At 39.4% G+C, this 144,179-nt stretch overlaps 1 pseudogene; it reads left to right on the top strand.

Annotated features, from left to right (window-relative positions):
• Nucleotides 1-61,736: 61,736 nt before the first annotated feature.
• Nucleotides 61,737-62,409, top strand: LOC103303070 (GTP-binding nuclear protein Ran-like; annotated as a pseudogene).
• The last annotated feature ends 81,770 nt before the right edge of the window (nt 62,410-144,179 follow it).

The raw sequence follows: 144,179 nt of genomic DNA, 5'->3' as shown, positions 1-144,179 counted from the left end.
CTTGGTGCATCATGGTGAAACCAGAAGATAACTGGTCTGGGAATTTGGGGGCATAAGCTTGGCTTAGAGCCTGATACCAGTTTGTTGTGTGACCTAAATAAGTGACTCTCTAGTCCTCACTTTCCTCATCTAAAAGATGAGGGATTAAATGAGACAATCTCAAAAAACTTTGCTGGCTTTCAAAGTTAGTGCTGTTTAAGTTTGTGATGTGTAAAGTTGGACAAAATTCCCTGTATTAGAACTTCTGTTGGTTGAGGTGATCATTATAAATGCCACTGATAAAACAGTGATGATGGTTGTTGTATTTTGTTTTATTTTCTTTTTCTTCCTTACTAGTCTGCCCAGATCAATCCCCTGGATTAATTAGCTATTTCCTTAAAAGGCAAAGACCTGGGTGCTGAAAGGATGTAGCATAGTGCAGGCAAGTGTTGATAGCGCTGGACTGAAGGCGAGAGGCCACTGAAGTTTGGGAGCCCAAACAGCTGCAGGGAGAGGCTGCACAGGGTGGCAGGGGCTGTGGGTGAGAAATCCGTGCCCAAGGTCGGAGGTGTGAAAAGCTGGGAAGAACACCCTTTTTTGGTGGAGCTTTTCTATTTCCAATGACCAGTTTCTGGGAGTTGACATTATTTAAGTTGGCCAATCAAAATACTTTCTTGGAATTATTATTTTTTAATTATGACTAGAAGGGAGAAGGGGCAACTCCTTTCTGGGGGTGGGATGTGAGGCACAGAACCTGTCAGCAAGTTTGAGAGACTATAATTGATCTGCAAGGAGGAGCATATACCAATAATATTGAATTCTAGGGTTCCATTTATTCCAGAAGCCAAGCTCACATGTCTATTTTTTAATGTAACCATTTCTTGGACTCTCTGGGCTACACACACACACACACACACACACACACACACACACACACAATCTCCTTTTGTCTAAGCTAGTTTTATTTGGATTTCTATAACTGGAAAAAAAGAAAATAACAAGAACAATTCAATTCACTAATAATGGAATTCAAATCAATTAGTCTCTAAACCCACAATCCATGAACCACTTAAAGAAGAGTGTAACATTCTATTGGTTGTTGTATTTTTCTGTGGTACAGATGCTTGGCTTTCATCAGCTTCTCCAAGGGGGGTATGAGCCAAAAAAGGGTAAGAACAATTGCACCCTGGTGCTTGTGGGCAGGGGTGAGATCATTTCTGCAGGAGTTCAATAAACAGCCATTGATTGAATTCAGCACACATCACGTAAGTACCTGCTGGGCTTTAGCTATGGCACTAGGTTCATGAAGGACACAGATGAATGGTGTGGCCTCAAGCAGAGCTAATCTTGTGGGCGAGAGACACTGCTAAAGTGAAACAGAGCAGAGTAATTTTTGTCGCAGAGGCACAGGGTATGGGTCCCTGGTGAGAGCTGATGGCTGAGTCCTGCTAGGGGGCAGGGAGGCTGAGCAAAGTGGTTTGCGCGTGTGTGAGCCTGGGCATGGCATCGTTCACCTGTGTAATAGGGTGGCTGGGAACTCAGACTCTGGCATTAAATTGGGTTCAAATCTGCCCAGTCCACTTGCTAGCTGTGGGACCTTGGACCAGACATTGAGTCTAAATTGACCCATTTACAAAACTGAAATAATAATAGTATCTACCCCATAGGGTGGAAGGCTAGCCATAACTGTTAGTACAGAGTAAGGTCTCAATAAATGATGGCCATTATGGTGGTGGTGATGGTAGTGCAATAAGGGGAGATGATGAAGCAGAGTCCAAGCTGAGACAGCAGTGAGGACAAAGGCAGAGAGGCAGGGGATTGCATGTTATGATTGAGAGGAACAAATGTGGTTGGCTTGGAATCAAGAGCCCATTAGGTGAATTTTGGAGAGTGAAATTGGAATGCTTTGGAGGCCAGGCTCAGGAGACTAGGAGGCAATCAGTGGCCATCAAATGTCCTATGCAGAGAAGTACCATGAAAACTCACTGCAGTGTGCAGGAAGGGCAGCCCAGGGGAGATTTGTGGGTGACACAGTGCTGTAAGCGCAGGGGTGCCCTTTGGTGATGAGTGTAGGCTTTGGAGCCAGACAGATCAGGTTTCAATTCAGCATTCTCTCCTTTACTATTTATATTACTCTGGAAAATTTACTCAAATTCTCCAAGCCGTATTTTTAAAAATGATGGTGGGAATACTTCTTACCTCATAGGATTATTGTGAAGCATAAATGAGATAATGCATGTTAAAGAGTTAATACTTTTATCTGACACACAGGGAAACATTCCGTTTTTAGTTATTATTATAATCTTGAGAGCAATGAAGAGGCATTTCTTCCAAGGCAGACCTTTCCTGGTCTCCAGCCCACCTTCATCTCCAATGTGGTGGTTGGGGCTTGTCCAGTAAAGATTCTCCCAGACTGAGGCATTCAGCACTTTAGGGTCTAGAAATAAGGCCCTGGTAACTCTACCTCTCTTTCTCCCCGAACCTTGCCCACTTAGCATCTGTTGTTCTATGTGAGTCAACAGGCCCACAGCAATGGATGCCCAAGCTTGGCTGTAAATATGCCTCAGAAGTGGCCATCATCACACTTAGGCCTGTTTCCTATGGAGCACATGATCTGAGTAGCAATCAGCCTGCTCCATGAACAAAAGCTAAATATTTGGGCTTGTTGTTTAAAATGAGCAAAATCTCTGTGACATTTGTAACGTGTAATTCTAAGATGGGGGGAACGGGGAGCATTTCAAATGAAAAATGAGTTGATGAGTTGCAGCCCTTAACCAGTTTTGCTCAGTGGATAGAACGTCGGCCTGTGGACTGAAGGGTCCCAGCTTCGGTTCCGGTCAAGGGCATGTATCTTGGTTGCGGGCACATCCCCAGTAGGGGGTGTGCAGGAGGCAGCTGGTCAATATGTCTCTCTCATTGATGTTTCTACCTCTCTATCCCTCTCCCTTCCTCTCTGTAAAAAAAATCAATAAAATATATTTTTAAAAAATGAGTTGTAAGCAAAAAAAAATGAGAACTCATTTCTTTTTGAAATCCAGGCTCATGATGGCCCATTCTCATTTGAGAATATTGAAGAAGAATTAGAAAGAAAAAAAAACAACAACTCAGAAAACCCTTTTTAAAGGAGGTATTTCAGAGCATGGTGCAGGTATATATGGCCAGGTCATTCGATCATTTGTATTTTATTCTACTGATCTGCGGAAAGCTTTCCTTCCATTGTACTCTTTCAATTTCATCATTGAAATTATAAAAAGCTGCCTCTCCCCATGCAATTGGCTACCTTCAAATCCTTTGGACATTAAAAAGACACAGGGTCAGCCATGGCTGGTTTTGCTCAGTGGATAGAGCATCAACCTACAGACTGAAGGGTCCCAGGTTTGATTCCAGTCAAGGGCACATGCCTGGGTTTCGGGCTCGATCCCCAGTGGGAGACGTGCAGGAGGCAGCCAATCAATGATTTCTCTCATCATTAATGTTTCTATCTCTCTCTCCCTCTCCCTTCCTCTCTGAAATCAATAAAAATATATTTTTAAGAAGACAGTTATAGGGTCACATTTCCCCAAAATTGACACATGAAACTTGTCTGGTGATTACTAATTTCTTTGGAGTTCATGTTGGTGACAATGAATCTAACAGATGTTAATATTGTACTCACTATTTTCCAGAAATTATTCTCAGAACTTCATAATTTAGCTCATTTGATTTTAACAACACTTTGATTAAGGTAATATTGTTACTCTATTTTGCATATGAGGAAACTGAGGCCCAGGGAGATTAACCAGTTTGGTCAAGGTCACAGAGCGAGGAAGAAAGGGATAAGGATTCAATCCCAATCTGTCAATTGTATATCTTTAATCAGAGTTTTATGATAACCAAACTCATTTGTATTTTTGTGATTTTATGTTACTAGCCTTTTTAACTTATCACCTGAATTAAGATTAATGATCACCTCTGTAATAGTTTTATTAAAATTTCACAAGACAGGAAGACAAATTGGCATGCCATAGAAGCACTGAAGAATATTACCAGTCTCTAAACTACTGTAGTCCATGTCATGGAGAGGCCAAGAAACTTCATTACAGTGCTGACTGCAATCTTTGTGCTGCTAATCGTTTATGTTCCGTTAGCTCCTAGATGATTTCTTTCTTTCCTTCTGGATCCTCAAATGTCCTTCTTCTTTGTATTCTTTCACCTGTTTCTTCTTTTGTTCTTCATTCAATTTGTCTTCCTATTGCTATTGTGTTGTAGCACAAATTAACTTCCTTCCTAGAAAAAAGCAACACATTTTCCTTTTTATGAATCATTCTTCTATACTTAAGAGTGTGTGTCAAATATATCAACTGTTTTTAAATCGATTCTGACATCAATTCCTATGTGTAGGTTCTTTCTGTATACCAAGCAATTCTCCTACACCAGCCAGATGTCCTACCATTCAACCCAATTCTGCCACTATGTACCTGGAGATAGTATCAGATCCCAAAGGTTAGGACCACAAGACTGCCGGTCTCTTCAGATGCTAATCCCAAACCCAGGTTGTTACCCGTGCAACTGACTGGTTATAAATCAGAGGTTCCCACCACCCAACCCTTGGGTTTGATTAATTGGCTAGAGACACAGGACTTAGGAAACTAGTTTATTCACTAGATCACTAGTATATTACAAAGGACATAACAGGGTATGAATCAACAGCTAGATGAAGAGACACATGGGATGAGGTCCTGAACACAGGTGCCTCTCTCCCCCAGAGAGTTTGGAACTGGCACATCTGTTCCAGGGCTCTCTCCTTCACTTACCTCAGAATGCGACTGTTTGAAGATAGGGTCAATGCAGACATAATTAGTTAAGATGAAGCAGACATAATTAGTTAAGATGAAGTAATACTCAGGTAAATGGCCATATTCTCCCTGTGTCGTCACATCATTTCCCTCTGTGCGTGTAGCTGTGTCCAAACTTCCTCTTCCTATAAAATGGCCAGTCAACTGAATTAGGGCCTACCCTCATGACCTCATCTTAACTTGATTCCCTATTTAAAGATCCTGTCTCCAGATACTGGGAGTTAGGACTTCAACATATAAAGTTTTGTGTGTTTTTTTTAATGTTTTTTTATTGATTTCAGAGAGGAAGGAAGAGGGGGAGAGAGACAGATATATCAATGATGAGAGAGAATCATTGATTGGCTGCCTCTGGCACACCCCCTACTAAGGATCGAGCCCACAACTCAGGCATGTACCCTTTCCTGGAATTGAACCCAGGACCCCTCAGTCCACAGTCTGACGCTCTCACTACTGTGCCAAACTGGCTAGGACAAACCAACATATAAAGTTTTTTGGGTTTTTTTTTTTTGGAGGAGTGGGGGGCGGGGGGAGGGGACAAATTCAGTTCTTAACACCATGCAGAATAAAGATTGTCCATCAGTTGATTTACTTCTATCCAAAAAGTAAGAATTCTTCTGGGGAGGTTTTCATTTTAATGGCACTGGCTGAAGAAGTGATTGCAATTACAGACCATGCTGTGTTTCTGAAAATCATTACAATGTCACCTAGTGTCTTAAAGTGTATTTAAAAAAAATAAATAAAAAAGACTGGTGTAACTGGGGATTGCATTTCTGACAGAGTATTTTTGGAACTAAGTTTTTCCCTCCTTTTCTCCATCTGGTGTAAGGTCCAGCTTGGATATCACCTTTTTTATGTCTTCTTGTACTTTCCAACCCTTTCTTTTGTGTTTTTTTATCACGATGGCATGCCACTGTGTTTTACTGAAGCTCTCTTCCTTCATTTGTAAAATAGTGATGATAACATTCTCACAAGGTTGTCTGAGGGTTACATGAAATAACTATGAGAAAGAGTATTTTTCTTTGTTGTTTATAAATTTGCTCCCTACTTAATTTGTGAGCTCCTGGGGAATAGGGAATGCTCTCAATTCCCAGTAGAGAAAAATAGGCACGAAAATAAGTGTTTGTTGGATAAACAAGTCAATTCTATGGTAGAATATGTTATAAATTATGAAATAATCTGGTTTAATCCAGAGTATAAATTATAAAATAATCTAGTTTCGGCAAAATGCAAGGTCCAAGGAAGAATATAAATCTGGCAGCAGGCTGAAGGAATGACTTTGGAAATGGAGGGTCGTAGTGACATATACAGGGTTGGGCCATTTAAGAATATATGTTCCCTGTAGATCTAGGGAAGAGTGTGTATTATGGGTTGAGTTGTATCCACGTCTCAAATTCATATAATGAAGTCCTAGTACCCAGAACCTCAGAATGTGACAAGTTGAACATAGGGTCACTGCAGATGCAATTAGTTAACATGAAGTCATACTGGAGGAGGGTAAGCCCCTAAACTAATATGACTGGTGTCCTTATAAAAAAGGGAATTTTGGACACATAGAGAAGCATACTGAGAGAACTATGTGAACATGAAGGAAGAAATGAGGGTGATGCTTCTGCAAGCCAAGGAATGCCAACGATTGCCAGCTAATCATTAAGCTAGGAGAACAGATTTTCCCTCATAGTCTCCAGAAGGAGCCAACTCTGCTGACACCTTGATCTTGGACCTGGGCTTCTAGAACTGAGACAATAAACTTTTGTCTTTAAGCCACTCAGTCTGTGGTGCTTTGTGAGGCAGCCCTAGCAAACTCTTAGAATAGGTCTGGCAGCAATGAGGGCCAGCTGGATAAGGTAGAAGTTGAGGGTCTCCCATCCAAAGAATCCATGTTTTGGGGTAAGAGATAGAGAGGCCAAGACATCTAAAAAGAATGTGAGACTGGAGTCCAGTAGATCCATGTACAAGGCAGCTCCTCAGAACTTGAGCTCTACAGAATGGAGGAGTCAAGAACTCTTTAGCAGGAATAAAAAGCAACTCTAAACTTTTGGCAAGATCTTATTGGATTTCAGAGGGTTGGGATGAGAATGGATAACAGGGCTGAATCCGATGGCTGTTTGCCCATTATGACAATGGGGATTGGGATGGGGACTGAAGAGATATATCCATGAGAATAGGTTACATTTATGTTATGTTGTGACAACAAAGAGCCCCCAAATCTTGGTGGTTGTGAAAAGCAGAAACACAAGTATAACAGCTTTCCTGAGTTTTGTGACCCCTCTTAAAAATTCATTGAACTTGAAGATGTCTTGGAGACCCCCAACAAAGTTTCAAAGTAGTAAGAAAATACATTCAAAATTATTTCATAGGTGAATCTTTTGAAACTAGCTATAGGAAAACAGGAGGGATGTTGGAGAAAAGCTGTGAGTGGGAGTAAGCTAGTGAATATCAACCTGATACAACTTGTAGAGGGCCAGACCAGGATGTGTGGGATTTGACAGAGGACATTTAGATGTACACTAATGCAGATATAGGTAAACAATCAGCATACAAGAATTTACTAATGATGTAGTAGAAGATTATTTGGAGTTCAGTGTTCACTATAGGAAAGAATAACAGTACATCACCAAATTGGGACTAAGAGTACTTTTAACTAAGGTAATTATTTGGTTATTTGCTAAACCACAGCCTTTTCTAATTATTCTGTTTTTAAAAAATGTTAATGGAGACTTGCTCCAGGTTACAAAACAGAAGACTCATGAAATGCAAACCTTCCATGTTTATGAAAGTACAAATATACTTACAATTAACAATTGGCAGTAATTCAGGTTGCTATTTTCTCAAACAATTGGTTACTTTTGGGAAAGAGAAGTGGAAATATCATGAGGTTTAATGAATTTGCCAACTGCATATTAGAATTTCTTTAAGTCTCTATATAATTAATCAGTCAATAAAAAGAAACTGAATTAAAAAAAAGAAAAAGCCCACTACTGTAAAGATTTTAAAGTTATTTTATTTTTATTTAAAATTTTAAAAAATACAGTTTATAGATTTAAAAAAAAAAAGTCTTTATTTTTGGTGTGAATACTTTCCTTCTTGAATGGAAAATGCCCCAAGTTTCTATTTGTACCTGAAAAGGTTCTCTTGCAGTCATTTTGCAACTTGAACTTTGAATATTAAATGAGGGACTATGTTAAATTGCTTTGTCATCTGTAAAGTGTTGCACAAAAGTAAGCATTATAGTTATTCCAATGGGCATTCTTCTGTGAATAGCTTCTTATGCATCATGCTTTTCCCAGCCCAAGCATATCTTTTTTGATAAATGGGACTTTCATAAGTTTTGTTTTGACCAAATGTGGTCTGGTTGGTAAGCCGGCTGGGACAGACAGGAAAAGCTGAAGCCTGGACAAAAGTTCTGTCCACAGAGGCAGGGAAGCCACAAAAAGTGAAAGGAATAACAAGTCAGGAAATACTTTGGCAGATAGAACACACAGCTATGGGTGTAGCAAATTCAATGATTGGATGTCCGGAATATGTAGTATAGGATCATGCAGCCTAGGAAAGAGGTTATATACAGGGCCTGTAGGGTCACAAAGACTTAGATTTACATTTCAGTTTTATCAATTAAAGGCTGAATGGTTTGAGGCAAATTGAAGTCCCTAGGGCTGAATTTTCTCAAATATAAAATGAGACAATAGTCTAGAGAAGGGAAAAAATTTCCTTTTTCCTCCTCTGCTTTTTCTGGATGGTCAAATAATCAAATCAACAAGAGACAGATTGACAAGAGAAAATCACATTTAATTTCCTGTGCAAATGAGAGAGTCAGAGACCACACATACATGAGAGGGAAATTGACATATATATGACAGAAAGGAAAATTGACATATATATGATATTCTGAGCCAAGGATGAGGTAAGGCACTTTGGGGCTTCAGAAGGTCATTGCAGGGAGAGTACTCTTCAGTAATTAGTAGTTTACCTTGCCCTATAGATAAGAAAAAGGTTATGGCCTCTAATTGAAATTCCTCTAGGTAGTTAAAGGGAGTGGGGTGGGGACAAAAATACATCTTGAGTCTGTAGAGCATCAGTTGCTTTTAACTCAAAATAATCTGGATACCACTCAGGCACATCTTGAGGTGGCTCTCTCTGAATGCCCATAATAGCAACTTCCTGAAGAAGTTATTGTTAAGATAAACTTAGAGAATATATGGAAGGCATTAACATAGTGCCTGGCAAATTGTAAGTGCTCATTGGGTATTAGCTCATATATGTTTAAGATGAGTATTTTCTTTTTAAACTAAGAATTGCTTCTATTTATTTATTTTTTTTTGACATTTTTTTTTATTGAGGTATTATATGTGTACATATCTTACCATTGCCCCCCCCACCCCACACCCATACATGCCCTCACCCCCCAGAGTTTTGCGTCCATTGTTTATGCTTATATGCATGCATACAAGTCCTTCGTTTGATTTCTTTTCTCCCCCACCTCTCCCTAACTTTCCCCCTGTAATTTGACAGTCTGTCTGATGCTTTACTGTCTCTGTATCTATCTTTTTGTTCATCAGTTTATAATGTTCTTTACTATCCATAAATGAGTGAGATCATGTGATATTTTTACTTCATTGACTGGCTTATTTCACTTAACATAATGTTCTCCAATTCCATCCAGGTTGCTGCAAATGATGAGAATTCCTTCTTTTCTATGGCAGCATAGTATTCCATTGTGTAGATGTACCACAGTTTTCTGATCCAGTCATCTGCTGATGGGCACCTAGGCTGTTTCCAAATCTTAGCTATTGTAAATTGTGCTGCTATGAACATAGTGGTGCATATATCCTTTCTGATTGGTGTTTCTAGTTTCTTTGGATATATTCCCAGGAGTGGGATTACTGGGTCAAATGGGAGTTCCATTTTCAGTTTTTTTTTTTTTTTAAATATATTTTATTGATTTTTTTACAGAGAGGAAGAGAGAGGGATAGAGAGTTAGAAACATCGATCAGCTGCCTCCTGCACACCCCCTACTGGGGATGTGCCCACAACCAAGGTACATGCCCTTGACCGGAATCGAACCTGGGACCCTTGAGTCCGCAGGCCGACGCTCTATCCACTGAGCCAAACCGGTTTCGGCCATTTTCAGTTTTTTGAGGAAACTCCATACTGTTCTCCACAGTGGCTGCACCAGTCTGCATTCCCACCAGCAGTGCACGAGGGTTCCTTTTCTCCGCATCCTTGCCAACACTTGTCGTTTGTTGATTTGTTGATGATAGCCATTCTGACAGGTGTGAGATGGTACCTCATTGTTGTTTTGATTTGCATCTCTTGGATAATAAGTGAGTTTGAACATGTTTTCATGTGTCTCTTGGCCTTCCTTCTGTCTTCTTTTGAAAATATTCTGTTTAGGTCTGTTGCCCATTTTTTTATTGGATCATTTATCTTCCTTTTATTAAGTTGCATAAGCTGCCTGTAGATGTTGGAGATTAAACCTTCATCAGTGATAGAATTTGCAAATATGTTCTCCCATGCAGTGGGCTTTCTTGTTGTTTTGTTGACAGTTTCTTTTGCTGTAAAAAAGCTTTTTATTTTGATGTAGTCCCATTTGTTAATTTTCTCTTTAGCTTCCATTGCCCTAGGGGCAGTGTCAGTGAAGAAGTTCTTTTGGTATATGTCTGAGATTTTGTTGCCTGTGGATTCCTCTAGTATTTTTATGGTTTCCCGTCTTATGTTTAAGTCCTGTATCCATTTTGAGTTTATTTTTGTGTATGGTGTAAGGTGGTGATCTAGTTTCATTTTTTTACATGTATCTGTCCAATTTTCCCAACACCATTTATTGAAGAGACTGTCTTGACTCCATTGTATGTTCATGCCTCCTTTGTCAAATATTAATTGAGCATAGTGGTTTGGGTCGATATCTGGATTCTCTATTCTGTTCCATTGATCAATATGTCTGTTCTTGTGCCAGTACCAGGTTTCGTTTCAGCTGTGTGGAGAGGATAGCTTCAGCTGCTTAGGACCAGGTATTTCTCAGAGGGAGGAGGAAGAGGTGCAGGAAGGTAGCTCAGCCAGATCTGCAGACCACCTGTGACCCTGTGAAGGAAGATTCACAGAGTCTAGATGGCGTAGACACACTTGCTATTTGTCTTACACTGTGGGATGTGAGTCTTCTCTCAACAGCTGACACACTTCATCCTGCCCATGGATGGGTCACTAGATGGTGCTTCAAGGTTTTGCTGAGCACCATCCAAGCACCAGTCCCTTTATCATCAGCCTGGTATACTTTCATAACTGGATCACAGGGGTGTATGTGGTGGTTGTGGTGGGGGGTGTGTGTGGCAGTTTCTTGACACACAGAGAGGTGGTGTGGAAGGAAAAGCCCCAGCATTGGCATTTCAGTGGAAGTGAACAGAGCGGCAGACACCCTATTACATAGTGTCAGAGGTAACAAGACATTCACAGTGCTTGAAGTCTACTGACAATGTGTTCCAACACTTCATTTGACTTAGAATGATCTTAATTATTTAAGATCACTTGAGTAAAACAGATCCAGCCATTTGCAGAAGACACATGGGCCATAAAATGCGTTAAATGAGCCCGGGGAAAGTGCCTTCTGGAAATGCAAAGCATTAGCATTAGCTCTTCATTCTCAGATCTGGGTAAGAACAGCCCCTTTAGCTAATGAAGGGGTTGATGCTGAGTGTCATTCAGACAGCTAAGTGGGCAGCTCCAAAGCCATACAGTTCATCGTTACCCTGGTGCACCTCACCATGGTAACAATAAACAGCAGAGACAGTGCCTCCAGGTGAGGAAGAACTTGGAGAGGTAGAACAGAGGCCCTGTTATCTGTTTCTCCTTTGGACATGACAGATGAGAAATGGATCCAATTATATCAGTGGAAGAGAAAGGCCATTTAAGATGGCTGCAATCTACAGGGCTGGCTGTGGAGCCACAGAGCAGCACTAGGGGCATTCATGCAGTATGTGCTTAGGAGTAGCCATGGTAACCATAGACATGCTCCAAGAAGTCATACCTTGGACCACAAAGCACTTGGGAAAGGAAGCATTCGGATGGGAAGAGCTACTACCAAACCCAGCAGAAGGTTCGTGTTGTCTGTGCAAACAATGTGGATATGGACACTTTACCTTCATCACAAAAAGATTAAACTTTTAAAGTCTTTCATTTTAAAATCAATTTGTCAAAGGAGGACTAAATGCTTACTTGTTCAGTGATGTTTTAAGTGTTTCCCATGAATGCTGATAGATGATTATTCCACATTAAAGTAAATGATGAGCATATGTCCTAAAGGAGCTTTCTCTAAATTTGGTTTTGTAGTACATTGTAAGTGGAGCTCAAAAAAAAAAAAAAAAAAAAAGGTTCCTTGTCAAAAAGATTTGGGCAATCCAAAATTAAACAGGTATCTTCGTGAAACAACCTCACAATCTTTATGACACATATTATGGATATCCAATTGCAGCATATAAAATATGGCATCCCCAGAGCTTATTTAACCAAGTAGTACTTTTTATCTGGTGTATTTGGTTGAAGAGGGAACAAGAGTATATTTTAAACTAGCATTTTGCAGAAACCCCTTTGAAAAAGGCTACTTTGGAGTTCATTAGGAATAGTTAAGATGGGAACTGGAGAAAACAAATCACACAAATTAGCACTATAAAAATGGTTTGGACTTAGCTGCTCAATTTAAGGCCACGAAGACCATTGCTTGCATTTTCTCCATGTGTAAAATGATGATAATGCCTCAGCTTTGAATTTTTCATAAACTCTTCCATGGGCGTGGACTACATTGCTCTGGCTTTCTTAATGTTTTTTATGTCATTCTTTAAGTCATGAGAATAAACTAGAAGCAGAATCATATAAGTTTTCCAAATAGGAGCTACTAAATGAGAGTAAAACTTATCTAATGGTTGACATATACGCTTCTTTGTATTTCAGAGGGCTTAATTTTCAAATGACATTCTCAAAAACTTTGTTGAAAATCACCATCTCCTAAGAAATAGGTCTATGCTCTGTTCAATTAAATAGGTAATGCATTCATCCCCCAGTAATCTTTGCAGGGATAATATAGCACATTCCCAATCAGAACTGTGATAAAGAAGTTCTGCCTCAGAAAGCATATCCCGAGTAATGTAGGATTCGTGGCTCTATAATTCCCCCATGAATGCCAGGGAAATATACTCAATTACATGTTTTCAGACCACTAATAATCAAATCAGCCTAGAAATTCTCTGCTTTGATTGTATTCTGTGGCACCAAATTGATAGCAGACCTCTAGTTCAATATTTAATGAATCTTCTCAGGAAATCTCCACTGATAATGAAAAGGACAATGGAGCCTGCAGGGCAGCAGGCTCACAACCAAAAATGCTGCAAGGGGGCTTGGTGGGCAGGAACTAAGAGGAAGGCGCTCACTCTGAGGCTCCTGTTCTGTGGGTGAGCAGGGAGCTTTTGAGTCTGCCAAACCCACAGCAGTCTCAGGCCTTAGAGAGTTGCCTCTTTTGCATTGGGCAGAGCTGCAATGTCGCAGGAGATGAATGCATGCATGTGACCGGGTAGAGGGGTCAGGTGGAGGGAGGGAATGCTGCACCTGTGTGATCTGGTCTGAGAGGTAAGGAACTGAGATCCAGGCTCTGCCCCAAGCTCTGCTGCCATTTATCATCCTTCAGAGGGTGTCTGGGCGCAGAGCTGCAGTCCCTGCCTTCCACATTGCACCTTGTAAATCACAAGCCGGCACAACCTCGGGGCCACTGGGTCTGCTAATGTGCTCTCATATATTGCACTGAGACCTGCCCACTCAGGTGACCTCCACAAATCTTGTTACTCGGAGGTAAGTGTGCTGGAGAAATAAGTGCTGTTATTTGTATAGAAACATTAATCACCCAAATTAAGTGGGAAGATCTTGATCTAATGTAGCAAAAACATTGAAGGGGAAGAAAGAGGTGATAGAGGGTGGGGGAAGAATATTCTCATATTCGTGTGACTCTATGGTTGTGAGCAGGAATTCAAGCTCAATATTTCTAGTTCAGTGTTGCAACAGTCTTGATGCAGTAGTAGTATAATAACAGCACCCTTTTATTTAATCTTTACTATAAATTGGCACTATTATTCATTTTACTTATTAGGAAACTGAGGTTCTGAGACATTGAGCAACTCTCTCAAGGTCATACACCTAGCTGGCAGTAGAGCATGGTCTTCTAACTCCAGTGATGGGAGCTCTTAACCACAAAGCTGTACTGACAATGAATCATAGTATTCAGGTTGAAGAGGTACATGGATTTTAAGGAACAGAATACATATTTCTTGCTGTCATGGAGCTTATGCTTAGAAACAGAAAGTAGAGAAAAGTATTTCAATAGTTAATTGGATGTTTCTAGAAGATGTGGAGAGCGGGAAAGGGGAAATGCAGGGGAGTGTTGAGGCATTTCACAGAGGCTCCTGAACAAACCTGTGCTTTTCCCCTATATCACCCTGCCTCTGTCCACAGCTATAAGGACCAGACTATTGAGACCTGCATAAATCTACCTGTGGTTAGTCAGGAAACTCAGGTTTACCCTCCCCTCCCAAATCTGATTTTAAAGTGTTCATTGGGAGATGAAAACAAGGTATCACTGTGCATATTATCACCTGCTGCATTCAGAACTAAGAGAAGGATGCTCACTCTGAGACTACAGGATAAAAACACACCTTTAAAACTGATTAATATACTTGATCTCTATGTCATTTCAAGCTTCTTAGATGTTACAAGAGAGCAGAGGCACATCTAAAGCTAGAGGCCCAGTGCACAACATTCATGCACTGGGGTGGGGGGTCCCTCAGCCTGGCCTGCACCATCTTGCAGTCTGGGACCCCTCAGGGGATGTCCGCCTGCTGGCTTAGGCCAGCTCTCCGTGCTGCTGCAGAGGTGGGAGAGGCTCCCTCCACCACCACTGCGCTTGCCAGCCATGAGCCTGGCTTCTGGCTTAGCGGCACTCCCCTGTGGGAGAGCACTGACCACCAGGGGGCAGCTCCTGCATTAAGCATCTGCTCCCTGGTGGTCAGTGCACATCATAACAACTGGTTGTTCCCCAGTTGTTCTACCATTCGGTTGATTTGCATATTAGGCTTTTATTATATAGGATTACCAGTCTTTTTCTTGAGACTACTTATGCTTACTCCCTTGGGAAGTCAAGCAGAGTGTGGCAGTGCAGATCCGGGTGCCATTACTCATCTGGGTTCCAGTGAGGTCAAGTCTCCGCAGCTGCATTTGACCTTGGAAATTGTGCAGTCAACTTGGTGGGCTCCTCCCATTCTGGGTTGTTGTGGGGATTCTCCTAAAGGGACACATTCATCCTCTCAGCTGAACCCTGGCATTCCGCTCTCATCTGTCCTGGTGTTGGGCAAGAATGGTTTGGTCTTAGCTCAGGTTCCCTAGAAACAGGCCTGGGACAAGGTGCTCTTTGGCAAACACCTGAGGGAGGGAGGCTTTAGGATCAGGAAGAATGGGAGCCCAGCAAGGATCAGGTCTCCAGCATGATCCTCAGGGGTCTGCAGTCTAAATCACATGCAGGGATGTCCCATTCGGAGGCGAAGGGCCAGGCTCTTACATCCCCACACTGTTCCCCTTATCTTGAGGGGAGCTAACCTTTGAGGCCTCCCCAGAAGCCAGAGTGAGGTGCAGGTACAATAGCAGCAAGGAGATCTGAAGATGGCTCCTGCTCCAGATTCACAGCAAGGAGCACTCCCTCCACCCCTGAGTCTCAACCCTTCCAATGTATTGTGGAGGGTTTTAGCATAAAATACAACCTAACATACCTGTTAGGTGGAGAATGGGAAACCCAGGTACCAACATCAGAGGGCTCTCCAGGCCCTGTGTTTCCTGCTTCCAAAGAGAGAAGGTGGTCAGCTAGTGGGAGTGCCTCCGCAAGAAGGCCATGTCTGTGGTGCAAGGCTGTTTTAAAGGGTCCCCTCTGGACAGACATCCTGCTGCATGGAGTCTCTAAGGTGTAAACTGACATTCTATTCCTTAAGGACCCTTCTCCACATGAGCCACAGAAAGAGGCAGCAGCTTTTACACATTTTAAATTCACTCTCACAATCAAGAGAATAAAGATTCTTCATGCCTATGCACATGTCAAATAGCAAATGTTATAATACAGGCAACTCATACTTCTTTACTTTTCTGTACTTGAATATTTAATTCCTGTTGATATACAATTTAACTTACATCAGCCTTCCTAAACTGATCACCTTGTAAAACTCTGAAAACCTCTTTCCCAGAGGAAATGATCCCTTTGAAAGAGATTTCTCCACCGAGAGTTCAAAGGCATGTTGGCACAAATATAGTAAAAGCTGGGGTAAAAAACAGGAAAGGAAAGAGCTGGGGTGCTTACTGCTAAGTCTTTGTAGCCTGTTCTTGATCTTTGCCAGGACATGAGCTGCTATCTTCCCCTGGTCTTATATATTTTCCAGAATCCTGGATGTTATGGCCACATGATTAATGTGTGGAATAATCATTAAAAATGTCATGCTTCACTGAATAATACCCTCTCCTCCCATTTTTTCATGGAGTAATGTCCAAGTAATTCCACATTGTATTTTGATGCCTATAACCAATTGGTTGCTTTTACTCAGATCTTGTTATCTAGATAGAAGTAATTATGGTGAGTAGATGAGACTATATAACCAAAACAGAGATTTGATTTAGCCTTCCTGTGCATGTCGACACTACTAAATTTTATGTCCCTTACTTGAATCAATCATAGATTTTTTTTCACAAAAGATATGCATCCAGAGCCCCATTTTATAAATTTGCTGGTTGTTTTACCAGGTTGGAAAAGTTACCCAATGTCTTTAGCCATGACATTTGCAATTTATATTATATATGTCATTGGCTGCTGTTTTCCAATTGCAATGATTAACTGAATTATACATTTTTGAGCATATAAAAACAATTTATAGAAAGACAGAAATGCCCACAAAGAGGAAGAATTTCTGCATCTCGATATGGGCCTCCATGAGCCTTCCAGGTGCTCCAGGGCTTCGCTCCAGGCAGGAGCGTCCACCCTGATGAAATGCCTTCCCTTGCTTATACTGCCCAGAAGCCATGGGAAGACAGATCCATAGTTCTTAATTTCAACTCCCAATATAAGCAGATATCGGAGACTGATGAGAAAAGTCTCAAAATACACTGTCAAAGAAAAGGAATTTGATTTAAGGTAAGTGGAAATCAATATTGACTCCAAAGAAACCATAAATCTTGATATTTCACACAACAAGTATATATGTTTATTATTACTCACTCGAACAGGTGAGCCATAATTACATTTAATGCCTCCTGGAAGGTAGCCAGCTTTTCACTTGCTTATAGAAAATGATGATTTATGCCCGGTAATAGAAAAGTGGTAGAAAAAAATGCTGATTTAATTAATTTTGTCACTAAGATTTCTCCACTGAGGAAGGGTGAATTGGGAAACAGGTGGGAAGGGTATTTCCTATATTTATTCATAAAAGTGATTTAAAATAGTCTACTGTGCTTTATTTATGTTTGAAGTTGATTATCGATCTTAAAGTTGTACAACCACTCTGGACATCATCAAATCAGGTCAGTTAACTCACCATCTGACTTCTCCAACTTAGTACTCCTGGGCCAGCTCTATGGGCTTGAGGGTTGTTCATTCATTTATTAAGCAAATAGTTGCTTGATGCTTATTATATAACAGGCTATTCTAAGTGCCAGGGACATGATGACGAACCAAATGGACAAAGTTACTGCTATCATGGACTTACTTTCTAGTCCTTATGATAAACAAGAAACAAGAAAACATATACATATGTCACGTATTTCCAGCTCAGGATAAATACTAGGAAGAGCCTTAGCTTGTTTGGTTCAGTGGATAGAGCATTGATTGGCCTTCTGACTGAAGGGTCTCGGGTTTGATTCTGGTCAAGGGCATGTGCATTTGTTGCAAGCTTGGTCCCTGGAACCTCGTGGGGGTGCATGAAGGAGTCAACCAATCAATGTGTCTCTCTCACATTGATGTTTCTCTCTCTCTGTCTCTCCCCATCCTTTCCACTCTCTGTGACTGCCCCTCCCCCCAAAAATGGGAAAATATCCTTAGGTGAGGATTAACAACAACAAATGAATACTATGAAGAAAATGAAACAGAGTAAGAGGATAGAATATAAGGGAAAGGTATGCTATTTTATTTTATTTTATTTAAATATATATTTTATTTATTTATTTATTTTTTACAGAGAGGAAGAGAGAGGGATAGAGAGTTAGAAACATCGATGAGAGAGAAACATCGAACAGCTGCCTCCTGCACACTCCCTACTGGGGATGTGCCCACAACCAAGGTACATGCCCTTGACCGGAATAGAACCTGGGACCCTTGAGTCCACAGGCCAACACTCTACCCACTGAGCCAAACCGATTAGGGAAAGGTATGCTATTTTAAAAAGACTGCCATGGGAGGCCACTCTGAGGAGGTGACCTTTGAGTAGAATCTCAAAATGACATAATCTATATGATTACGTGAAGTATGTAAATCTGTATGATTTTGAAAAGATGTAATCTACATGAATATTTGGGGCGGAGAGAATACCAGTGTAAAGTCCTGTCATGGACATGTGTTTATCTTGGGTGCTGTGGTTAGTTTACATTTTTCATTGGCATGAGTTCAGAGGAGTTCACTAAGTTATTATTCAGGTTGGGGATAAGGGAATAAGAGTGGGAAAGAAGGCAAGATTTTAGTGCTGAAACAAACAAGGAGATTCCAGAAGCTGGGTCCTGATGGGGTTAAAGTCTGAGCTGGTAAGGCAGTCCCAAAGCTGGCTGTCAAATTTCACAGATGGCAAAGGGGGAGGCATGTAAGTAGCCAGAGCTGGAGTGAAGCCCATGAGTGCCATATTGATACAAACTAACAGAATCGGAATGAGGGGAGAGGAGAATATGGAACAGTTACTTTTCCTTAAGACAGGTATGCTTGTTTCACATGTGTGCCAGGTGCATTGAAAAGGTTGAAAGGGAGGGGTCATGCAGGATGAGATCAAACAACCATCTGAACCCCAGAAGAGTCAACTCTAGTCAGGAGCTCTCCCCACATCCTATAAAATGCTGAGTTGTGGGTATAATGGGAGAAGGTCAGAAATGAAGTAAAGTTTCCAGACTTGTCAAGGGCTGGGGATAAAGTTGATTCCTCAGAGGGGAAATGGCCACCTTGTTCCCTGAAGCCCAGAGCATAGATGGGTCAATTATCCAACCAAATTTATTGTGGGAAGATACTGTAATATGCTTTTTTGGCAAACATGTTATTTGCTTCCTCTTCTGGTGGGTTTGAAATTTAATAGAACAGTTCCTGGGAAAATAATTGTTTGAGCCACAATTAAATCATCTCATTTAGATTTTCTTATTACAATTCCTTATGCTTGATACAGCCTCTTTAAACACTAGCATATAAAATAGGGCAGAGATAGAAAGTTGGAACAAGTATAAGATATTGAACTCAAGAAAATAGATCCTTGCTGGTGTGGCTCAGTGGTTGAGCATCGACCTTTGCACCAGGAGTTTGATTCCTGGTCAGGGCACATGCCTGGGTTTCAGGCTCGATCCACAGCAACAACCATTGATGTTTCTATGTCTCTCCCTCTCTGAAATCAATAAAAATATATTTACAAAAAAAATAACATAGAGATGTTCTTTTTATCTTTTTCTATGACACTTAGAAGAGAAAAATGAAGAGAAATAACATTTATTAAGCTCCTCCTCTGTGCAGGATGTTTTATGTAGTTTTTCATGTTAACCAAATATTATATGGCTAATGAGTGCTGAGTTTGGATTTGAATCAAGCCCTCTGTGATGTTGCCTGATTTTTAAATTCTTCATTATACAGAAGCTTTGACCTAGATTTGAAATTAGCTAGCCACATGACCTTGACCTTGCTGGCTTCAACTGCAAGAGCTGGGAAAAGATGAGACTGGATGAGCCTCCTGAGAACAATGCCAGTGAAAACTCAATGGCTTGGCTGCTGTCACTCCCACATCATATATGGCTAATATTTGGATGTTGTTCCTTAGGAGTTTTCTGAATTCAGGTACATTTAATTGAGAAATAGTTATCTACATTTTGACCAGATTCCCACTGTTTTTGTTCTCAACTTTTTGACAATATAGATCTTTGTAGCCTGATTGTTTGAGCAATTTTTTTTTTCCCAGGGTAACATTTGTATGCTTTTGAAGGTGCCTTTCTCATCATTCCACCCTTCAGGCTATTCTGGAACTTTAAAAGCACCTCTAAAAATAGACCTTATCCAGTCATATTTGGAAAGAGAAACAGATTTTACCATTTAAATAGCAATATGAAATATAATGGACAGATATTTAATTGCAAAATGCCTGTGCTCTACCTAGTGGGTTTCTGAAATAAATCAATAGACCAGCTGACCGACAGATAAGTGCATGAAAATCAGTGGAAAATTAGAAGGATAATGTCTGCCTCAAAAAAGATGACTTGACACAATGTTCTAATAACTTAGAGCAACCAAAGCACTTTAAAAATTAATTTGAAATCCACCATTGATCATTTTAGATTTTTATGGCCAAGGAGTCTCATTTGTAAAACTCAATTGCTCAATTGCATGGCAACATTAGGTTTCAGACCCAGAGAAGGAGAATTAGATGAAATGAACACTGACCTTTGCTTCTGATGAAAATCAGAGTCAGCATCTCTGGGCACTTCTTGCTTCCCATTGTTCTTAATTGGACAATATTACTGAAACAAAGAGAAATAAGACTTGATATAGATAGAAATTGCTCTAACAGATGGGAGTATTTTGACACAGTAATTTCAAGGTTTTCTAATTTGAAGGTGGCTGAGTTGTATTTTTTAAACTAAATATATACTATATAATAAAAGTCTAATATGCAAATCGTCTGAACAGCAGAACTACCGGTCGCTATGATGTGCACTGACCACAGGGGGCAGATGCTCAATGCAGGAGCTGCCCCCTGGTGGTCAGCATGCTCCCACAGGGGGAGCGCTGCTCAGCCAGAAGCCGGGCTTATGGCTGGCGAGTGCAGCAGCGCTAAGAATGTCTGATTGCCAGCTTAGGCCCACTCCCCTAAGCCAGCAGTCAGACATCACCTGAGGGCTCCCAGACTGTGAGAGGGTGCAGGCCAGGCTGAAGGACTGCCCCCTGAGTGCACGAATTTTGTGCACCAGGCCTCTAGTATTTTTTATAAACTAATCTCTAGAGGACAGATGTCTAAAATGGATCTATAACATTTTATTCTCCCAGGCATCCAATTACATGAAAATTCAGGTAATCTAACTATGTTCATAAAAAAGATAATTAATTGGTTGGGGTCTAATAGCTTCAGACAGAAATACCAGACAAATCTCAGATTGTCAGCATCATACAGAAGCCACAAATTGGGCTGTCAAAAGCCAGTCTCCTTTGTAATTATCATGTGTATACCAAACACACCAGGAGCTGCAGGAAGCAGAGAAAATCCTAACAGGGTCAGGCAAGAACTCTAAGTCAGCTGCACTGGCATGAACAAAACTGCCTAGGGATTTTAGAATTAAGGTCAGTCAAAAACTGGACCAGGCAACCCCACAAGGAACTGGCCTAAGAACAGAATGTCTGATGTTCTATGGCCAATCTAGTTAGTGTTCAAGATCCTGCTAATACCCCTCTATGAGGCTCAAAAACTCTTGCTTTTGCACTGTAGTCTATGAAATGCCATTCTGCCCCCACACACTCATAGAACATCATCCTCCCTCCCTCCCCACACACACAAAGAGAGAGAGAGAGAGAGAGAGAGAGAGAGAGAGAGGAGAGGAGAGGAAATAACCAGACGCAGTTAGCAAGATAATTATTTACTTGGTCTCCCTTTCCACTTCCACTCTTGGATCCCAAGACCTCATTGCTTTCTGAGCCTTCTCCCAAGAGAAACAAGCATTGTCTATTTTACTTTAATTCTTTGACAAAAATTCATTCTTTGATGTAGGAAGAGATGTGAACCATGCCCTTCTCCATACCCAACACACCTTACTTTGGGAAGGATGCTTTATCCCATGGGATAATTATCTATAGACCATCACAATATTCTGGTAGGGCCAAGACCTGAAGAAATGGATTTTCCTCCTGGGGAAGGCAGGCATAGGTGAAAGGGGTGCAGTGCAAATAAAGTGAGTCTTCCAGGTGGGGTATGGAATCCAACAGACAACAATGAGTGAGGAGCTTGAGTAGGGGGATAGGAAATAATGATAGGGACTCAGGATTAGGCAGTATAGACTAACGTGGGCTTAAATACTACCTCTAATACTTGCTAGAATATATGAAATATGGGAAATACTGTGTTTGTTCCTACATTTATCTTTTTCCTAGAAATGCTCTAATAATAAATGTTTTGGTTATTGTAGGTTATTCAAAGGGATAGTCTATCTGTTGTCACTTTGCACTGACACCAAACATTAACCATGACTTCTCTCTCATTGTATTTTCTCTCCTTATCTATGTTTTCACTGCTCTATATTATTCCCTCTGATTTATCACTGCCATCACTGCCAACACCACCACCACCACCTCCATCTCCACATCATGGTGACTAATGGGTGGTCAACCCATATCTTCATGCCCCAGAATTTCTTGAGCAAACCACCAGGTGGCCAGGACATCCAGGAGAGTTAGAGAGCAGGCTGTAGTTGCCTTAGAACTCATCCTGTATGAGGATTCTGGAGAGGACTGGTGAGATGACAGCAAGTGAAAGATCAAAATGCTCTCAGAGCTGTGGCTCAAAGGAATAGTTACAGAAGAGGCCAACAATAGAATGTACTATTTTTCAAAATATCTCCTGCTTTCCTTCAGAAATCATTATCCTTCCTGCCCTTCTGCCTAATTGTGCAACTTTTATTGGGTGCTGAAATGAGTAGAAGTGGTCGGTGTCATTTCTGAGAAGAAACACTAGGAGCTAGCATGTGGCAATCCATTTTCTCTGTGTCCCATCTGTCACAATGACCAGTACTGATCCAGACTAAACATTACTTCATTGGCCTGGGTCCCAGGGAGTTGAGCAACCCAGGAGATCTATCTACCTATGAACAGACTTCTATTGTACACCAGTATGATTTCAGGTTGTCATCTTACCTCAACACAGCCTATCCTATTATACTGTAATAAGAGAGTGCCAGGAACAAGGTAATTCTAGTCATTGATGAATAATATGTGCACATATATATGTGAGCTAGAATAATATATAGGAAAAAAGGTCAACAGTAACAAAGATGACAAATACTGGGAAAATAATCAAGCGAAAATAGAAAAACTAAAAATTTTATTTGGTTTGTCTGTAACAGTAATACTGATTACAATCATTTTTGCGAACTACTTACCATTTGAGACTCATTTGTAAGCAGCATAATAAAAATTCTGCACAGCATTAAAATTTGCTCCTGATTAACTCTGTTGCAGGCTTTGTTTGATTACAACAATAACCTCTATATATGTATAGTCAATCTTTGTAATTTGTTGTTCATGTAGCAATTTAACATAATCTGTGAAAACATTTCCATTAAATGGGTCAAATTAGGAAGCATGCTGTGGGTGAGTTGATAGAGCAAAAGGAAGATGTGCAACTAAGAAGAGGAAAATGGGAATCTGAGTAAATGAGAGGATCAGTCTGACCGTGGCCCAAACCATGTAAACATTTATTTATTGCACTGCATTTCCTTTAGGCTCAGTCATAGGCCTCTGATCACTCTAACCACTCTTATCTATACTCATGGCTTTCAATAGCAGCTATTTATTAATATCTTCAAAAATTACATCTTTATACTGTATAGTTTCTATGAACACTATGCATATGTATCCTACTTCCTATTCATCATTCCCAAGGGTAACATACTCAAGGTCACAGTCATGGTCTTCCTTATAATCTTGTTCTCTTTTCCCTCCCACTTTCACTCCTAATTATTCTTCAATGAGCATGTATTTTACCCTCTAAATATTTTTGTCCTATTGCCTTATTTATAGCTATGTTTTTACAACTACTTCTTTCCATTCGTAATTATATATTTATTTATACATTTATGTCTATGATTCTTCTCTGTCTTCCCCATGTCACTCTAAACTCCATCAGGGCACACTGCTTAGTGCCCTGCCCTGTGTCTAACAGTAAACATTGGTTGAATGAATGCAAGAATGAATGAACAGAGAATAAATTGGTGTCAAATGCTGCACTAAGTGCTTTTGTATATATTACCACATTTAAACTTAAAATCTGGTGGCAAATGCTGTCATCTTTTTGCAAATGTGGAAACATTAAGAAACACTATTTAATGAATATAACAATAGAGAGATCCAGAACATAGAATCAGGTTTTGTTCCAAACGCAGAGGTCCTTTTCTCATGCTGCCTTCTAGGGGCCTCCTAAATGTCTATTTGCGCTCTCTCCTTTCTCTACAAAATGCTTACACTGACTCAAATTCCTGTAGTACTTTACTCTTTTTCTTTTTAAACTTAAATTGGTGGTTCGTTAGGTTTAACATGCTCCAGGAATATTTTCAGCCTCACCTAGAACATTTGAAACACACCCCTTTCATCACAGCAAAGCTTTCAGGATCCCAAAGAAAAAACATCTTTTAGAAAAATGCCTCAAGTTTGGGGGTGTTGGGGAAGGACCTGTCTTAAGATTCCCCATATTTTTCTATATTGATCATTGACTTTCTTGTCTATTCTTAAACCATCCATGGGTATAAGAGAAAAGAAGGGAGAGAATGAGAGAAATTGGGAGAGGGAAGGAGAGGACAGACCCACCTAAGCCATCGAACTGGAATTCCTAAGGTTCTTAGAGCCTTTCTCCACTCACAGTGCCTTCAGACACTCGATGTTTTGGTAATCTGCACATTGTCACTATCTGACAGCATTAACTGGCAGAATTCAAACCTCATAAAGTGATGCTAGACAGACAGTTCCATGGACATTGATAATCTACCTGGTACATAGTACACAGAACTATAACAATAAATGTTTAGATTAAATGCCGTGGCTCAAAGATGCTACAGAAAAGAAAAACATTTTTCCAAAGGTGTTTGGATGTGCTGAAAAGGCCTAAGGTAGTCCCTCCTCAAAGAAACCAGCCTCCTATTTCTTTGTTACAGATGGCTGACAATGTGAGGAGCTTTCACCAGAGGATAAATCAATGAACTGCTTCTTTCTTTGAAGTTGTCTTGCTACAAAGAAAATGTCAGCTGAACCAAAGTGTGTCATGACACGCTCCATGCTGGCATCATCTTCTTATCTTGTCTCACATGGGAAACAAGTTCACTGACCAACACCGGTCTCTAAGTGCACTTTGAGCAACCATGTCCTTGACGTATATTAGAAGCACTAGAGAGGCTTACACTACACTAATGCGCAAGTGCTGTTTCCAGAGATTCGTTTTCATTGACTTTGGGGTGATAGCCAGTATGTTTTAGCATTTCCCCAGGTGATTCCAGTGTGCAGTCCAGATCAAGAACTACTGGCCTCAATTGTAACAGGACTGGAAGACATGTGAGTTCCTGATGCTGACCTTGGCAAAGCACTGAGAGCTAAGTATAGCTGACATAAGTGGAGGAGCTTGTCTTTAGAAAACTTCTTGCTTCTTGGATCTTTTATTAGCTACTTAGAGGAAGGAAATAGAACTGAACTGAGTTACTAAGGATAGATGGGAGGGAACACCTACAGGCTGTTTGGAACCTTAGGCTTTAAGAAATCTAAATTTAACAGGAGAATTGGTGGATGGGATTATCCCTCATTGCACAGGCAGAGAATGCAGTTGAAGGAAAAAAAAATAAAAGCCATAATGGCCTCATTTGCCCCCTCCCCCTCCTTGGTAGTTATGTGGGGAGGATGGAGCTATCATTGACATCAAAGGAGGGAAAAGTGAAGATTTGGGAGGCGGGACTATAACTATGGCAGTGTGGAGAACAAGGGGAATCTGTCATCTATTTAAAATACCTAAGTTCAGCAGTGAGCCTGAAAAATATGTAGTTCGGAGTTAATGAATGGATGGAGCAGACCTCCAGTTGCCCAGGCCATCCATCACTCAGTCATGCAAGCTTGCAAAGCACCAACCATTATTCAAGTTGCCCACAAAATGAGGACAATTCAAAGATAGATTTCATAAACACTTAGATAAACACTTGTAGTACAATTGCAACCTTACTGAATACGGATAGCCCCTCAGATCCTGCATTCCAGGAAACCTCATTTTGGAGGCCAAACTGATCTTGTTTGCAGCAAGCACTCTATTGCCCACAGCTACTGCCAGGCTTCCTTCCCAGACCCAGAGGAAGTATCATGGCTTTCTTGTTTATTACAGGCGCATCTACTGGCTTATTAAGAGTATTTTTATACACGGGCATCTTAATATAGTTGGCATAACATCATGGGAAATGTATAGGTTTTAGACACGGCCCTTTAACTTGTTAGGTAAATTACTTTGCTTCTTTGAATGCTTGTTGTCCTCATATGCAAAAGGTATCTCTTTAGAATTGTTGTAAATATTAAATGTGAACTAAAGTCAGCTATTGAGTAGGATGCAAGTAGGAAGCAACTTTATTTTTTGCCAACTTTGCCTTTCAGATCTGGTCTGCTGACACTCCCTTCCCCTCTCCTCAATAATGATCCAGGCACATTTTACAGCTATTCTTGTCACTTCTGGCATTTAAACAGTCTTATCTCAAGAAGTCCAGTCCAGCCTTACAGCAAAACCTCACTTCTCATACAATTTGAAGCCTTGCTCTTCTTCTGGATCAGGCCTGACCAATCTTTAGAAACCTGTCCTGCCCCATCCTCAATGCTCTATGACTTCTGAATTCTTCAGGACTGTGACAGGGAGAAGAAGGAAAAGCGGAAAGGTTTTACTTAGTTATGTAGCTTTGGGGCTTTCTGGGTCACAAACACTCAATTACTGGTGCTGTCTTTATGGGGTGTCATCTGGACTCTTTGGGGGACCAAAGAAAAACACAAAACAGGAAAATTCATGGTATATGCAAACCCTAAATAGCCAGTACCTGGGTTTAAACACAGCATGCAACAACAGGTTTCTGTAGACCTGGAAGAACATTGCCCGCTCTTCACAGAAAAGGCTCTTAGGAAATACTTCAGATATACAAATGGACGTTTGTTTTCTCTGTGTTGGACACCTCCCTTTGACATAATATACATGTTGTTTTTCTTCTCTCTCTCTCTTTTTTTTTTTACTGTGGCAAAATACACATAAAAGTTACCATTTTAAACAGTTGTAGGTGTACATGGTATAGTTCAATGGCATTATATACATTCATATTGAAACCATCAGCACCATCCATTTCCAGAACTTTTTAACTTTCCAAATGGAAATTCTATACCCATTAAACACTAACTCCTCATGCTTCCCTCTCTTTAGCCCCTGCTCAGTGCCATTCTACTCTCTCTTTGTGAATTTGACTGTTCTAAGTACCTCATAGAAGTGAAATCAGATAGTATTTGTCCTTTTATGTCTGGCTTCTTTCATCCTACCTAATAATAGACAAATATGCAAATTGACCGCACCTTTGCTATGCCCAAGCCACACCCACCAGTCAAGCCACACCCACCAACCAATCAGGATGAGTATGCAAATTACCCCAACAAAGATGGCATCTAATTTGCATATCAAGACAGCGTAGAAAGAAGCCAAGAGCTGCAGAAGGTAGCAAAGCTGCGGAGAAGCAAGCAAGCCGGGGGGAGGAGAAGGGAGGAGCTGAGGTGGGGCCAGGGGCGAAGGAAGGAGAGCGGCAGACTGGAGGAAAAGGCAGAAAAGCAAGCAGGCTGGCAGAGAAAGCGGGGCTGGGGAGAAGGGAGGAGCGGAGGTGGGGCTGGGGGAGAAGGAAGGAGAGCAGGCGGGGAGGGGGAGAAGGCGGGGTGGAGGTGGGGCTGGGGGAGAAGGGAGGAGCTGAGGCGGGGTCAGGGGAGAAGGAAGGAGAGGGGGTGGGCTGGCAGAGAAGGGAGAAAATCAGGGGGGCTGGCGGAGAAGGCAGGGCGGGGGACAAGGGAGGAGAGCAGGCGGGGGGGGTAGAGTGCAGCAGGAAACCCTATTGCAGGATTTTTCCTGCAACGGGAACGCTAGTTTAGTATAATGTTTGCAAGGTTCATTCATGTTGTAATAGGTGTCAGAATTCCCTTCCTTTTTAAGGCTGAACAATATTCCATTATATGTATATATCACATCTTGTTGGTGCATTCATGTGTTGATGACATTTGGGTTTCTTAAATGCCATTTACATATAAAGTTTATGACATAGGTATCATCAGTTTTGAAGACACTTTGTCAGTGGAGGATTCTTCTTACTCTGACCCATCCCTTTCTCCATTTTTATATGTGGTGGACGATCATTGGGGAGTGGTTTGACCCCCGTTCTTTGGGAACTGCTTAACCTCAAGGAAGGTCCCTCCTGCTCACCCAGGCTTTTCAATGTACCTGCTCCATACCCCATTTCCAAGCCAAATCAACACTTGTCCTGACTTTGGTTGGTCAAAACTGAAATACATGGACACTGGGCACTAAGAGTTGAATCCCATCCAACTGAAAGGTGCACAAACACCTGAGGTATCTGTCTCTGGAGTGGCTATTCCTTGGGCTGTGTTCAGCGTCCCCCAGTAATTCTCATCCTTTTCTTAGTTTAACCCAGACCAAACAGGCTCTTTTTCACTTGCACCCAAATCACTTGACTAATGTCATCTGTAGTCTCCTTAGCACTTTCCCTTCCTTTTACCCTGGTTTTCTTCTAAGATTCATCCTCCATTGGCAAAGGCATCCACCAGTTTTGCTCAGGACTATTTTAGCCAACATCCCTTCAGGCTAAAGGGATTATAAATTCCAAACTAGACTTTTTTAATTCAGCTGACTGCTGTTCTCCACCTTGGCTCTAGCAAGCCCTGGGTAATTTAAACCGACTCTCTCTGGCCCTCGAAGCCAGGAGGCAGCACATCCACTCAGGCATTTATAGTGAAAAATACCCATGGTTCTCAGAGGGTGGTATATACCATCTTGGAGCAGATGTCAACAGACTGGATGCAAGATCAGCTTTCCAAAACCATAATTTTTTCTCGCTTATTCAGCAAGTTATGCCCCTGAAGCTCATACTTTACCTAGAAAGGCAGAACATGTACAATATCATTCATGTCTTAGTGACTGGACGTGTTCAACTCTAAAAGGCATCTGGAGATTTCGCTCTCCTTTCTGTTGGCTGAATTTCATATTCCAGCTGCTTCTTTGATTTCAACTTTCTTTAGTTTATGTGGGATTCATCTTTCACTCCAGTTTCCTCTAATGGTTTAGTAGTTTAAGGCTTTTATTCTTTCTTCTTCCTGCCCACCCCTTCCAATCCCTAGAGAGGATGTATCCAAAGATGGGCACTTAGATTGGGCACTTAGGGAACTGAAAATGGTGGGTCCCTGAGCTATGACCTTTCTTTGGTATTTTCTGTAACTGATGCAGTGAGCTCAACCCAGCTTCTTTGTCCACTCCCTTCACTGCTCTTTTGCAGGAAATACATCAAATAGAGGAGCATGAAATCCTCCATTTCTAACAATTTCTACCAGCCTGCAGTGCTTTCCTTTACTGAAATGTTGTATTTACAAAGGCGGGAGGGATGAAGATTTGCGTGTTGATAATAATACTACTTGTATTTACTGAGCATCTGCTCTTGTCAGATATTTCACAAGGAGGAACCATAAGTCCTACCTACAAGATAGGATTTATCTATCCCTGTTTATAGCAGAGGAAACTGGGGCTTGCAGAAAAGATGAATAGATTTGCCTAAAATCACATAGCTAGAAAGTAATGGGGCTAGGTTTTAAAGTCAGAACTTCTAACTCTAACTTTAAAAAAGTACAGGTATGGCAAGGGCTGTGATTTTAAAAGGACTGTCTCTTTAAAAAAATCATAGAATCCCACACCAAAAAACCTAGGGAGGGGTGTGTTCCCTCTCCATCATGTGGGTGTATCCTGGGACTTGGCTGTGCTCTCTGTCCCCCATTATTTACCCACAGGCTGTCCTTGAACCATGTCCCCAGGTCCATCAGCTGAGACTAACATCCCAGCTGTGCCACTCGCACTCCACATGGGTTGGTCCACCACCCTGACTCTGATTGCCCCCCACTGATTTGTGCCTGTTTTGTAAATTTATTCCTGTAGTCGATCCAAGTGGAAATTTAGACATCTCCTTGTCATAAAATAATTGATCAAAGAAAAAAATTAAATTCAGTAAGTGACTTTGAGCTCCCTCAATAGCAAGGTTGAAAAAAATTCTCATTCTGTTTGGAAACAATCTCCAGTTTCTGCTGAAATTAAAAATGACTTATATTCATACCATTTGGGAGTCCTGTAAGCTGAATGTCAGGAAAAAAATGTGATTCATCTAATGAGTCTGGCATTTGCTATGAAGATGCCCTGGGTGCTAACCTGCCAGGATTGTCAAGAAGAGGAGGAGAGGACTGCTTAGGTGACTGTTTCAGCCAATCCTCACTTGGGATCTCTAGATCTCTGACAACTTCCTAATGGGTACCCACTGGTTCTTTCTCTGTCTGATCTTCCAGACCTTTTTGGTGACCGATAGCTCCTCCATAAGGCTCTCTCCTCGTTGGTTTCTGTGACTGCATATCCTGAGGTCTTCTTCATTGTCTCTTCATTATGACTCCTTTGTTCCTACACCTCCCATAGCACAGCATTCTCCAAGGTTCTGTCCAAGGCTTCCTGGTCCTTTTTGGACACACTCTACCCTCTGGCTAGCTCATGCAGGCCTATAGCCCAGAGCATCCCTGCCTGTGGTTTAAGTAGGCTTCTGTGCTGAGGGTCAGGCCCCAAATTCCCAGCCTCTGCTCCTAACTTTCCAGTGTATGACCTTCACCTGCTCTGGGATTCCTTTGTGCTTCTTTCCCTCTGTCTTGCTGGACACTTGTTATTCCATGGCCTTTCCTGAGCTCAGGGCTGACCTGGTCAGCATCTGCTGTCCAGTGCCTTCCTTTGGGTACCATTTTCTTGTTGCTTCACTGGGCTTCATTCCAGAGCCTACAGGTGGACTCTCCCACTGTGTGCATTCATCTGGTTTTAAGTCCTGGTTCTTCTTGGTCCTTCTCTCGGGCATGCTTGAGAGGTGATATTCTCTATTAGATGCTAAGCTCTTGTTCAACATTGCCGTCTCTTAATACTGAAAACACTTTCTTGCATATATTAGATTCTCCATAAGTACAAGTAGATCAATTTAACTAAACTAATACTCAGCAAGTTGAATTGAAGCTGGTATTTACTGCATTGAGATAACCCTAGGTAGAGTATATAGAAGATTCCAGAAAGAGAAAAAAGTGGAAAACTTAAATTTACTATATTGATAAAAAAAATGTTTTAAATGTCTGTGGAAGTTAATTTATTCATATAGTGTGGAGAAGTTTTGGGGCCCGTGTTTACCGTGGGAGAATCTGAGGATAAAGAGAGATAAAGTCTCTCTTCATAAAAATTGTCTTTAAGCCTAAATTAAATATGACTACTATATTAAATTAACTGTGCAAAAGCATCTCTCAATAACCATGGCTACTTTTCCTTTGCAGGGGTCTTCTGGGCAAACTTGAGGTTGGCATTCTATATGACACAGTCTAGCATGTTTTCTTATTCTCCTGGGTGATTTTGGTTTCCCATAACTATCTGCATAATTACAGAGGATGTATTTTCTGCTTTTGCACAGCCCCCGCCATATCTGGACCAAGATCTGTACCCAGACAGGCTAATAATTTGACACCCTTTCAAATTGATATTCTCTGATCATTTAATGAAGGTGAGGAGAAACTGATTTTTAATTTTATTTTTATTGATTTCAGAGAGGAAGGGAAAGGGAGAGAGAGAGAGATAGAAACATCAATGATGAGAATCATTGATTGGCTGCCTCCTGCACTCTCTACTGGGGATGAGAGCTGCAACCTGGGCATGTGCCCTGACCAGGGATTCAGGGATCGCACCATGACCTCCTGGTTCATAGGTAGACACTCAACCACTGAGCAACACCAGCCAGGTGAGAAACTGATATTTTAGTAAGATATATTTTATCCTAAAACAAATTCACTTACTACTATGTAAATCGTTTCCACTGGTAGAAACTGTCAAATTTGTGAAAATTCTATAAAAACACTTTTTTAGATTCCTATTTTCTTTTCATCTCTCATTTGTGAGTTCCTGAAGCAGATGTGCCATCTTGGGGAGACACACTCAAGGATTTGAAATGTGTATAATAATAAACCATCTGTTTTTGCTAAACAGTTTTATGTCATGCATGATGCAGTTTTCCAATGTTGCTGAGTCTGAGGGTTGATCTCAGGCAACTGTCAGTGGGCTGGTTTGGGAGTGCAACTGTTCTATGCAACTTACAAAAATGCTCAACAGAGACATGTATGCCCTGGAGAAGAATCTGAATTTTTTAACTTTATTCTGGGACACTGCCTAGATCAGCAGCAGTGGAACCAATTTACATTTCCCTGGTTATGTGGGGTGCCATGTGTGGAAGCCTGAATTAACTGGTCCCATATTTCCAATATATTTCAATGATGCTTTAGTGTCTGTGATAGATCAGCACCACCGACCAAGGGCTTGCCTTTTGAATCCAGCTTTTAACGTCATCCTGGGGCTCACTTCTGCATTCATTTCTCCTCTGGCCTTTTTCTTTCCATTTGTACTTTGTCTTTTCTATAATCCACAATGTCTCCCTTAATCTCTTAAATATTTTAGCAATACTATCTTAAGGCCCCATAGAAATTCTCTTCTGTGGTCAATGCCTTTTAAGGTCTCTGTCCAGTCCCTATTTTGAAGTTTGCCCACCCACAGCCACCTCTGAGGTCACAAGACCCCTGCTTCTGGCCAGGACTAATTGAACTGGGTGTGCATCTAGCCACTTAAATTCAGGGGGAACCGCAGGCAGGTTGGATAAACCAATGTGATTCTCTCAAAGAGGAATCTGGGAGTTCAACACAAAGACTGAGCCAGTGCATCATGGCAGACACTGAAGAAAGACCAGCTCTAGTCAGGATGGTAGGGCGTTCATGTGAAGCAGATGGAGCCACACTGAGAGAAAGAAAACCAGAGGAAAGAAGAGAGGGGGGGGCCACATGATTCTTAAGAACATGGTGGCTTCTCTGATTTTCGAATTTCAGTTTGTCCCCGTCCAGCTCAGATACACTTCATTTTGTCTTTAGATGGTCCTGAGAAACATTGCCTTTAAAATAACTTCCCATTTTTACTTAAATTGCCTTGAGATAAGTTCTCTTTCTTTCAACAACATAACCTTTAACCAAAGCCCCTTTCTCCTTTCCTCCTCTCTGGCTGGCTGCCTGGGTTTTCTGGGGCCTGGCCTTTGTTCTCCTCATCACCTGCTCTGTGGAGGCAGCAACTTGGCTCCCTAGAAACAATGTTGGTGACTGACAGTCATTTGCTCACTGTATTAGTCAAGGTAATCAGTGATAACTGCCTCCCAAACTTAGTAGCTTACATCATAAAATGTATTTCTTATTCACATGAAATCTGATGTGGGTTGGGTGGCTCCCCCTATATCCCATAGCTACATCATCTAAAACAAGGGACTTCTGTGGGTGCTGAGGTAGGAAAAGGGAGTGATGGAGAAGGCAGGATGACTCCTACTTACCATGGGCTGGGATTGACATATCTTACTGCCACTTCTACTCCCAGGCCATTGTCTAGAACTCAGCATGTGGCTTCCCCTTAACTGTAGGGAACTCTGGGAAGCATAAAGGAACACATGGGACACTGAATTAGTACCAGATGTTTAGGCTGTACTTAGCTTGCCTACTATATCCAATGGCTGGTTGAATGCTTTGACAATTGGCTGTGGTGGAGCTTGGAAGGTGAGCCCCTGTTCTGGGTTATGCAGTGTACTGCAGTCAGTGCAGTTGTTACGGAGATACAAGGGGATGCTGTGAGGCCTAGTAGGTAAGAGGACGGACTCTCAAGCTGCTGGGCCACAGGCTGGCCCAATTAGCACTTCCTTACCAGACCAATGGAGCCGGACTGCCACACTTCCAGGTTTACTCTCCCAGGTCACCCCATACTTGCCCCTCTCCCAGTCACACTTTCAGCACAAACCTTGTGCAGGTCATTCAGTAAAGGAATGACTGCTAAGGAGCATGACTTATTTATTTATTTATTAATTAATTTATTTTTAAAATCCTTATCCAAGGATATTTTTCCATTGATTTTTAGAGAGAATGGAAGAGAGAGGGAAAGACAGAGAGAAATAGCGATGTGAGGGAAACACATCGATTGGTTGTCTCCTGCATGAGCCCCTACCTAGGTCCAGGAGGAGCCTGCAACCGAGGGATGAAGTTTGTGCCCTTGACTGGAATTTAATCCGGGACCCTTTGGTCCTGCACGCTGACACCTTATCCACTGAGCTAAACTGGCGGGGGAGGGAACATGACTTTTAAAATGAAATTTAACAGAATTTACACTTGGAAATGGTTGTTGATCAGAGAGGCTCTATAGCAAATGATTGATAATATGGGTTCTTGCTTTCAGAACCCCCAGGGCGAAATCCCAGTTCTGCCATTTGTTTTGCGTGCCCTTGGGCGAGTCTCAGTTTCTCATTTGCAAAATGAGAATAATAACAGTATTTACCTCCTAGATTTGTTGAGAGGATTAGGTGGGCTAATATATGCAAGATGCTTAGAATAATGCCTGACACACGGCATGTGTTATGTATTGTTGTTATTATTTAAAGTGGGCATGTTGGGAGTCTGTGCAGTTGGGCGTGGGCATGTTAGGAGTCTATTGCATGTCTGCTGCTTTGGAATGGAGCACACTGGGAAATTCCTCTAAGCAGTTCTTTCAAATCCAAGTTATGATCCTATAGGATCAGTGTGACATAACTCCTTTAGAATTGATGAATTGAAAGCATTATTTATTCATTTGACAACTGTTCTTTAGGCTCCAGCCTAACTAAACTACTTCCCATTCTCTCACAGCACTGCTCCACCCACCTCCAGCGCCTGTGCCTGTATGTCCTGCCTTTTCTCCAGTTACAAGGAAGAATGAACCTTTCTCTTTAGTGTCATGTCTTCTTGTGCCACAGATCCCATCGCCTCTCGTCTTCTCAAATGCTTTGCTTCTTCAGTTCTCCCCTTTTCTTGAACCATCAATTTCCCTTGACTACTTATTCTTTCTTGTCAACAATAAAATATTTTGTGATATTTTCTCTCTTAAAAAGCATATTTTCTCAACCAAAAATTCCCCTCTAGCTATCACTTCATTTCTCTTCTCTTCTTTGTTGCAAAAATTCTCATCAAGCTGTCTATATTCTCTGTGTCCACTTACTTCCATCTCATTTTTCTGCTCTAGTCAAGCTTTTACCCCTCCCCCGCAACCTCATAACAATTTCAAAGACCTTCATGTTGCTAAATCCGATGGTGATTCTCAATCGCCATCTTAGAGACATGTGACACATGGGCCAATTCCCTCCTTTCAGAAACACTTTTTTTCACTTGATTTCTAGGACATACTCTTTTGGTTTTCATCTTATGTCACTCCATATTCCTTCAGTGCCTTTGTCAAAACCCTCTCCTCTTCCCCTCGCCCATCCCAGTTTCACCTTTGCCTGCCCCTTCTCTTCCTCCTTTCTTCTGGCTAACTCCTTCTCATTCTTAATATCTAAATGTATTTTTCACTTTCTTCGGGAAACCTTCTGTAGGACAGGGCTAGGAACTGTTTCTATGTAGGACAGGGCTAGGAACTGTTTCTATGGGCTCATGAAACACCCTTTACAATCCTTACATGGTGCTCACTACATTGTACAGCAATGTCCTGTTTCTCCAGCTGGGCAGCCCCAAGAGGGCCTCTGATTCTTGGCTGTACTAGCCTCTGAGCTGTTTCCCAGGGCAGAGGAGAGAATAGCTCCATCCCTGGCTGTAGAGAGGAGACACTGGCTTTCTTCCCTCAGGACAGGAGGAGCTGCCTCCATGGCCTCCTTTGTCTGTGGTCCAAGAGCACCTTTACAGGGACTGTCGGACAGGGCTCAGCCTTCCAACCCCCAGAGTAGCATGGCTTTGTCTACTGTCCTGCAGGGACTGTGATGGGAGAGGCTGCCTGCGAAGTTGTGGGGAACAGTAAATGCCACTGAGCTGTGAAGGGAGGGAAGAGCAGCCTGGATAAGAACTCTGCAGCTACCATAATGAGTTAAATAAGAGCAGAAGGGCACTGCAGTCGTTTCTTAGTCGGTCGGTTTTTCTATTATCCTCAAGACTGAGCATGAAACATTCATTGTAGCACATCCTTATTGATTCAACTGATGAAAATATATTGATATTAATAACACGAAACTCTAAGGCACTGGGGATAATAAAACAATTGATTGCAAGCATAACGTGTCTCAGAATATTTTTATGTGGTAGTTCCCTGCATTTCATTTCCATTAATTACTAAGCTATCAAGTAGATGATTTGGGCATTGCATCTTCAAACCATATAGCCATTTTTATTTGGTACTTACAGGATTATCCAGAGGAACTAGTGTGATTGGTTGTTACTAACAGTTTAATTATAAGCAAAATGAAAAATATCTGTTTGAAATTATCTGACTAACTCATTGATGAAAGACATGGAGTTGGGGCTTTAAATGGCTTCAATATGGTCATTAAAAGGAATGTGTTTGGGGTATTTTTAATATTGTGTCCTATTGCGAAGTTTCAAAACAGAGTCTCCATTGTTTTTGTCTGGGTTATAATTTAGGTCCTTGCCTTTCTATATTTACTTTATTCTATTTTTAAAACACCTTTTTATTGATTTCAGAGAGAAAAAGAGAGTGAGAGAGAGATAAAAACATGAATGATGAGAGAGAATCATTGATTGGCTGCCTCCTGCTCACCCTGCACTGGGGATCAAACCCACAACCTGGGCTTGTGTCCTGACCAGGAATCGAACTGTGACCTCTGGTCAGCACTCAACCACTGAGCCACGCCAGCTGGGCACTTTTCTATACCAAGATTATTATGGCAAGGCACAGGAAAAGAAAACTTTTGTCATAGCTTCATTTTTACCTTGAGAAACATTTTTTGCTTGATCATTTCCTCAGTTTCTGTAACTCAATAAAAGGATACTATAAGCTTCTGGAATGATTGATCTCACTAAGATGTATGATGTCAAAATATACAATTTTGTAATGCATTATACAAAATAATTATAAAAAGTAGGGAAATTTTAAAAGAAAAAAATAATCTAAATTATTTTGACTGCCTTCCAATCAACTGCTCTCATTTTGCCATATTGTCTTCTGGATTTAGAATGTCATATATGTTTGGAATATATATATAGAATGGCATTTACAAAAAAATATATCTTGCTTTATTCTTTTATCAAACATTTATTTGTTTTTATATTAAGTTTATAATGGCTGCATAATATTTCACACAGTTCTATAGTTATCACTTACATGCTGAACTTGTAAATAACACTGCAATGGAAGTATTCATGCCTATGTGTTTTTCATATACTTTATTCTTATGATTACTCATTACTCCTATGAGTGATTTTACTGGGTCTGTTGTAAGAATTTTTTAAAAATCTCATAAATTACATTTCCAAATAACTTTTTAAGATGGTTGAACAAATTTAAATTGCATTTATTGGCATACCAGATACTAATTTTAAAATATTTTTATCAGGATTATGGATTTTCACTTAAAATACTAGTTAATGTAGCATGTGAAAAACAATACTCTGTGTTTTTGGTGGTGTCAGAGACTATTTGTCTAAATGTTTGTTTAACAATTGTGTTTCCTCTTGTGTGAATTGTTTTATCTTTTGGTTACTTACTTTTTGGGCCTAGATCAGTGGTCGGCAAACTCATTAGTCAACAGAGCCAAATATCAACAGTACAACCATTGAAATTTCTTTTGAGAGCCAAATTTTTTAAACTTAAACTTCTTCTAATGCCACTTCTTCAAAATAGACTTGCCCAGGCCATGTTATTTTGTGGAAGAGCCACACTCAAGGGGCCAAAGAGCCGCATGTGGCTCGCGAGCCGCAGTTTGCCTACCACGGGCCTAGATACTTTTCTTGTCAATTTCTATGAGCCTGCTTGTTTGCTGCAAATATTTTTTTAGTCTATTGTTTTCTTCTGCTTTTTAGTCATGTTACTTTTTATCGTACCAAGGCTTAAATATTTATGTAATTGAATCTGTTGATTATTTCTGGTTTGCAGTTATCATTTCTCTAAAGTTAGATATAATTTTCTTAATCCTATGGTCTGCCTGTTTTCTTTTATTAGAATTTTATATTTGTCTTTTTTAATCATGTAGAATTTATTTCAATAAAAGGGTGAGATTATTTTACATTATGCACTTTTATTCTTATATCAATTATTAAATAGCATAAGATTAATTTCAAATGCTTTGTTGGCAGTATTATAATTTTGAAGCTTATTCAATAATATGCATTGTTGAGTCAGGCAGGTTTCTAGGCACAAGGAAATGAAAAATAAAAATGACACTATTTTTTTCTTTATAGCTTTATTTATTTTTTAAAGCCTTTATTTTTTATTGTCTAAAGTTTTACATATGTCTCCTTTTGCCCCAATTGACCCCCCACCAAAAGCCATTCCCACCCCAGGCAAGCCCCCACCACCCCAGTGTCTGTGTCCATTGGTTATGCTCATATGCATGCATACAAGTCCTTTTGTTGCTCTCTAACCCCGCTTCGTCCCCTACCATTTGTCTCTGGATCTATTCTTGTTCATCAAATTATGTTGATCATTATATTCCACAAATGAGTGAGATCATGTGATATTTATCTTACTCCGACTGGTTTATTTCTCTTAGCATAAGCTCTCCATTTCCATCCATGCTGTTGCAAATGGTAAAAGTTTCTTTTCTTTTTTTATAGTGGCATAGTATTCCAAAATAGCACTATTTTAATCATTAAGGAGCTCTGAGTATCGTCAAGGACAGAGGGCAGGGAACAGTTTATAAATAGCAGCACTCTGGTATTTTACACTGACCCCTGAGTCCATATGCTGGGAAATTGAACTCTGTTCTCTCTCTCCTCCTTTCTGTTTCCTTCTTTCTTGTTGCCACTGTTATTTGCCTTGTTCTGTTTGTTCTCTTTTTCTCACATGCTCCTTGGCTTGCTTTCTCTTTCTCTCTTTCCCCCTCCTTACCACTGTCTCTCTTTCCCTCTCTTTCACTCTTCTCCCTTTCCTCCCTTTCAGTGTTTCTTCTTTCTTCTAACTTCCCTCTCTTCATCTCTCCTTCACCTATGCCTCCTCCAGAAAAAGAAAGTTTGTCTCTCACTCTGGGGAGACACAAATTTCTAAATCAGTGGCAAAGTGTTCGTCAAGGCTTGCATGGTCTGAGGAGCTACCCAGACTTTAATTCAATTCTTAGCCTTGGCATCTCCACTTGTATGAAGATAAATAATTGCAGGAAGCCCTTAACTGGCACAATTCTGATCGCAAGAATTTAAGTTACCATAGTATAGTAGTTCAATAATACTAGTGTTCATACAACACTGCTCAAATGTAAGTTACCTCAGTGTATTGACTGTGAGTGATTAGTCACTAGGATGCATCTTATTCAATTTATACACAGATAGCAAAGTGTGTCGTTGTGTTGCTTTCTTGAGTTCCAGTGATAAATTAACACGACTTTTTAAAAAAATGAATAATAAAAAGAAGACATTGACCAATAAAGATGAAAGTGCAGCAAAGAATCAAAAATGCTCTCACTGGAAATGAAATGCAAATGAGCACTAATGGAGTTTTGGAAGTAATACCAGACCTGGGGACATGGACACTGCTGCTATTGCAGACCCCAGACATGCAAGCCAGGAGCTTAGTGAGGGAGAACTTACAGGCAGAAATGAAGAAAGTGGTTGTAATGAGAAGGATGTGATGTCAAAGAGCAAGTGATCTCAACAATAAACTTTATATTAAAAAATCTTTCAGAGGTATTTCATAACAAAGGAGCGAAGGATGAAATGTTGGGTGTTCATTCAAACACAGAAAAAAAAAAGTGTGACATCGGCAAGGTATAGAAAAGATGCTCTAAACGTAAGTTAAATGACAGGAAGTAGGCAACCACTGTTTACACTACTCTTGAGACTTTTTTGTTTGAAAACATAAAACACTTTAATTCTCCAAAATTACAGTGTACTAAATAATATTAATTTTACTCTTTTTATTTCCCTATATGTTTATATCAGAGTTCTTAATCCTACCTAATAAAAGGGAAGTATGCAAATAACCATCACTCCACTACGCCCAATTGGGCTGGTGGCAGGCTGGGGGCGGGACTTGGGGTGGCCAATTGGGCTGACTGGATGAGGGGGGGGGGGGGGGACTCGTTCCTCCCATAGGCCCGTTCCTCCCGTAGGCCCCAACGGCCGGCACTGTGGGAGGACCAATGGAGCCGGCAGAAGGCGCAGGTGGCGGAACTCGGGGTGGCCGATTGTGTGGCTGCCAGCACCAGTTTTCCGCCAGCAGCAGTTTTCTTCTGGCCACCCGCCATTCGGAGCGCCTCCAGATCGGAGTTCCTCTCGGGGTGGCCAATAGTGCTGGTGGGAGGTGCTCCGATCGGCAGGTGGCCAGAGGAAAACTGCTGCTGGTGGAAAACTGGTGCCGGCAGCCAGGTGAAGGAAGGTCTATTGCACGAAACTTCGTGCAACGGGCTTCTAGTTATTATATATTTATAATAGAGTTCTTAATGTTTTGAGAGAAAAAATTTAAATGTCACAAAACAATAGTAAGATTTCCCACTGATAATTACTATTATTTTGTGAGGTTGCTAATATAGTCATATTTATAACTCTGATCTGGTGTGCAAAGCAGCAACTTGCCTATTCTCTAAACTTTAGTTTCTGTTTGTGAAATGAAAGAGGATAACTCAGGATGGTTGTGAGGGTCAAGTGAGATAATGCATATTCAGTGCTCTCAGCAGATACAATGTGGTAAGCTTCCAATAAAAGTAATGATAATACTGGTATTATTATTATTATTAATACTATTATTGGTAATACTAGCAATTGGTATTAATAATAATTAGTATTAATACTAATAGCATTATTAATAATAACTAGTATTATAATTATTATTGCTATAATTATTAGTGATAATATCATTACTACCAACCAACAAACAAACATGGAATAATTATACAAGATGTATGTAATAAAACTTTTATTGATTAAGCCAAATAGCTTATGCAAAAGATCAGAATTAAATGATAAAACATAGTGAATTAGTAAAAAAAGTGAATATTTTTTCTAGCTATCAGGAAATAGCCCTCTTCCAACCCCACTCCATACCTCACTCCAAAAAAGTTACATTGTCAGTCTTGATAATAAAGTGCCCACATTCACTTTCCTGGACTTGCCTGGAGTACTAAGTTCAACAATAAAAAAAAAGTTCAAATCTTTTTTGTTCAAACTCTGATATTTCACCTCTGTTTCTTTTTGTATTGAGAAACACCATTATGGAGGATCCGAGAAATCATTGTTAGAAGAATGGTGCTTTGTGGCTGGTAGGACTTTAATCAAATGACACTACAGTATTTCTACAGAAGTTTATAATTTTTCTCTGGTTGAATTGTGCCCACCTATTTATAAAGATGGGAATGAATGAACACAAGAGACAGAGAATTTCATAAAAATCCATGTCTCTTTAGCCATTGTTGTCAGACATTTTCCTCCTCACATTTTTCATAGCAAAGTAAATATGGTTGATTTAATTTTTAATGCTTTCTCTACTTTAGCATAGAAATGAAAAAGCAATGTAGTTTTCACAAGGCAGGAAAAATTATCGAGCATTTATAAAGCCTCCATTTGGATTAAAACTGAGTAGTTCCCCATTGCCTATGACCAAGTTCAAATGCCCAAGAACATCATTTTTGGTACCATCTTGCTCCTCTAACCTCATCCGACACTCCACCCAATATTCCAGACACATGAATCTCCTTCTTGTTCTCCAAACAATGTTCATTCCCAGCTCAGTGTCTTACTGTTGCCTTTTCCTTGCCTCAAATGACCTTCCCTCTCTTCCCTGTCCAAATGATGCTCACTCTTTAAAGTCCAGATCAAGACACATCTCTCCATTAGGTCTTCCTGTCTGCTCCATTCCCTATCAATCTGGACTTTCTCTAACCTGCTAGAGTTCTCATGGTTCACACCAGTGTCCTCTGACTCTGAGTCTTTCAAGGACTTGTCATATTGCTTAACCATAGTTTGAGTTCCTTGGGGGCTGGCAACCCGTTGTATATCTCCATTTAGTTCACAGCTATTGTAGGCACAATTTGCTAGTGACTCCTTGAAGACCGAGGCACTGTCTTGTCCATTTCTTATACCATATACTAGGCATCCCATAGTTCCTAGTATATGGTATAAGCTCAATAAATAATTAAATAAATGAAGGAATGAATAGATATAATCAGGCATTTAAAAAATATCCTTCAACCTGATTTCCCCCCTCCATATATCTGCCCTAATCATTCTAAAAAACATTCATTCTTTGTATCTTCACAGTCCTTCTGGGAGACACATTTCTCAGAGAGATAGGTTAACAGGCTGGGGAACTATTACATGGCATATCACCAGTCCCTTTGTGTGGGCCCACAGGGGACCGGTACTCTCATTAGACAGGTTTATTGAGCCCTGAACCACAACACATTTATTTTAAGTTACTTTAAGATATTGCACTTTCAGCTGGATTGTGAAAAATGTAATCAAACAACTTTTGTTGGATATTCAGGAAAGGATGGCAGGTAAACTAAGATTTAAAAGTTCAAAAATGGATCCCTCAAAGATGCATTCATGTGGGCATTTGCATGTCTGGAAGAGAATGGGTAAGCCCGGTATCTAGGGTAGAAGACTCAGTCAGGTTTAATTTTTTCATTCTTCCTTACCTTAATAGGTTAAAATTGACATCAATAAGGAGGGAGAGAGGCTCTCCAAGGTTTTCCTGAATTAAACGTCTGCATTAGTGGCATTGCTTCTGATGGAGCAATAAAGTAAAACTGCAATCAGATACTAATCTTGTCATGAACTGCACTTTGTCCTAAAGGATTTTTCAACTTGCCAATCAATCAAGCCCCATTTAAATGATGGCCTGCCATTTCACACATATCAACCACGACAGAATCATCCAGCTGTGGCCCAGCCTCATGCCTGGGTGGTGACACCTCGTACCTTTTGGGTTGTTGTCATGGGTGTTGCCTCACTGGCTTGAATATCCACTGTACATGGGCTACACTGCTAAGATTGCAGGGGTAACTCGAGAAGAAGAAACCTTCATCTTTTTCAGTGTTTAATCACAACAGAATGGAGGAGAGAGATGACAATGGCATAGAGTCCATCTTGCTCAGGAAGAAAAGAAAAGAGAACGTCCCAGTCTTCTTTCTATATGTGAGTGGCCTGTGCCTATGAATGGGTAAGCTTCAGAAACACACTGCTGCTTTCCTAAGACACTTGTAGGACAGCCTCACACAAATATACTCAGCATGTCTTTTTTTTTTTCTTTTTCCTTTGCTGGGAGCTATTGGAAACAATCACATCTGATTTATGAGGCCATTCCAGCTCCACAGAACACAAAGTCACAAGTCTTAGCATTGTTAGCCGGTCTCTCGAACATGTTTTAGGAGACAGTGCTAAGCTCCTTCTCAGATCAAACTATCAACCACCCCTGCTATGACCATGTACAGGTAGGACCAAAGTGGAATTCTGTCACATTCCTGGCAATTCTTGAGCCGCCACCTGGCATGAATCCCTACTTATCCAAAGGAAATCCATCCGAGCTGCACTCATTCACTTGGTGCATTGCAGTTCCCAAGCAAGGAAGCAGCAGCAGCAGTAGGAAACTGCTTATAACACTCTCTTCAAAGATTGATTATAATTCAGGGATGGTAGTGAATATTCTTACAGAGCATAACAGCAATAACCTTTCTATTGACAAGGAAGACTAATGCACTGAAGAAGGAGATCACTGGAAAGAATGGCTATATTGTTCCTTGTGGCTGTATCTACTCAGAAAGAGAATAAGCCCGGCCAGTGTTGCTCAGTGGTTGACCTAGGAACCAGGAGGTCATGGTCAGGGCACATGTCCAGGTTGTGGGCCCCATCCCTATTAGGGAGCATGCAGGAGGCAGCCAATCAATGATTCTCACCATTGATGTTTCTCTCTCTCTCTCTCTCTCTCTCTCTCTCTCTCTCTCTCTCTCCCTCTCTCTCTCTCTCTCTCTCTCCCTCTCTCTCTCTCTCTCTCTCTCTCTCTTCCTTTCCCTTCCTCTCTGAAATCAATAAAAATATATCTTAAAAAAAGAGTAATTATGGAACACAAGTTTCTTGGCTGGCGCAACAGAATGTTAGGGATCTTGAGGGAAGCAGTGACCAACCCAAAGGAAATTCTAAGCCCAGGGAAGCATCTTGGAATGGAAGTATGCACCTAGAGTTTGAAGTCTGGCAGCATGCCAGGGCTAAGTGGAGCCAGGCGCCCATTTTAAGGTGAAGAACCTGGCAGAGAAGAGCTGTAGTTCTCAACTGGTTCTCTGAGGCAAAGGTGTATCTTGTCACCTTGAAAGCTGTGTGGCTAAATTACAATCAATGGGTGAATTTTAATTTTGCTACAACTGAAGATATGTACAGTTGGGACATGTACAGAAAGCCCTGTACATCAGAACATTGAGTTACAGGCGTCCTCAAACTACGGCCCGCGGGCTACATGCGGGTGTTTTTGCCATTTTGTTTTTTTTTTTACTTCAAAATAAGATATGTGCAGTGTGCATAGGAATTTGTTCATAGTTTTTTTTAAACTATAGTCCGGCCCTCCAACGGTCTGAGGGACAGTGAACTGGCCCCTGTTTAGAAAGTTTGAAGACCCCTGACTTAGAATGTTTGTGTGGCAAGAATAGAGAGGGCATGATTTTATCTGCCAAATTCTAGTACACAGGTAATCTTTCTCAGTTGCCGGCTTAGTATCTTCTTTTGTTCACTCCTTGAAATTCGTTATTCACTTTCCCTTCTCCTACCCTACACACTATCCTCAGGCAACCTTCTCTGGGCCTACAGATTCATTTAGCACATAGGCACTAATTACTTCTGAATAGGACTTGAATCTCGATTCTGCCACTCACTACCTAAGTGATTAAGGAAAAGCTGACACATCTATAAAACGGGAGTTATGATATCTGCCTCACAGAGTTGATATGAGAATAAGGTAGATTGGGGAAGCATGTGCATATTGTCAAGTCTAAATAAATATTAGCAAATATTGCTAACATTAATCATTCTTCTGGCCCAGTTCCCCCTCGTGAGCCTCAGATTCACCTATCCAACTGTCTGCTGGACATCTCCACTGGCTGTCATATACCCACATCATCATTCAGCATCTCCAGTATTTAACTTATTATTTCCCTAAACCTTCTCTTCATGAATTCTCTGCCATTGAATCTGCAAGACATCTGAGGGAATCCATGTTTTCCTTCTCCTCCCTTCACCACACCCAATTAACTTTGACTCTGAACGCTCAGGATCCCTGAAACTTCCAGATTACTACAGGATTCTTCAAATTGGTAGCTTATTTCATGTCTTGTTCCCCTCAAATGTGTAATTGACTGCTGCCAGATTAATACAACTAAAAGACAAGCCTGACCAGGCATCTCCCTGCTTGAAACCCTCAGAGGATCCACATCTCCTACAAGATGAAGTCCAAATGGAGCACAGAGTACAAATTCCTCTTCTTGTCTCTCCAGGTTTGTTGCCTTTCATTCTCTGGCACACACGAAATCAACCTTCTTCCTCTTCCACACTCTTACAATAAAGGTGTTTCTTTCCCCACCTCCCGGGCTGGCCCTTCACTCTCTGCCCCGGAACTGTCTTCTTCTGGATCCTTGCCTAACAACGCTTCCCTTTCTGTCTTGTATCTGTTTTCTTCCTTTTCTCACTTATTCTCCTCTGAACATTTAAATATTCCCATGTTGTTAACCTTCACTTATAGTCCTATGTTTTCTCCTCAAAATATATTTTCTGGGAGAAATATCTACATGTATACAGTTTTTTTCTAACTCATTTCCTAACCATCCCTCCTCCCAATTCAACCTGGCTTCCTTCCTTACCCACTGAGGGCCCAGCCTTTCCCAATGCTACATTCAGTGGAGACTTCCTGGTCCTTGACTTCTTGGCAGCATTGATACTGCTAGTTATTTCTTTCTTTAAAAAAAAACATTCTTCACTGGACCTCCATGGTACTCTGTTATCCTGACTTTGCCTTTACTTCTCTGGATACATCTTTCCTCATTTCTTTTTTTTTTTTAAATTTAAATTTGATATTGTTTCAAGTATTACATATGTCTCCTTTTTCTCCCATTGACCTCTCCCTGGCCACCCCACTGCCCAGCACATGCCCTCACCACCCCCTCCCCCCAATCTGTGTCCATTGGTTATGCTCATATGCATGCATACAAGTCCTTTGGTTGATCTGTTACCCCCTCTCCCACCCCCCCCCACACACACACCCTGCATTCCCTCATAGGTTGGACAGTCTGTTTGATGCTTCCATGACTCTGGCTCTATTTTTGTTCATTAGTTTATGTTGTTCATTATATTCCATAAATGACTGAGATCATGTGATATTTATCTTTCTCTGACTGGCTTATTTCGCTTAGCATAATGCTCTCCAGTTCCATCCATGCTGTTGCAAGTGGTAAGAATTCCTTTTTTTTTTTTTTAACCACAGAGTAGTATTCCATTGTGTATATGTAGCACAGTTTTCTAATCCACTCGTCTGCTGATGGGCATGTAGCCTGTTTCCAAATCTTAGCAATTGTAAGTTGTGCTGCTATGAACATATGGGGTGCATACTAGTATATCCTTTCTGATTGGTGTTTCTGATTTCTTGGGATAGAGTCCTAAAAGTGGGATTACTGGGTCAAATGGGAGTTCCATCTTTAATTTTTTGAGGAAATGCCATACTGTTTTTCACACTGGCTGCACCAGTTTGCATTCCCCCCAGCAGTGCAAGAGGATTCCTTTTTTTCCCCGCATCTTCTCCAGCTCTTGTCGTTTGTTGATTTGTTGATGATAACCATTGTGTCAGGTGTGAGATGGTACCTCATTATTGTTTGATTTGCATCTCTTGGGTGACTAGTTACTTTGATCATGTTTTCATATGTCTCTTGGCCTTCTTTATGTCTTCTTTAGAAAAGTGCCTATTTAGGTCTGTTGCCCATTTTTTGATTGGATTATCTTCCTTTTGTTAAGTTGTATGAGTTCCCTATAAATTTTGGAGATTAAATCTTTACCAGATATAACAGTGGCAAATGTGTTCTCCCATGCAGTGGGTTTTCTTGTTGTTTTGTTGGTGGTTTCTTTTGCTGTGCAGAAGCTTTTTATTTTGATGTAGTCCCATTTGTTTATTTTCTCCTTAGTTTCCATTGCCCTAGGAGCTGTATTGGTAAATATATTGCCACCACAAATGTCTGCTATTTTGCTGCCTATGGCTTCTTCTAGGATTTTCATGGTTTCCCATCTTATGTTTAAGTCCTTTATCCATTTTGAGTTTATTTTTTGTGTATAGTGTAAGTTGGTGGTCTAGTTTCTTTTCTTTCTTTTTTTTTTTTTTTTGCATGTATCTGTCCAATTTTCCCAGCACCATTTATTGAAGAGACTGTCTTGACTCCATTGTATGCTCTTGCCTCCTTTGTCAAATATTAATTGAGCATAATGGTTTGGGTGGATTTCTGGGTTCTCTGTTCTGTTCCATTGGTCTATATGTCTGTTCTTGTGCCAGTACTAGGCAGTTTTGAGAACAGTGGCTTTGTAGTATAGCTTGATATCTGGTATTATGATCCCTCCAACTTTATTCTTCTTTCTCAAGATTGCTGCAATTATTCAGGGTCTTTTTTTTTATTCCAGTTGAATTTTTGGAGAGTTTGTTCTAGGTCTTTGAAGTATGCCGTCGGTATTTTAATGGGGATTGCATTGAATCTATAGATTGCTTTGGGTAGTATTTTCCTCATTTCTTTACGAGATATCTTTTCCTCTTCAGGGTCTTATCCTTATGTTCTCTCCTTGTGGAATCTTATCCTTACATTTTCTCCTACCACCTAAACAACCATTTATGTGCACATGATTTCTGATCTCTTTCTACAACCCAGATCTCTTTCCAACTTTATCCCCTATAATCAGTTGTCATCTGGACATTTCTACTTTGAGATACCTTTAACCCACTATGTCCCAAATTGAACTAAATGATTATCTGTTTTCCCAGCTGGAATACAAGCTTAAGGACAGAGAGGCCTTTGAAATACTTACTGCTGTTTATCTTCATTAGGACATCACCAGCAATTTTTAGTAAGTACTGGTCAACCATTTGTTGAGTGAACAAAGTATATTTTACTTCTGTGAATGACACCACACAGCTGCCTAAGCAGAAAGTTCAGTTTCAATTTTGATTCCTGTATCCCCCTTGCTTTCAAAATACATCAGATCAGTTATCAGTTCTCTGATGATACTTTCTAAACAATTTGCAAAAATATTTTCAGCTTGTTCCACTTGCTTGTTGCATGATTTGTCAAATCCAATCAATGGAGTAGGAACCCAGTTATAATTCAGGCCTTTCATGCCATTCATGGCCTGTTTCTATTTTCAGGCAGACAAACCCAGTTTGCTTCCAGTGAAAATTCCGAAAGATCACATGGTACTTGATTTCAGGAGACTCTGATCTGAGAAATGTCATTCCATTTTAGTTAGATCTGTTGTAGGAAATAGTGACTGTGCTATTTCTCAGAAAATAATTTAAACATGCAAAAATCATTGGTGCCAGGAAGTTCTTTTTTTAAATTTAATTTGAAGACACTGCTGAACTTGACACTCACGTTTTTTTCCTATAAGGGAAAAAGGATGGCACAAATGACCTTCCACATTGTAACACCAAACTCAGGGTTTCTCTTAGGATCCTTAGAGGTCATATCAGAAAGGGTACCAAAGAAAGCTTAGATTTATAAAAACAATGCTTTAGATATGACAACTTTATTCCAAAACATGCTGTTCCTTTTTTCTTACCCATAACTTGTTCTTTTAAAAACAGAACTAGAAAATATTTCCAAGGGAAGGCAAGTAAGGGACTGATTTTGAAAGGGAGAATGATGGTTAATTTTAAGTATTCTTTTAATAATCTACAAAATAAAGTATATTTACTGTTCATATGTTTTGAGTACTTAGATGCCAGGTGTTTTGTAAGGATGATGAAACCAGTGGTAGATCAGTTCCCTATATTAAAAAATCTGTACCCTTGATTAGTTTATATCTTACAAAAACATTGAATGAGGTTTTTGCCACATGTTGTCATTCAGCATTCTTTTTTGAATTCCAGAGCTCTCATTGGGGAAGAATAAGCACCCATAACCCAAGGGCCCACAACCGCCTTGCCATAGACATAAAGTCAATATGATTCCATATACTATATGTATAAAAACCAACCAAAACTAGTATAATTACCTAAAACAAGATTGTAACATATCGCTTTCTTATAAAAAAAACTAGAAGCCCAGTGTCAGTGCACATCATAGCGACTGGTTGACCGGTCACCTGCCTGACCCCTGGTAGTCAGTGCACACCATAGCAAGTGGTTGAGCGGCATTAGCATACATTAGCATATTACGCTTTGATTGGTTGAACCGACGACCAGACGGCCACTTAGCATATTAGGCTTTTATTATATAGGATGTTTCTATGGCATCAATAACCTGAAGGATAAAGTCCAACACATATTTGGTATGTTACTGATATTTAAGGCCATTTGTAATCCAGCCCCAACCAACATTTTCAGCCCTATCACTTCCCACTTTCCACCATTTCTGTTAAAATCCAGTACCTCATCCCCTCAAACACCTGCTACTCTGTGATAATAAGCATGCTTTCAGATTCCTGTGCTTTTGAACATACCATTTCTTTTATCTAATGTTACCCAATAAGGGATCCATTAGTTGAAATGTAATTACAAACTAATTAAGATAAATAAATTAAACATGCAGTCCCTTGGTCATACTAGGTACATTTTCAAGTACTCAATAGCCACATGTATTGGATAATGCAGGGGACATTTTCATCATCATGGAAAGTTCTATTGGACAGCTTTTTAAAAACTGTCTCAATGTCCTCCCAATCATAGCTTCTGGGCCCTTCAGCGTCTTACTCATTTTTAAGTGTCCACTCAAAAGTCACCCCCTTTGTGAAGCCTTCTTTGATGCCTCCCTGGAAACTACCTCCAATGGCATTTTTCTTGTACCTCTGTTACTCTGCTTATTAATCATTTTAGTTGCATATATGGTTATTTCCCCCATTTGGATGTTAGAAACCTGATAAATGGAATTTTATGTTCTCATCTTTATATCCTCATCACAGTTCCTGCATGACAACGATGATTTTTGGATAAATGAATGGTTTGGAATTGAAGAAAAGGTTCCTAACTTTAATTTTGTGTTTTTTTTTTTTTTTTCTAGAGATGGGAAGAAAATTTTTTATAACATTTTTGTGTTCCATAGAAGATTGAGAAAAAGCTGAAGCCCATCTTTCTGACGCTTCTATGAATCTGAGTTCATAAGGTATGATGGGCTCAGGAAACCTGAATTTATTGCTGCTGTGATTCTTCCCTATCTCTGACAGGTGAGTGGAGGTGGAACTGATGATGCTCTCTAATTATATCTTCAACCCACACCTTATATCAATGTGTCTTAATTTCTGCCTCATCCAAAACTCTGCAGCCCAACTTATAAAAATTAGCAGGGGAAAGGCACCTATGAACATGATACCAATTAACCTTTGCATATGCCTCATTTCCTAGAAATTTTGCAGAAGAAAAGGTTTAATTGTGTGGTTAATATGGAGCAATTTTAGAGCAGTTATAATCTTTGAGACTCTACAATTATGCCTTGAGAGAGCATAATCTTTGGCTGTTTCTACTCCAATAAAGCCATTAACGGAAACAGAAAAATGAATTTATAAGGCAACATAAATACTTTAAGAGTTATGAAAAGAATAATTTTCTGACCCCCTGGTTGTCTACCACAAAGAGACCAAAGAAACCTAAGAATAGGTTATGAATTTTTTTTCTGAGCAGGACAAATTCATCCAACAGGCTTTCAGGGAGGCCTCTTGTCAGGCCAAGGAAAAGTGAGACAGACTGATATAGCAAGAAGAAAAACAAGCTAATGGGACAGGAGGACCAGTGTTCAAATCTCAACCCAGCCAATATATAGGCCTTCCTAAACCAATTTTGTTGGGAAAAATAAGATGGGGAACATTACATTTCTCTGTTTAATTAATGAAGCAAGGAGAATTATACATTTCCAGAGATGAAAAATTTGAGTAAGATCAAACTCTAGTCTATGAACATTCACATCAGAATTACTGAGGGAGGGAGGTGATTGTATTAATTTCTTGGGGCTTCCATAGCAAAGGACCACAAAGAGTGTGGCTTAAGACAATAAAAATTAATTTCCTCACAGTCTAGAGGCTATAAGCCTGAAATTCCCATGTCAGGGGATCATGCTCTCTCCTCCAGCTTCTGGTGGTTGCGGGCAGTCACTGGCATTCCTTGGCTTACAGCTGCATTACTCCAATCTCTGCCTCCATCATCTCGTGGCCTTCAGTCTCTCTGTGGTGTTCTCTTCCCTGCGTATGTTTATCTCTGTGTCTCTTCTCCTCCTCTTATAAGAATGCCAGTTCATATCAGAATAAAGGCCCGCTCTACTCCAGTACTACCTTGCCTTAATTACATCTACAAAGACCCTATTTCCAAGTAAGTTCACCTTCACAGGTAGCAGGGGTTAGGGCTTTAACATAAATTTTTAGAGAACACAATTCAACCCACATAATGATTATTAAAAATTCAGATCCCCAAGGCACATCTCAGACTTATTGAATGACTCCCTGCGATTTCTCATCCAGTTGTCCATGTATCATAAATTTGAGAATGCTGGTCTAGGAAAACAAGGAAGGGCTGGAATAGAAGTGAGTCTTGAATAGGTATTTATTAAATGGATATTATCTCTGTCTACATTGCTGGATATTTTCCATAAACTTTCTCTATTTCCTTTAACTTAGAAATTAATTCTACATTTATTTTAATTGTATAAATATTTAGTGAACGTCTATAATGCTAAATGATGGGGATACAGAAATAAATAAACTCCTTCTCTTGGGGAGCTAATCATATTGAATATATAATATCCCACATATTATAACTGAAAACACATCATTCCCAAGAATAGAGGACTGTTCCATTGCAAACCACAAGAGTATTGGAAACATTTTCCTGAGAGTAAGTTAGACAAGTATTTCAGAGTGTGAACTAGATAGATTTTTGCTGTCAGAAAACCATGAGGAGATCATAAAGTGAATGAATTGTGCTGCTTCCAAGGGCAAAATCCAATTGCAAATGGGCTGTCCTTTGGGATCTACCAACTGGAATCACACAATAAATGCAAACTGATAATTCATCATTGATGTCTTCAACACTATACTCTACTTACATAGCCACTTGTGACTAGATTCTTATAGCATTTCTCATTATCAATCAAATGATCCCACTATCTCACTAGTTTGGCAGAATATGTTTTTGTCTGTGATCCAGGGGGAATGACTGACACAGAGAACATCAGCCTGGAAGCCAACAAGAAGAGTTCAAATCAGGTTAGCTTGGTGTTGCTAAAACTTGCTCTCACACAATCTAGAATTACAGAGCAAGAAGCAGTCAGAATATTAGCTAAAAACACTGTCACATGCAGAGATGTGGCTGCTTAAGAGCTGGTGAAAGCTAATTTTGATCATTTAATTTTTCTTATATAATATGTAATATAGTGCCACGTACAACTAGATGCTTGATAAAAGTCCATCAGCTTTATTGGGTGAATGAAGTCTGGGTTATGGAATTCCATAAATAAAGATATGACTTACATCACATAAATTGACCAATATATAATCTGATTATCCAGTTGGTGAGTAATCTATATTTATCTGGTTTATAATAGCTTCTTAACATTTTGTATGTAATTATTTTATTTTTCCTCACACCTCCACAGAGGGTGGTGAGAGCAAGCTTCTTTATGAACATGTTCTCTTTTTTAAAATATATTTAAAAATATATATTTAATTGATTTTTTTGCAGAGAGGAAGGGAGAGGGATAGAGAGTTAGAAACATCGATGAGAGAGAAACATCAATCAGCTGCCTCCTGCACACCCTCTACTGGGGATGTGCCCACAACCAAGGTACATGCCCTTGACCAGAATCGAACCTGGGACCCTTTAGTCCGCAGGCTGACGCTCTATCCACTGAGCCAAACCGGACAGGGCAACACCGTTCTCTTTTTATATGTGTTTTTAAAATTTATTTGAGAGACAGAGACAGAGAGAGAGGAAGGGAGAGGTAGAAAGAAAGAAAGAAAGAAAGAAAGAAAGAAAGAAAGAAAGAAAGAAAGAAAGAAGAAAGAAAGAAAGAAAGAAAGAAAGAAAGAAAGAAAGAAAGAAAGAAAGAAAGAAAGAAAGAGGGAGAGAGAAACATGGATGTGAGAGAGAAGCATAAAACCACAACCTAGGTCTGTGCCCCCATTGGAAATTGAACCAGCAACTCTTTGGTGCATGGGACAATGCTCAGCCAATTGAGCCAAAGTAGCCAGGGCTTGAGCACCACTCTTGAAAGGGCTTTGCTTCTGCCACGACCAGGTTTTTGTGCAGTTTTTACCTCTGGTCATCATTACCTCTGTGGATGTTGCTACTGTGGTCCAAAGGTAGAAGCTCCTTCATTGTACTTTGGCTTTCAGGACCATACAGATCCCTAGTTCAAAACGCTGTCAGATTTATTGCCTGACACAGATCAAAACACATATTTTGTAGTACTTATTTTCCTGAAATGGAATTTCACTGATACATTTTTAAAAAATCAATAATATGCCCTAGTTAAAAGAGAACTAGAAGGTCAACTAAAAGTAAATATAATTAGATGGATTTACTATAAAACTAGAGGCCCAATGCATGAAAATTCGTGCAAGAGTAGGCCTTACTTACCCCTGCTGCCAACACCAGTTTCCCTCTGGCACCCGGGACCCAGGCTGCTTTCCTCTGGCCGCCACCGCCAGGCACCCAGGACCTGGGCTTCGCTCTGGCCCTGGCTTCATCCAGAAGGACGTCCAGAATGACATCCGGAAGGACGTTCGGTGCAATTAGCATATTATCCTTTTATTATTATAGATAACATATTTGATATGCAAATGTGAGGGGGTAACTACACTATGAAGTAGTGAGATGCATTTGTAAGAAGAATTGTTGTAAATGCAACAGCTACAGATGTACTTTGATACAAGTTTCTTGCATTGGTTAATCAAATACTGTGAATAGCATTGTCATCAGTGACAATTTTCTCAAATGATGAAAAACTTTTGGTATAATTTCAAACAAAACAAAGTGTAGTTATCTTAGTTGTATGATAATTGCACTCATGGGAATTCAGCAAATATTGAAATGAAACTGTGCAAAAAATACTTTGAATTTATACATACCGCAGAGTTGAATTATAAGCTTAGAAACTTATCAACATTTTTTTTACTTATAAGAATATCCAATAAGACATTCATGGAAATAGGACAAAAATGGAAAATGGGGCAATTCCTTTTTGAATGGGACTGTTTTAGGTCTTGCAGATGTCTAGTACCCCTGGCCTAAAGTCACTGAATGCCTTTAGGATTCCTTAATAACTGTGATAACCAAAATAACACCACAAATTTCCCAAACTGACCCCTTTGGGAACTACTGTTTAGAGAAACCAAAAAAATTAAATTAAATAAAAACATTTTTTTAAGAAACAGTGGAGAATCCTGGGAAAATGGCACCAGAAGCAGCATCAATTTTTATAAATAAATACGTTTTTATTGATTTCAAAGAGGAAGGGAGAGTGAGAGATGGATAGAAACATCAATCATGAGAGAGAATCATTGATTGGCTGCCTCCTGCATGCCCCTCACTGGGGATGGAGCCTGCAACTCAGGCATGTGCCCTTGACCAGAATCAAACCTTGGGACCCTTCAGTCCGCAGGCAGACACTCTATCCACTGAGCCAAACTGGCTAGGGCTCATTTTTAATTTTTCTAAATTTACCCATAAAAGTAGACAGAGCAGGTAAACAAGACAATGAAGGTAAAGAACACTATAAAAAAATAAAATTGGGGGGCGGGGAGAAGAAAGCAGGAAGGAGAAGGAGAATAGTATGTGGAAGGCAGAATAAGATTGCCGATTGCTTTATAGTTAATTAAAAGTAAAAAGATATTTCTTCAAATCAGATTTTGGGAAAAAATGAGGGGAAAGAAAAGAGAGGTTGCAACTCAGTTTTAATGGACTTATAGTGGTGAATCACTAGAAAATAACAACAAAAAAGGGTTGTTGTGAGTAAAAATATTAGAATAAAAGTAACCATTGACTTACCTTGATTTAGCTCCACTGTGGATTTATTACTACTACTATTATTATTACTACTATTATTATTATTATTATTATTATTTTACTAAAGGCCTGGTGCATGGATTCATGCACATTGAAAGGAAATTAATTTAAAAAATATTTTAGAGGCAGGGAAGGGACCACGGGGAGGTTGGCTCCAGGGCATATCTGGCCCAAATCGCCCAGTCCTGATCAGCCAGACCCCAGCAGCAAGCTAATATACCTGTCAGAGCATCTGCCCCCTGGTAGTCAGTGCATGTCATAGCGACTGGTCGAACAAACAGTTGGACACTTAGCATATTAGGCTTTTATTATATAGGGTTTATTGTTGGCAGTATTAGTTTGCACATCTAACCACTTGCAAGGAAAATATACTTGTTTTCAAATTTCTAATATGCCTCCAAATTAATAAAACCTGTTCCACTAAAAAGGAAAACCCAACAACATTGGAACAAATTATCCTAAATAACAAATACATACTTAAGAAAAAGAAAAAAATAGAGCATTGAATGAAAGTGTTGAAGTAATGGGATATATGTAATATATGGAAAAGATAAATTTGGATCCATCTCTTATATCATTAAAAAGGAAAAATTCCATAAGGACCTGAAGTTTAAGTCAAAATCCAGTAGAAATAAAAGAAGAAAGAGATAAATTTAATTACATTAAAAAATCAGCATGGCCAAAACCGGTTTGGCTCAGTGGATAGAGCGTCGGCCTGCGGACTCAAGGGTCCCAGGTTCGATTCCGGTCAAGGGCATGTACCTTGGTTGCGGGCACATCCCCAGTGGGGAGTGTGCAGGAGACAGCTGATCGATGTTTCTCTCTCATCGATGTTTCTAACTCTCTATCTTTCTCCCTTCCTCTCTGTAAAAAATCAATAAAATATATTTTTTTAAAAAATCAGCATGGCCAGGCCCAGCTGGCGTGGCTCAGTGGTTCAGCGTCCACCTGCGTACCAGGAGGTCATGGGTTCAATTCCCAGCCAGGGCACATGCCCCGGTTGCAGGCTCGATCCCCAGTGTGGGGTGTGCTGGAGACAGCCAATCAATGATTCTCTCTCTCTCTCTCTCTCTCTCTCTCTCTCTCTCTCCCCTCTCCTCTCCCTTCTCTCTGAAATCAATAAAAAATATATTTTAAAAAATCAGCATGGCAAACAACAACAACAAACAAATAAATAAAAATCACTATAAACAAAGGAAACAGACAAATAACAATTGTGAAAATAGTTGTAACTATATAACACAAAGGATTAAACTCTTTAATACAAAAATGAGTTCTAAATATAGAAAAAAACATTTTAATATTATAAAAGAGTTTTTAAAAATAGAGAAAAGAGATTTGGAACTCTATAGAAAAAAAATAGTCTAGAGAAATGAACAAAGTTCAAAGAAATATATCAAATTTCTTTTAACGAGTTGAAGGATGATCAACCTCACCCATCATAAGATAACATTTATCACTTATGAGATTAGCTAGCATTTAAAAGTTAGAAAACATAATTCTTTGGCATGGATGTGACACAAAAGACACTCATATATTATAGTTGGAAAGATTCTTATGCAAACCCTTTGAAAGGGAATTTGTCAATACCAAGCAAAATAATGAATACACTTTTTCTTTATCCTAGCAGCCAAACTTCTGAAATTTTATTCTGAAGATATACTGGCAGAATATGAAAAAAATGTATGATCAAGGATAGTCATTGCAGAATGATCTATAATGGCAAAGACTAAAAAGGCAGAAATGTCTATAAGGGAGGACTAGACAAATAAACCATGGCAATCCACCTTAAGGAGTTCCATGCAGCTGGAAAAACATAAGAAAAAACCATCTATCACTGTGAAACATATTCCAGAACATATGGTTGTATGGGAAAAAAGAGAGGAAATACTTGCACAGAATGCTTAATCTGGTGGAAGAGGGACTATAAATGTGTTTTATTGAAAAAAAAGAAGGGATAAATTATAAAAAGATTACTTAGAGAGGAAAAGGAAATAGAGTGGAAGGGACAAGGGTCAAAGCTAGACTTATTTTAATATTTTGTATTATACATTTGACTTTGGAACAATTAGTATGTTATGCATAATCATGAAACAAAATTAATTTTTAAAAATCAATCTCTAAAATCTTTAAGTAATACAGATAATTATTCTAAGTGATCTTGAAGCACAATTATTTGCATGTATTTTCTAGTGGGATATGACCCAAAGGACAAAAATTACAGAAAAAAATAACTGAAATGTTTACAGTAATGGTATTTTTGATAGCAGTGTTGGTATTATTATTCTGAGATTGGTACTTGTGTATTGTAGAATAAAACAAAGGAGTACTTGCATACTATTCTACTTTTATTTTTTATTTATTATTATTATTATTTTCTACTTTTTTTATTCCCATTGTCATAATAATTGGAATTTTTTATGCAGAAGTAGGAGATACAACTATAAGGTATAAGAAATTAAGTAAAATCTCTGTGATCCTCAATTTAGTCAGAAGTATGAAGATGAACTGATGACATTGTTATTTGCATATATATATATGTATATATGTATATATATATATATATATATATATATATATATATATAGTTTTGTTTTGTTTTATAGCTCTGTTTACTAAAAAGTCTAGAAACAATGATTAACTTCCAGATTTTGCACTAAAATACAATTTTTCACTACAAGAAACCAAGGCTTCTTGGAGAACTGACTAATTCCAGATTTGGGGAGGAAAAGTATAAGGTAAGCTTGGAACATCTTGTCATTATCAGAAAACAATGACACTATCAAAGACTATAAAGTAATGTCAAAAGGATTCAGGAGGAAACTTAAATAGGCTCCTACTGGCTAAAGATAGGATGATTGGAATATGAATAGGGAAGGAACTACAAATTATTAAAACATAAACTATGGTTAAATCTACATGTTCATAAAGATATTTTTTTAATTCCCATTGGTCACTATTAGGAGATATTAATGAATAAAATCATTTTGAAACCTGGCAAATAAACTATAAAACCAAATAAACAACAACAAAAACTCTAAAAAATGTATCCTATCATTTCGATGAGAACTAATCCACCACATAAATGAAAAGTTGATGAAATGATTTACCTTTATAAAAGTTTTCAGCTCATAAAAAAGAAGGGATTACAAAATTATAATAGTACCATTTGCAACCTACATTGAATTAATGGATCTAGCCATCAGTCATTCATGGTTACCTCAAAATAGAGACTGTCAAACACTATTTGTTCCCCAGAGGGAGAACAAAACATAACCCATGAAATAGACTTCCAAGAAAAGTCATATCTGTATTTGGTCACTTCTCTACATCCAACCAACAATTTAAGCAATACAAAAGAGAGGAAAGCATGTTTAACAACATGATGGGAATGCAATCAGCAAATTTAAATTGTAGGAAATTCTATAAGACAAAATGAATTATTTCTTCACAATAAATCGCAAGGAAATACAGAGCTAGAAGGAGAATCCATAGGTAAAAAGAGACTTAAAAGACTTATCACCAATCTCTATGGATCTTATTTAGCTATACATTCAAGAAACAACAACCCCAATAAAAATAAGCAAAAACATTAAACATTGACATTTATAAGATGACTAGGAATTTGAGCACTGATGCTTCGGTACTATTAGAAAGTAGTGTTATATATTAAACTAGAGGCCCGAAGCACGAAATTTGTGCAAGAGTAGGCCTTCCTTCACCCAGCTGCCAGCACTGGCTTCCCTCTGGCACCTGGGACCCGGGCTTCTCTCTGGCCTCTGGCAGGCACCTGGGACCCTTGCAGCCCCAGCTTCATCCGGAAGGTCATCCAGAAGGACGTCTAGTCTAATTAGCATATTACACTTTTATTATTATAGATGTGATAATGGTATTAGTAATATATTTTAAAATACATTATGCTTTAGAAATTTATACTGATAAATTGAAGTGGTATGATATTTAGAGTCTGATGTAGGAATGGGGTAGTGAATAAGTATAGAGATAAACCCAGATTGGGCCTTAGGTTGGTAATTGTTCCTTCTTATTTAGTGTACATTTAAAGTGTTCTACAGCACCATAACATAAAAAAAGTTTTTTCCAGATTTTTTTTTTTGAAAACACAAATATTTAGAAAGGTAGGTGAAATTGCCTAGCTAGATAAGCATAACAACAAAAGTTTTTGTGTTTCACTCCCCTTACCTGAATGCTATTCTGTATCCATTTCCTTCCAAGGATTCCTTTTTCCTTTTTCCCTTGTCAACAATATTATTCCCCCCTCCCTCCCCTGTAATGTCTACCTAGTTATACCCCTCCTTCTCTACCTCTCTTCCTTTCTCTTTCATCGACATTGTTCTCTCCTTTCTTTCTCTACATACCCTCTTTTTTCTTGATCTCTCGAACAACTGGCCATGACATTGAATTGAAAAATGTTTTTCTTTTTAAAGTGGTGAAAACAATGGAGTAAAGTTTTATATTTTTGACCTTGTTTGAAAAGTAGGTGAACTGAATGATTCCTCCTGAGAATCATTCTGCTTCTTGGCTCAAACCCTCTAGTGCAGTGGTTCTCAACCTGTGGGTCGCGACCCCTTTGGGGGTCAAATGACCCTTTCACAGGGTTCGCCTAAGACATCCTGCATATCAGGTATTTACGTTATGATTCATAACAGTAGCAAAATTACAGTTATGAAGTAGCAACGAAAATAATTTTATGGTTGGGGGTCACCACAACATGAAGAACTGTATTAAAAGGTCGTGGCATTAGGAAGGTTGAGAACCACTGCTCTAGTGGAAATGTTGCCATTGAAACCCAGTGTTCCAGCTCTCTCTGCCTAAAGCCGCTGAGATGATGGGCATCTTCACTTACAGGGTCTCTTGATAAACAGGAAAGGCGAAAGGGTACTGAATCTTCCCACTTTGCGAGGCACCTGAGCGAGATTTCACAGCAGCTGTCTCGGATGTGCAGAGCATCCACCAGGAAACAGTTTCTCTGCGAGCTGGTGTGGGTTGTGTTTCTGATGCCTCCCTGTCAGCAACCTGTTTGATCACTGCAGATAAACAACCAAACATGGAGAGGGCTCCTCCTTTTTCTTCTTTATGTCTACTCACTCGAAGTCAGTTGAAAGCCACCCTTGATCAGAGGACTGCTGTCAGAGGACTACAGGACTTCTGTTATTTATTATTCATAGAGCATCAGAGTGTTACACAGCAGTTTGCAAAACATGAAACACCAGAGAGAAATCCATCCTGTGAGGAGGTGACAATGTAAATGAAGTGTAAACAACACCATGGATAACAGTAAAACTCTTGAGAGGTAGAAATATGGGTCCTTCGATTTGGGGGAGTCTGGGCAGAAGTAGATTGCAAGGGGAATGTGCCTAGGGAAACTCATTGGCAGAAAGCAATAAGCGTGTATTCCAGACACAATGTATAGTTACATGTTCAACTGGCCTATAAATCAATGTAAATGAGAACCAAGTATTTCTCATTAAATTATCAAAGGTTTAAAAACTGATACTATATAATTCTTCCGAAGGTGCTGAAATAATGTCATCATCATTCATTTCTGGGTGTATTATAAATTGATAGAACACTTTGGGAAAGCAATTTAGTATTATGTATCTGCTAGAATTCTTATGTAAGACTTTAATCCTTTTGCAGTATTTATAACTTACCATATTGCAGAAGACAGTTCATTTTAGTATAATTCAGCCTGTATGTGCAACACAGCAGCAAACTTCCTGTACTCCTATTATCAAGTGCATTTCTTCTCTCTTTTATGTCATACTTTCAGACATTTATCCTAGTCCCCATGAGTTTTTATCCACCCCAAGTTTTTGTAGCAGCCCATATCTCCCATTAATATCAAGAGGCATAGAAATAAAACCAAAATATGGAAAATAATCTATATAGATGAATATATTCATAACTATTCATAATATAAAAATAGAAATGATTGAATTGGTATCAAGTAGGAGATTTTGTAATCATGACACATTTACTTGATATGGTATTTTATAGCCATTAAATAATGCTTTGAAGGTTATATACTAATGTGAAAAAAGTACTTAGAGTATAATATTAACATGTACAAGCAAAATACAAAATTAAATATCTAGTGTTACTATAACCAGATAAAAAATGTGTCAGAGGAAAAAGACAGAAGGCACATTAACCTGCTAACAGTGGTCTCAGAAGAAAGGTGGGGTTACAGATTATTGATTTTTGTTGTTGCATTGTCTAGTATTTTTAATATGCTAATAAATGTGTTATTGTTACTGTACTTTTGAAATAAATGAAATAGGTGACAGAAGTTCTGGGCTATCTTTTATGTAAATCTCTAGACTTCCTAATCTAAAAGCAAGTTAAGAGCTCTCAGCCCAATGGGCCTGGAGATGCTTCTGGAAGTAACCTCACCATGGATGGCCAAGGAGAACCCCAAGTTCAGTTCAAACTTGTATTGCATGGTGATGGTGGGACTGGGAAGGTACATTTGTGAAACATCAGCTGACTGGTGAATTTGCGAAGTATGTAGCTGCCCTGGGTGTTGAGGTCCCTCCCTTTGTGTTCCACACCAACAGAGAGACAACATGTGGGATAGAGCGGGCCAGGAGAAGTTCAGCAGACTGAGAGACAGCTAACACAAGCCCAATGTGCCATTATAACGTTTAATGCAACTTCCAGAGTTACCTACAAGAATGAGCTAACTGGCACAGAGATCTGGTACGAGTTTGGGGAAACATCCCCATCATGTTGTGTGGCCACAAAGTGGATATTAAGGACAGGAAAGTTAAGGCTAAATCAATGATCTTCCACCGAAAGGAGAATCTTCGCTACTATGGCATTTCTGCCAAAAGTAACTACCACTTTGAAAAGCCCTTCTCTGGCTTGCTAGAAAACTAATGGGAGACCCTACCTGGGAGTCTGCGGCCATGCCTGCTCTTGCCCCGCCAGAGGTTGTCCTGGACCCGGCTCTGGCATCACAGTATGAGTGCGACCCAGAGGTTGCCCAGATCACCGCTCTCCTGGGTGAGGGTGAGGGCCTGAGAGAAAGGGAAGCTACAGCCCAGCATCAGAAGTCTAGTTCATAGGCAACCGTCCCGTGCTGTCAGAGTCAGAGGTGTGGTGTTTGCCACTAAATCGTGTAGCTGAGAAGAGCTCTTGATCTTTGGGATGCTGAAGAAGATGAAGGCTTCCAAGTGAATGTGGGGGTTAATAACTTCATTTGTTTGGACCTGCATATTTAGCTGTTCTGGAACTCAGTTGTTTCCTTATTGAGTTTCAACGATGAGACTGCTGCAGTCACATCATGACGTTCAGTGGCAAGACCTTGATTGTTATGGTGGTTCCCATTCCTTTCCATTTAGAATCAGGATAAAGTTGTATTCCAAATATCAAAAATAAAATAAAGAAACCAAAACAATATTATTAAATCTTTAAAACGGGCCAGAAGAACCATTCTGAGGCTTTCTGGACACCTGTACCTAGAAAGACTATTTCTAGGACCCAAGGGAGCCAACTTGTCTGGGAAAGAAATTGGATTTTTCCTGTACTATATTTACCTTAAAATTCCTAGCAGGAATGAAAAAGATGCCATCTCCATAATAGCTATATTAGGATGTTATATGTGGTAACTGCATAATTAAAAATCCACAGTACCCAAAGTCCCTATATAAAGAGATTTTGTGTTTAGCTATAATACTAACGAAAGAAATAAGGAGAAGGAAGCAGTTTAATGAAACTTGAAGAAAATAGTCAAAAAACAATCAAAATGAAATATGTATGTGGTGAGGCTTAGCTCTAACAGATTCCTATTAAGCTCCCTGGGGGTTGAAGAGGTATTGCTCAGACTCTGAATAGCGAATCAATACTGGTCAATAATGATTTTATTTTGGTGAGAACAGCACTGAATATTTTTATTGACTCCCCTGATATTTACTAGGAGGCACGCCTTGTGTGAACTGCTGTGTCCTCAGCAGAATGTGGATTTTGAAGACAGATCTCAGTTCAAATCCCAGCATCACTACCACCTACTGGCTGTGTGACCTTGGGCAGGTCACGACCTTACATGGCCCAGCCGGCTGCAGGAACCAGGGGGCAACAGCTTTATATCAGGTGCTTCCAGTTGATAGTGAGTCCCCTGCAACCAGGTAGAAAGCTTCCTTGGCCTTTACATTTTCACTTCAGAAGTGGCTAGAACTGGGTCTTGGTGAGAGCAAATGTGGGAATTACTATGCAATTGCAAGTCTGCTCAGGACTCCCATACTACCCCTGCTGCCTCAACAAACATACTTTGCTCCATTGTCAGCATCATCTGACATTGAATCCTCCTTTTATCTCCAATCAAGCTCATTTACCAAGATTCTACTCAATTTTTATATCTAAACTCTCAGTGATTCTTTGGAACAAAGTTGTTTTATTATTGGTTTTCATTGGGGTTAAATCCTCCAACTGACCTCTTTCCACCTATCTGTTCCCAGTTTTTCCTTACCAGATTCCCATTTATTGCCCCCACCCCATGTTGTCATGCTCCCCTTGCAAGTTCCAGCCCTCCCATAAACCCAGGTAGCCCTTTAGCTGACACTTGACCCCACAGCTCACAAACATATCCAGGAGCACATATATCCCTCTCTCTGGGGAGGGAAAAAATGATCAGGCAGAAGAATGCTGATGCTGGTAATTGTGTGCTAATTATCAGCTGATAAATCAGTTCCCCTTCAGCTTCTACATCATGCGCAGTCAACTCCTTATCAGCATGAGGCAGTATTACAAAGTGGGTAACAGGTAACGGTTCTGGAATCTGACTGCCTGGGTTAATCATGATAACAAAGTGCATAGTGCTTGACAGTTAGTAAGCACTCAACGAGTGTGAGCCATTGTAATGTGTCTATATCCCCTGTAAGGAAGCAGTGGTCAGCTGTTGTTTGACCACTTCATGGAGGTCAGCTGGTGCAGCTTCTAGGAACCTCTGTTACACAATTCTTACCTTTCTCCTCTCCCCTTTTGGATTTCCTAGGTGACCTGGCGAGGCTCTTTCCATTGTGGAATTCTAAATCTCTCTGAGGTCACAAAGAAAGCTATGGACCCATACTTTTGCATATAATTAGTGGAGTTCACAAAATTCTTAAATACCATCTCCGGCCCTTAAATTAAGAGCTCCAACTTTGAGGATTATTTGTCAATTGGATATATATATATTTTTTAGTACTGCAAATCACCATCGTCTAAGTTATTAACTTATCATTTTTGGTGTATGTATATTTACATCCTATATAATAAAAGCGTAGTATGCAAATTGTCCCCTCAACTGGAGTTCTTCCGGGAGTTTGACTCGGGGGTCAGGCCGGCTGAGGGAAGGGAATTTTGTGCACTGGGCCTCTAGTATAAAATAAGACGTTTCCTTAGAAGGGATTAACAAGTGATGTGAGCAGATATTCCGATATATGTCAGATGAATTAGATCACCTTGTAGATGCAGTGGGCGTAGTGATTACGGACATGGCTCTCCAAGGCCCACCTGGATTCCAGCCCGAGCGCTGTCACTTACTGTGTCATTTAACAAGTACCTAACAGTCTGTCCTCACTGTCTGGGGTTATTTAAGTGGTTAATAATTAAATACCATTATACATATGAGAGCCTTAACATACCACCTTACATATAGTATGTTTTCAATAAGGGTTAGTTACCATTAAATGGCAGTCTATCCCTTTTTTCCCATTTAAAATCATTTGGATGATTTGACAGTGCTGCAGATCTCCTGGAGTTGGGATAAGAAATAATGATTTGCTTTTTAGATGGACAGGCACATATCTAAGACCAGTATCCTGGTCAGAGAATTAAATCTCCTTCCATCCTCTCTGACCCTAAAGAAGAAATCTATGGGCAAGGATAAATGCAACATTTGCTATATTTAGGGAAACTGACTTTGGGGACATTTTCTTTTAAGCCTTAAATACTTTAATACCCAGGTACTTACAAATGAGCTGTTACCATTCTGCATTCATTTAACAGCAAGCATAGGCTTCAGCTTTCTATTAATGAGTCCTCATATTTCTATGGACCCTTCTGACATTTAATAGGCCATGGAGAAGCTGCCTTTGAATAGTAAGAAGGACCACGTGCCCTACCTGACATTCATTTACAGTTATCCAGCCCTGGCTTACCGAGACACCCAATTTTATAAGAATCGGCCACTTTGCCAGCTAGAAATAAAATGTCATGTTTAGTAGTTTATTTCTTCTTTAATTTTCACTCTTCACTGTTTTTAAACAAAGCACGTGACCTACAGTGTACCAGAGGCCCAGAGTCCTGTCTGGGGATGATGTCAAGTCAGCTCCTAGCTGTAGGCCATGTCCATCTTCTGAGTGAATCATATTTCACATAGTCTGTCTTCGATCTATAAATCAATTAATCTATACATATTGAGGATGCTTTTACTATGAATTGCATCTGTTTCCTAGCTCTAAATTCCTTAAAATGTGAACAGATAAAGCCTCACTGAGGACTTCGGCTTTATTAGCAAGATACAGAAAGAGCCAAGATAAATCTTCCCATGATTAGGAAGTAAACTTTTATTTCAGGAGAAATTACTTTACATCTAAATTACTTGTATCTCCAGAAACCTTGTCTCAGGTGTGATAAGCCATAAATAATTACCAGCTTCATGTTGGTGAAATTAAAAATCATGAAAAGCTATTCGAAACAATTTACAACTTGACAGAGAAAGAAGATATTGTTTAAAATGTAGTAAACGTTTCCTCCACTGAATTCAAAATAAGGCTCAGAGAGGATGAGAACAGGAAGAGAAAAGAATACAATTCGGTCCTTTCTCCCCTGGAGCTTTAGTATTCAGGATGAGTACATAAGTTCTTTTTCCCATGTGGTGAGAGCAGTTTGCCGCATCCTTGCAAGCGTTTCCTTTTCCTTTGAAGTGTTTGATGTTTGCCAGAAGACTGGGAGGTCATTCTCTTCAGGTTTCTCTTCCCTAATTTCCCTCATTTTGCTTCATGCTTTGACATGGGTGCTGAACAACAGCATCTTTGGAGAAAAGCAGCCTGGTCTCACTGCAGGTTCTAGTCACATAGAAAAGAAATCCTTCCCTGAGCCTGCAAACTGTTATCTTGATTCAACGCTCAGCTTCTGTCTCAGGCCATCCATCCCCACGGGTGCCAGGCCTGCTACACTGTGCCTCACCGTGAGCACTGCAGATCGTATATCTGTCCAGAAGGAGACATTTATTTATCTGCAGTCTCTGCTGCCCACACTCTATCACAGGCCAGGCTCCCGAACCCTGGAGGCTCTCACATGAAAGGCAAGCAACCTGCTTGGCCCAGCAATCAGTCTTTTACTCCAATCTGCTCTGCGGTTGGCATTTCTTCCACTCTTAATTACCACACCTGTCACCCAGCCCCTGGCAGGATGAATGGCACAGCCCATATCATTTCGCAGAGCCACTTTCTCAGCAAATACCCTTTGTAGGCATCAGAAGAACAGAGGACACTTAGGGGGACATCAGCCAAGGGCAGGAGAGAGAGAGCGTCTTGAGGTGAGTGAGGTAGGCCCTGCCAGCTTTGTCCTTGGGTCATTGAATCTTCCCAGGGGACTTAGATCCATGAGCCTTTAAATTCACTCTGGGAACAATGTCTCTGCATCTCCCCACTGAAAGCATGAACATGTTTCACGCAGCTCACCGGGGGGTATTGGTCTAGTCCTGCAGTGAATTGATCTTATTTATTCTCCTCCTAATGTGGTGGGTCAAAATGGCACCACCGCTAAAGCTGGTCAGAGAAAAACACAACATCCAAGTTTTCGTTGTTCACAGGCTGTTACCTCTATCTATTATCTTATATTTTTAGTTTTCTGAGCTTTTCTTTCCTTTTGTCTCTTTTGATTCCATATTTCTTCCTGTTCTGTCCCCCTCAAGTAACTATGAGTTATCAAAGGACAAATCCCTGAACACACATAGCAGCTGAGTAGCTGGGCTCACTGATCTGAAGCCTCATGTTAAAAAAGATACTTTTTAGCACAGTTTTAGGTTCACAGGAAAGTTAAAAGGAAGGTACGGAGATTTCCATAGAGGCCCTGCCTCCACACATGCATAGCCTTCCCCATTATCAACATCTCCCACCACAGTGATACATTTTTTTATAATTGATGAATCTACATTGACATGTCATTGTCACCCAAGGTACATAGTCTACATTACAGTTCATCTTGGTGTTGTATATTCTGTTGGTTTTGACAAATATATAATGGCATTTATTCACCATTATAGCATAATACAAAATATTTTCAGTCCTCTAATAATCCTCCGTGTTCTGCTCATTCATCCCCCTCCACTCCTGCAACTCCTGGCAGCCACTGTGACACCTTGTTTTGTATAGATTTCCTATCCCAGGTCATTGTGTATAACAAGGAGAATGTGTCACTTTATTATCCTTCCCAACCTCTCCTTTAAAAAAGTCATATGGCTTTTTGTGTTTATTTACTTCTGCATTCCTATTTTCTATGACTGCAGGTATTGCATCCTATTTTGTTTTACTGGGTAGAATTTATAAGATCCATCTTTTTTTTTAAATTTATTGTCTAAAGTTTTACATATGTCTCCCTTTTCCCTGATTGACCTCCCCCCAACCCCTAGCCATTCCCACCCCGGGCCAGCCCCCACCGCCCCAGTGTCTGTGTCCATTGGTTACGCTCATATGCATGCACACAAGTCCTTTGGTTGCTCTCTAACCCCACCCCCCCATCTCCTCTGCCATTTGTCTCTGGATCTATTCTTGTTCATCAAATTATGTTGATCATTATATCCCACATATGAGTGAGATAATGTGATATTTATCTTTCTCCGACTGGCTTATTTCGCTTAGCATAATGCTCTCCAGTTCTATCCATGCTGTTGCAAATGGTAAAAGTTCCTTCTTTTTTTATAGTGGCATAGTATTCCATTGTGTAGATATACCACCATTTTTTAATCCACTCATCTGCTGATGGGCACTTAGGATGTTTCCAAATCTTAGCAATTGTAAATTGTGCTACTATGAACATAGGGGTGCATATATCCTTTCTGATTGATGTTTCATGATCCATCATTTGATTTCCTTTATTGTTTTTCTTGTAATCAAGAAATGAGCTGCTATATATATATATAGCTAGAAGCACAGCATTTTGAGAATAGTTAAAACAATTTAACGGTGATTAACTCAGATCATTCAGTTCAAACTTATATCTGATGGTATTTTTGTCTCTATGAAAATAGTTTTGCAATTAAAGCATGAAATTGAATTAGCCATTAGTGATATTCAACCACTATGAATCTAGAAAGTGTCAAGTTCACTATATAGTTTTACATATGCCTAGTTGCTTTTAATAACAATGAAATTATTTTTAAAATATAGTAATATATTATTACATTACCATGATAATTCAGTAGTTCTTGACATACATATTTTTATTCTTAATATCATTAAGACATTTTTAATTTTTAAAAACAGGTAATACATTTTATTAACATATTTTTAAAGAGATTAGGGAACAAACTTATATTGAGTTCTGATTATTTCTAGGCATACATTATATTATATAACTTACATATACTATATATATAATTTAATTCCATAGCAGCCTTGACATTTTATCTCTATTTTTCTGTTATTCTCATTTTTCAGATGATGGGATTTGAAACTTAGAAAAGTTAAGTAATTTTCATAGCTAGAAGGTGATAGGGCTAGAATAAAAATTCAGATCCATCTATTTCTTAAATCAGTGCTTGAAAACTCATTTCATGTTCATTGCCTATGTTATTCATCAGGGTGGGATACTGAGGTGAACGGTATAGTTGAGGTGAACATTATAAATTGCTAAAAAATATTTAGGAAATATCACAATTTTAATTATTTGAAATAAAATACAGTAGTTGATTTACATAAAAAGCAGAAAAGTAAGTAATTCCACTAATAGCAAAGAACAACACTTTTTACATACTGGGAATACTAATAATTATATTAATTATAATAACAGTTACCATTTATTGAGTAATTTAATAAATAATAGTAAGGTAATATATGTATATATAATATGCAAATTAGGCCAGGACACCATAATGGTCACAGCCAGCTCAGGAGGAGGGGCCTGTTGCCGGCCCAAAGCCTGAGAGAATAACAGAGACAGGGTGGCCTGCACCTGGCCCCAGAGCTGGAAAGATCAACATGCAGGGGGGCCAGCCCCCAGCCCCAGTCCCATGGCTGCGGCACTGGGCTGCTGGGGTCGGAGCAGAGACACAAACCTGCAGGGGGGGCTGGGTTCAATTCTGATCAAGGGCATGTACCTAGGTTGCAGGCTCCTCCCTGGCTGGGGCCCAGGTCAGGGCTCATGCAGAAGGCAACCAATTGAAGTGTCCCTCTCACATTGATGTTTCTCTCTGTTTTTCCCTCTCTCTTCCACACTCTCAAAAAATCAATGGGAAAATATCCTCATGTAAGGATAAAAAAAAGAAAGAAAGAAGCCCTGACTGGTTTGGCTCAGTGGATAGAGCATCGGTCTGCGGACTGAAAGGTCCCAGGTTCGATTCCAGTCAAGGGCATGTACCTTGGTTGTAGGCACATCCCCAGTGGGAGGTGTGCAGGAGGCAGCTGATTGGTGTTTTTCTCTCATCGATGTTTCTAACTCTCTATTCCTCTCCCTTCCTCTCTGTAAAAAATCAATAAAATATATATATTTTTAAAAAAGAGCCAAAACTGGTTTGGCTCAGTGGATAGAGCATTGGTCTGCGGACTGAAGGGTCCCAGGTTCGATTCCGGTCAAGGGCATGTACATTGGTTGCGGGCACTTCCTTGGTAGGGGGTGTGCAGGAGGCAGCTGGTCGATGTTTCTCTCTCATCGATGTTTCTAGCTCTCTATCCCTCTCCCTTTCTCTCTGTAAAAAATCAATAAAATATATTTTTTTTAAAAAAGCAAGAAAGAAATGTCATATCCTATGAAAGAGACATCTTGAAAATGCCTAAAGAAAGTTGTCATTTTTTCGTGGTGAAGGGACTGAAGTCCATGTTTATGAAAACACCTTGGTAGCTGTAGTGGCCGGCAGTGGCAGCAGCAGTGGGGTAATGGGGGTGGTGCCTTTCCCTGATCAGCCCAGTTGCCTCTCGCAGAGTAAGGCCAGACTGCAGCTTAGACCCTCTCCCCACGGGACATTCCCTGAGAGCTCCTGGACTGTGAGAGGGGGAAGGCTGGGCTGAGGGACCAGCCCCCTCTCCCATGTACAAATTTCGTGCACTGGGCCTCTAGTCCTATTATAAATAGTAGTAATAGAATTAATCAAACACCTATTATGTGCGAGGCACTGTATAGGACACTTACAGCATGTTATCTTACTTAGTTTTCATAACAACCTTCTGAGAGGTTAACTTACCTAAGGTGATGTAGTTAAGTGGTAGAATTAAGATTTAGTCTGAATCTCAGATCTGCATAACCCCAAGCTCATGATCTTAACTACCATACTAATGCTAAGTAATTAGAAGGGTATAGCTACTTGTTAAAGAATATAATCAGCCATGGTCCAAGACTGAGCTAGTAAATGAACTATTAGCAGCTGGATGACTATATTCTAGTCTCTTTTCCAGGATCGAATTAATTTGATGATTTTATGAGTGTATAAACAAATGCAAAAACAAAAGTAAATTTACTGCTTTGTGTTACATCTGTATATCTGATTTATTCAACGGTTTATGGCTCTGATAAATTTCTGAACAGAGCAGTACAAAGAACAAGAATGACAACACTCTTTTCTTGAGGGCTTCAGGTTTTCTAGTTTTGAATTTTACTTTTAAATGAGTAACTCCTCCTCAGTTGTAAATTCTAGAATATTTGAGCTCCTGGGTTTAGATACAAGTATGTTTGAGCCCCCATGGCACAAGTTGGCTCTTGCTTTTGACACACTGAACATTTCTTCATGGTGCAGGCATGATGGACATAGGTTTAAAAAACGCAATCATTGTGCCTTTAAGTAAATGTATGAAGGCAACTGACTAGACATTTCCAGACCTGACCAGGTTTGTTGCTGCAAATCAATACATTAAAAAGTATTGGTATCTTCCTGTTCATCCTTGCATACAACCTCTTTCTGCCAGAGGCCAGTGAAAGTTGACTTTGCTTTGGATTTCTGTCTTGTGTGTGTGTGTGTGTGTGTGTGTGTGTGTGTGTGTGTGTGTGTGTGTGAAGTATTCGGTATGCACATCCATAGCTTTCTTATTTATATAAAATGCATCAGTCTGGAAACCGTATAAGGATGATGTTTTCCCCTCTTGATTTTTAAGCTCTAGATTTTTTCTCTCTAATCTTGGCTTGAGGCATTTTAAAAATGGCTTCTTGCCCAATGCAGAACTACTCCTGGGGCCAACCATAGGGTAGAGTAGAAAGTGCATGAGGTATAAATTGCTAAAATAAAATGATTGAAATGCTTTCAGACCCCAAGGAAAAGCTGGCTTTTTAAACTAGATACGAGTCCGAAGGCATTTCTCAATTACTAAGACAATTCTTTCAGCCCTAGTGAGCAAATATAGAGGCAAGGAGAGGTTCGGCATTGACCCATTGATTTCAACCAGATGGTTCCAGCAATTCCAGGGAGATGATATAAGGTTAGTCTTAGTGTTTTAGACAGAATGCTAGAGCTTTTAGCATGTTTCCACCTATGTTTGGTATGTTACAACAGTGCCTTTAAACTAAATTCGAGTTGACATATGAATGGTGGTGATTTACCGTGTCAGGAAAAGGCTTTCACAGGCTGTCTTTACTTCAGCTAATACCAGACAAGGTTAGTCTTGTCTTTTCTTCTGCTGCTCTTTTCTTTTAGCTTTAAACAGCATACGATCTTTTCAAATATTCTTGAGTCATTATACTTCTCTGGTTTTAAGCTACTCAGAGCTTTTAGGAGGGGCATTTTCAGATTATCTTGTGTTTCTTTACCACAATTTGGAGTCACAGCACTGCTTACTATAGGCATAAACCACAGATTGTCTCAAAAGATGTACCATTCCTCCAAAATGCTTCCGTGCCTATAAGCTTTACAAATGGTATCATCTCAATCTATTGCTTCCTAGCCATCAGGCCTGGTGGGGTGAGGATAAATATTACATATTAGTTACGTAGGATTGGCCAGAGCTGATGCCAGAGAGGCAAAGCCCCTCTCTGTTATTTTCTCCCCAAACCTCTTGAAACTTGAAAAGATAAAGATATTAAATATAAACTGCATATTTGAAAAAAATTAAGAATGTATATATTTCAACAGAGGGAAGAGCCACTCTTGAATATCAAGTCGAAAGGATTCAGGTTCTAGCTTTCTATTATATGATAGAAACCCAGAATTAACCTTATTTTCATTGTTATTGTATTTTCTCTTTCCTAATCACTGTTAGGCCTCCTTGTGTTTTTGAAATAATAGTTTTATTGACATATAATTCACATACCATAAAATGCACTCTTTTAAAGTGAACAATAAATTGTTAATATAGTCACAGAGCTGTACCGCCATCACCACTAATTTTAAAACATTTTCATCACCTCTCCCCTCATCTCCCACAAAAAAACCCTGTATCCATTAGCAGTCAGTCCTCATGACCCTCTGCCCAGCCTCTGGCAACCATAAATCCACTCTCTGTCTGTATGGAAATTTCAGACAAATGGAATCACACAATATGTGACCTTAGTCTCTGTATTCTTTCACTTAGTGTTTACAAGATTCATACCTGTTAGAGCATATATTGGTATTTCACTTCATTATTCCATTATATAGATATGCCTCATGTTTTCATCCATTTAAAATTGATTGATATTTCAGTTGTTTCCACTCTTTTGCTGTTATGAATAACACTGCTATGAATATTTCTGTGTAAATTTTTACATGAATATTTTCAGTTATTTTAGAACATCATATACCTAGTGGTAGAATTGCTAGGTCACAGGGTTACTCTATTTAAAATTTTGATGAATTGCCAAATATTTTTTTTTAAAGTGGCTGCACGATTGTATAGTCCCACCTCCAATACATGAGCATTCCAGTTCCTCCACATTCTCACTAAACATTTCTCATTTTCAGACTTCTTTTATTGTAGCTATTTTATTGTAGTTCTGACTTCCACTTCTCTAAAGACCAATGACGTTGAGCATTTTCTCTTGTGCTTATTGACCATTTGTTTATCTCCTTTGGAGAAATGTCTGCTCAAAACTTGCTAATTTTTAATTAGGTTAAATATCTTTTATATTATTGAGTTGAAAAAGTTCTTTCTATATTTTAGTTATAAGTTCATTATCAGATATCTAATTAAACATTTTTCCCATTCTATGGGTTCTCTCTTCACCTTTTTTTATGGTGTTCTTGCAAGCATAAATATTTTAATTTTTATGTCTAGTTTACCCATTTTTTTTTCTTCTGTTTCTGTGCTTTTGAGGTCATATTTAGAAACCATTTCCTAATGGAAAATCATAAAAATTTTTGTCTATATTTTCTTCTAGGAGTTTTACAGTTTTAGCTCCTACATTAAGTTCTTTGATCCATTTGAAGCTAATTTCTTTATATGTTGTGAAGTAGGGTTCCATCTTTATCCTCTTATGTGTCAATACCCAGTTGTCCCAGCACCATTTGTTGAAAAGACTATTCTTTCCTCATTAAATTGTTTTGGCACCCTTGTCAAAATTAATTGACTGTAGAAGTATGGGTTTCTTTTTGGATTCTCAATTCTATTCTGTTGATTTATATGTCTATCCTTTTGTCAGCCCCACATAGTCTTGATTATTGTCATTTTGTAGTAATTTCTGAAATGGAAAGTGGGAATCTTCCAATTTTCTTCTTTTTCAAAATTGTTTTGTAAATTTTTTTTTTTTTTTAAATATATTTTATTGACTTTTTACAGAGAGGAAAGGAGAGGGACAGAAAGCTAGAAACATCGATGAGAGAGAAACATCGACCAGCTGCCTCTTGCACACCCCCTACCGGGGATGTGCCCGCAACCAATGTACATGCCCTTGACCGGAATCGAACCTGGGACCTTTCAGTCCGCAGACCGACGCTCTATCCACTGAGCCAAACCGGTTTCGGCTGTTTTGTAAATTTTATATCCCTTGCATGTTCATATATATTTTGGGTTCAGCTTGTCAATTTCTGCAAAATGGTAGTTTGGATTTTGATAAGGTTTTCATTGAATCTGCAAATCTATTTGGAGACTATTGACATTTAAACAATATTAGAGCTTCCAGTATATGAACATGGGATGTCTTTTCTTTTTTAAATATATTTTTTATTGATTTCAGAGAGGAAAGGAGAGGGAGAGAGAGATAGAAACATCAATGATGAGAGAAAATCATTTATCTGCTGCCTCCTTCACGCCCCAACTGGGGATCGAGCCCACAACCCAGGCATGTGCCCTTAATCAGAATTGATTCTGTGACCCTTCAGTCTGTAGGCTGATGCTCTATTCACTGAGCAAAACTGTCTAGGGCTGGGATGTCTTTTCATTTACTTGGGTCTTCTTTAATTTCTTTCAATGATGTCTTATAATTTTCGGTGTACACGTCTTATGTTTCCTTGCTGTTACGTTAAATGGAACTGCTTTTTTTTTTTTTTTTTTTTTTTTTTAGAAAGAGTGGAAAGGAAGGAGGGAAAAAGACGGGGCTGGGGTGGAGGGTGGGATAGAGAGAGAGAGAGAGAGAAAGAGTGAGAAACATTATTTGGTTGCCTCCCGCACAAGCTTCTACCAGGGTGGCAATCGAACTTGCAATGTAGTTACCTGCCTTTGACCAAGAGTTGAATCTGTGACTCTTCAGTACATGGGTCGATGCTCTTACCATTGAGCCACCAGTCAGGGTGGATCTGCTTTTTAATTTCATGTTTGGATTGTTTATTGCTAGTGTGTAGAAACATAACTGGTTGGTGCATATTGACCCTGTACCCTGCAACCTTGCTGAATTTGTTTATTAACTCTACTATTTTTTTTTTTGTGGTCTCTCTAGAATTTTCTATATACAAGATCATTAATTGCCAATAGAGATAATTTTTCTTCTTCTTTTCTTTTTTTTAAAAATATATTTTTATTTATTTCAGAGAGGAAGGAAGAAGGAGCGAGAGATAGAAACATCAATAATGAGAGAGAATCACTGCCTGGCTGCCTCCTGCATTTCCCCCACTAAGAATCAAGCCTGCAACCCAGGCATGTGCCCTGACTGGGAATTGAACTGTGACCTCATAGGTCATAGGTCGATGATCAACCTCTGAGCCATGCTGGCCGGGCTTCTGGGATCCTTTTCTAATCTGGATGCCTCTTATTCTTCTTATTGATTAATTTTTTCTATCTAGGACCTCCAGCACAATGTTGAATAGAACTGGCAAGAGTGAGCATCCTTTTCTCAGTCCTATTCTTAGGAAGGCTTTCAGTTTTTCGCCATCCTGATTTTAGATGTATATTTTTCATAGGCGAAATTCACCAGATTGAGGATGCTCCCTTCTACTCCAGTTTATGAGTGTTTTTGCCCTCTCTAATACCTGGTAATACCAAATCCGGTTAATGTTTAGGGTTTTATGGGGCAAATGGAGCCCCTTTCAATTGTATACCCTTCCTCATTCACATTAGGCTTTGGAATTCTCTGCCTGGCCTACTGCACTCACCACTGATATATATAGTTTTATTTGGAAATGTGCGACTTCAATGAATATTATAATTATTTATCAGTAAACACACATACACACTAACAATAGGCCTTCTTTTATTATTTATATTTTCTACATTGTTTTAACTTGATATATCATAGGTTATTTAACTTACAACCTTCCGAAACTAAGTTATGATTCTCTTCTTTTTTATTTTTAAATTATAGTTGATCTACAATAGTATATTAATTTCAGGTGTATGACCTTGTGATATAAATTTTGAAGTGATCACCCCAATAAATCTAGTACCTATTCTACAGTCATTACAGTATTATTGACTATATTCCCTGTGTTGTACTTCACATCCCTGTAACTATTCTGTAACTACCAATTTGTACTTTGTACTTCCTTCATTTTTTCACTCATCCCCCAACCCCTCTCCCATCTGGCAACCATCAAAATGTTTTCTGTATCTATGAATCTGGTCTGTTTCTGTTCTACTGTTTTTTTTTTGTTTTGTTTTGTTTGTTTGTTTATTTGTTTTAGATTCCACATATAAGCCAAACCATCTGGCATTTGTCTTCCTCTAACTTATTTCACTTAGGATAATACCCTAGGTCTTTCCATGTTGTAGCAGATGGCAAATTTCATTATTTTTTTCTGGCAAGTCATAATCCATTGTATATAGGCACCACTTTTTTCTCATCCATTAATCTCTGGATGGACACTTAGGTTGTTTTTATATCCTGGCTATTGTAAATAATGCTGCAATAAACATATGGCTTTATACATCTTTTTGATTTAGTGTTTTGGGTTTCTCTGAATAAATATCCAGAAGTGGAATTGATGGCTCTTTCTTTGTCTCTTGTTATAGCCTTTGTTTTAAAGTCTATTTTGTCTGGTATAAGTATTGCTAGCCCTACTTTTTGTTTGTTTCTTTCTTTTCATTTTCATGAAATATGTTTTTCCATACCTTTACTTTTAGTCTCTGTGTGTCTTTCTGTCTGAAGTGAGTCTTTCATTGACAGCATATGGAAGGGTCTTGTTTTGTTATCCATTCAGCCACCACATGTCTTTTGATTGGATCATTTAACCTATTTGCACTTAAAGTAATTATTGATACATATGTGTTTATTGCCCTCCTCCTCTTTCTCTTCCTCCTCCTCCTCCTACTCCTTCTTCTCCTTCTTCAACATTTCTTTAATACTGGATTGATGGTAATGAACTCCTTTAGCTATTTTTTGTCTTGGAAACTCTTTGTTTATTTTTTTATTCTAAACAATAGCTTTTCTGGGTAGAGTAATATTGGTTATAGATCCTTGCTTTTCATCACTTTAAATATTTCTTGCCATTCCCTTCTGGCCTGCAAAGTTTCTGTGGATAAATCAACTGATACTCTTATGGGAGCTCCCTTATAGGTAACTAATGTTTTTTCTCTTGATGCTTTTAATATTCTCTTTTTATCTTTAACCTTTGACATTTTAATTGTGATGTGTCATGCTGTGGACCTTTTTGGGTTTATCTTGTTTGGGACACTGCACTATCAGGATCTATATGTCCAGTTCTTTCACCAGGTTAGGGAAATTTGTCATCATTATTTTTTCAAATAGTTTTTCAATTTCTTCTCCCTCTTCTCCTTCTGGCATGCTCATGATGTGACTGTTGGTCCACTCGAAGTTGTCCCAGAGGCTCCTTATACTATCCTCATTTTTAAAAATTACTACTATTATTATTTTGCTGTTATGAGAGGGTTTTTCTGCTTCTTTATCTTCCAAATGGCTTACTTGATTCTCTGCTTCATTTACTCTATTGTTGATTCCCTGTAATTTATTCTTCATTTCAGTCAGTATATTTGTCATTTCTGATTCTTTTTTATGATTTTCATGTCCTTTTCATGCTATTGAAGTTCTTATTAAGTTTCTTAAGCTTTTTATAACCATTGTTTTGAACTCTGTATTCTGTTGTTTGCTTGCCTCCACTTCATTCAGTTCTCATTATGGATATTTCTCCTAATTTTAAAATTTCAGACATGTTTCTTTGTCTCCCCACTTTGGCTGCTTCCCTGTGTTTGTTTAATGTATTAGGTAGAGCCACTACATCTCCCAGACTTGGTAGAGTGGCCTTACATACTAAGTGTCCTGCAGTGGACAGTGGTACAGCCTCCCCATCACTTGAACTGGGTACTTCAGGTGTGCCCCCAGTGTGAGCTGTGCGCTCTGCCCTGTTGTAGTTGAGCCTTGATTGCTGTTGGCACATCACTAAGAGGGATTGACCTCTGGCTGATTGGTTGGGAGTACTAGCTGGGACCACAGTGGAAGAGCTACTGTACAGGAGCCTACCCCACAAAACAGGACTTGCCTTCAGTGGGGCTTTGGTGCCCACCAAGGTCAATCCTTGAATATATTGCTCATGGAGGTGATTGCATTATAATCTGGCTTGGCTCTGAAGCTCTCAAATGATGCACTAGCTCTAGGGCCTCCTGGAAGGTGTAAAGTCAGCTACTGCCTTTGCCTTGACCAGGGCCACCTGACATGAGCTACAGAGAGATCAGCAGATGGCTGCTACTTGTGCTGGACTTGTAGGTGCCCTGGAGAAGCTAATCTGCAAACTGAGGTTGACTGCTACTAGTGCTGGGTCTGGGGGCACTTAGTAAGAGGTATGGGGTGCACAGAGTCCAAATGCCACTTGTTTGAATGATTTTAGGAATGTAAAAAGCATGAGCCAAGAGGGGCCATTTGTATGGAAAAGCCACGGGAAATTGCTTGAGGGCCCTGAAAGTTGGGAGGGACAGGGAATCAGGGAATAACCAGGGTGGGGTGAATAGTGATGATATAAGTATGGCACACACCTGCTGTCTCTGTGGGGGAAGAGCTCAGAAAAGGATCAATGGCCTCTGCCAGCATGTCTGTCTGGGAGAAGGATGCCCCTCTAGCTGTCACCCTTGTGGCAGACAATTCAATTATTGCCCGTATGTCTCTGGTGCCTTTCAAGTTGCTGCCTCAGTGCCGGAACTCGAGTTAGTGAGTTTGAGAAAGTCCATGCTTGGGCCCTTTAAGAGGAACTGCCTGAAACTCCAGAAGCCCTCCCTCTCATTTTCACAGCCAGAAGTTATAGGGACTTCTCTTCCCAGCACTGGAATCCTAGGCTGAGGGGCTTGGTGTGGGTCTGGGACTCCTCTCTTCTCAGGGACCACCTCCACAGCCAAGGTGTCCCTCCTAACTTTTAACCACCACACGTGGGTGTGGGATCAGCCTGTTCTGGACCTCCACCCATCCAACCAGTCTCAAGGTGGTTTCTCTTTTTATCTTTAGTTGTACAACTTCTGTTCAGCTGAATTTTGGGTGGTTCTGAATGATAGTTGTTCTGTCATTTTACTAGTAATTTTGATGTGGTTGTGAGAGGTTCTGACTACCACATTTACCTATGCCAAAATCTTGACCAGAACCTCTCATGAGTCTCTTATTAATTTACTTTTTAATTATTTTAACTGTTTATTCATTATCGTACTCTTTCTCTTTCTTACACTCCCATTTTATTTGATTTTTTTATTCTCAATGTTTTTTCAGTTCAGTGGTTTCCATTAAGCCTAACATTAACAAAGCGAGCCCTATGGAAATCCTCATTCTTGGCCCCTCATGCACATTATTGCAGTCTGAGTTTGAAAGTCAATACTTTTCTGACTAGAAATCAGAAAGTGCAGTGTTAAGGCAGGCTCTGGCACTTACAGTTATTACCATGGGTGAGTCAAGATTCTCTGAGCTTTCTTTCACTATATACTTCATAGTGCACTTGTCATAGTTAAATGGGCTTTCATATACAAAGTTTCTATTACATTGCCTTGCATGAGCAACTGCTGTGTTTAATTTTAACTCTTTCCCTTTTCACCTCAGCTACTAATATACAAAATGTGTTGTGTTGTTCTTCTGTGCTCTCTCTCTCTGAGTCATATGACATAATTCTTATACATTATTTTACTGATTTACTATTAATTAATTTTTTTTGCCCTAGGAAATTTTTGAAGGTACTCTATAGCTGTAATTCATGTAAAAAAGTAACAATAATCTTCAGGTGGGAATGAATCACCATTTGGTACATTTTCCCTGAGTCTTTAATACCAATGGTTAACTCCAAGCCTATTGTATCCAGAATTTGTGGCATTATTAGAAACTCACTGTGAATATTTTCTTATGTGTTCCTTTTGTCAAGGCCTGTTCACCTCAGGTTTAATCTTCGTGTTAAACATTATCAGCATTACCAATGTCACCATCTCCCATGCTTATTCTCTTGGAAGCTCTGGTTAAGACATGCCTTTCGTAAGAAGGGTAGCTTAGTAGCTATGAGCAAGACCAGCGATGATGTGCTTTCTCAGACTTAAAATATTTCAGCCTTTTCTGTTCCATTGAAATTGATTCTAGCCCTGGCCAGTGTGTCTCAGTTTGTTGGGCATCATCCTGGGCACCAAAAGTTTGTTGGTTCAATTCCCTGAGTTGTAGGTTCAATCCTCAGTAGGGGGCATGCAAGGGGCAGCCCATTGATGTTTTTATCTCTTCTTCTCCCTTCCTCTCTTTCTAAAAATCAATTTAAAAATCTTTAAAAAACAAGTTTCAAAAAAGAAAGTTATTCTAGCTCTTTTATTAAAATTAAATATAACCATTATTATTTTTATTACAAATGCTCTTGTTAATGAGGAAAACTAGAAAACATGGGCAAATAAAATTCAGTATAAAATTTGATGAAAACAACAACTCATAATCCTACTACCTTTCCAGATATTCTTCTGAGTTTTATATGTGATTCATTATGTCTGTATGGGCCCCACCTAAATATGACTAAGAATTGTCAAGTTCTCTGTCAAATATTTTGAAGATTTGGTAAAGGGCACTGCAACCTCTATTTTTCACATGCTTTAGAATATACAGGCAAATTAATAACTTGCTACTGTATGATGTGAATGAGGTTAGCTATTTAAATTTCTGTCTTTTCTATTAATAATGTATTGTTTATAACACATTTAATGGTTTCTCTTCAATGTTCCCATAAAATTCCGGTAAACAATAAATATTGTACTTGAGAATGTTTGTAACTAAAGTCTCAGATTAAGCTTAAATTTTTCAAATGTGGAAAATATGAGAACTGTGAGCAAAAATATTTTCTGTCACTTTGGGGATTTGGCTTTGCAATGTCAGAATAAAACAGACTATTTCTTTCCTCTAAAACACTATTGCAGCAGCATATGAATGCTAGGACCTGGCCTTGTAGCAGAGTGAAAAATCCTTTAGCAGATGTGATCAAATGAGTCAATTTTATTTCATTGATTTATTATGATTCTACTAAAATACTTTATTAGTCTTCAAAACAAAGAAAACATTGGATATTATAATATATAAATTTGATATAGAATGGCTATGCATACTATTTTGACCATAAAAGAAACACAAACACCTGGGAACATTTAGGATTTTTCTTCACTAAATTACAATATATTCTAAAAGTATCTCAGATATGAATAAGATGCTCTATACACAATATTGTTTAGTACTTCCTAATTCTCTTGACTATTTCCAAGAGTTATGTGGAACACTTTTTTAAAAATATATTTTATTGATTTTTTTACAGAGAGGAAGGGAGAGGGATAGAGAGTTAGAAACATCAATGAGAGAGAAACATTGATCAGCTGCCTCCTGCACACCCCCTACTGGGGATGTGCCTGCAACCAAGGTATATGCCCTTGACCAGAATCAAACCTGGGACCCTTCAGTCCGTAAGCCGACGCTCTATCCACTGAGCCAAACAGGTTAGGGCTAGAACACTTTTTATCTGCGCCAAACATTTTGAATAGTGAGCCTCAATCTCTGCTGCATATGAGAATCACAAGAATTTTTAAAATCCCCAATGTGGGGGATTTTAATATGGCAGCCAAATAGGCAGAAGTGTCACACAACTTGTCCTGGGGCCAGGCCAGAAAAGCAACGAAATTGGAGAATATCCACCAGAATTAACAAATTAGACTCAGCTGAGGAGACAATTTTCAATAAGGAAGGGCAGAGGAAGACTAGAGAACACTGCTTGCCAGACATAACCTGTGTGGAACCACAACTGTGCCCAGGCAGTGAGTGGCACAGTATCTCCCAGCAGGCTCTCAGATGTCTGCAGTGAGCACTCGTCAGAGTGACCTCCCACACCAGGCCTCTTCACCAACCTGCTGGGATCCAGCATCCCAGGATCTGGCTCCAGGAGCCCTCAGTGAGTGCAAGCCAGGGGGACCTTATACCCTGCCTGTACCCTGGGCCCCAAAACCATGCTGCCAGTCTGATCCAGAGCCACCTGGTGACCACTCCATCCTGAACCCTTGGACTTACTGCCAAGGCAACCGGGAACAACCCAGTGTGCACCCCACTCCGGGCCACAGGCAGTATGGACTCTGCGACCCAGTTCAACCCACACCAGCTTCACCCCAGGAGGGACTACCCAGAGCAACCAAATACATGCACCACTCTGGGCCACAGGAGAGCACTGCTAGGGTGACCTGGAGCAATCTGGTGTGCCCCCCTAGGGGCCACAGGACTGTTCTATAAGTACACTTCCAGAGGGACTTAGGGTTCCACACTGTCATGGGTGCTAGGGTCACACAGCAAATTTCATGCTAGAGGGCTCTGTGTCCTCACAGGAAGTCGCACACCAGAGGAACTGTACACAAACACCCACCACCCCAAGAATCTGAAGTGGATAACTGAGGGACTAGATCTGTGGAAGAATGAGATACAATTCAGAGCAGAGACAATAAAGGCATGAGACTCAAGGCAGACCCAGCCTCTGGGCTAACAATTTCCGGACCATGTGGTCTGATAGGGACTTCAACTTTTCAAACTCCAAGCATGGTTCCCAAGGGCAAAAAGAGACAGAAAAATGGGGAGACAAAGATACACCCCCCAAAAAAAGAGAATCTCCAGAAAAGCAACTAAATGAAATGAAGGCAAGCAATATGTCAGAGAAAGAATTCAGAGTAAGAGACATAAAGTTCCTAAACTGGCTGGGTGAGAAAATCAACAACATATGTAAGAATCAAGACGAAATGAAGAATGATATAGCTGCAATTAAAAAACACAATGGAAGGTTTCAATAGTGGACGAAAAGAAGCAGAGGACTGAATCAGTGAGTTAGAAGACAGGGTGGTAAAAAAACAAACCAAAACACACAAATCTGATAAGCAATTGGAAAAAAATTAAAAAGCAGGAGGAGAGTTTAAGGGAGATTTGGGACATGAAAGGAAGCAATATCCACATAATAGGGGTGCCAGAAATTCAAGAAGAGGAGCAATAAATAGAAAACCTGTTTGAAGAAATAATGACAGAAAACGTCCCTGATTTGGGGTAGAAAAAAGTCACACAAGCACAGAGTCCCAAACAAGAAGAACCCAAAAAGACACCAAAATATCTGGGGTAGCAATACTTATATCTGACAAAATAGACCTCAAAGTGAAAGCCATAATAAGAGATATGAAAGGCCACTCCATAATACTAAAGTGATAGATACAACAAGAGGATATAACTCTGGTAAACATATATGCACCCATTACAGGAGCACCCAAATACATTAAAAAAAAAAAAAAAAAAAAAACTTCTGGGAGATATCAAGGGAGAGATTGACCATAATACAATCATGCTAGGGGACTTTATTACCCCATTGACATCACTGGATAAATCTTCTAGGCAAAAAAATCAACAATGAAAGAGCAATCCTAAACTACTAATAAAATCAGATGGAACTAATTGACATCTACAGAACATTTCACTTGGAAGCAATGCAATTTACATTCTTCTCAAGTGCACATGGGGCATTTTCAAAGATAGACCATGTATTAGGACACAGGCTAAGTCTCTTAAAATCAAGAAGATAGAAATCATCTCAAGCATCTTCTCAGATCACAATGGCATAAAATTAGGAATCAATTGCAATCAAAACAATGAAAACAATCAAACACTTGGAGGCTACATAGCATGCTATTAAACAATATTTGGGTTACCAAAGAAAATAAAAGCATCCTGGAATCAAATTAAAATGAAAACATAACAATCCAAAATCTATCAGACACAGTGAGAGCAGTCCTGAGAGGGAAGTTCATAGCATTACAGGCCTACCTCAAAAAACAAGAAAAACTGGTAAGAAATTATCTAACCCCACAACTTAAAGAAGTAGAAAGAGAGCAACAAGAAGTAGCAGAACGAAGGAAATAATAAAGATCATTGTGGAAATAAATGATACAAATACAAAAAAAACCCCAACAAAACAAAAATACAAAATATCAATAAAACCAAGAGCTGGTCCTTTGAAAGTATAAACAAGATTGATGAACCTCTAGCCAGGCTCACCAAGAAACAAAGAGAGAAGGCCCAACTAAACAAAATCAGAAATCAAAGAGGTTAAGTAACAACCGACCCCACCAATACAAAGGATTATAAACAAATACTATGAACAACTCTACTCCAACAAACAGGACAACCTAGATAAAATGGACATATTCCTAGAAAATTACAAGCTTCCAAAACTCAATCAGGAAGAATCAATAAACTGAAATAGGCCAGTAACTACCGATGAAATTGCAGCAGTAATAAAAAAATTTTCCAGCAAACAAAAGCCCTGGTACAGATGGCTTCACAGGAGAGTTTTACCATACATTCAAAGAAGAACTAAACCTATCCTCCTCAGACTATTCCAAAAAATTCAAGAAGAAGGCTCACTTCCAAGCTCTTTTTTATGAAGCCAACATTACCCTAACTCCAAAACCAGATAAAGACACTACAAAGAAAGAGAATTACAGGCTAATATCCCTGATGAACATAAATGCTAAAATTCTCAACAAAATTCTAGCAAATTGGATCCAGAATTACATTAGGAAGATCATATGCCATGACCAAATGGAATTTAATCAGGGGATGCAAGGTTGGTACAATACCTGCAAATCAATAAACATGATACATAACATAAACAAACTGAGAGACAAATATCACATAATCCTATCAATTGATGTAGAAAAAGCATTTGACAAACACCAACACCCTTTCTTGATAAAAACTCTCAGCAAAGTGGGAATAGAGAGATCATACCTCAACATAAGAAAAGCCTTATATGACAAACCTACAGCCAACATCATACTCAATGGGAAAAAAACTAAACTCATTTCCCTTAAGAACAGGAACAAGACAGGGATGCCCACTTTCACTACTACTGTTCGAAATAGTACTGGAAGTGCTAGCCATAGTGATCAGACAAAAAGAAGAAATAAAAGGCATTCAAATTGGAAAAGAAGAAGTAAAACTGTCCTTATTTGCAGATGACATGATATTGTACCTAGAAAACCTTAAAGACTTCATCAAAAAACTATTAGACTTAATAAATGAATTTGGCAATGTAGCAGGATTCAAAATTAACACCCAGAAATATATGGCTTTTTTATACACCAATAATGAACTCACAGAAAGAGAAACTAAGCAAACAAACCAACAAAAACCCATTTACCATTGCAACAAAAAAATTAGGATACCTAAGAATAAACTTAACTAAGAAGGTAAAAGACCTGTACTCAGAAACCTACAGGACCTTGAAAAAAGAGAGAAGACATGAACAAATGGAAGAATATATCATGTTCATTAGAATCAACATCATTAAAATGTCCATACTACCCAAAGCAATTTATAGATTCAATGCAATCCCCATTAAAATACCAATGGAATATTTCCTAGTCTTAGAAAAAACTCTCCAAAAATTCATATGAAATAAAAAAGAGCCCAAATAGCTGTAGCAATCCTGAGAAAGAAGAATAAAGTTTGAGGGATCATGATACCAGATATAAAGCTATATTACAAAGCCACTGTTCTCAAAACTGCCTGGTGCTGGCACAAGAATGGACATATAGACCAATGGACCAGAACAGAGAACCCAGAAATCGATCCAAACCAATATGCTCAATTAATTTAACAAAGGAGGCAAGAGCATACAATGGAGTCAAGACAGTCTCTTCAATAAATGGTGTTGGGAAAATTGGACAGATACATGCAACAAAAAAAAAATGAAACTAGGCCACCAACTTACACTATACACAAAAATATACTCAAAATGATAAAGGACTTAAATGTAAGGTGGAAACATAAAAATCTTAGAGGAATCCACAGACAACAAAATGTTACACATTTGTCATAGCAATATCCTTACTGATACAGCTCCTAGGACAATGGAAACTAAGGAGAAAGTAAACAGATGGGACTACATCAAAATAAAAAGCTTCTGCACAGCAAAAGAAACCATCAACAATACAATAAGAGAGCCAACTGCATGGAAGAACATATTTTCCTGTGTTATATCTGATCAGGGTTTAATCTCCAAAATTTATAAGGAACTCATACATCTCAACAAAAGGAAGATAATCCAATTACAATATGGTCAAAGGACTTAGACACTTTTTGAAAATAGACATACAGAAGGCCAAGAGACATATGAAAACATGCTCAAAGTCACTAACCATCTGAGAGATGCAAATCAAAATGACAATGAGGTACCGTCTCACACCTGTCAGAATAGCTATCATCAACACATCAACAAATGACAAGTGCTGGTGAGGATGTGGAGGGAAAAAAAACCCCTCGTGTAATGCTGGTGAGAATGTAGACTGGTGCAGCCACTGTGGAAAACAGTTTCCTCAAAAAGTTAAAATTAGAATTCCCGTTTGACCCAGTGATCCCACTTCTAGGAATATATCCCAAGAAACCAGAAACACCAATCAGACAGAATATATGCACCCTTAGAAACAGCCTAAGTGCCCATCAGTAACAGCATTGAAGGACCTGGAAAGCATTATGCTAAACAAAATAAGCCAGTCAGAGAAAGATAAATATCACATGATTTCACTCATTTGTGGAATATAATAAACAACATAAACTGATGAACAAATATAGATCTAGAGACATAGAAGCATCTAACTGACCATCAAACCTCAGAGAGAAGTCAGGGGCAGGTGGGAGGAGGGGTAAGAGATCAACCAAAGGACTTGTATGCATGTACATAAGCATAACCAATGGACACAGCAGTAGGAGGGTGAGGGCATGTGCTGGGGGGTGTGAATGGCCAAGGAGGTATCAATGAGGAAAAAGGAGATGTATGTAATACTTTAAGCAGTGATAAATTAAGATCTACAGAATGTAGCCCAGAATAATTAAATCAGAATTTCTGGAGGTGAGAAACAGGTGTATTAATTTCCTAGGGCTGCCATAACAAATTACCCAAACTTGTTGACTTAAATAACCAAAATGTATTCTCTCACAGTAGCTGAAATCAAAGTGTCAGCTGGGCCATGGTCTTTTTGGGGCCCTATGGGAGGATTCTTCCTTGCTCCCTGCTAGCTCCTGGTGGCTGCCACCAATCCTTGGCAACCCTTGACTTGCAGATGCATCACTCCAATCTCTCTCTCTCTAGTCACATGGCCTTCCCTATGTCTCCTCTGTCTCTGTATCCAAATCACCCTCTTCTTTCTAAGACACCAATTGGATTTAGGGACCACCCTAATTAAATAGGACCTCGTTTTAACTGGATTGCATCTACAAAGACCTTAGTTCAAATTAGGTCACATTCACAGCTGCTGGAAGTTAGGACTTCAGTGTATCATTTTTGGAGAACACAATTTAGCCGACCACAGCCAACATCAGTAATTTTTATTCCGTGATTCTATGCCTTAGTAGCTAATACAGAGAGCCACTTCTTCCAGTACAGTCTCTCAAACTTTATAGGCATATAAATCACTTGGGCGGGTCTTGTTAAAAATGCAGGTTCTGACACTCTAGTTTTGAAGTGAGGCCTGAGACTCTTCATTTCTCACAAGCTCCTAAGTGGTGCTGGTGCTGTGGTTCACACTGCATGGAGCAAGTTCTTTAGTAAAGGTGTGTAAGTTTCTTGTAATTCTGCCTCTAGATCTCCTTCTGGACTCAGGAGCACCTTGGTATCAAAAGCCTTTCAAGAAACTCCCATTAGGTCAAACATTTAGTTCTGGCTGAGCAAGAGATTAACTTTTTCATATAAATTACCTGCTCCAGTCCCTGCTTCCACTCCCCTCTTTGTGGCAAAATTGAAATGTAAACAAAAGGAAAGGTGTGGACACACAGTGCGCATTCTTTCCAAATGAGACAGAGTTTTCTAGAAACCACTTATTAATCTCTCCAATGTCACCCTTTCTTTCCTTAACTATTCTCATAATAAAAATCAAGAAGTTCCAAAACAGGACATATATTAAAAAACAACAACAAAACCATACAGCTTTATCAGTCTTTCAACTTACATAAAAAATTTAAAGGGACTTTTATCCTTAGGTTAAAATTTTTAAAACACATTTAAACAGAACACATTGCAGCTTGAATAGAGATATAAATTTATACAGACAGATTCTGCTGGGGTCTCTTTTACTTGCCTTTCTAAAATAAATTTAAACTTCTCTAACTGGAATTAAAAATAACTAAGTGACATAACTTGCTGGGCACAAGAAAAACATGAATTAAACTAACATTTTAATGAATGATTTTTCCTTCTTTGGATCCCAGATGCCATTTTTCTTTTATGTGACTTCTCTGTATTTTAACCAGAAACAATCTTGTGGATTTATTAAAACAACTTTGACCAATTAAAGAGAAATCGCAAAATCAACTTAAGAGATTTATGAAGGGTACTGGCACACGGTGTTTTTTGGTTGAGCTGAAATATAAGACTTACCAACATCAAGAGCTGAGGTTTTCTTTTCTAACTTTTTTTTTACTGAAAAAATGTCAAATCTACAGACACTTAAAAATTAGTAACATGAACACCCATATAGACTTCAGCTAGATTCCTCTATTGTTAATAATTTGCCACATTTGCTTTTTTCCCTCTCCGTTTCCATTTTTATTTTTTCTGACCATTTGAACATTCTAAACTTCATAGCTAAATACCCATTTAAACTAAAAGCAGGGACATTCTCCCAAATAATCACAGTGCCATTATCACACCCAAGAAATTTAAAATATATAATAGTGCTATCCTAATATGGTCCAAATGAAAAAAAAAAAATCCTTAGTTTTCCCCTGAATTTTCTCTGTACTTATGTTTTTCTTTTCTTTTTTACTATTTTAAAAATTCAGGATCCAACCAAGGATAGTTCATTGCATCTAGCCTAGCTGCCAGGTCTCTTTACTTCCCTTTATTCTAGAACAGTTACTTCTATCCCCCACTCTCCACCCAGTCCTTTCTTGACATTGACATTTTTAAGAAGCTTGGTCAGTTGTCTTGCTTAATGTCTCCAATCTTATTTGTATGATTATTTCCTCATGAATAGGTTCAGGAAAGCATTTTTGTTATTTTTATAAGAATACCACAGATGTATGTGCCCTTCCCATTGCGTCGTCAGAAGGCATAAATGTCCATTTGTTTCACCATCGATCACTAGGTCATTTTGGCGATTTGAAAGCCCTCATAGATAAAGACCTCTGTGGTAAAGGAGCTTCCTGTTCCTTGTAATTAATAAATAGTTGCATGAAACACTGAGATCAAGTGGAATTCCCACAAACTGTCACTAAGCAGTTTTAGCATCCAGTTATGCTCTATGCTTGACTCAATTATTATACTGGTAACTGCAAATTGTAGATTTTCTAATGATATCACTTCTTCTCCACATATAGCTTGATATTATTTTGTGGAGCAAAGCATTTTCACCCCTTTCCTCTTCTTTTTGTAGTGTCACTATGAACTCATGAATTGTTCTTTCAATCAGTTATAGTCCATTACAATAATTATGGACTGTAACTATGGGAGCACCTTAGGCCTGCTTCTGTCATATTGATATGTCCCCATAATTCTTTGAGTACTTCCTTGCTTTTTGGCATAACAAAAGGTTGTATTTTTTTCTGCTCCATACCTACAATCAGCCATTTGTTTCTTCAAGGAGCTCTGGAGTGGAGAATGGTATTTAGAAATCAAAATATTATTGATAGGCATGCTCACTGCAATCAAGTATTGCCTCTAGGACCTGACAGTGAACAGAGCTGAAGAAATGCACTATAAATAAATACCAACATTTAAAGTTCACATCTCAGTGCCATATGTTTTCTGACCTTACTCCATTGCATGTTTCTATTGTCCTTCTCCTACCATCAAAACCCCATTTCCTCAAATGTGAATGATTTGAATCATTTGTTCTATCTTTCAACATACATAAAATAGTTTCAGAATTACAACATCAAGACCATGACCAACAACAAATCAACTAAATATAGTTCAAAATATCTTACTGCTATTTTTGTCTTTAGATTATATCCTCCTAAGGATGTATAGTCAGAGAATCATGTTCAAAAGTTGTTTGAATTAATATTTTTTTCTTTGTAGCTGTATTGTCAATTTGATATCATGCTATACTTAGTTTTGTTTACGTTCAATGTTTTTGTTTGGGTTTAAAATATACTTTACTTAGTTTTTGAATATGTACAATATATACTTGAAAAGTGAAAATTATAAGAGAGTATACTCAGAAAATTGTTATTCCCATCACTAATTCTTTCAGTTTATTTCTATTAATCTCTTGGTCAACCACTTTATTTATTTATTTATTGTCTAAAGTTTTACACATGTCTCCTTTTTCCCTGATTGACACCCTCCCCCCCCCCCGCCCCCACCGCACCATCAGCCATTCCCACCTGGGGCAAGCCCCCACCGCCCCAGTGTCTCTGTCCATTGGTTATGCTCATATGCAAGCACATAAGTCCTTTGGTTGCTCTCTAACCCCAACCCTTCCCCTGCCATTTGTCTCTGGATCTATTCTTCTTCATCAAATTATGTTAATCATTATATCCCACATATGAATAAGATCATATGATATTTATCTTTCTCTGACTGGCTTATTTCTCTTAGCATAATGCTCTCCAGTTCCATACATGCTGTTGCAAATGGTAAAAGTTCCTTCTTTTTTATAGAGGCATAGTATTCCATTGAGTAGATGTACCACCGTTTTTTAATCCACTCACCTGCTGATGGGCACTTAGGTTGTTTCCAAATCTTAGCTATTGTAAATTGTGCTGCTATGAACATAGGGGTGCATATAACCTTTCTGATTGGTGTTTCTGGTTTCTTGGGATATAATCCTAGAAGTGGTATTGCTGGGTCAAATGGGAGTTCCATTTTTAACTTTTTGATGAAACTCCATACTGTTTTCCATAGTGGCTGCACCAGTCTGCATTCCCACCAGCAGTGCTCGAGGGTCCCTTTTTCTCCACATCCTCAACAGCACTTGTCCTTTGTTGATTTGTTGATAGCCATTCTGACAGGTGTGAGATGGTATCTCATTGTTGTTTTTATTTGCATCTCTCTGATGATTAGTGACTGAGCATGTTTTCATATGTCTCTTGGCCTTCTGTATGTCCTCTTTTGAAAAGTATCTATATAAGTCCTTTGCCCATTTTTTGATTGAATAGTTTATCTTCCTTTTGTTAAGTTGTATGAGTTCTCTGTAAATTTTGGAGATTAAATCCTTATCTGAAATAACATTGGCAAATATGTTCTCCCATGCAGTTGTTGTTGTTTTGCTGATGGTTTCTTTTGCTGTGCAGAAGCTTTTTATTTTGATGTAGTCCCATTTGTTTATTTTCTCCTTAGTCTCCATTGCCTTAGGAGTTGTATCAGTAACGATATTGCTATAACATATGTCTGATATTTTGCTGCCTATGAAGTCTCATAGGATTTTTATGGTTTTCCATCTTACATTTAAGTCCTTTATCCATTTTGAGTTTGTTTTTGTGTATGGTGTAAGTTGGTGTTCTAGTTTCATTTTTTTGCATGTATCTGTTGGTCAACCATTTTTATTAGTTTTTGGATGATTTTGTTTCTTAAACAAAACACTTAAGACACATACCCATATCTTTCTTATTTTTCCTTCTTTCTTACACAAAAATGTAATGGACCTTTGTCTAAATCATTTTTATCTTTTCCATAACGTTTCTATCAATTTCTGCTCTGTAAAAATCATATTTCTGCAATATTTGTTTTCTAAATGTAAATCAACAGGGTATACAGGAATGTGGAAATATTTAATTTATAAAGTACTTTTACTAATGTAATGCATCACAGAAATTATAAACCATCTTAAGAATTATTCCCATTACTGTTTGTATCAGTCACCCAGGGCTCTTGAGTCGCTCCTCAACTCTTACCTTCATCCCCATCAAGCTACTCACATCACCTTTCTCACTCGATATCTTATTTCTAGCTTCTAAAAACCAATGAACTGTGTTTTCTGAAACTCAAGGTCTGTTGTCAGCAATATCCCCAAAATTTCAGAACCTGTTCTGAATATTTCCTCCACCATCTCATTCTAACTGAAATCTGGTTCTAATTTCCACAACCCTCATGCCAGTGGGTAGAGAGGTAGGGTAGGGGTCTCCTTTGCTCTTTCACTGCTAGACCTATTCCCCTTCCTTCCTGAAATCATCAGTTTTGAGTCTCATGCCATCAGCTACCTCTTCTTGTTGTAGTCATCTACTGATCTCACAGTTAATCTCCTCTTCCCTAACTCATCCCTTTATTCACCTCACGTTTTAAAATCCATTTCTAATGGAAGAAATTCATGGAGGAATCTGTGTTTAGCATATATGTTTGGAAATGGACTTCATGCCAATTATTGGTCAGTTACTCAAGAGATTATATATTTCATTATTTTAAAAGCTGGCAAATTACTTTGGAAATTAAAATAGTGGAATTGGATCTCTCATATTACAATACAGAAAAATTGCTATGTATTTGAATATTGAATTGTAGCAGCAAAAAAAAAAACACACACAATAACAATTGATTGAGATAAACAGAATAAATGGTATATAAAGAATTGGATGCAAGCAAGTACTTATGTATTTATTCCTCACTGACAGAGAACAACAGGAGAAGCCAAAAGATACCCAAAGGTAAATATGGGAAAGTAAATGTAAATAAACTTCAGATGTCAGTTAGTCTTAAAGTGTGCGAGTGTGCACGCACACATGCATGTATGTATGTGCACTCGTATTATCAAGGAGTCTAATTTGTATTCAAAGACTAGTTTATATTTTCTAAATTCAGGAGAGTTCCAGGCCTGAGAATTCATATTGATTTAGGAAAACACGATTTTAATTTCATCTCTGAAGAATTGATTCCAGTAAAATCTATACAGTGAAATTTCTGCAACATAAATTATGTTGATCAAGTATGACAGGGATGTGGACTCCCCGCTGGCTAATACAAAGCCAGCTTACCAAATGGATTTAAAGGGGTTTCTTCTCATTTGGAGACTTTTTGAGATGAGCAATGTACTGGACTCCATATTTTATATATTTATTCCAGAGGAATGAAAATTTGTACTGTATCAGGATATGATTCCTTGTTATAACTATTATAGAGGCTCATGGGCACAATGAGGAAATGTAAGAAGTGCCTGAATTTCCTCCTGCTTTTCGCTGCACACACTGCAATACACCCACAGACCAGAGTTACTGATCCCTATCCTGATCCCAGGAGTCTTCCTTATGGTGACTGCAACAATGACCACACTAGTGTATATATATTTTTAGAGTGCTTACACAATAGATAAAATACAAACAACTTTCTTCAATATGGTAAGATAGAAATGGTCAACATAAATTAATACTTTCATTTGCTTAACTGGATAAACAGAACTGAAAATCATCCATGCAAATATATACAATGCCTCATATTTCACATTCTGTCCAAAAGAAGGCATGGGACAATGCATTGCTCCTGAATTTCTATGAGGTTTAACTCTTTGACAATGGCTCTTCTAGAATTTTTGACCAAGATCTCTAAGACTTCTGAAAGTAAGTATTACTATTCTGAAAGCTAGTTTTTTCTTGACATTTGGGTAGGAAGAGAAGTTAATGAGATGGCATCAGTGGTAAAATCCATAGCTATGAGAGACCTGCATTTTAAATCCTTTCTGTAATATCAGTAAGCATTTTTTTGTTGTAAGTAGGAGAATCCAGCTCAAATTCATTTAATAAATACAGGAATTATTGGCTTATGCACTTGCAAAATACACTTATGCATCTGATTTCAGGAATGATCGGATCCAGAGGCTCAAAAGTTTACATGAAAAGTACTACCTATTCATCTCTAGGCTGGCTTTCTTTTCTGTATATTTGTTTTACTCTGAAATAAATTCTCTTTGGCATGATAGCCACCAGTAGCTTCAGGCTAATAACTTTAATAACCACAGTGAAAAGGGATCAATAATTATATAAAAAACTCTCAGGTATGATTCTCATTGGCCCAGCCTAGATCATGTGTCTAATCTCTGTAGTCAAGGAGATAGTGTCCTCATTACGTTCACTAGATATGGCCGGAGAGGAGTTCCCCAATGAGAGCACGGCCAGTCAAAAGCATAATTTAAATTTATCTTTAATGCATTGCAGCATAAAGTGAGTTGGAGCAGCTCAAATTCAGGGACTCTTCAATGCGGTCTAAAGTCAAATCACATAGCTCCTTCTGCAAAAGAATAGCCCCAACTTGATCAGTATGACATGTATATATCTTTAATATTCAGAGTTGTTATAGATTGATGCTGAACCACAGAGCCAGACTTACGTAGAATCCTAAATACTAAGGCATATACCACCACCACCACCACAAGCAACAAGGTATAAACATACAAATAAAAAGATGGATACACACATTTACATATACTAGTATATACATATATGTATGTATATGTATATGTATACATTTGTGTAATGCTTTATAGTTTACAAAGATAAAAACTATTATCTTTGTAAGTTCTTTGGCTTATGTGATTCTTTTTAAATATCCTAGAAATAAATCCTATAGACACTCAGACCTCTTTTGATTTCTATTCTACTACTCATGCCTTCCACATCATCAATATGCATTTTATATAAAACCACTAGTTCTTCTGAGCTGTATTAAAGGACACTAAGTGTTTAGTGTTATCCATGCTTTGTACTTTACAAAGCACATTCACATGCATTATTACATTACAATCCCCTCACATTACAATATAAAGCATATGCTTAATAAATATTTATAAGTCTTCTCAAACAACCATTAAACAAAGACCTCCCTGAGTTACGTTTGGTTTTACATAACCATAAAATAAAATTATCCTCTTTCCTTATCTTGCTGCTATTTTTTGCAGAGCTCTGTCAGTTGGGTCCCTAAGCTGTGCGTGATAGGTTTTCTCGTAGTCAGTTATACCCAACGAAGGCTGTGTGGGTTCAGATGGTCCACTATGGGTTCCTTGGAAATTGTATTCTTCCTTTAATGCCTTTCTTTCTATAATGTCTTCTGGTTTCAAGGTCTATCCATTATGTTCTGGCTGCTTCCCCACTGTTGGTCCTCTTGTTTGGGGTACTATTCTCGAGGTCACCAGAGGGCCATCCAATCACAATATGCTGCAGTGAGCCAGGGGGCGGGAAGGAAAGAACAGTCTCTTGGGAAAGAAAAATTGCCTTATACAAAGGTGAAGATACTGTTTTTTGTTATTACCTGAGATGAATGTCGGGTGCTATTGAAATGGAATTTGGCTAAGGATCCAATGATGTTCAAATTGTGTTCCAGAACAGAACTAATCCTCACAAAAGAATTCCAAGGGAAACATTTGAATAGGATCATGAAGAATTGGGTTATTATACTAGTTGTCACAGAATGTATATTTTAATGGCTTTATTGAGGAATAGCTGACATACTATAAACTACAGGATTTAAAGTGTACAATTTGATAAATTTTGATAGGTATTACCATAAAAACACAACAATCCAGATAATAAATTTATTGCCCCCAAAGTTTTCTCATGTCTCTCATTAGTAAGAATCTAAGAAACAGACACTCTGTGCTTTGTTATATGTTTCTATTTAGAGATAAGCCTGCAAATTGAAAAGTGAAAATGAGTCATTAATCATGTATATTACATTGACCACCTAAAGGGTCAAAGCTGAGCCCAGACTATGTGCTCAAGGCAGTTAATTGTACCCTCTTTTATCCCCAAATGACCTTACCTTACCTTGATTTACATAGATACAAAATAATTTATTTTGGATTATATCATAATCTTTCTCTCTCTCTCTCTCTCTCTCTCTCTCTCTCTCTCTCTCTCTCTCTCTCTCTCTCTCCCCCTGGGCTCACTTCCAGACATTGTCTATGGAATTGGCTTCTACATTTTAATTAAGAGTACTTTTTATTTGGGCCATAAATTGAAATGTTCTGAGTTTATTTTTCCAGTGTCAGGTTTGAGGAAGTCAGCCAAATGTGAGGCACTAAAGAAAGAGATGATTCTCTAGCCTCCCCACTCTGTAATGTAGTCATTGGTGTAGAACATAGATTCATGAAGTGTTAGAGCTAGAAGGCATCTTCAAGAGATAGTTGATAAGACAATGAGGAAGTCATTGAAACATTTCAAAAAGCAAAGTTACTTCCCCAGGGTCACTCAGCAAGCTAATGGCAGAGTACCAGTTGTCTTGACTTTTAGCCTTGTGAACTTTCTACTGTAATTTCTCTTTCTTGCCATCTCTCATTTACTCTTTAAAATAAAATAGTAAAAAGTAGATAGAGACTATGAATCTTCAAAAAAGGATTTATTTTATTTTTAAAGGCATCACAGAATGCTAGAGATAGGACATTTATTTGAAAATCGTTGGCACTCAACAAATGCTACCATGACTACTATTATTTTTTTTTTTATATATTTTATTGATTTTTTTACAGAGAGGAAGAGAGAGGGATAGAGAGTTAGAAACATCGATGAGAGAGAAACATCGATCAGCTGCCTCTTGCACACACCCTACTGGGGATGAGCCCACAACCAAGGTACATGCCCTTGACCGGAATCGAACCTGGGACCCTTGAGTCCGCAGGCCGACGCTCTATCAACTGAGCCAAACCGGTTTCGGCATGACTACTATTATTAACTAGAGGCCCAATGCACAAAATTTGTGCAAGGAACTCAGCCCTCGAAGCCCCTGCTGCCTTGTGGCCCCGGCTACCTCACAGCCCCGCCCACTGATCGTTCTGGAAGGTTGTTCTGCCATCTGGTCTAATTAGCATATTATCTCTTTATTATATAGGATTACAATGGACACTGTGTACAAATCCTTGTGTGAAAAAATGTTATGATTTATTGATTTATTTTAAATACCAAGAGGTAACATTGCTGGGTCTATGGTAAGGGAATGTTTACCTTTCTAAGAAACTGTCAATACATTTTCCAAAGTGGGTGCAACAGTTTATACTCCCACCTACATGAGAGTTGTAGTGGCTCCTCATACTTGCCAATACTTGTTATTGTCAGTCTTTTTAATTTTAGCCTTTCTAGTGTGTTTTGTAGAAAATCACTGAGGCTTAATCCACATTTCCCTTATGACTAATGATATTAATCATCACATGATGGTATAGATCTTATTTTTGTGATGTGTCTGTTCAAATCTTTTGCACATTTTGAACATTGTGTTGTCTGTATTCTTACCATTGAATTGTAAGACTGCTTTATAGATATTCTCCATAAAAGTCTGTTTCAGACATATGTATTGCGAATAATTTCTCCCTATGACTTGCCTTTTTATTTTCATAATGGTGTCTTTTTTCAAGAGAAGATGTTAATTTTAACAAATCTAAAAATTACTTTTTTATGGTTAGTGTTTCCTATGTCTTTCTAAGCTATCTAGCTACCTCCAAAGTAGCAAAGATTTTCTCCTATTTCTTTACCTGTAAGTTCCATAGTTTTAGTTTTTGAGTCCTTTCCTTAGTAGTGGTTTCTTTCTTGGCATCTTATAGTCTCTCCGTATGCACAGAGAGACACCCAGCTCCCCGCTTTCGATGGCAGGGGAGCTAGGTGTCCTCTCGTGCACCAGGCCAAAAGCCTCTGGTGCCTCTCAACGGCTAGAGAGGCCACCCCGAGTCCTGCCCCCCAGCCTCCCGCCGGCCCAATCGTGGGCGTAGCGGAGTGATGGTTATTTGCATATTACCCTTTTATTAGGTAGGATAGTAATTCACAAATATTGAATGCTTACTATATGCCACGAAACATTTGAGTACTTTCCTAGTATTTACTCACTGAATCATCACAAAAGCCTGTCCTTGAAACTTGGGTAACTTGCCAAGGGTCATGAAGAATCAAAGGATCAGCATAGGTTTTGGAAGTGATTTTTTTTTTTATTGCAGTTGAATGAAACCAATTATACAACCACCTTATATGAATAAAGATTTCTCTCACCTGTAAAAAGGAGATTAGAAGGACATGTTGTTAATCTGAAGTCCAGTGATCTGATTTAGAAAATCTCAGAGCTCTCAACATTGACAGGCATCTGTTTCAGAAATCAGAAACAGGATGGGTGCAAATAGATGGAGGGAGTGGGAACAGGCTAAGAGTTTTTCTGTTAATTCTAATTTTGCCCCTCCTCCCCCCCAAATCACATGTGACATCCCACCCGCTTCCCCAACAGGCGGAGAGCACAGTCTGCTGTGTTGATGAAGCCATTTCTCCCTCATCAGTCAGCAGAGGCCCAGCTGGAAGGCTCAGCTCCCTGGCTGATTGCAATAAAGTGCCGAATGCCAAGTCTACTGGGAATTGGCACCGCCTTGAACCTGACCCATGCTTTGATTACAGGAACCAAAAATAGGTAAGCAACTGTGGAGCTCCAGGTAGGAGGCACTGCAGACAGAAGGCATGTGCTTTAGCCCTGAGTAGGAGGCAGTCTTAAGAGATCTAATTGTATCTAACCAACTGACCTGAGATCATTTCTCAGGTTCTTTTGGAAAGTAGCATCTAACCAACTCTGGGCCAAACATTGCCCCAAAGGCTTCCCATGCATTGTAGGCCTCACAGTAACCAGCAAGATATTTATTATTATCCTTTTTTTTTTTTTTTCAGATGAAGTTCAGAGAGATCGGATAATGTGTCTAAACAACCTAACTAGGTGAGACATAGTTGGAATTCAAACCTGTCTAAAATTCTCAGCCCTCTCCAAACTAGTCCACTATTATAGGGAGCAGAAGGAGAACAGGAAAGAAAAGGAGATGGGAAGAGAAGAAAACTGAAGCAGTGGCCATAGGGCAACCAGGGAATTAGGGCCATTTTAATTTCCAGTCTCGGGAAGTGATGGACAAGAGAGGAGTAGGAAGTCAAAGAGACGTTACACAAATTGAGAAAGAATCAGTTCAAAAAAGATACTGAAAAAACTGAGGTCCTTAAAGATCATTTGTAGCTATAGAGCTTTGTATAATGTCATTTATTTTTTTAAAATGCTAGCATATTCTTACACATGTTGTCTTACATTTGAATAAAAAGAAGCATTTCAAATATGTATTTCGGAAGAATTCACAACCCTTTCCTCTCTTGATAATCTTCAAGCTCCCAGGAAGAGTATGAGTATGTGGTATCACTCCCTAAACCCCTCTGCCACACACACTTACACACTTCATTTCCCCCACAGCAACGCCCCCTCCCCTCCCCTCCCGCTGACTCCCTGACTCCCACATCTCTGCAAACACAGAATGGCAGGCTGTGTTGGTGCTGGAGTTAGAACTCACATCTCTTAAGACCGCCTCCCACTCAGGGCTAAAGCACATGCCTTCTGTCTGCGGTGCCTCCTACCTGGAGCTCCACAGTTGCTTACCTATTTTTGGTTTCTGTAATCAAAACATGGGTCAGGTTCAAGGCAGTGCCAATTCCCAGTAGATTTTGCATTTAGCAATTTACTGCAATCAGCCATGGAGCTCAGCCTTCCAGCTGGGCCTCTGCTGTCTGAGTGACTGAGGGAGAAATGGCTTCATCAACACAGCCTTCTGTGATCTCTGCCTGCTTGTTGGGGCAGCTGGTGGGATGTCACATGTGATTTTTAGGGGGCAAATTAGGATTTTAAAAACCCCACTTTCTTCGCTTTCTTAGATATGCTGCACTTTCCCTAGCAGTGTGACTTGTGAGAAAGATAATTTGGAAGGTAACTTTTTATGCACAGAACCAAATGTGTTCTGTTCCCAGAATTTATATGATGTACATTTGTCTAGGAATTTCTTTTAGCCCAGACATGGGTGCTGGTTTATTTGGGGCAGGGGAGGGAAGATACTTTGGCTCTGTGGCAAAGTCAGCAGCAGAGAGGGAGAGAAATGGCACGCTCTGATGGCCACTCCCAGGGGCAGATTTTGGGTTTGGATATTTGTGTAACCTCCTGCTAGTATGTACCTAGTATGAGGTGGGGGTCACTCAATAAACATTCATTGGTTGTGAGGGTCTGGAAACTATGCTGATTATTTTTGGCCTTTGTACCCTCCTCAAAAGCTTACCAATCAAGAGCACCTCATTGGAAACAAGGTTATCAGACCCTTCCTCCAGAACTGTGTAGGACGGAGAGATGGGAAACACTCCCGAACATCGTATGATGACAGCGCTTTCAGGCACCTGTAGCTCTAAAGATAAAATTTGCCAACCCCAAGCATTTGCCTAGGCCGGGTCATCATGGCAATAAACTAGCAGAACAAAAGAGGAAAACAAATGTGATATTTAGAACCTAGAGATATTTCTGTATTTTATAGGAAGGGATACGGATAACTACCATCATTACAACCATCTCTGTGTAGAAAAATATGTTAAGAGCCCCAGGCCAATCTAGATGAGAGAGGTCAAGACTCAGAAAAGGCAAAATTGTTCTGGTAATAAAGTGACAACCCTTTCTACGAAGCATGCAGAGACATAAAGGAGCAGGTGGATTCTACTGACATAGCATTTGGCTTGAGTTTAATTAAGGAGACAGACAAGACAGTCTCCGGGGACTTAGGAACAATAGTGTCCAGATTAATTCCAGGTTCTCTTCCATAATTACCTTCTGTGTGCCATTGCAAACTAACCTTAGATCATTTCACAATGCACAACTCTCGGGTTCTTCTTCACAGTAACGACAGGCTCAAAGGAAGTTTGAAGTAGACAAGGGTTAGCAACTCCCCCACAACCTTATGACAATGAGGTTAAAACTTATTACCAATGGAAACAGGTCTCCGACCATGTTCCACCATACAAGTAGACACTTATTGAACAAACATGCATTAATAACAAAGCCCAATATGGTTAACTGAGTATGTCCTTTACGCTTGGGGAAGTCCCAGCTCTCTGTCATTGCTCTGTGTGCCACTTCACATGGAAGGTCTCCTGAAATGCTCAGGACACGATCCCAAAGGCAGGATTCTGTTATTTTACAGTTGGCATCAGCCAATCAGAAATCCTTCTGTGCACTGGCTGAATCTAGAATAAAAGGCACAGCAACCAGGCTTGCTAGAACCTTACATTCTCATTAAGCAAGGCAGGAATTATTTCTAAAATACCTAAGCCAATATATATTGAATACCTGTAATTTCATTCATGAAAATCCACTTATAACATTAATCAAATCAATTGATAAGCCACTATGTTTTATTTACAAGTTATTTTTTAATAGCACAATTCCTATTGTCTATTATTTTCTTGGAGGGGTAGAGATAACACATTGTCTAGAGACAGCCTTTAAACTAATTTATTCTTATTGCAAATCTTTGTTTTAAATATCTTCTTAAAGTCACCTTTAAAATTTTGTATTTGTTAAAGCAGCTGCGTGTCTGACCCAAGAGTACAGAAGTCTCCAGAGCTGCTGTTCTGCTCTGGGAAGTTGCTAGGCTATCTCCATGGAAACAATTGTTTCAAACGATTAACAACACAAGTTTGAACTTAGAGGGCAAAGAGGTAAGGGTGAGAGAGAGAATGCGTATCTTTTCTAGGAAAAGCGAATATTGAAAGATGAGAAAAGGACATTTTCTTAAAAATCAAATTTGGTTCTCACTCTTAGGTTTTGCTTTGTTTTATTTTGTTTCCTTCAGAAACCATGGGTGTATCTATCACTCAAGTCATTCATGCAAGACTTGGAGGCTTAAAGGGCCCAACTTGTAAAAGTTGCTGCTTTCCTATCTTACTCAAAGGATCTTCTGATTAAAAAAGGACTAAATATATGCAAAGGTAACAGGGTTCTTTAGAATACATCTTAGAAATCATTCACCTATTTATTCATTCATTTGTTCATCATTTATGGAGCCCTGTTATATAAAAGTTACTAAACTAGGCACAGAATACAGTGTATGTCTCTGTACTCATGGAAGTCACCAACAGATAAGGCAGACAGAATGAAACAAAAGTTATAATGTGGGGCTACTGGGTTTGCTCATGGTGGCATCAGAACCCTGTGGTAGCGTATGATATTTCATGTAAAATCATGGAGGCAGGAGTTTGTCAATTGCTATATAAGCAATAATTGGATCATCTGGAATATTAGTAGACACTCAACAAATATTCATTAAATGAATGAAAAAACAAGTGAACAAGTGGAATGGACCCATTTAACATTGTGAAAGATGTCAGCTCACAATGTATGTCCCCATTATGCTACCATAGGAAGCAGCCTGTTTGCAGAGCCCTAAGAGACAGCTCGGTCATCATTCACTCATGATTCATTTGGTCAGTATTTAGTGAGTTTCTGCTGTGGGAGCACTGTGGGAGGCTGTGGTATAAAGACAAACCAGAGTGATCCTTGCCCTCATGGAGTTTATACCCTATTAAAGAAGAGAAATATACTAATAGTTATAATGTAAGGTTGTATATTGTGAATTTGCTGAATGAAAATTGTGTAAGAGATATCCTATCTAATAAAAGGGTAATATGCAAATTAACCATCACTCTGTCACAAAAGATGGTGGCACCCATATCCACAAGATGGTAGCACCCAGTCCTCTCAGTCCTGCTGGAGTCTGCCAGTCCCGAGGGGCGGGGGGGGGGGTGGAGGGGGTTGCCACTGAGAGCTGGCAGCATGAGTAGCCTGGCAGAATGCTTGCTTTGTCACTGCAGTGACGAGGCAAGTGTTCTGCGCCTGGCTGCGGATGGGCCTCTGAGCCACAGAGAGCCTCTGGGCAGTGGGTGTAGAGCTGCCAGGCCCCACAGAGAGCTACTGGTGCACGGATTCGTGTGCAGGGCTACTAGTAAACAATAATAGCTAATGTTTACTGAGTGCCATTGTATATACTACACTAAGCATGTTATACATACTTTCTCACTTAACTCTCACAACATGAGTTGGATGGTGTCAGTATTATCCTCATTGTATACATGAAGAAACCAATGCTTAGTAATCTACCCTTGTTCATACATAACTATGCGGCACAGCCAAGGCTCAAACTCATAGCCTGACCTTTATATTTTATCAATAAATTTAGGGTAAGGACAGAAAAGGGCCTTTCTTTTTCCTTGCTGTAGCCTTCCACAATTTATGAGAAGCACCTGGTAATTAAACCCCAAGATAGTTAGTTCCTCTGGTTCAAAGAGTCCCTCTGTTCAAACTGCAAGACAAGATAAATTACTCTCAAGGCTATGTTCTTGCATACACACCCCTAGAACGTTCCCTTCCTCTCTCCCCTCCAAACAAGCCTCTTTTTGAACTCTTCATAACTTTTTCTCTAAGAATGTTTTACAAGTTTTGGAAAAATACTGCTAAGACACCTCCCTAGGTTATCTGCCCCTGCCTGGACTGTCTCATGGAAAACTAACAAAGACAATTCCCTGATGTCTCAATTTCAGCACCAAATTCCTCTGCCTTCCTTGTCACCTAACAACTGCAGCCCTTACCCTTTAAAAAAGCAGGCTGCTGTTTATTACTGGCCCTTGTATGGATTAGCAATGCACGGGCCCTTTCCCTGCCGGAAAAGTGAAATAAATGTTCTCTTTGCATCTATCTCTCTCTCTTTTTTTTTTAAATATATATTTTATTGATTTTTCACAGAGAGGAAGGGAGAGGGACAGAGAGCCAGAAACATCGATGAGAGAGAGAGACATCGACCAGCTGCCTCCTGCACACCCCCCACCGGGGGATGTGCCCGCAACCAATGTACATGCCCTTGACCGGAATCGAACCCGGGACCCTCCAGTCCACAGACCGACGCTCCATCCACTGAGCCAAACCGGTTTCGGCTATCTCTTTTTTTTATTTGTGAATTCTTTCACAGCCCATGTCACTGACCAAAAATCACTAATATTGAGGTCAACCAAGTAAATACTGCATTGCTTGCATTGGACCAGCAGACTTCAAAAAATTAATTTAAAAAATAGTGCAAAGATCTTTTTATTCAAAATTCCTCCAATTTCTCCTCCTCTTTTCAAGATTCCAGAAACTCTAAGTTCACCCTGATGACATGTTTCGTTCAGACTGTGTGGAGAAAGCAGGTTAGAGCATGACAGTCCTAAGGAATCCGAGGATATAGAAATAGGGATGTCCTTCCATCACATCACTCTTCCAGCATGGAGGGGGCTCTGGGCTGAATCCTCCTAAAGTCAGTCTGCCAAGAGCTCCACTTCTTCTGGCATTATCCCTTCTACCCCCATTTCCATGGTTACCATGGGAACCACTGTGTTAGTCTGACATGATTCTGCCCTCGTGGCCATCCTGGTTAATTCAGGCTTGAGCACCTGACCCAAGCTATGCCAATCACAGGCATGGTGATAGTCTAGGAGTGGCTATCTTGCCTAAACTGGACCACTACTGCCTTTCCTAGAGTGGTTGAAACTATAGCTGACAAAATAAGTTAGTTTCTTTCTGGCTATCTAGGTTATAAAATGTAAATCCAAGAGTATCTTCTATTACTTGGATTCCAGTTACATGGCTCCATAGCCATGATCTCAGTGACAGAGACAATGCAACAAATAGAAGAAAAGGTTAAGGACAGGGTCCAGGCTGAATGTGGTAGCCACTCCCTTTTGTTTTCTATGGGCTTAGCTCTACGCTGCCTCAGGGAACAGGGAAGCCTACTCCATAAAACAAAGCAATTGATTCCTAGCTTTCTTTTTTCTTTAATTTTTATTGTTGAAAGTATTACATATGTCCCACTTTCTCCCTTGCTCCCACCTCCGACCCTAGGCCTTCAGCACCCTATTATCTGTGTTCCTGGGTTATGCATATATGCTTACAAGTTCATTGGTTGATCTCTTACCACCCACCCACCCTCCCCTGCCTTCAGCAGATGAGTGGATTAAAAAAAAATTCGTACCTCTACAGATGAAATACTACGCAGCTGTAAAAAAGAAAGGAACTCTTTACCATTTGCAACAGCATGGATGGACCTGGAGAGCATTATGCTAAGTGAAATAAGCCAGTTGGGGAAAGATTTCTCGCTGATTCCAGTTCTTCCCGAGGCCTGCTGCATTTCTCTCATTGAATTTCCCTCAGACATTCCAAGATCCTTAAATAATCTGCCCTTTCCATATTTTCTATCTCAGGTATGTTTTTCTATAATTATTTTACTACCAGAGAAGTGCATGGCCTCAAAGTGGACCTACCTCCTCCCTTGGGAGGAAAGTTACAGGGGCCTTGAGAGGAGACACTTTTCCTCAGTAGTAGCCATGATGCCACCACTGTCACCAGCACCCTGACCCAGTGTGCTCACTATGCCCTGGACATGGTGACAAACCCCTTGCAGACATTATTTCCCTTCATCCTCACAAGTCCCCTCTGAGATGATATATTATTATAAATTTCATTTTGTTCCTGAAAAAAATTTGTTTTAGTGGACAAAGGTAGTGAATGAAGGAGAAATGATAAGCTTAGATGTGACGGTAGCTCAGTGTGGCACCAGCCTTGGTAGCTGTTCTCCAGTTAGTCTTCCAAAGTATTTATCAGAGTATAACTTCCACTCCATCCCACAGCTTCCCTCTCCTCTGGCCCCAAGTTGCAAACTTTCCTGGAAACCAAGGGATATGTGCCAATAACAGCGGTGTGTTTCTGCCCCTTTTCGGCATTTTTCTTGTCTCCTTTTCTCCAGCTTCCTCATTCAAGGGAGAGCATGACTTTTATCTGCATGTGGTGCTGCTCTTCTCATTCAACCACTTGCTGAAGAGATCCCCTTCCTGGTCCAGGCTGCTCCTCAAGGACATGAACAGCCTGATCAAGTTTCCAGGAATCCCTGAGACCTTAGTGAAGCTGATCACTTCCATTTACACCTGACTTTTGTCGCTTCCTATTGACTTAACCCTGTGGTGCTTCTCGAAAGAGAGAAGAAAATCTCTTTCACTAAGGCAGAGCCTTTGGACCCAGCCTCCATTTTTAATGGTTTTTCCCTAAAGTCTGAGACATTGCATCTAAAACCATGGAGTGGCATGGTCTCTCTGAGTCGGAGGCAACACTGCAGCTGCCCAGCATGCCATTGCTTCCCCGATCCCAACCCCACGTGGCAGATGCTGTGAGGTAGAAGCTGCAGCTGAATCACATCAGGATGGGAAGCAACTGCCTGAGGTGGGCCGTTCTCTCTGGCTCAGGGAGTCTGCATATTAGTGAGCTGGATGCTCTCCCAGCTCACAGAATGAGCCCTTCATGTTTGGTTGCACGTTCATGCCAAGAAGGAAAATATTAAGAGCAAATCCTTAAACTGTGTCCCACATCACCATCTGAGCGCTTGGCATGAAATTACACAAACATTATGCAGCTAATGCTCAATTACACAGGACTTGGGAACCTACGCCTCAATTTTCTTTTACTCCCCACAATCTTTTCCACCTGTGTTTGGACAAACTTGGCCTCATCATTATCTCTGCTGAAAGAGGGAGAATAGAAATAAAATCTGAACTCATCAATTGCTTGGCTATCAAAGCAGTTATGATAAAAGATTTGGGCATAAGAGGATCAAATGACAAAAATGAAGAGCAGGGATTTCTATTACTGCTATTTTGTTTATTCCTGTACCCGTGTTTTCATAAAGAATTGCACATTACATTTTATTTCCTTCTGTCATTATTTCCAAAATTGAGCTTTCAGAAATCGAGTTTTTTTATGCCACTTTCAGACTTGGGAAATGTGATACTTTGCAAAGGGCAGAGCTAGTTATTAAACAAGGCCAACGTGAGGTAATCTTGCCGATCTCAGGCCTGTGGGTGCTCAAAGTGAGAAGCTGTCTATCTCGGGCTGTGAGCGGCCTCCCTAGGGCAGGACACCTCGGAACCTCCTCTGCAGAGCACCCTAAGCCTCAGGGAGGGGTCACCTGAGGTCCCAGGAAGGGAGAAGGCCAGAAATATTAAATAGCTCCAAATAAGTTGTTTTTCCCAAACTACCGCTGAATACTTGAATAATCTAAGCTAAGTTCTTCTGTGTCTCGGGCCACCTCCCCTTTTGCAGATTTAAGTCTCTAGTTTGAGGTGTGAGAGCTCTTCTATCTAGTCGGGGATGAGCTGAGAGGGCCCAGTGTATGACAGAGCTCAGCCTCAACTTTTTCTGGCCACATTGGACGATTGGATAAGGAGTCGCTGCTTGACCTTAGACTTATGCATGGGGGGCATTTATATTTTACTATTCAAGAGACTGCTTTGCTTCACATATGACTTATAGGCTGAAACAAAGAATGAAAAAGGAGCCAAGACTAAATATGTTTGTTAGCTTTAAAGATCTTTTGCCCTGGCTGGTGTGACTCAATTGATTGGAGTGTCACCCATACATCGAAAGGTCTTGGGTTCCCGGTCAGGGCACATAGCTAGGTTGCAGATTTGGTCCCTAGTTGGGGTGCCTATGGGAGGCAACTGATCAATGATTCTCTCTCAGTCAATGTTTCTCTCTCTCTTTCCCTTTTTCTCTCTAAAATAAATAAACATATCCTTGGGTGAAGATTAAAAAAATAAAAATCTTTTGGTTTTTATGTACAATTTATATTAAAAAATAAAGTATTTAAAACAAAAGATATAGAAGAATGAGGATCTACTTGTACAGAGTGGTTAGATATTGAAGAGTAAAGTAATTTATTCAACTGTATTTTCAACTTTTTAATGTTCTAGGTACAGGGGAAGGTTTTGATTGCACAAAGAATCCAGGGGCTCGGAAAGTTCTTAGCAGCATTGCCTTGTCGATGTCTTGATGTACTATCTTCCAGCAGAGTTTTCACTGAGAGGCATTTGGACAATTGGCTCATTTTGCTTAGAAAGAGAAGGAGAAAATTCAGTGAAAATCATTGCAGAGTTTCTCAGTTCTCTGGAAGTTCATTGTATTGTACAATTATTTCTCATCTCATGCTCAGGAATAATTGTGCCCTGTCATCTTGTGTTAGATCCCATAGTGTCTGGAATTGTGGTGTAGTGGAACTTTCTGTTACCAAAACAAAAACAAACAAACAAAAAAATCAATCTTAGTAAGAGCCACTCAAGAATGCACAGGGAATATTGAGATAGGTACAAAGCATTTCTTAGTAGTAGTTGCCATTGATCCATTTTCAAACATAGATCTGCCCTCCAGAGGAGCATCTGCTTCTCTTGTATCCCTGCTCCTTATGCCACTCTCCTTCTTTGGGTACCATGCTCCCAGTTTCTCTTGCTCCTTTCGCTTTGATCAAGGCTGGGAAGACTCTTCCTTTTTTGTTGCAGGTTGATGCTGCTTATATCTCAGCACCTTCAGGACAAAAACCTAATAATGGGACTGATACTAGTGCCAATACTGATACCTAATGCCGATCACTTCTCAATGCCTAATTTTGATGTGCTTTGCTGCTACAGAGGTAAGAATGGGAAATAACAAATGAGGTAAATATGACAATCAGTGTTGCCACACCTTTAAGTTTATAAACCAATAAAACCAATAGCAAGGGTTTTTAAAATTTCAATACTAATCTGGTATTTCAGATCCTTCAGGTTGTTTCAGACTCCGATCAAATATCTTACACCTCTAAAACTTGCACTTTAAATTTATAGTATAGCCCTGGCTAGGTAGCTCAGTTGGTTAGAGCATAGTCCCACTATGTCAAGGTTGTGGGTTCAAGCCCCAGTCAGGACACATATAGGAATCAACCAATAAATGCATAAATAAGAGGAACATCAAATCAATTTTTCTCTCTCTCTTAAATAAAAATAAATAAAAATAAATAATAAATATTATTTGAATGTTGTGGGAATGGGTAGCTAGAAACATACTTGCTCTCTTCTTAAACAAGACTTGAGGCTCACCAGGCATTTGGGAAATTGCATCACCTAAAGGAACAACCATTGCCAACAACCATAGCCTCTAATTTTCAGTGTAGAATTGCCTTCAGCTGAATTCATCTTTCTAGCTATATCCTTGTACATGAAATCATTGCTGTGAGCATTTTCTTCAAAGATATAGAGCCAAAGTCATTTTGTTAATGTGAAATGTGCAAAAATTGAAATTGATAATTTCCTGTCATTTTCTGTTTTTAAGGGAGCCATTTGATGTAATGGAAAGAGCACAGAAATTTTTATTTAAAGGACCTGGATTTAAGTGTGGACCTACACAAATCACTTAACATCTGAATCTCAGTTTGCTTATCTTGAAAATGGAATAATAACAATAACATTGTTCTGCTGGCCAAAATAAAAGTGGAAATCTGAATTTCAAACCATTTAAAGCACTGTAAAAATGTAAAAAATTGTTAAACTTATTAAGAAAATAAGACTAGGAAGAGAAAGAGATTGTAAGATGCTCTGTATTTCTTCTTCTTCTTCTTCTTCTTCTTCTTCTTCTTCTTCGTCTTCGTCTTCGTCTTCGTCTTCGTCTTCGTCTTCGTCTTCGTCTTTTTCTTCTTCTTCCTCACCTGAGGGTATTTTTCCATTGATATTTAGAGACAGTTGAAGGGAGGGGGAGAGACATCAATGTGAGAGAGACACATGGATTGGTTGCCTCGCACACATACCCTGAACATGGCCAAGGATTGAGCCTGCAACTAAGGTATGTGCCCTTGACCGGAATCAAACCGGGACCTTTCAGCCCACAGACTGATGCTCTATCCACTGAGCAGAACCAGCTAGGGAGAGGATCTGTATTTTCAATGGGGGATAAATATATATGAATATATATTTTCAATGGATTTTGTTTTTATTACTCTGGTATGATTATTGAATAATCCATAAGTTGCCATGATTTGGATACTGGATATAAAATGCTTTAGTTCAAGAGGTAGAAGAGGGGTAGTGACTAATGGTCGTTGTCAATAACAACTGTTCATATATTTGATGAGGGACTTGAGACTAGATAAAATTTATGGTTTTTTTCTAACTCAACATCCTTTGTGTCTGTGTTTAAATAAGATTGTAGTTGTCAGTATTACTAATTCTGCCTTTTTAAAACTTTAAATAAGTTTTCATTTTTCAATTACAGTTGACATACAATATTATATTAGTTTCAGGTGTAAAACCCAGTGATTAGATATATGTTACTAAGTTATTATCCCAATAAATCTCATTACCATCTAACACCATTCAGAGTTACTAAGTACTATTGACTATATTCCCTATACAGTATTTTACATACCCCTGACTGTTCTGTAATCACCAATTTTTACTTCTTAATCCCTTCACCCTTTTCACCCAATTCCCAAACCCCTTCCCATCTGGCAATGGTCAAAATGTTCTCTATATAGATGAGTCTGTTTCTGTTCTGCTTGTTTGTTTATTTTGTTTCTTAAACTCAGTTGTTGATGGATAGTATTTATTGCCATTTTATTTTTCTTATTTATTTATTTATTTATTTATATTCATTCATTCATTCATTCATTCATTCATTCTTCTTTAGGAAAATCTGTTAACATTTCATGTAAGACTGGTTTGGTGGTGATGAACTCCTTTAGCTTTTTTCTTATCTGGGAAACTCTTTATCCTTTGATTCTAGTTGATAGTTTTTTTGGGTAGAGTAATCTTGATTATAGGTGCTTGCTTTTCATCACTTTGAGTATTTTATGCCAATCACTTCTGGTCTTCAAAGTTTCTATTGAGAAACTAACTAGCTGACACTCTTATGGAAGATCCCTTGTAAGTAATTGCTTTTCTCTCACTGCTTTTTAAGATTCTCTTTTTGTCTTTAATATTTTTGGCATTTTATGATGTGTCATAGTGTGGGTTCATCTTGTTTGGGACTCTCTTCACTTCCTGGACTTGTATGTCCAGTTTTTTTTTTTATCAGGTTAGGGAAGTTTTTCATCATTATTTTTTTCAAATAGGTTTTTAACTCCTTACTCTCTCTGTTTCCCTTCTGGCATCCCCATGATGTGAATGTTGGTACTCTTGAAGTTGTCCAGCAGTTCCTTATACTATCCTCAATTTTTTCTTCTTGCTGTTCTGATTGGGTGTTTCCTGCTTCCTTATCTCCCAAATCTCTCATTTGATTCTCTGCTTCATCTACTCCACTGTCAATTCCCTGTGATATATATATATATAAAAAAAAAAAATATATATATATATATATATATATATATATATATATATATTTCAGTTAATGTATTCTTCATTTCTGACTGGTTCTTTTTTATGTTTTCCAGCTCTACTTTTATGTTCCCTAACTCTTTATTGAAGTTCATCTGCTCTTCCCCTAAGTTCACTGAGTATCCTTATAACCAGTGTTTTGAACTATACATCTATTAGATTGCTTGTCTCCATTTTGTTTAGTTCTTTTTCTGGAGCTCTGTTCTTTCATTTGGGACATGTTTTCTCATCTCCTAATTTTGGCAACCTCCCTGTTTTTGTTTCTATGTATTACATAGAGCTGCTATGTCTTCTGGGGCTTGGTCATGTGGCCTATGTAGTAGGTGTCTTCTAGGGTCCGGTGGCACAACCTCCCAGTTCACTTAAGCTGGGCTTTCCAGGTGTTCCCAAGTGTGGGCTGTGTGCACCCTACTGATGTAGTTGAGCTTTGATTGCTGTTGGTCCATCAATGGAAACAATTTATCCCCAGGTCCATTGGCTGCAAGGAGTGACTGTGACCACAGTGGAAGACAAGCTGTGCAAGGGCCCACCCAGGGAGCAGGACTTACTTCAGTGGGGATCTGGTGCCCACTGAGTCTGCCTCTTGAGTGTGTCACTTTTGGAGGTGGTTTTATGGTCCACTGTGTGCAGGAGATACAGGCCAAGTTCAGCTGCTTCCTGTGGTCACCTAGCATGAGCTACAGGGTGATCTGCAGATAGCTGCTCCTTGTGCTGAGTTGGAGGTGCTCAGGAGAGGCTAAGCTGCAAACCAAGGCCAGCTGGTGCTAGTGAGAGGTATAGGGAATACCAAAGCCACATTGCTTGTTTGAGAACTTTTGGGAAAGTCGGAAGCATGGGCCAAGACAGGCCATTTGTATGGAAATGCCACTGGAAACAGCTTGGGTTGCATCTGCCAGTTGGGTGGGATGGGGGCTCAGGGAATCACCAGGGCTGGGTGAACAGTGATAGGTTGATGGAGACTCAGATAGGGTATCCTACCTGCTGGCTCTGTGTGTTGTGGGGAGGATGGGAGGGGAGCTCATAAAAAGGAACAATGGCTTCTGCCAGCTCTTCTGTCTGGGACAAAGATTCCCTTCCAGCTCTCACACTGATACCAGACAATGTAGTCCCTCCTTGTTTGTCCCTCATGCCTTTAGAGCTGCTGCCCCAGTGCTGGAGGTCAGAACATGATTCATATTAAGTCTGTGTGCAAACCCTTTAAGAGGAATGCCTGGGACTCTTCTGTCTCACTCAGCCACAGTCCCCTCTGGTTTTTACATGGAGAAGTTATGGTGACTTCTCTTCCTGGCTGGGGACCTGGTGTAGGGCTTGGCCCCCTTACTCCTCAGAGGGGGCCCTCTGTAGCCAATACATCCCTCCCAATTTGTATCTGCCCCACATGGGTGTAGGACCAGCTCTTTCCTTGTCTCCCCTGTCCTACTAGTCTTAATATGGCTTTTTCTTTATGTCCTTAGCTAGAGGAATTCTATTCAGGTAGATTTCAGGTGGCTATGAATGATGGTTTTTCTGTATTTTAGTTGTAATTTTGATGTGGTTGTGGGAGAATGTGAGTACCATATTTTCCTACAACACTATCTTGACTGGAAGCCTCAGTTCTGGTCTTTTCCTTTCCTTTTTTTTTTTTTTTTCCCAGGTGACAATCAGTGCCTAGATGGTGCTTGGCACATATCTGGGGCTTAATGAATATTTGGTGAATGATTAAATGGATTAAAAATATCCACCACTGTGCCATGTTAATTATGATACATATCAGTTATAGCATTTCTGAACTAAATTATCTTGGTCTGTATTTGTCATAAACTGTCTGAGACTATTAAGCTCTTTCTGTGGGTAATTCTTATTTTAAAAGTATTATTAGGATTATTATTTGTCTGAAGAAGACTAACTACATTTGTTTGAAATTCCAGTCTGGATCCTTATCGTGAGGATATTTTCCTGACTCTCTGTCCTTTGCTATCCATTTCTTGTGTATCACATAAAATCATGGTTAAGCTTTTGTCGTGGAAAGACTTTTAAGACTAGCTCTGTAGACAGCAGTTACTCTGCCTCTTCCTCCTGGAAACCTCACCAAAATGAAAGTAAAGGATTTTCTAAAATTGCAAAATCCCACAGAAAAGGAAATAGAAAAAAACGAACAAAAACACCAGCAACAGCAAAATAACAAAAGCAGAAAGATGAGTGGTAATTGGCTCAGCAGTAGAGAAAGTCAGGAAGCAAACCAAATTCATGAAAACATTAGGAATTGGAGGCAACAGGCTTTTAGGAATTGATGGTTTGGGTAAGACTAATATTAACTGAATTACTTGAAACAAATAGATCCTTAGGTCACCCCTCACCCATCCATTCCAGGCAATTACTCCTCTCCCACTTCAACATAGACTGGAAGTTTATTCTCTAAAAAGGGTATAACAGAGACTCCTTCAACTGGGAATCGCTTCAGGCATAGTTGAGTGTGGGGGAATCATATCCAAAATGGGGAGATTGAATGAGTATTTATACCAAGTGTATACCATGCATTCCCCAATTCCATTGACTGGGGCTTGGATAATATGCAGGATATTGGTGCATCTGAGCCTAAAGATAGTACCCTCAGGGTTTCAGATGAAAGTGTCTGTCTTCCTAGACTAGAGCACCATCCAGTGACACCAAAAGCAGCAAGGTCCTCTCAGAACACCTGGAATTTCCAATTAGCATGTCTTTTTACTTTTTTTTTCTAAAATTATAAACTCATAAGAAATTGTGAAATATAGTATAGAGAAATCCCTGTACTCATCACCCAGCTGCCCCAAATGCCCGTAAATAATGGTAGTGCATTATCAAAACCAGCAAATTGATGTTGTCACAAAGCATCTAATTAGCTTTATAAATAATTTCATTCTTAAGTATGAACAGATAGCTAAGGTGGTCAGACAGCTAAGGGAATGTATACATTTTTAATTACAACCATCATCTTGGAGAAACTAATACTGTAAATGGCAGTGAAAACTTTAACACATTAGAAAAAAGATTCTCTGAGAGCCCAAAACAGGATTAATAAAAAGAACATTAGTGGATAATAAATAGCTCATAAAAATTAAAAATAATTGTAGAGAATGTAAGATAAATAATATATGATAAAAATGAACAAACAAACTTTAGTCTATGTATTGAAAAAAATTAATGACTAACATGTTGACTGTAGTTGAGAACACTATCTTGTATAATTAAAAATTTCTAATAGAGTAGAACTTAAATGTCTTCACCACCCCCCCAAAGGTAAATATGTAAAGTGATAAATTTTTAAGTCAATTCTGGGAATCATTTCACAATGTATATGTATATCAAATAATCACATTATAAACTTTAAATATTTTACAATTTTATTTGCCAATTGCACCTCAATAAAGCTGAAAGAAAATAAAAAATAAGGTATTCTCACCAAAATAAATAAATAAATAATTTAAAGGGTCAATTCAGGAGGCTCTATGTCCAAATAATAGGAAGTACAGAAAGAGAGAGAACAAATAAAATAAAGGAGGAAATAAGCAAAGAAATGATTTAAAAATATCAATGTCATTAATTTTTAAATTAAAGGATCCCACTGAGTATTCAGCACAATGAATGAAGGAAGATCCACAGTTGCATGCATTACTGTGAAATTTAAGAAACTGGGGATAAAAAAAAAATGCTAAAGACTACCAGAACCTGAAGGCAGGTCATTCAAAATGGCTTGGGGCTTCTCAACAGCAATCTGGGAACCAGAATAGATCCATACCTTCATCATTCTGGAAGAAATTAATTTTCAACATAAAATTTTATATCCAGAAAATTTGTTGATTCATCAAGAGAGTAGACTATAGACTTTTGTACATGCAAGAGCTCAAAGTCTTCCCTTTCCCCCAGGCACCCCAGGAAGCTGCTGGGGAAAGTACTCCATGAAAATAAGGGGCCAGACCAAGAAAAAGAAAAGACAGGATCTAAGGACCAAACCAGCCTCAAGAGAAAGGTAAAGGAGTGCCCCAGTTACTGATGAAGGGAAACCCGAGATATAGCTGTGAAACACAGGGAGGGACCGTATTACATGTTGGAATAGGGCAGAAAACTATGAGGAAGATGTTTCCAAGGAGATGAGGTAGACAAGATGTTGGATGTGTCAGCATTGCATGGAGAGATTTTAGATAACTGGGAGAGAGCATTGATGAATTGTTAAGTGCATAGAAATCTAAGGAAGCAATACAATACAAATTTTAACTCAAGGAAAATAAAACAAATGTAAGAAAGTAAAAGTAATTTTAGTAATATACAAGGCTCTGCTGTGAATAGTGTTTATATTGTCATACTAAGATTATGATAAATGCTAGGTTTATTATAATTATGATACAATCATTTCAGAAAATTGGGGCACAAATTGTGTGGAGATATTGGTTAAAAAGGGCTAAATCATCATCTTCCATAACAATAACTGTTAATTCCAAACCTCACCAAATCAAACATGTAATAATCCTGTTACTTAGAGATATGGAGGTAAACACTGAAATATTCAACAAAACCACTTTATTGATTTCCTCTGGGGAACAGGAAATGAGCAAAGACAATTGGGTAGATGTGACAGTTGTTTTGTTTAGCTTAATTTTATTTGAACTAAAGATGGTTATAGAAATTTTGATTTTTAAACTATGTTCATGTAGAGCTATTTAAAAAAAATTAAGTTAAAAAAAGATTAGAAAAGCATAAAAATTAGCCCAGAAAAATAAGACTTCAGAAAAAGCTAATGGATCATCTGTGTTTAAGGGAGACTACCTGTATTTGGGACAGTTTTAGAGGTCCCTCTTCGTTTCAGGACTGGTGAGTAATTACTGTGAGAGTCTTCACACAGTTAGGAGCTAAATGGTAAAGTAATAACACAGAGTCTGGACTTCAACTTATTCCTTTTTATCCGTTCTTTTTTTAAATTTATCTTTGTTGTTGAAATTATTACAGATGTCCCCTTATGCCCTCCCATTGAACTTATTCTTGTTTGATCAGGAGCAAGAGCCATTCTGATAGGAGGGTCTATGTTTCGCATTAATCTAGCACACCTTCCTCTGTTCTTCTTCATCCCTTTCCCAACCATCATCAAATAAGAGCACATTGTTAGGAAAGGGTAAGGAACATCTTCTGTGGTTTGACCCTGACCGTGAATACATCCAGCATAATAAGCAGAACTTGGCGAGAACAGCATTCTCCCACCTACCTTATTTGTAAGATCTTTATCATTAGCCGCAGGAAGCAAATGCAGTCTAACATATTATCAAGTTTAGAAATCCTGGCATCGTGTACTTTACTTGGAAAACAAATAGTCTGAATCCTCTACAGCTAGAACGTTAGCGCAGAAAGCTTTTAGAGATATGGATGGAAGGGAAGATAGGGACATATACCATATTATAATTATTTTGTTAACTATTGACTCCTTAAGCAAGAAGTAAAATGCGTCCCTCAGTGGTTCTAAGATTCGGTTAAGTGACTGGCTAGAAGGAAAACATGCTCCATGGGTTCTGGGGCTCCTGCATTGGTCAGCAAACCCCAAGGACCCGTGAATGCAGGATGTGCGTAGGTGATTCAGGGGCAGTATGTACAGAAGGGATGAGGAAGGAGTGGGGACTGAGAAGGTAATCATATCATTATCCAGGATCTTAAAGATGCTTTCCCAGGTATTTTATTGTATACGTTGTGATGCCACAAAGTCTAAACTAGCTACAGTGAATTCCAATACATAATCAAAATCATCTAATAAAATATTTCATTTCTTCAAGTAATTAACAAGTAGTTATGGGTTGGGGTTGGAAGGTAGTTTTGTAATATAGCAAAGAGTGACACAATTGCATCATTTTTAATAGACATAACCTGTATTACTTTAAAATAATACTGACGCTCCTTAAACTTTGACTAAAGATAGGAATGGAGGCTAGCCCAGGAGCCAGATAACTGGTCTTCCTGAGAGAAGTCTCATTCCCCAACGCTAATCTCTGATTTTTGAGTAGTCCTATGTAACAGTAACCAATATCTCAGCTTTGGCCATTATTTTTAAACTGCATTATTCTGGTATTGCCTGGATGTTTTCTCCTAGCTGCTAGGCCTTTTCAGGATCCTTATTTACCTCACATTTTAAAAATGGTGCACAAGATAAACTCACAGAGGGACCTGCTGTTTTTTTTAGTCTATAAATCTGTTATTAGTTTCATATCAGATATCTTTTAATTTATATTAAAATACTGGTGATAAAACTATTTTTCCAAAATTACAGGTCAAAATAATTGCTTCTAGGTCTTTTCCTATATCATGGTGCCAACATCTGAAGAGCTAGAACAAGAAAATAACCTTTTTTAAAAATTACATTTATTGGGGTGAGATTGGTTAATAAGATCATATAGGTTTCAAGTATACAATTCTTATAATACAAATACATGATCTGTATATTGCATTGTGTACCCACCACTCAAAGTGAGGTCTCCTTCCATCACCATATATTGGCTTCATTTTCCCTTCACTACTTCCACCCCTTTCCCTCTGGTCACCACCGTACCACTCATGTCTGTGTCGATGAGTTTCAGTATACCTTTTTTAATGCTATTGGTGAACTGAGTGGCTCTTCTGAGAGGAAGAAGGGAAGGCAATGATAGAGCCTAAGAATTCTTTCTCTTGACAAAAAAAAATATCCAGACAGAGGGTTGTCGTGATATTACGATGCAGCTTTTCTTTAACTGAATCCCGGGTGGAGAAATATTTAAAATTCCTCCCTTCGATGGCAACATCTTCCCCCGACAGTTCCTGGTGGGCTGCCAGAAGTTGCATAAAATTACCCTCCAATTTCCTCTACTCACAAGGTCAGAACTGACAACATAATTCAGATTCAACTGTTGATTAGAATTTAGCTTTCAGGAGGAAGGAGAATTCATGACAGAATTATAATTTAGGGTTGCTAGGTATCCTATACTTGAGCTGGTTTTAAGAAATCATTCTCTTGTGGGAAGAAAATTATCTGAGTGTAGGTTTTCAGAATTAGAAGGCAATATGCAATTCCTTCAAGTTCCTCTTCTGCTATAACCCACTTTCCTCCCTCTACTCCCACATATTCCCCTTCATATCATTGCATGGATGCTTAAAGTGTCAGCGTGTTCCCTCCACAAGGCAGCCTGTTTATTCACTTGGCTCCCAAATATGTGTTTAGAATTTAGCAAAAGATCCCTTTCTATTGTACTCTCCAGACAGCCAGAATAGCAAGTGGGATGCCCTTACAGTTTTTAACCCTTGAGGAAATAAGATGGAAGAAGTTGCAGTTCACTCTAAATAGAACAAGATTAAAGGGAAAATGTTTTATACTTATGCCTCTAAATCCATGGCTTATACGAACTAACCTTCTCCTTCCTCCTCATAGTTCTGTGGATCAAGGGGTCTTACTATTCCTACCACAATGGTAGATATGTGACTTCGGCTAGCCAATCAGAATAGCCCATCCAAGTTGGATTAGCCTTGGTCAAGGGTAGGCACATAACCCAGGACCAGTCAGCATCCTTTTGGAGAACTGGTAGAGATCTTGGGAAAGAATGGATCTTGTGTAAAAGGCTGCAGCTGACAAGGTCCACCTTTGTCACCCCTTAGGGACAACCTGCCAGAAACGAAAACTGATCAGGGAAAAGCAGAGCCAACAGAAGGAGAAAAAAAAGTCCTGTGTGAGCACTTTGATCTGGCTGGGCTTTTTATCAGATAAGCCAATGCATGTCCTTATTTTAAGTCACTATACATTTTTCTTCTAAGGGTTTAATATCCTCTCTTGGGAATGTATTGTAGTCTAGATTGTCTTATAACTCTCCAAATCATAAAATAATGATGAGGGGAAAGTACCAAAGATAAATATTATGCTAAAATATTCAGTGAACTATTATACTTCTAAGTGGTGTCTCAATGAATACAAATATCAGACAGACTAATTTTTAGTGGATTTCAAAATAAGACCAGACAGATCATTAGCAAGCAAAGCTACAGGAACCCTCATCTCAGCAGGGGGGACATGGAATTCATGAGCAAATCTCTTCAATCGCTGCTTCCAATAATTCTATAATAATTGCCTGAAGCTGTTCTTAATTAGACTCAATTATGGGATTAGTTTGAATTATATTATGAAGCATTGATTCACAGAATAATAACCACTGAAGATGTAGGTGCTAAATACAGTAAATGTGTTACAATCCTGTGTAACAAAACTGGCAGCAGAAAGAAAAGGAAATGTTGATCTATTCTTAATGAATTTATGTCCAAAATGCTTCTTATTTCAGTTAGGAAGTGTAATGTGGGCAGGGAAAAATTTCTTTGGAAGTGGCCGCCATTCATCAAGCAGGGACAGAGAAATGTGCTGATTTGACTTCGGGGGAAATTCAGTGCCCAGGCCTCTGAATGTTCAGGTTTCTGAAAAGGCAGGTGTAGAGGAGATTAGGGAAGATGTGACATTCACCACTTTCTCCATGAATTTAGTATAAAAATTCCTATAATCTTGCTTTGAGGAGCTTCTCAAGTGGACATGTGTGATGGTGGCCTAGGAGGCATACATATGGCCTAATCTGGAGAGCTAATCAGATTTCTTTCAAAAGCCATGGCTAATTGCTAGGGTGTATGCTAGTGACAATCCAAGTTTGAAAAGCTGAGGGAGGTATTACGAGGGTACGTATTGCAACCTAATCCCAGAAGCAATGATATTGATAAAAGTTAACATTTGTCAAATGGTTACTCTGTGCCAGGCTCTGGGCTAAGCATTTATTCCTCTGAACAATGTTAGCTACATATTGTAGATAAGGAGATTGATCAAATGCATATGGCTCAACTTCTGGGACATCAATTTTACATCAAGTTTTATTTTTTAAAAATGGAAAATTTGCCTATGTCATTGAAAACATGTTTATATTCATGGTGAATTTCATGATGGCTCCCGTTGTTCACCAGGCCTTTGCCGTGACTCTGCAATTCCCTCCACTATGGAGGTACAGTGTGTTTCCTTGCCCTGTCTTTGGACTTGGCCATGTGACTTATTCTGAATGAGGAAGTGTTAATGAGAGGTCATGAGGAAAGGCTTAAAAACTACTTAAATGATGGGATGTACTTTCTTGGATCCCAGTTATTGTCCAGCTTTCTCACTGGTCCCAAATTTGGTATCAGATGGACTTAGATTCAAGGTTTGCCTCTACCGCTTTTTAAACTGTGGGACCTTCTGCAAGTTACTTAAATTGTTGTTTCCCATCTGAAAAATGGGGCTACATCTACCTCCTGGTGTAGCGGGAAGGAGTAGAGGAGTTCCATGTGTGATTTGCTTAGTACAAGACTGATACATTGTAACTATTTGATGAATGTAGCTATTTTAATTTTCTTCATTATTTCTGGAATAAAAATATACTCCATACTCATGCAGTACTGTCATCAAATTTGCATACCCATTAGGATATTTACATACATCCTAAAATTTAACTATAGCCCTTAATAGAACAGGGCTATGTTTTTCTAGAATATACACTTTATCAGGGCAGGCTCTAATATTTTTATTTTGAGTATATGTAGGACAGCATATGATCATTCCTGGTCATTTCTTTCATGGGAAGGGAGGAATTAAAACTGTACTTTGCTAAAGCCATTTTTTTAAAAACTTGCAAAGCAGCCAAGGGATAGCACCTGCCTCCTGCTCTCCAAATCTATGTCGCCTTTAGACAATGCCTCTAAGGAACAAACCAAGGCCCTTTGTTCACCTCTGTCATACCTCTTAACTAAGGTTTGCAAAAGAATATTCCCAATGCCCTTGGAATATATGACCATCCCTTTCGTATGCCAAACACATCTACTGAATACAGAGGCTGATTCGCTTCCTAAAGTTGACTCAGCAAAAGCACTCAGCACTCAGCTAAGGCCCCAGAAAGGCAAGTGTTCAGATTTAAGGCTTTGCCCTTGGGAAGAAAGCTCCTCCTGCCTGCATTGTTAGAAAATAACTCCTAGCTGGAAATCCTCCTCCATCTTGAGAAAAGAGGTTGAATGCTAAACTAAAAGCTGCTATTCAATAGAAGAAAAATTGGAGGTTTGAATAACAAGTATTACAGATGCTGCTTATTCCCCAAAGCATGTTCATACAGGGCAGGTACTGATGAGAGCAACATGCTGTATTTGTGTGATCTAACAGAAATTACTTATTATTGACAAAGGAAAGAGAACAGACATCAGGAAACAAGCACCCGTGACACGTTACAACTTTTCCTTTGTTCTCTTGGTTTAACACATTTGTAAGCTGCCACTCTTTATAATAAATGATGAAACAGTACAGGCATTTTGCCTTTGGGAAGTTGGATGTCATATGTCATGACTAAGATCCATCAGTGATCAGTTAAATTGGGCTATTCGGCCAGTGGTAGAATGTCTGTTCTCAGCCTAATGATTTGTTTGTTTAGCTGTTCTCATTAGAAACTGTCAGAAAATCAAAAAGATGTTGGTCTCAAAATTAATCTTGAGAAGAGATTAAATACAAATAGAGCATTTCTTGGTCATTGAATTCAGTCTCAATGTCATTTTGAAGCACTATCTATAATGAAGATAAAGATAATGGTCACTCATTAAATAAATAAGTTATAAACTGTCATGAGAAAAGGCAATAGACTCAACTCATTAATTTTCTGGTGGTTATATTTAGAACAATGGCAACAAAATATGTGTTTTTTTCTATCCATCTGACTCTGCACAGGTTTTCAGTACTAGCTATTATAAAATAGACCTGGATTGTAAACATGCCTATCAATCTCAGATACATCACAAGATGATTAACTCTCAGCTCTTCATAAACTCTTTGGAAACCTTCAGAAATTAGTCTTCCTCTGTGCTTTCCTAGAAGACATTTTTCAAAATAGTTTCACCCACTAATAGCAAATATTTCTTGACCCTTCCATATCTAAAATGTCAACTCCATTGCTGGTTTTATCACTCGTTGTTCTACTTTGATTCTTCCAACCGACCATCATGTGCATTCAATCTTCCTTTACCTGTTGTACTTACTCAATGCTTATGTTTGGGTCAGAATGTGCCTTGCCATCCTCCACATGAACCTTGTGGGCTGGGAGACTGCCGAGGGAGAAAATCATCATGATTTTGTGAGCCCAAGTCACAGCAGACATTTGACTGAGCGTGTAGCATATGTTACCTTATCTTCATTCAGTTCTTATATAATGGTGAGTTTGGTGTTATCATTTCCATTTTTAAAGTGAAAAATGGAGGTTTAAAATGGCAAGATAACTTGCCCGAAGTCATCAAGGGGCAGTTGGTAGGGTACAGACTCGAATCAAGGTTTCCTACTCTTTTTATTATGCTCAACTACAGAGTTCAGGAGCGAGGTCCATTAACTAACTCAGTACCTGAATGAACACTAAGTGACTAATCAGTATTATATTTGATGGTTGTTATAATAAAAATAATAGAAGCTAATAGATAATGAAAACTTATTTGTGTCAGGTTTACAAAAGTTAAAAAAAAGACTAAAAATAAGCTAGCAAGTGGCAGAAATTGGACTTGATCCCTTTGACTATCTAACTCTGAAACTCATTATCTTAAATGTCTATGCCATAGAACTCCCCTAAAGCATTAGTAATGTAAATTAACATCCCAGAAGAAAGACTGATGGGAAGGCCAGCATGCTTCACATGTGAGCTCTTCTTTTCTAAATATTAATAATCTCTGCCTCTAGGGTCTACATATTCCTAACGTGGCAGGATCCACACTCCTGTGACTTTGACTGGTTTGCCCTAAGTGTAAAGACACTAGTCCTTTTTTCTATCATACCTTTGTTCCTGGTGACACCCGCCACTGAGGTTTATTTCTCAGCACTCAGCATCCCATGGGTTCTCTACTGGAACTTGCAATTGACCTTATAAACACGAAACTTTTACTGGTTTTGTGACTTCATTTACAGACATATTTTGGTCACAGTCTCCTTTGGCCACTTATGCCTCAGCCTCTACTTGCATAATTCCCCCTCCTTATTTGTGGGGCCTTGCAGTTTCCTTCTGTTTCTCTCTGGTCATCTTTTACGCTGGCCAGCTCATCCTGGTCACCCACAGGCTGTCACCGGTGTTGTGACATTTAGCATCGGAAGAGTCATTCAGGAGAAGTAAATGTGGAAGTTAAAATCATCTGCCACTTTCTGAAAGGAAGAAAAAAAAAGTAGTCTAAAAAAGACTCTTATGAAGAGAGCTAACCTTTAAAAAAATGTCTGCATATTTAGGCTTGGGATGGTTTGGATATACATCCATGGCAATTGTAAGATAAACTTGAGCCATGAAATCTGACCTATTCACATACCTGATCATAAACATTCAGATTTGAATTTCTGTTTTGCTTCTTCCACATGTCATGCTTTTTCAGAATTGCTAACAGGGAGTGAAATATCCAAAGAGATTGCCCCAGAAAGGCAGAGAAACAAAGAGTCTGCATGATCCACACAGTGAATAGTTATCTCTCAAAGAATCCCATCTGCACGTGCTGCTTAATTATAGGAAATGGCAAACTGGGATAAACACTGTAGCCACGAAAACCCTCAGAAGATATCTGACAATGTCCCAGAAATCTGTTTCCATTCCAAATGCTGTCAATTCTTAATGTGGGGGAAATGGGAGAAGGAAATCAAGCTTGGTGTCTTCTGGTAAGTCATGGGAATTAAGCACAATAGACAAAAGGCTGCTCTTGCCTGGGTTATGACACTAGCTGCCTGAAGAGACCATTCTAATGATCACTAGAACTATTTGTTCCAAGGTTATTTCGAGCTTACACATGACCACATAGGGACATGTTCTCCTAGCACTGCAGTTAATGTGTTTACTTTCCCTAGGTACACAGCTGATGTTAAGAGGTATGTTGTGTTCCCTGCTAGAATGAAATGGATAAGAGGGCACTGAGTGAAAAATAATGTTAAATGACCTACTGGAGTGTTTTGGAGTCTGAGACTCTAAGGTCCTAGATTAAGAGCTAAATTAAGAAAATGCCTTATATAATTACTACTTGAAGGAATGGTCAGGACTTCCACAGAATGGGGGTCAAAGCAGCAGTTCAGCCTGTAAGAGCCCAACATCCATTGACTAAAAGGAGTTCTGAAATTAAGAATCAACCTTTACACATTAGAATCATCTAGTGAATTTTAAAAAGTTCCTGTGCTTAAGCTTCACCCCAGATCAATTACATTATGATTCTTCAAGTGGTACCCATATATTTTATTTTATTTTTTTTTTATTTTTTATTTTTTTTAAATTTCTTTATTGATTAAGGTGTCACATATTTGTCCTCATCCCCCCATTCCCATCCCACCCCTCTCCCCACGCATGCCCCAATCCCCTGTTGAACTTAACCGTTGGATAGGCTTATATGCATGCATACAGGTCCTTTGGTTGAACTCTCCCCCTCCCCCTCCCTCCCCCTACCCTCTTCTATCCTCCCTCTGAGGCCCGATAGTCCGATCGATGCCTCCTTGCTTCTGGTTCTGTTCTTGTTCCTCAGTCTATGTTGTTCATCATTTCCTCTAGATGAACGAGATCATATGTCACTAGATATATACTAATAAGAACTGAATGTGAGACGAGCAATAATATTTATGCTGACAGGCAAATGAATCAATCTGTAGTGAGCTTCCCCCTGGACCAACAGTTCTTTTGAGACCCAATTTCGATGTCCAGTAGTTCCTTATGTGTACATGTCAGCACTGACCCCTCAGCTCTGGATGGTGGACAAATGGTGGTAACGGAGGTCCGACTCCCTCTGGTTTGGTCTCGGCCGAACCCAGGGGCACGGCGTCACCCGGACTAAGGGGCACGTGGCCTCACCCATACCCAAGGGGCGCGTGTTCTCACCCGGGCCTGGGACCCAGCCTCGCCCGGATGGATCCAGGGGCGCACGGCCTCACCCGGACCCAGGATCTGGCTTCACCCGTACCCAGGGACGCTTGGCCTCTCCCAGACCCAGGGCCACTTGGGCTCACCCGGGCCTAGGTGCACGAGGCCTCACCCAGATCCAGGGACACATGGTCTCACCCGGACCCAGGGACGCTTAGCCTCTCCCAGACCCAGGGGCACGTGGCCTCACCCGGGCCTAGGTGCACGAGGCCTCATCCGGATCCAGGGACACATGGTCTCACCCGGACCCAGGGACGCTTGGCCTCTCCCAGACCCAGGGGCACGTGGCCTCACCCGGGCCTAGGTGCACGAGGCCTCATCCGGATCCAGGGACGCATGGTCTCACCCGGACCCAGGGACGCTTGGCCTCTCCCAGACCCAGGGCCACTTGGGCTCACCCGGGCCTAGGTGCACGAGGCCTCACCCGGATCCTGGGACACCTGGTCTCACCCGGACCCAGGGATGCTTGGCCTCTCCCAGACCCAGGGCCACTTGGGCTCACCCGGGCCTAGGTGCACGAGGCCTCACCCGGATCCAGGGACGCAAGGTCTCACCCGGACCCAGGGACGCTTGGCCTCTCCCCGACCCAGGGCCACTTGGGCTCACCCGGGCCTAGGTGCACGAGGCCTCACCCGGATCCAGGGACACACGGTCTCACCCAGACCCAGGGACGTTTGGCCACTCCCAGACCCAGGGCCACTTGGGCTCACCCGGGCCTAGGTGCACGAGGCCTCATATTTTAAAAGTTTAATGTACAGCCAAAGTCAAGAACTACTGGATGAAGGTCTCTGATCCATGGAATGCAATGATTCTTAACTGTTCTTGATATTCTGATGAAAGTCACAGATAATGATCTGTCTCAGCAGAGCAATTAACATAGGCAGATGGAAAAAATAGATGATAGTGATAGATGATAGATAGATAGGTAGGTAGATAGATAGATAATGAGAGAGAGAGAGAACTAGTATTCACGAATACTATGAAAAATTACTCATAGAGCTTTTAGGAGCCAATGAGCCTCAGACTAACAACCACTGGTTAGAGTTCAAGCAAAGCTAGAGGCTGAGGTGGCATAACTAAATAATCTATCAGGTAATGTGCTTATTGTTTGTTTCCTTAACAATTGGAAACAAACAACTGTTAAAGACATTGGCCTAGAAACCTTTGGAGGAGGGATTCAAAAACATATTTAGCAGGTTCTTCATGAGTTCACAATATACTATGGGTTCACAATGTACTGTGGGCCATAGAACAAGCATATAGATACTTCACTGCAAGAGAGTAAAAAGTGCCAGATGGTTAGAATAGATTAGATCTGCCACAGTAGCTTAAAAGAGCAAGCAATTCCTTCCAGCTGGAGGAATGAGGGGGAATTCCATCAAGAAGGTGGCATGAGCCTGGCCTATGAACCAGGAGGTCATGGTTCGATTACCAGCCAGGTCACAAGCCCAGGATGGTGGCTCAATTCTGTGTGGGGCATGCAGAAGGCAGCCAATGAATTATTCTCTCTCATCACTGATGTTTCTATCTCTCTCTCTCTCTCTTTTCCTCTCTAAAATCAATAAAAATATATTTAAAAAGAAAGAAGGTGGCATGGGTAACGTCATAAGCACTGGAGTTGGTTAGACTCCTGCCCCTGTAAAAACTCCCCCTAGGAGGTCTGCTGACCCAAGTAGGGAAGGAGGCCTGGCACAGTTAATACCATGTGCCTTTTCAAACATATCTAGTTTTGTATGATTTTTGTTTCTTTTGCACATTTTTCTTTTGCTGATCCCACCCCAAGTAAACAAAAATGTATGATTAAATCTCTAAGCATTACTGGAAATAGGTGGTAAGTGGTACTGATGGGAAGTTTTTATTCCTTGATCCTGAATCTACACCTCTTCAAGCAGAGCATGAATGTGAGAGCTCACTATAGTCTGGCACATCTTATCGGGTAGAATTATTGCTCCCTGTCTCCTCCAGCCTAACACTATAGGCACGAAGGCTTGACAACACTTCTAACTGTGCTTAATGTTTTCATAAGTGTTCCTTTAAAAAGTGAAACGTTACTACCATTTTGTGCATTTAAATGCATTTGTATTTCATTCAAGGGAAATGAGTTTTCTGTTTTAATTTCATCTTGGCTTTATTTAATTAAAGTCTAGCTCATTTTGTCATTGAACACTTTCTTAAGTGCTGGAGTTTTGCTAAATCATTGAATGTGAGTAGGAAATTTGGACAAATTTTTCAAGCATGAATAAATTTGCATCTCATGCTGATTCTTGAAGCTATAGATTCCCTCCTCTACCCCTAAACCAATATAATGCTTTGAATCTCTTCAAGGTACAATTTCATACATTATGTCACATGATATTTGTAATTATTCTACAAGTCAGGTAAACTAAGCCCCATTATCTATATTTTACAAACTGAAAACTGAGTTTCATACCTACCCAAGATCATAGCTACTGAATTTGATTAGAACTAGATCTCCTGTTTAAGAACTAGTTCGGCGCATTTTTAAAAATTTATCTTTTAATCCTCACCTGAACATATATTTTTATTGATTTTAAAGAGAGAGAAACATCGATCAGTTGCCCCCTGTAGGGGCCCTGACAGGGAATCAAACCCGCAACCTTTTAGTGTACAGGAGGATGCTCCCACCAACTGAGCCATCCAGCGGGGGCTAGTTTAGCACATTTTAAATGTACTATCCTCCCTTCCTTTACATCCATTTGAGGAAAAGAAGTAATTTTATCCTTTCTCAACTCTGATGAAAGATCTAATAATTTGAGTAGCATATATAGTAGGAGAGTCTACTCAACTAATGTGACAGGCACCAGGGGATGTGTTTACTGACATAAATTCTAATCTTCATCTTAACAGTTTATTTTACACAACAGAGAATGAATGTCAGAGATGTAAGTAACTAGCTAAAGTCACATACCTGTTAAATGTCTGCCCTCCTTGGCCCTCCCTCGGGCTATGGATGCCTTGGTAAGACCTATCTGATTTAGCCTGTGCTCTAGAACCCATGGCCAGGGTCTTATCAAATCCCTCCAAATACTCTCTAATAGCATCATTGTTGTTATCATTGTCAATACAATGTTCATACCTAGAAATACTGTGTTAGATATCAAATAGAAATATGAATATAGCACTTGCCCATCAGAAGGCAACTTTATCATCCATTAAAGGGATATTGCATATATAGCAGCACAAAAATTAAGTAGCAAAACAGAGGGTTGCATTCCACAGGCATAAAATACATGTGTTAAACTTGAGGCTATAAATACCATTGGAATAGGAAGAGGATCAATGTGGAATAACATAGTAGAATCTCTCAGAAAGGAAAAAAAAAAAACACAGAACTTGTTAGCCAGCCTAGCTCAGTGGTTGAATGTCAACCTATGAACCAGGAGGTCATGGTTCAATTTCTGGGCACGCCTTATGCGCAGGTTGCCAGCTCAAATCCCCAGCGTGGGGCATGCAGGAGGCAGCTGATCACTGATTCTCCCTCACCATTGATGTTTCTATCTCTCTCTCCCTCTTCCTTCCTCTCTGAAATCAATAAAAATATATATTTTTAAAAGAAATAAAAGATAAAAAAATTAACAAATGACAGAATTCAGATACATAGAGAGAGGGAATTATGTCTAGGAGCAATTGTAAAAAATGTATGAAGTCAGGAATGTTCATGGAATATTTGGGGCAACCCTCTGTTCTTATTTGCCATCATTTGTTGTGAAACTTGAAGTGTAATATTTTCAGTCCATTCTAAGATAATTCCTTTGGTTGATTAATCAGTTAGGATTTATTACAAGTAACAGAAACCTCAAAGTACATTGACTTCAATAAACAAGGGTTTGTTTTGCTTTTATAACAGGATATATAACGGTTAGGAGGTGCTATCTAGTTCTGTCGCAGCTGCTCACTGATGTCCTCATTTAGCATGTAGCTTTGTTTGTTGCATCGTGGTCATGTGCAGGCTGCTGCCATTTAACACATCAGTCCTTATCTGAGGCAGAGAGAGGGAGGTGAGAGGGGCCACTTCAGCATCTGTCCGTTTTCTTTGGGAAAGGCTCTGAAATGGGGGACCAGATTGGCCGGCGTGATTCAGATTATAATAGCACATACTGACCCAGCTAAAATCAGGATTTCAATAGTAAAGAAAAAGGGGAAATAATTATCAAGTAGGTATATAATAGTGTCTGAAGCAGTTATGTTTCCTTTAGTTATCAGTAGTAAAAATGTACACAATTTCTCATTTAGTGGGGGTTTATTGTGCAAAATCATAAAGAAGTAGAAACCTAGGCAGAGCTTTCATGGATGGAAAGCTAGGATGTTGTTAGGGCTCCCACAGCATCCTCTTCACATACAGCTCTTGTGGTTGAGTTATTGTGTAGCTTCTCTAGCAGTACATGACTATTGCCTTCTACTCATGAACCTTATCCATTTCCTCATTTGTCTCTTCTGTTACTTCTATTTTTTCCCCTATAACCATGACATTTTCTGACTTGAGTTCCAGTCTGACTAGGGTTGCCAGATGAAATACAGGATACCCAGTTAAATTCGAGTTTCTGATGAATAGCAACTACATTTTTTTGTATGAATATGACCCATGCAATATTTGTGACATACACTAAAAATATGTCTGCCTGGAATTTAAATTTAACCAGGAGTTCCGTGTTTTTCTTTGCTAAATCTGAATATTGTAAAGCTGATCTATTTGATGAATCACCAGTAAAGAATGTCCTTTGCTGATAGACCTCCAATACAATGGCATACCAGAATGTTGGGTCCGGTTCAACAACAACAACAAAAAACATATTTATACCCTATGCTGCTCTCTCAGATAGCAGATATACTGCTGGTTTCATATATGCTGGTTTACCTCCAATCTTTCACATTTCTTTGTATCAGTCAGAAAATTCCATTGCATTTTCTTTTCTAGGCACAAAATCAGCTCATATTCCAGCAGGCATTTGCTGACCTCCACAAAAGGGTAGTGTGTGCCTAGAATAAAATGTTTTATTTTGCATAATGCATATAATTTGCTCTCCTTTCTCTCCACTTATCTGAATTCTGTCTTTTGTTAAGGTTTGTCTCCTTTCTGAGAGCTCCAAGAAATACATAATACCTTATATGTGAAAAGAATAGGTGGTAGATGCTGGATTGAACAAGTAGAAGAATAAGAAAATCACTAAACTCAAAGAACCCTAAAATCTATCTTGAATGCTTTCAGTTTTATAATCTAATTATATAACCTTGCCATTCTCCTCTTTCCCCTCTTTGATCTAGAAGCATGGGTTTCTAAACTGTTGATTCTTAGTTTTAAATAATATCTAATGTAAGAAGGCAAGTATCTTTAGAAATCCCATTTCTAACTTGCTTCTTCTTAACTAAATTATGCTCTTACTCAGTTTTTTTTTTTTCTGCTCATTTCTCTGCATCCTCTTTTTTTGTGCTAAGACTACTGATACCAATACTTTTATACCAAAAGCAAAAATATTGTGCTGCTCTTAGCGCTAACATAATTATAATTATAGAATCAAAGAATAATGGTGGGAGCTACAATAGAGGTTATATCACCCTGTTCTCTAGCCAGTGGAGGCCTCTTAGGGGATTAAGTCTCTGTGTCAACACCATATGATATGGCCTATTTAGTTTTGGAAATATTATCAAATTATAATGTTGTGGAGCGGATGCGAGTGAATGACCACTGGAGCCCAGACCAAATTACAATTTAGGGAGCCTTTATTAGCCGGGTGGCCGGCGACCCGGCGACTGCTCTGCCATTCTCCACGCAGGGAGACCAGAGAGCAGCAGCGACCCTTTGTGTAGGACCGCTTTTAAGCACATTAACCACATCCAGTTTTTGCAGAACAAGTAACCCAAGACAAAACAGTTTTCCCAAGCAACGTCAGGATCATGCCAATGACGACCATGTTATTCACAGGGTCATCCTGTTCTTCAGAAAGCTGACAGTGTTCTGTGAAAGAAGGCTACGTGCTGTGAAGGGGCCATGAGACCATATCTCAAGGCTTGGCCTGGTGTCAGCACTGACATCTCTATCTGGGGCATAGTCCACGGCCTCTCTGGAATGCTCAAAAAGTCCCACTCTCCAACAATAACAAAACATTTTCTATGGTGGGCTAACATTTTCCTCTTTCTAACAGCCATCCATGGATCCTCAGAATTTGAGTGATCCTTCAGTCCTATGTAACCCCTCCCTACACTGAAGATGTTCATCAAGCTGATCAAGTCTCCTCTACGTCCTCCCTTTCTTTGACTTTCCTTATGTGATACTGTCCAGATTCCTCCCTATCCTGGTCACCCTTCCTCAAATGCCCCCCAGCTTACCCATTTCCCTTGCAGGATCTGAGGCTCCAAATGTAGAATAATACCACGTACTCTGCTGCCACAGGAGTGTCACCTTCCATCTCTCATAATTGTTTATCATGAGGAAATTAATGAGTCTAGTTTTCCCCATCTGTCTGCCCGACGCAGAGGTGAGCAAGTGGCCTCTGGAACTACTCTGATCTGTGTTTGCATCGCAGCTCTGCTGTTTATTATCTTCAGACCGTGTGCAAGTTTCCTCAGCACTTACAGCTTTAGCTTCTTTTCTGTGAAATGGAAGTCATAATGCCGATCTCCAGTTGGGATAAAGAAAGTATGGCAAGTACTTTGAAAGACATGAAATTGGGCTCTGCAAGTCATTTAAGTAATTTTTGCTTCCTCCATTTTCCCTCAGTTGGGGGAGCACAGAATAAAATGGCACACCCACCAAACATCAGGAAATAAATCCTAGCTTCTGCCGTGTTTCTGATCCTGACAGAAATGTTCCTGATTAATGATTTTCTGTTCATCCAGTCTATTTTCAGAGTCTTAAAAGGCTGGCTTAGGGGTCTACTGTTCGCCTGTAATTGTTGTCTTTGCTTTCTGTTTATAGTCACAAATAAAAAGGGCCATGGGTGCAAATATTCTCCGGCCCTGCTGAGAATCACAAAGGAAATGATTTTCCGTAGCTCAATTCTCTGATTCCCCAAGAGGGGCTGGACTGGTCTCAACAGGCACTAACCACCTGTAGGGAAAAGGGCGATGGCCATTCCCCTGCTTACTTGAGGAAACAGCGCATGATGGTGCCATGAAAAGTGATATTGCAGGTAGTCGATGTGGCGTTCCAGTAACTAGATACTGGTGGGAAGACAGTTTCAGCTTTCGCGTGTCTGTGAGCCCATTTTGTTGTTGTTTTTTAAGGAGGTGAGAAATAAATATTTTAGCACTTCTTTTGTATATCAGCGCCGAATCCAATTCATGTTTAAACTGTCAATTTCTTATTGTATATTTTTAGTGGATCAAAGTCTCATTTTTCTCGGAGATATCAAAGCCCTACGCAGTGTGCGTTATGCAAAAGAAAACCCTATTATTCTACACAAGCCTCACCCATTATGGAGCATGGTGGAAATCATCCCACAGCCTGCATTACATAAACAGTATCTGAAATGCTCCTAAATTCCCTGGTGGTGAAATCTGTGAGCTGTATTTTAATAATATCAGTGAAATTTATTTTATCTCCACCCTCTCTTCCTCTGGGAACAATGTAGAGCTAGCTTCCTTTTTCCAATTCAGAACAGATCCTGCTTTCATTATGTCAGAATAGAGGAGTTTGAGGGCTCTCGTGGCCACATGGTGGCTCTGGGATTTGTGCCAAAGTTGTGCGGGGTGTGGGGCTCCCACATAAACCATGTTCATTCGGAATTCAGGGAACAGGAGTCAGAAGACACATGTCCCCTCTGGTCATTCCTAAGTGACACCAGAACAGCTAGTCAATCTGGTCAAGAAGGTAGCCCTGCTTGCTTCTTGACAACAGATTGCCCAAGCCCCAGTCGCATCAGAGCTGGAACTGGAAGATACTCAACACTTGCATGTGAACTACTGAGCTCAGGAGACGATTTTCTGGCTGAATATATTGTCCTAGTGACTGGAGTGCCTCAGTAATGATCCATTTAAAATTCTGTACAGACTTCTAAACACTGTGTCAATATTTTCTGTTGCTTGTTTTATCTTCTAGGTGTGGGGCAACATGGTTATGGATAGCATTATATCTGAAACATACTCTGGTTTTGCCATTAAGAGTCTGTAGGCAACTTTTAAAACCTGTCTGAGCACCATTTTATAAATTTATAACATGAACACTATATCTTTATGACACCTTTCTCACAGATATTTGTAGAACAACATATATATCATATATATAAATATATAGACTAGGATAATGGATAATAAAGAATAGTATATACATGGGATAATAACATATACTATAGAAGATAAAACATGTATAGGATAATATGTATAAAGTACATATGATACATATATTTCATATATATACAAAAGGCTGAACAATATACCTAGCATGTTTAAGGTGCTCAGCACATTTTAATGACCTTCCAAATTCCCTTCTCAGAAATATATAAATGAATTTTAGTGAATTCATATCATACATACAGTTTATGTAACTGAACTCAGCTGTGTGCACTCAGAAATAAAAGAGAGATAGGATGTCATTTGCCAATATTCATTTTACTACTTTTAGTGCAAAACACCTATATGCCCCGCTAAAAAGACTTGATTTCTCATTATCTCTAGCAGCAAGAAAACAGCAATGCAGTTCTGACCAGTAAGATGTCTATAAACTCCCTGAGGAGGGCATCCCGAGCAGTCTCCTTGGGAGAAGATAGATACTTTTCCTCTTGGATTTTTTACTCTTCCCCCCTTTGCTGCCTATGATGTGAACATGAGGCCAATGTGCTAAGGACAGCAGAGTGAAGAACTAAAGACCAGGTCTCTGGTTGAATGGCTGAGCCACAGAACCAGCTCTAGCCTGTCTCTGTTAGTTCTTCTTGTTCTTAGAGCAGCAATTTTAAACCTTTTCACCTTATGGCACACATGAAGAAATTACTAAAATTCTGTGGCACATTGAAAAATATATATTTTTGCAGATCTAACAAAAAATAGATATAACTTTGATTCATTTACACTGGACACTGGACGGCTATTGTTGTGTTGGCTGTTGTCATTTTTTTTTTTTTTTATTTGACAATCTAGGGAAAGAGGTCAGTGCCCTGACTAAAGAGTCAGGTATTGCACATGTTAAAAATTCTTGCGGCACATGGTTTGAAAATCTCTGGCTTAGAGCAAATCTATATATATAAAAGGCTAATATGCAAAATGTGCCCTAGGGAGTTCGACCGGGAGACCGGGAGTTCGGTTGCTTGCTATGACCTTCACTGACCACCAGAGATTTCATATGCAATTGCCAATCACAAATTCTTCTTCTTAAATTAAGGTGAACTTCCATCCAGGATATTGGCCTATAATTTTCTTTCTTTGTAGAGTCTTTATCTGGTTTTGGAATTAGGATACTGCTCTTAAAATGAGTTTGGGAGTTTTTCTGCCTCTTGAGTTTTTTTGGAATAGTTTGAGAGGGAAAGGTGTCAGTTCTTCTTTGAATATTTGGTAAAATTCACCTATGAGCCATCCAGTTCAGGATTTGTGTTTGCTGGGAGTTGTTTTTTTTTTAATTTAATTAATTAGTTAATTAATTTTTATTATTATTACTTCAACTTCATTAGTTATAGTTGTTTTATTAAAATTTTTTGATATTTCCTGATTCAGTTTTGGAAGATTGTATGTTTCTAGGAATTTACCTATTTGGTCCAGATTGTCCAATTTGTTGGCATATAGTTGTTTATAATGTGTTCTTATAATCCTTTGTATTTCTTTAGTGTCAGTTGTTACTTCTCTTTCATTTCTGATTTTATTTGTGTCTTCTGATGACTCTAGTTAAAGTTTCATCAATCTTTTTTATCCTTTTTTTTAAAAAAAGCTCTTGCTTTCATTGATTTTTTGTATTGCTTTTTTAGTTTCTATGCCATTTATTTGCACTTCAATCTTTATTATTTCCTTTCTTCTACTTACTTTAGGCTTTATTTGTTGTTCTCTTTATAGTTCTTGTTAGGTGTAAGGTTAGATTGTTTTTGAGATTTCCCTTGCTTCATAAGGTAGGCCTATAAATTTGCTTCTTAGAACTACTTTTGCTGTGTACCATATATTTTATATTATTGAGTATTCATTTCATTTGTCTCAAGGTAACTTTTGATTTTTCCCTTGACCTCATTGTTGACCCATTCATTGTTTAGTAACATGTTATTTAGCCTCAATGTGTTTGTGTGTCTTTCAGGTTTTTTTCATGTAATTGAGTTCTAATTTCATACTATCGTGCTTGATATAAATTTGATCTTCCTGAATATTTTAAGACTTGTTCTGTGTCCTAACATGTGATCTATCCTAGACAATGTACTATGTGCACTTGAAAAGAATGTATATTTTGCTGCTTTGGGGTGAGATGCTCTATAAATGTTAATTAAATCCATCTGATCTAGTATGCCATTTAAGATCGCTGTTTCCTTGTTGATTTTTTTTTTTTTTGGAAGAGCTATCCATTGATCTAAATGGGGTGTTATAACCCTCTACTATGGCTGTATTACTGTGGTCTCTTCCTTTCTGTCCACCAAGTTTTTTAATATATTTAGACACCCCTATGTTTGGTGCATACTAGTATATGTGTATAAGGGTTATATCCTCTTACTGGATTGTTCCTGTTAGTATTATGTAATGCCCTTCTTTGTCTCTTGTTATGGACTTTGTTTTGAAGTCTATTTTATCTGATATAAGTATTGCTACCCTATCTTTTTGTTTTCTTTATTTCCACTTGCATTAAATATATTTTTTCATCTTTTATTTTTATTCTGTATGTACCATTTGTTCTGAGGTGGGTCTTTTGTAGACATTTAAAGTATCAAATATTTTCTCTATCTTACTTTTCTCTTCTCCTTTAGGACTCTGACTACCCATATATTAGGTTAATTATAGTTGTTCTAAAGGCCATCAATGTATGGTTTTATTTTTTAAAATAATTTTTTATCTGTGTGTTTTATTTGGATAGTTTGTGTTTCTAAGTCTTCACGTTTACTAATATTTTCTTTTTCAATGTCTAATCTGTGGTTAATTATATGCAGTGCATTTCAAAATATGTTACATTGTAGTTTTCATCTACAAAAGTTAGATTTACGTTTTATAATCTTTCTTTACTTTATTCAGCTTTTCAAATATGCACAATACAGTTACTTTATATTATCTCGGTCTGATAATTCTAAACTCTGTGTTACTGCTGGCTCAGTTTCACTTGATTGATTATTCTCATTGAGAGACTTATTTTCTGCTTCTTTGTACAAGTGTCAAGTTTTTATCAAATGCCAAATATTTTAAATTTTATCTTGTTGCCTGCTGGATATTTTCATATTCTAACAAATATTCTCTTGAAATTATTTTTTAATCCTCACCTGAGGATATGTTTTTATTGATTTTTAAAGAGAGAGAGATGAGAGAGAGAGAAAAATTGGTGTGAGAGAGAAACATTGATTGGTTGCCTCCCATATGTCCCCTGACTGGGGATCGAACCTACAACCTAGGTATGTGTGTTGGCCGAAAATCAAACCTGCAACCTTTTGGTATATGGGGCGATGCACTAACAACTGAGCAATGCAGCAGGGCCCAATAAATATTCTTGAGATTTGTTCTAGAATGCAGGTGAGTTAAAACAATTTGATCCTTTCAGATCTTCTTTTAAAATGCATTAGGTAGGACCAGAGTATTGCTCAGGCCAGGACTATCTGTTTCTCATTCTCGAGACAGGGCCCCTCTGTGTATGTGTCTCATGCGTTATAAGGATTCCTAGTCAGACTGTGGTAATATACAGTAGCCCTAGTCATGTTTGAGCGCCAGACACAGTTATTTTTATTCTTTTTAGGTTGGTCTTTCCCTGTTCACAGACTGTTTTCCACAAGTATGCACAAAAATGTATTCTGCTGAATACTTGAGGGTGACCCTCTTAGATAAGGGTTCTCATTGTTCAGCTCTCTGATCTCTGGTACATTGTCCTATGAACTCTAACCATCTTGGTCTTTCTAGACTTTCAGCTTCATTTATCCAACTCAAGAAATATGTTCCTTCTGATTCCCCCTTCCCTGTGTTGCAGCCTAGAAATTCTTTCAAGGCCTTACGATGAGGCCATTTTAAGTCTAATATAATTTGTTTTCATCTCACAGGGATCGCAGTTCTTTATTGCCTGATTTGCAGTGTCTTCAAATCATTATTTGAATTGTATTATTTATCGGTTTGGTTTTTTCAGGAGGGTATTTATGGCCCCTCTATCTTGGCTGGAAATAGAAGTCTTTTCTTAATGAGATTTTCTGTTCCCACAATGCTAATTAAGTATTTATTAAATGAAAGAGTTTACGATGAAAGTGTCATCTTTGTATTTTCAATATCAACAGTATGAGGTATTTTACTAAGCAGGAACTAGAGGAACAAAATAGTATTGATTTACAGAATAAGGCTTACAAGCTAAGAAATGCTTCTACAACTTGGTGCAATATTCAGATCTCATTAGGTAGGGGAACTTCATAGAAACTTGCAAAGAATATTTCTGCATGCAAGGTGAAAAGAAAACCTTTTACTCCTCTGGAAAAAAAATTATGTGAAAATGAGATGCATTAGCCTTGCTTTTTCTCCCTGTTTCATGTTAATAGCACTTATACATTTTGCAAAAAAGGAAAGCAGAGCTGAATAAATTTTCCCAGGATCTAGCACCACAAAAAATACAAGAGCGAGCAAAATTTGAATGGACTTTATTCAATTTCGGCACAATATTCTTCAGATAAATGAAAGTCACTCTATAACAAGTACCAGTTCTCTCTAATGCCTACCTCTTCTCTCAGCCCCAGCAGTCCTTTCTAATTCTATGTAAAGAAAGTCACTTCTAACCTGTTAAAATATAAAAGGTATGTGAAATTTTATGCAAGCTACATAATCTGAATTTAAATTATGGTCTAATTTTCTAATAAATCTTTCTGGTCATAACAGTCTCTGGTCTATAGTTAATTCAGACTAAACTCAATCTTCCTCAATGAAGCATCAACAGGCCCAGGTGTGAGTTGGGAAACAGGTCTGAACAATGTCCTGTATTTTGGTAACAATGAATGTAGTGTTTATTTAGCTAGATGCTGTGGGGATTTTGGCCTGATATTAGTAGAAAAATAGTTAATACTAATATTTGAAAAAAATCCCACATTTTATTTTTTTCTTTGCTATATATGGCCTTATCTTTGAGGAAGAATGATATTTTATTGAAACACTGTCTGTGAGTGGAGAATAGAAGAGACTGTTTTAAAGTGTGTTGGAAAAATGGTCTGTTGCCTGCCCAAAGCAGGCAAGAAAGCTGTTGCCTATATTTTTAAGTTAAAATTCTGCCAGCTGCTCAGCTTTGAAAGGGTTTGACACCTCTGGGAGGCTTATAGTACCACAGCATGGCTGTCTTAGGGACTGTAGTTAGTTCAGCCATAACTCTCTCAAATTGTCAGTTCCCTTTCTGAATTTGCTATTACAGACTCAGCTGGAAGCAGATTGCTGGTTTGACTGAACCATCAGACCTTAAGAAGTTTATACCTTTCACAGGTCATCATAGGAAATTCAGAGGTATTGTTCAGATAAACTAGTTGCTGGGACAATAAAACTGGTCAACCTTTCTTTGGGGGCCATTAAAGGGAAATTCCACCTTTCAACCTCAGAATCTTTTAAGAGTTGATCATAAAAATGCTCAAGGAGGTCTCTGAGGGTAGTGGTGGTGGTGGTGGTATGTGTGTGTGGTGGTGGGGCGGGGGTACTGGATAAAAAAATGTTGAGAATTGTTTAGTTTACTTATCTTTTGGGGTTTCATCTACTGCTGCAAAGTCTTTCCCAATTCATTAATTGTATAAATATTTGTTGAGTTCTTTCTATGTGGCAGACATTTTACTTGATGCTGGTGCTCATGACAATACAGTGTCTGCTGGGTACCATGGGACAAGAATATCTGCCATTGCCCCTGAGGAGTGTACACTGAGTGGCCAGGTTATTATGATCTCTGAATGCATAATAATCTGGCCACTCAGTATATATCCTATATAATAAAAGGCTAATATGAAAATTGTCCCCTCAACCAGCAGGCAGGTCAGCCAACTGCCAATGTCCCCTCCCCCTGGCCAGGCTGGCTGGACGCACCCCCCCCCCCCTGCCAATGCACGAATTCATGCCCCGGGCCTCATACACACACACACACACACACACACACACACACACACACACACACACTGAGTGGCCAGATTATTATGCATTCAGAGATCATAATAATCTGGCCACTCAGTGTATAATGTGATGGTGGCAGGGGATGTGGTAGGTGTAAGTGTGTATTGGGCGGTTGGGGGGATGGAAGCCACACATACAATAACAGGTCTACACTGGTCATGCTGATGAGGGGGAGGGTCTACCGTCGTCTACTTACTGACTTGCACAAATAAGCCCATTTATGTAAGAGACTCAACCCAAGATTTAGTGAACAACAGAATCTGTTGCTGAAACAAAGAAGTGTAGTTGTGTATCAGTCAAGTTCTAAGAAATCTTTAGAAAGTGCTATTTGCTATACAGTAGGCCAGATTCAGTTCTGTCAAACTTTTGGAATGACAGGCCAATATCCCTCACCTCATTTGTACTTCTCCGCAGTTAGACAAAAAGTGAAGGCAAACCCTTTCATTAGATGCTCAGACACAGTGCTCAAATACCTGGGCATGACAGTTTTCAAATATTTCCCTTTTATTTTCAAATCCTGCAGGCATTGACACATGACTATTTTCCTGTGACAGGTAAATCCAGCCCAAGGAATGTGAAATTCATAAACCTGCCTAGGTTACCTAATTCCTTTCATGTCCATGTTACCCCAAAATTTCATTTTCTCTTCCTCATGCTCTGTCTTAACTCCTACTACTGTAAGCAGAACTGACAGCCAGATAAATCAGGAAAATCCTCCCGTGTCTGGTAGAAATCAAGCCAGTGAAAGGAAGAAATGAGCATGTGTGTCAGGTGTGCATGTGAAGGTGAGAAGGAGACCAGGAATCAGTGCTAATAAGAGAGGTCTGTGGGGAGGAGGCACCTCTGTGTCGAACACAGGTGTCCAATTCCTTGACAGCCCGAGTCTCCGTGCACTACAGCGAATTTAAAACAGGTGTAAGAGAAAAGTTCTGACCCTGCAGATGGGATACTCTCTCCTCTCACAGAGCTCAGGTGGGTTCACCTATTCATGCCTTTTCTTTGTAAGCCCCTCATTGTTCACAAATGACCGAAGCCTTACTCCTGGCTGGACTGTCTAGCTTGTGTGGCTGTACTCAGCTGCCAGCACCACCTAGCCGCTGTCTAGGAGCATACCCTACATCCTATTTGCATGGCAGGAATCACTCTCTCCCACTTGACTAGAAACTGACCTCTAAACAATGACTCCATTTATTCCCTTTGCACCTGGCCCTTTCTTGACCTTGTGCTTGAAACTCCAGATTCTGCCTTCAGTGTCTCCTCAGGACATGGCACCTGCATCCACTGTTCTATGTTCACTGGCTAGCCACTCCTACTGCCCTGGCTATAACCACTTGCATTCCCCCACATTATTTCCTGGAAACATGGCAAGGGAGAAGGGGACTAGAATGGAAAAGAACTCCTGTCTCTAATAGAGGTAGAGATGAATTATGTATACAAAGAAAAGTAGAGAAACGTTTTGCATCAACTCTCAACTCCACATGTGTGTTGGTCAGACACTATCCTTTCAGGTAGGGGTGGCATCTGCACACTCTCCCATTGATGAGGGCATAAACTAGGAGTTATCTACCAATCAGATGCCTCTAGCCTCCTAGATGGACTCCAGTCTTCTCTTATTCTAATTCTTCCCCACAATGTTTCCAGAATGATGTGGACACAATAGAAATCTCACATTATTCACATAGCTCAGATACTTGAATGAATCTCTATTGCTCTCAGAATGAACTTTAGAGTACTGCATGGGCTATAAGGATCTTTCATAGCCTGGCCTCTGGTACTACTTCAATCTTAGCTATTGCCAATAGCCATGCATGCTCTGTGCTTCTATACATGGAAGTCTGTTATGTATTATATCAGATAAGTTATCAAACTGAATTGTAATGGACTAGCTAGTTGTCTTCATACTAGATGCAATAAGTTCCCTGAGGATAGGGACTGCGCCAAGTTCTCGTTCACCATTGCATGCCCGCACTAAAGATAGCACTTGGATAGGAGTTTCTAAATGGATGGATGATTCAACCACCGCAAACGCAATCTTTATTTGGAGATTAAGTATGGTTTAATACTTAATATGCATTGGAGATGTGTGTTAGTGTTGAGGTTACAAAGGGTGGGCTTGTGATGGTTATTGTATGTGTCAAATTGACTGGGCTACGGAGTGAAGCCACTGCTCGCACCCACTGCCAGCGATGGCCCTGCTTGCACCTGTAGCCAGCGCCAAAGCTGCCACTCGCACCTGCTGCCAATGCCTAGCACTGGTCCCAATCGCTCGGCACCATCAGCAGGTGCAAGCAGTAGCTGCTGGCCCCAATAGCCCCTGAGGGCTTCTTCACCTCCCTCTGCTCCTGAGGGGCAATTTGGGCAGCAGCAGCCGCTCGCACCCACTGACGGCGCCAGCCCTGCTTGGACCTGCTGCAGGCACCAGCCCCAATTGTTTCATGCTGTCAGTGGGTGCAAGCAGGGCTGGTGCCATCAGCACATGGGAGCAGAGGTGGCAGGAGTGGGGCTGCCAGCAGAGAGGGGACCAGGGGCCACGGCAGGAGGTGCCAGACAGGGGTGAGGAGGATGGGCTGAGACCTGCCCCTGTGCCCACCACAGCCTGGCGGCCCACAGTTCCTTTCAAGGTGCACGAATTCATGCACTGGGCCCCTAGTTTAGTAATAATAGCAATACATATGTGATTATATATACACACAGCAATATACATGTTATATATAATTATGCATAAATACTGATTATATTACTATAGTAATATTTAATTTTATTATTGTGATAGCAAATATAAGGTAATACAAGAACCTAATGTAATTCCAGATGTAGAAACTGGGGCTATAACATTATCCTATATAATAAAAGCCTAATATGCTAAGTGTCCAGTCGTCCATTCAACCAATCAAAGTGTAATATACTAATGATATGCTAAGGTCACTCAACCATTTGCTTTGACATGCACTGACCACCAGGGGGGCAGAGGACTGACCAGTTGCTATGATGTGCACTGACCACCAGGGGGCAGGTGCTCCGACTGGTAGGTTAGCTTGCTGTTGGCGTTGATTGGGACTGAGCGAGATGGGCCAAACATGCCCAGGAGCAATCCCATGACCCCTCCCCGGCTGACCAACCTCCTATGTCTCTCCCTGGCCCTGATCATGCACTAGTGGGGCCCGTTGGCCTGGCCTGTGCCCTCTTGCAATCCAGGACCCTTCAGGGGATGTTGTAGAGCCAGTTTCGGCCCAATCCCACAGGCCAGGCTGAGGGACCCTACTGGTGCACGAATTCATGCACTGGGCCTCTAGTTGGAAATAAAAGCTTAATAACACTTGTAACTTTTTCTTAGGATATGGGAATCTTTAAAACTGAAACATGAAACATTTTACAATGTGTTGTTTGTATTTTATCCCATTTTATGATACTTCCACTGAAATGGTGAGAATTTAAGAATTTTTAAAAAGTGTATTGCATGGATATGTGTTCTCATTCTGGCCTATATAACTCTGCTCATAGATACCCAGGACCTCTCTATTAGGAATAGAGGGGAAAAGGTTAAAATCTAAGAAGATTGGCCTACTGAGTATATATCTATCTATTTTAAAAATAGCATTTTTTAAATTAAGGCAGATATGAGAAAGTCACAGCATGCAGAGGTCCGGCTGTCTCATGCATTCTTTAATTATTTAATTAGACCTGCATCTAACATAAGACCAGAGGCACCAGGACTCATCCATGCCCATGCAGGCATTTATCATCAACCGCTGCACTACTTCTAACCAGCCACTTTCAGCTGATGAGAATTAATCTGTAAAATGAGATCCATTTGTCATCTGTATTTTCATGCAAGCCCTTAGTCTAAACTCATTCAACACATATAATAGTAGATATCAGCATTATAAAGTTATTTCTCTCAGAAGAAAACTAATATTAAGGGCAAATATAATACAGTTTATAATCCCCTAGAGATTAGATGGAACACTATGGGAACCCAGCGTGAAACAGAATGGAGGATAAAAGGGACAAAGAGAACATTTCATGGAGGGAGTAGCCATTAAGCTCTTATACTTATAATAAACAATTTCTGACACAGAAATACAAGTCAAATGTGGTTGTTTTCTCTGACCAACTTGACACAGTGAACTTGACAGTGAGGGTTATGCATTACAGTTGGCTTGACCCATCACTTGCAGCTTTAAATGAATCCCTATACCTGAGGGACCCTCACTCAGCAAAAAGTCCTCCTGCACTATGGAGGGCAGAGGATTTCCATGTGAGGACTTGATGATGACAACAAGTTTGAAAACTCATCAAAACAGTCTTCATTTGAAAAAATCTGTTCCTTACCTAGAGTGGAAGCAAAGCTCAATGTGAGAGGGTTGGATACTTCCTGAGCCGAGGAAACCACACTGTGATGAGTTCTTCCCTTTCCCCACCTCATAATGTGGTGTGTGGCTTGTGGGCTCATGGATTCAATGATGAGGCTCTGGTCAGGCACCAGAAGGCAAGAGGAAAGCTGGCTGCATGTGACTGCAGAGGCTGCAGTGACCAGAAACCCCACTCTGGTCAAACAGTTTCTTGGAAGCATTTAGGATGGGGAAGGGCAGTGGCATGGAATGGGAGCACGACCCTACATGGTCAATTACAGTGACAGCAAGGTTTAAAATAATAGTAACTCCTTGGAGTAATGTAAACTGCAATTTCCTAAGGATGCTCTACCAAACAGCAAAATAGAAAGGCTTTTCCACAGAATGCTTTTTGACACTCATTCTTCCTAAACTCATCATTTTTAATCCCCATTGTGG

This window comes from Eptesicus fuscus, chromosome 13, assembly GCF_027574615.1.
Source record: "Eptesicus fuscus isolate TK198812 chromosome 13, DD_ASM_mEF_20220401, whole genome shotgun sequence".
Taxonomy (NCBI): domain Eukaryota; kingdom Metazoa; phylum Chordata; class Mammalia; order Chiroptera; family Vespertilionidae; genus Eptesicus; species Eptesicus fuscus.
Note: the sequence above shows the minus strand (reverse complement) of the source record. Positions and strands in the feature narration are given on the sequence as shown.